The sequence below is a fragment of the Styela clava genome, chromosome 9 (assembly GCF_964204865.1).
Source record: "Styela clava chromosome 9, kaStyClav1.hap1.2, whole genome shotgun sequence".
Lineage (NCBI taxonomy): Eukaryota > Metazoa > Chordata > Ascidiacea > Stolidobranchia > Styelidae > Styela > Styela clava.
In genome coordinates, this window is record NC_135258.1 from 14,802,424 (window position 1) to 14,946,602 (window position 144,179).

Below are 144,179 nucleotides of genomic sequence, written 5' to 3' on the forward strand. Positions count from 1 at the left end.
TTTCAACGATTACCAGGGTTGACTGAGGTCAGAATTCAGCTTATTTTTAAAACCAGACACACCTGATACTTTTACCTTTAATCTGTATGGTTTCAAGCATGATTCAAGGATATTTTGCAATGTTAAAGGTGATTAAAAGCTAGGCCATAGCAAATATTTTTCGAAAGATTTTTGACACTCTTCACCCTGACGATGTATTCTGTTATCCGGTCTTTTCATAGATGTATTCATGATTGATAAATGGGTTTACAAACCATCAATTTAGAATCAAAAATTGGCACTGTGAAAAGTTATTTTGGAGACGATTTTGCATTGAACTTTTCAAAGAAGTTGAATAATTCCCAGAATATTATTTTTTTTATTTTGCGTTTTTGGAACATTTATTACAGAATTATTTTTCTTATTACTTATACCAGAACAACTCAAGTTATGCAACCAAAACTAATTTTATCCTGGATTCGATGCTCATTAATAAATAAATAAATAAATAAAATGCTTAGACTTACTAGACAATGATCGCTTGATTGTATTTCCTTTTCGTACACATGAAAACCTTCAGCCCTAACAATATACCATATTTATACTCTTAACTGGTAATTTCGTACATAATACCAGTAAAAGACAAATCTGGGTACATTGAAATTTTAGTTTTTTTTTTCAAATGGTTGCAGAGGTTAGATCGAATCTTTATTGGTCACTGGTCTAACTGATTACTCAATAAAATAAAATATTTCGACTAGGATTCATTCAAATGAATTGCGCTGAAATACCGAATATTTATAGTAATAAATTCTGTCAAAAAGATACGATTTGGTTGGTTTTGGAAAATAAAAATTACAAGTATGAGGTATAAAAAGAAAACAAAATTTCAAAAATCACCTATTCATTACCAGGAAACTTTTCATAACTGTGTTGCCCATTATCCGCAGCTGGTTTGGGACGATAGTAGCTCATTAAACGACAAAAAGTACACACCGAGGGTAACACTTTGGCCAAAATAACCACTGTTTTCATGAGTAAACCTTTAATGGTATGTCGTACCAATACACACGGCATTATTATATCAACAAGAATATTTTTAACGTAATAATAGTAATTATTTAAACCAGAGGTGTGGGGATGAAAATTTATAACGGCGGAGAGGGGGGTTTGGTGTCCATTTGATTTTGGCAGCATTGCAGAAAAAAGGCTACAAAATTGTGTTTGCATTACGCCCAAACTTACTTCATGTATTTAAAGATTCCAAATTCTCCGATATGAGGCTTTCAGGTTGATATGGTCTGTATGAAATTCCATTTCTTTCATCTTCCTACGCGTTCCATCATTCGCATTTTACTCACACCGTCTCAAGAGGTCTTTAGAGCCCAATGAATAATCTACTCATCTTATCAAGATACCGGTCTTATTATAAACTTCAAAAACCGGTGAATTTTTATTATTTTGTGTAAATATCATGAAAATTCCACAAAGCAGTGTGTCATATTTATCTGAAGACAAGCGAAGAAATCATTCTGAGACCGTTTACGAATTGAAATGTATGTTTCATTTATTTCAAGTCAAGTTTTGATCAGATCTAATAGCTAAATTAAATTACCATGATGATATGGTATATAAATATTTATATATTTTTTAATAGCATTACAAAAGATGACGGCATAGACGACTCAATTAAGGTCGACAGTTCACAAGATATTCAACATTTTTCATACAGAAGTTGATAAAATTCTTTATCATTCAGTGAAGGTTGGGCCATATTAAAATTAGAAAAAATTACTTTCGTTTTTGGGTTTATTTGCCATTTTCGTACGGGTGTGTAAATTTAGAGATATATTTTCATTAGTGTGAGTGACTCAATATAAATACCTTTTCTAATATAGGTATAAATCACGTAGATATCCGTCTTGATTAAATGAAAGTCTTTATTTGTTGTGGCGATAAATAATTTAAGTACACGCCTCCTTCAATGAGGCGTGAAAAAGAGCCCTTATGAATTACACGGTCTGGCGAAAATGGATGACGTCATAATGGGAGTAGGCGGGGATTTCCAGACTAAGATGATCTCATAATAAACAAGTCAACGATTCGGGGCAGTAAGTATTCTATCTACTTTTTTAAAAAAATTTCAATATTCAAAACAGTATAGTTTGTAAGACAATGGGTGTTTCTCAATATTTAGGTTGTGTATTATTATCATCAAATTACATTACCTCACTTCTACGACCTGATAAACCCCGCATCGACATCGCGATGTAAGGATTTCGATTTTATCTATTTGAAATGTTTTGAAAAACATTCCGATAATATTATTCCTAAATTGGAAATTATGAGGTAATACACATGAGGACGTAAATCCCTACATCCGTTTTCCTTCAATCCGTGGTGACCGACTCAGTTCCCCATAAGCCATAACTGCGTCAGCTTTTTGCATCATGACGCAGGGTCACGTCGCTTTTGGTCGAGCGATAATGTCCAGGGTTGACGAAACGGAGATATTTTGTACAGAATCAGACTCCAAACCATTTGAAAGAAAGACTCCGGCTCCGACTCCAACTCTAGGTGAACAAAATTTTTGACTTTAACTCCGGCTATTGAATTAAGATAGAAAAAAATTTTGAATCCGCATCCGGCTTCAATAAATCCAAACATAGACAACATTACGTACGCATAAGAATACCTTCTTCGATTATCTTTCAAAATAAAATTCTTGAAGTTTGTGACTGAAATTCTGATTTCGATGATCATCCATACCAAATCTGGAATTCCAACTCCGACTCCAATAATTGGAAAAAAATTTACAATATTGTATATAAGTATAATATTTTCTAATAAACCCTCTAACGGTTTGAAAATACAATAAATGCAAATCACATGAGCTAATTGAATAGGAAGTTGAAATACGTTGAAACGTTATCAAATATTGGAAAATAAAGAGAGTATTTTGCGAATGCACAGGAATTATTAAAATCTATTTTTAAAGAGGACGTTTATGTTCAATTCAGCTGATACTTATTATGAATACGTCATAACCAGCGATATGATAGAACTTGAAACTGAACAGTTTTCGAATCATAATCAAATCAGAATTTTTTTCATCTGAATGTGTTAGTAAATATAAACCGCGTATTCGCACAATGCTGATGAAATTTCTAGGTTACGTGACGCATTTCAACAAAACAAACGCGAATCCACAGCGCCCTCTCTGAAAGTTTTTATTTGCCCATAGCAGTATCGCAGTTGCGCTACCACAAAAATAAACGTAAATCAAGCATTATGTTGATTACGCATTATGATTTATGTGATATTTTATGGTTATAGGTATACTTTATGAAAATCAAAAAATGGTACACGTAGTTTTTTGCATCGCATAAGACAAAATTCAAATATATCGTCACGCTAATAACCGAATTGCGTAAGTCCTTTTTGGCGATTTTGAGTTTTTTATAAAATAGGTATTTATGTAATGCTGCGCAACTGTCTGTTAACTCAGATTTTATTTTAAGAATTCCGAAACCATAAAAATGGAGATTTAGTATGACCTGCCCATTTGTGCAATTGTTTCGTCATAATGAATTATCATTGTTACCGCAGGACTATTGTGACGCCACAAAGGCAAAATAACATCTGCGAAGTATTTTCGGGTTTTTGCATCTCGGATTCTAGCTTAGCGCGTATTAATTTGAATTTATACTACAGTATAGGAAGACGTGCACTTGTGATATTCACTGTCCAAGTCCAATTCACCTTGGTTGGCTTTTATATTGGATGCATTGCTGTTTTATTCTTTATATTTAATCTTAATCTTATTTCGCTGGATGTGCAGAACGTGTTATATTGATGAAATATATATTTTTAAACATAGAAAATAATTTAATTGAAACTGATTAGCTATTTTGGGGATTAGACATTGTAGATACTGAGAATTACATTCGTTTTTGGAATGTTTAGTTTTCAGAACTGGTGCATATAGTAAAGTTGCAAAATTGCGTATGTCCCCAAGTCATAGACACATTTCTGCCTAAGTCACAGTGCGCCATTATGACGTCACTTAACTGCGTCATACAAATTAACCTAAATCCGGCTACAATCAAAAAATTGAACCATGGCAAATTATTGACTCTCAATGGCATAACAATATCATTAGGAAGTTTTCTTCGTTTTTCTCAAAACTGCTGAAAATGACTTACGCAATTCGATTATTAGCGTGACGATATAGGAATTGTTATATCAAAATTTTTTGTTTGAATTACTGTATTTCATACTTTTCTATAAAAATATTACCTATGAGATTGATAAAAAATCGTGACAAAGCACAAATTTGGAAATATAATACCTCACACACAAGCTTCCTCTGGATTTTTCCAAATCTCTCCATCGTGTTAGGTGTGGATTCCGTAGTCTATGGTGGTCCATCGTTGTCACGCGTAAAATTGAAAATAAAAATAAAAAATAAAATAAAAAACCAAAAATAAAAAAATAGTTGTGAAAAAACATAAAAATAATTAAAAAAAAAAAAAAAGATTTGTCAGGTATAATCCTACGCGCACAAATGTGTTCCCTGGGTTTCCAACTCACCACTGATTTTCTTGAGCAATATTCAATATGAAAATGTTATATAAATTCTCCATGCTACAAGTTCAACAGGAAGTAATATATTTATAATAATGATAAGAGAATATAGAATTGAATACTAAAATTCGGAAAATTTGTTTTTACGTGTAGAAGGTAATTTAATTGGAGAATGCTGCTTAACTACTTAGTTATCTACTCGCGATGCCGGTACCGTACCGTCTTACCAAATACCGGTAGTCGGTTATAGTCGCTTTGCGTCTGACCGTACCGGTAGCCATGCAATCACTCATGAAAGAATGGGAGATACGGATAGTCTCGTAGAATATAGACTACTGAAACACTCTCTGCACCTGCCCCATAACGTACAGCCGTAACGTACCGATCCAGACAAATGATAAATCGCCCGTGCTAAACCATTTATTTCAATCCATACCTCGATCCTAGTAGAATATAGTGAGTCGAGGTATGGATTGAAATAAATGGTTGAGCACAGGCGATTTATCATTTGTCTGGATCGGTACGTTACGGCTGTACGGTATCGGGCAGGCGCAGAGAGTGTTTCAGTAGTCTATATTCTACGAGACTATCCGTATCTCCCATTCTTTCATGAGTGATTGCATGGGTACCGGTACGGTCAGACGGTAACGTACCGGCATCGCACGAGTGTCCAGACAACTGAGCAGTTAAGCAGCATTTTCCAATTAAATTACCTTCTACACGTAAAAACAAATTTTCGTATTCAATTCTATATTCTATTATCATTATTATAAATATATTGCTTGTGGTTGAACTTGTAGCATGGAGAATTCATAGAACATTTTCATGTTGAATTTATTGAATATTGCTCATGAAAATCAGTAGTGAGTTAGCATCAAATTTTCTAAAAATAAAAACGCGTGACAACGATGGACCACGAGGCGGACCATCGTTGTCAACCTTTTTATTTTCTTTTTATCCAATTTTTTTTCAATTTTTTTTTTTTTAATTATTTTTTTTTTCATTTATTTTTTTTCAATTATTTTTATGTTTTTTCACAACAATTTTTTTATTTTCGCTTTTTCATTTTATTTTTTCATTTTTTTTTTTAATTTTACGCGTGACAACGATGGGTCACCATAGTAGTCCAACTTTATATAAAAATTGAAATACATTCATTCATACTGTACTTAGTTCTACAACAAATTTGAGCAGCCCAGCTACGTAGTCCAATGCAAATTTGAAATACGCTTATACATCCTGCCATTTTGCAATAAATAATGCAATTAAACTATATGACAAAAAACAAAAAGTGGACATAAATACTCATAATGAACAAAGCGGAATTTATAATTATAAAAGATTCTTCGTCTCAATGTCTTTATTTTTTAAATAGTACTTTGATATGCTTTTTCTTATTGTTGGAGTTATGAATCAGACCGGCACAATGCACATCTTTTTAACAGTAAGCACTTTAAAATTTGACAATATGGTACTTTTGAAAGTTTTTATTGCAAGTTGTCAATATTCAAAATTAGATTTCACATATATTTTTAAAATTTTTCGTACCGCTTGATATGATCAGCAAAATGATCATTTTTTGCTGGAGGCTAAAACAAGGCAAGTTATTGTATAAACAGACGTCAGTATTAAGTTTGTACAATCTGCTTTTACGTCATGTATTTATACCTACATGATTATTATCAGTTGAGGCATTAAAAACCACATTATGTTATCACTGTTGAGAAAATAGTAAAATGAAATATGAAAAATTGTAATAATTTAATCATAAAAATCATAACTTTTCTGAGTTTATAAATTTGAATAATTTCATTCTATTTATCATTTTTTCATGGAGTCTCAAATTACGCAAAATGCAAAATAAATCGCTATAAATTTTGAACAATATTAATGTTTATGCATTATATGTTGTTATATTTTCATATAATATATTTTTTTTAAATGTCAAGTCGAAAAAAGCATGACCGGAATGACTCACCATAATTTATAGATATAACTTACTTTACGTTAAAATGCAAATGTTAGCTACGAAAAAATTACATAATTTATGAAAAAAGTTATTAAATTGAAATAAATATCTGACATGAACTCGAAAATGAGTCTTTGTTATATAGGGGGAAAGGGAAATATAAAAATGCTAACGGCATAAATTTAATTGTTGGAATTTGTTCAATCGTTTTAACGTCTACATAAAATATTGATCTTGCAGAATTTTGCATGTTACTGCATAATTCGTTACGAAACTGCTATCTGAGTATCTTTCATAAATTATTGTGCTTAGGTCAGGTCATTCGAGTTACATAGACGGATTTCCAGTAATTAATTAGTTAAAAAATAGAATAACTCATTATTTAATCAGCTGAGTCAACCAGTCAGGTGTTAGGTGTTTTTTGATAATTATCATTTATATTAACACATTATAGAATTGTGTTTGAAATTTTTTAACGGCCTATTTATTATTACAATATTAAGAGTAGTGATTGAGCTGATGAGCTGGCTTATTTATTTTTATTACGATTATTATCATATAATGCATTTAGTTGTCAATACTGTTATATGCACCTGTGTTGTGTAGACCGAAGATTCTGGTAAGATCGCCATATTTTCGATTGAAGGTGTGCTGCAAAAAGACAAAATTGGCAAAGTTGATAGAAATATAAATAGAACAGCCAACAGGAGCCACTTTTGAAAGTTGTGTAGATTAGTTTGTAAAGGTATGGAATGATCTGAAGTAGTCGATGTTATTTGGATTTGAAAATGGTTAATCACTTTTAATAATTTTGCCCAGTCAGTGTTTCTGAAAAAAAAATGTGAGTCTAGGATGAAGACAAATCAAAAACATAATTTAGGTTCATGGATTTTTTCTGGAACAAAATATAAAAATGTTCGAAGACAACATAAATTAGTTCGCCTAATACATCCTAGTATATAGTTTTTTTGGGACCTCCTGAAGTATGCGCACCAAGATAGCGCACAACCTGAACTTAGGTTGTGTACCAGGTTGGGGGTTCAGTTTGTGCGACATCTTGGTGCGCATACTTCAGGAGTACCGTTTTTGATATATTTAGTGAACAATAAATCCGTCTCATATGAATAGGGTATTATTTTTATACTTTTATACTGAATAATATAATTGAATATGTATTTCAATGCATTAATTCAAAGCCTTTCAAAGGTGAGCCTTTCAAAGGTATTCATATAATTAAGTATTTCCACATATAGTTTATAAATATAAAATCATTTCTTTAATTTGATTTGTCAACAAAACTTGGGTATATAATTTGTAGTATTGTTCCAAAACTTTTTAAAACATTACCAATTTTATTTTATTAAACTTTTTACTATTGCTTATTTTATCGCCATTTCACCTCAGATTTTGTGTTTCAAATCGAATATGGTGGATTAGAATAACAGTAAATAATAAGCAGTATTACAAATTAACAAAATGGCTGTCATGTTTTCATTGTAAAAATAGTGTAAATGGGGTAATTTTGTTCGAAATAATCTAGTACTACTGTTTGGGATTGCAAGTGACCTTTCATATTGGATTATGGGATTCAACTATTGCTAAGTAGCTGACGCAACAGATGCGTTATGATAAATGACACGAATTCATCGCCTTCAGAAATACATGGATGGATACACAAAAATTATGGTTTATGAGGTCGTTATTAGATGATATAATTCACCACTACATCACGGCAAATTTACCATTCTGGAATTTTTATTTTTATTTTTTTCAAGTTACTAAATTTTCATACATATTCATGTTTTCTGTATCTTTTTTGACTAAAAACGTGATAAAATATATATTAACATTTTCGTATGTTTGTTGCACCACTGTAAAATCTTTCACCTATAATATAAACAGCTGAGTAACCTACAGGCAAGACAAACCTCAAGTAGTTGGTACAGCACAGAGAAGAGTGTTAAACAATGAGCTGATGTGATAGTCTCACCACCATGACTTGAAAAGATGCATAACTGGTTTCCTTCAGTTCTATTTCTTACAGTTCAAATTATTCTTTTACCGTGCTACGTTAAGTTGTTTTGTTAACGGCAATTCAATTTCAATCAAACTAACGCTTTTTATATTATATTCTATATTCACAAAATCGTTCACTCTACATATTTATATATAGACATTCTTAGAAAAATATTAATTTCAAGTTTTTAGATTTTTAATTATATTAGTGTATAACGAACACTGCTTTTTCTACAATGAATCTATGTGTTTACTAATTTTTTTCTTCAATGAGGTGTATTTTACAGTATGCATTCAGTGACTTCATTCATTAAGAGTAAGTCGATTGAAGCTACGACTGTCATTATAACCAGGTTATCTGGCAATTGTAAAACAGATTAACATAATTAAAGTTGGTAATCGTGATACGGTTTATAATTTATCAAGCAATTAGTATTTTCGATGATTTGATGAGTCAAACTATACGTCTAATAATCTAAAATGGGCAGGTTCAATCGGGTTTAAGAAATTCAAATTGAGTTTTTACAAAAAGGATTTTTATAATCACAAAATTGCTTTGTGAGACACAACACAGATGTAAGGACCCGAGGCCAAATTTGAAGTGACAAAATTGCTTTTGCGGTTTAATAAACTACATGAATGATAAGACTATTCTATCACATTAAGAAATATTAGTAATATTTAGTGATATTCATCTGTCATTCAAATTGAAAATTGGTTTGAATTTATCTCTTTGTCATATATTGTGACACAAATATTTCAATTACCCAAAGAAAATGTTTGCATTAAATAATAAGTTTGAATTATCCTTAAATAAAAAAAAGTATCAATTTCATGTGTTTTTCTAATAGTGTAAAAAGATATATAAATGAAGAAATTTGATAAAACTTGAAAGCAAATAGATACGGCTAGAATGGATTGAAAAACAAGAGTTAGACGATATCATATTTAGGCTATGGCTTATTGTAGAAGCTTCTGGCTGTTTTTACCTATCAAGGTCGTTTCAAGAATAGACATTGACGTTTTCAATCTTGTCTATATGAACAGGGCTTTAGCAAGTTGCAAATTTAATTGTTATATTTTATTTTTCATTCTATTATTATTTGATGCAAAACTCAGTCATATCAGGTATATTTTGTAAAATAAACTTTTGAACTAATAAAATAAAATAAACTTAGAAGTAATTATATTTTGTGGCATAAGAAGGCATTTGGCCTCATCATCTATAATTTGGAATATATATATATATTTGATAATCAAGTTTAGTTTGATGTTAATATTTGTGACCATTATTATTAGAATCAGAGATATTTACACTGAGCATTAGAAAGTGCTTTTTTCTTAGTTGAGATCAACGTAAATTATAATTCTTCATTCAATAGAAATGTATAATATTTTATGTTCAATATTCTATTCAGTGACAACATGGATTTAAAACTAGTTTTTATTTGTTTGAGTTTTACAACTGTGCAATGTCACGCTGGGGGATATGGAACGAATGATAATTACAATCCATTTGTTCCTCAAAATGGATATGATTGTGAGTTTTAAAAAAGTTATATTACCTCTTTACTTTTACAATCATTTGCAAACGTTAAACAGGAAACATCAATTACCTTGCAGAACGTTGATACTGCTCCATCTTATACTCCTAATAGTTTGCCCTGATTGTGAACTTTTTTGAAATTTTGTTCTACAGTCATGGATGCAGAAACACAGTAGCTTGAGAGTGTTTGTAAGAATTATTTCTTCAGCTTGTAATGGGGCTTGTACTTTACAATTGCTTACATCTACTGGTTTTATTTAAAATAATACGGATCGAAATTTTAGATCATAAGTAGAATCTTTATCATTGAATCTTTCACTATTTCTTCTTTTTTTTGGATAACGAATACTATCAAAATAATACATTTAGAACTTTTCGACTGCTTTCAACTGTTTCTCTGTTAAATTACTCTAACCGAAGAAAAATATTTTTTATTTCTAGGGGACACAGACGCATTATTGACGGACTTTCCCACGATTAGTTTACCTGATATTCCCAACCTTCTTGATGGTAAGTGATTGAAAGAAAAAAGGTTAAAATAAATAATACTATCAAATGTGTTCTCTTGAAACATTGGTTCTTCATCTTTTTAACTAGATTTTTCAAATTTTTCACAGATCTCACAGATACTGCGGACATGATTACAGGAGAATTGAAGACAATAAAAAGCTGTATACCACCAATCCAATTGGGACTTGTTGTCACCCCATTCAAAAGATCGTATGATGACGGAGAAAAGATCACGCTTTCTTGCAAGGAAGGTTATGAGCTTGCTGGAGTTCAAAACACCTCAACTTGTAAAGGTTATGCATTCCTACAGGATTACGGTACATTCATGCCAGCTGTGGGTCCCACTACGTGCATCAGTAAGTATTTTAACGATTCTATGGTGGCTCACATTTTTTTGAGAAGAACCTAAAATATTAGTTTTTACTGATATCTCTTTTGTGTGCTCCTCCATCATTTTCCCCCTTAAGCTAACCAGTGAAGTTCGAACTTCCACAATTTCACATCGACCTTCTTTTTTCATATTATGTAATGGCGCAATATAGTATATAACCTTACAATATTTTTTATATAGAAATTCCAAAATGCACTGCATTAATACAAGAGGGTCTGGTGGTTGAGCCATTCAAAATGTTTTACGAAATCGGAGAAACTATTTCAATATCTTGTATGGAAGGTTATACACTAGCAGAGGAAGAAGTACTTACTTGCAGTAGAGATAAAAATGATTATTACTCTCAAATGATGTATTATTCATTTTCTGGTGGAGCGAAATTTTTATTGAAAGGAATGCAGGCTTGCCAAAGTATGATTTTATTTCTTGTTTAGCTCCATGCTTCGTGACTACTTTATAGAGTTAATTACGGAAAATCTATTTTGCGGTCTGTCAATTTTATTGTGAATTCATATTCATATTCTCAGAAGGTACCGTCTATACGTTTTTTCGTACCCTCCAACCTTCTTCTACCTTTTCAACCGAAAAATTGATCTCTGACTCATCTTCATTCTTTTTAATAACATTTTGCCCCGCAAGCTTTTTCATGAAGAATTGGGCGGGTTGCTAACTTGAAATTAATCTTGAAATTCACAAAATGGGTTTGAACTATTAAGAACAATCTAATTCTTACAAAAACCAAATAAAAATAATGACTGCAAAGTTACATTGATAAAAGCCAGAATACTGTACTTGAAGACAGAAAGAAGCCACGTTGTCGCTATTAACTGATTCACTACATTGATAAATCAATTTTTTTGAACAAATTATCTATATTTTCGCAGGAATTAGAGACTGCCCATTACCAATTTACAGCGGACTTATTGTTGAACCATTTCAACCATTTTATAAGAAAGGTGAAGAAATCACCTTGTCATGTGCTGAAGGATACGACTTGGTAGCCTCAAACAAGAGCAAGTGTGATGAGACTGGGGCCTTTGACATGCAAATTGACTCAGGAGTTGAAGTGTCACCTGTTGGTTATTTCAGCATTTCGCGTTCTACTATACCGTGCAAAAGTAATGACATGCATTATTGTTTCTGAAATGACCGAATTTCACACACATTGTTTGAGGGGATGATTTGAAAAATTGATTAAAGTATCGGCGTGATCGATTACCATACCGTGATTGATGTAAGACTAACACACATGCAGGCTTGCTCATAGACAATGATCCGTGCAAGAACAAAAAATATACAACTCCGAACCTACCCTGATAATAGGATTTACTTTTATAATCTGTTATCAACTCACTCCTTCCCTTTTTCTTTTTCTCTCTCTATTTCCATATAGCTTACATTTTGTGAGTAACATCTCTCTTGTATTTTGACAGAAAAAGTCACTTGCAGACCACCTTTCCATCAGGGGATGGAGGTAACTCCCTCAAAGTCTTCATACTTCGCCGGAGAAACCATCACTATTTTGTGCAAAACTGGTTACGAGATGACGGGGCCGAGCACAACAACTTGTAAAGAAATAAACGCTGATTATTTTGATATTTTGGACAACAATCCAGTTGGAGATTTCCGACCAGCAATATACTACAACACATGCAAAAGTAAGTGTGGCCGGTGCTCCCGAAGTATGTGCACCAAGATGGCGCACAACCTGAACACAGTATGTGTACCAGGTTAGGGTTCAGGTTGTGCGCCATCTTGGTACACATACTTCCGGAGCGCCATGTGACCAATAGTTTATAACCAAAAGCTATTGAGATTGCCTGTGTGGTGATAACATCGTATTGAATTTACTTCGCTTGTCATAATTTTGTCTATCCAAAAATAACATTTTTTGCAAAAAAAAAACACATTTTAATAAATAAATTGTTGGAGAATATCGACCTGATTATCTAACTGCAGAAAAACTACATCGTTACAGCGCATATTGGCCCAAAGCACACCTTGGGATGAAAGGTTTAAAATGTGTTCTTTACTAATAAAATTTGGGTCCAGCTACAGAAAATTTTTCTGAGAATCTATCCCGTCAATGTATTTTTTACGCATGCGGTTGCTTACTTTAATTTTAAAATAAGATTTTATCGCAATGAAAAAAAAGTTGTTGCTCTTGAACTTGAAATCTCTCTGTAGACAAAGCGGTTAAAGTAGATGCCTAAAAATAATTCGCCTCATGGTACGAGCAATTCAACAGTTGCTTAAGGCATAATTGCGATTTATGTGCAATGTAAAATATATTCTTGAATATGCCTGTAGCTATGTATACTTTCGTATTAAAAGATGTTCCTAATTACCTAGCAAGCGATTTGATATTGATGGCCATACATACATAATGTCGTAGACGTAGGGTATTTAAAATCACTATTCGAGCAATATGTACAGACATCTCCGCCACAAAAATAAAAAGATGTTTAAATATCACAACTGACCATTTGTAACATCTCTTTTTGTGATGTTTGTGCTAGGAAAACTCGTTAACAGAAAGCAATAGTAGCCTACGTGAGATAATGTTGCTGAAATGTGTCTCCTTCCAGTCAAAATTTTCATGTTCAAGCAAGCTGGTTATTTTTAGGACTCCCAAGATGTTTTTCACCATTGAGAAAGGGAATGAAAATTGTACCTAAACAAACATACTATGAATTGGGCGAGATCATCACAATATCTTGCTCTGAGGGATTCGAGCTTACTAGTGACGTCACAACCAGAACATGCACGAAAAATGGATTCATAGAATACCACAGAATTGCTACAGCCGGATTCAAACCCTCCATTGAAACCTCCATCTGCAGAAGTAAGTTGGCTTCGTATCAAATTGTATTATTGAGAAACAAAATTAATCAAATCAAGTACTACTAATGTCAAATCGATTGACAACACAGTCTACAGCAACAAGAATAATAAAAAAGGTAACTTAACAAAATGATCCTTAATTACACTTTGAGTCCAAAAAAATAATTCATTTCACTTTTTTTGTTCAGAGAAGCCTAGCTGTAGAGCACCAATACAACTGGGCATCGTTTTGAGCCCCAAAAAGAGAGCATACGACGTTGGCGAGGTAGTAGAAATATCGTGTGCTGAAGGCTACGAACTCAAAAGAACTAATCAAAGTCTCTGCAAAGCCAGTACATCTATGGAATGGGACCTCGATGGAGCACAATTCGGAGAATTTTCACCACAAATTGACAGCAAAGTCTGTGAGAGTAAGTATATCTAAATCAATGCATAATCAATGCATTCATTAATATTAAAAACAGGTTTAAACAGCAAAAGTTGTAACTTATTTCAATAAAATGTCCGTAGTTACACCTTTTGAGTTTGTCATTTACTGACACTAAATTCATAAATCACAATGTTGCATCAAATGTGCTATAAATATAAAAGTTGCTAAATGTGGGTTTACTGTGTATTACACCTACCAAAATATTTCATCACAACATTATGAGACAAACTACCTTTTTCCTTACAACGTTTTTCGATGCCACAAATTCAGGGTTTGCAAAACACGTTTTACAAAGTTAAAGGAATGTTTTTCGACAACTCTATTTTGCAGAAATCCGATCTTGTCGTCCACCAGTACGAGAAGGTCTCACAATTGAGCCGAATAAAGGATATTACAGAATAGGAGAAAAGATATCACTTTCGTGTGAAGATGGGTATGAACTTAGAGTTGCTCCAATGAGCACTTGCAGAAGTTCTGGATCCTTTTTCAGTAAACTGTCTAAGGAAGGAAAATTTGATCCTCAGATCACGTGGGACGCCTGTCGAAGTATGTGGAATTATTATTAAATAAATAAATGTATGTTTTACGAGTTTAGGAATAACACCAAGTCATACAACAGAAATCGCAATAGTGTTATTATGGCCCCCTCTTTTTTAGAGAAGAATATTATTTATACAAGGAGGATACGATGCAGCAGCTAGTGAGTCACAAATCACTACAGATTAAACTAATGATTTCAATTAGAACTCAGGGTTGTTCGGATTATCAATGTCAGGTTTCATCTAAAGAAACACGTCAAAGCTTATAAGTCTAACATCTTCTGAATATCTTTAATATTTAAGCTAAGTGAATGATTTAGCAGTCAAGCACCGTACAAAATTTGATATGTCCCCTAGCCATGACTAATTCGTATTTGCGTAATTGAGATATGTGCAAAACTATTTATGCCTTATTGCCCGATAAAAATTAATAACTTTTAAAACTTTTTTAATCGTAAACCCACTGAAAAAGATAAATTTTGTAGAGCCAACTGTCTGCGAGTTACCTGAAGAGGACAACTTGATTGTAACACCTCTCAAAGAAACGTATCATGAAGGCGAAGAGATAGTTTTGTCATGCGCTCGGGGGTATAGTCTGATATCTCTAAAATCAATGATGTGCGGAAGAGCTGCATTTTGTCGAGGAAAAGAAGGTGTTACTGGCTGCTTTTTCCCTGGAGTTTCTAAAGGAATTTGCAAAGGTAGGAAATTCATTTTATTTGTTTCATTCCACATCCAAGTTTGCCAATTCTGATCGATCAAAATCAGCATTTCTATGTTCCATATCCTATATATACTTACCTCTTAATCGTTCTGTTGCTATCGCTTCGTATTCTACTCATAAATATAAATATTCGAAGTAAACCGAAGTGCCTCAATCTCAAACAGAAAAGCCCAAGTGTTCCGCACCAAATAAGGAAAAGGGGCTGGTATTAACTCCGATGAAGGAAACTTACTATGAAGGTGAAGAAGTCACACTTTCATGCAAAGACGGTTATGAGCTTATAGGCCCGTCTACAAGCAAGTGCAAGGCAAACAGTATCGATCTCTCAAACTACAGTATGTTCATTAGCTTTTCGCTCAACGCCGGAAAAAATACATTTTCACCTGCAATAAGGAATCCATGCAAAAGTAAGAAACTATTGTTCACTTATAATATTTTATTATCGGTGAAATTTTCTCTCCAATGTCTGAGCTACGGTGCTCGTAAAGGTCTTTCTAATCTGTGTACACTGTTTGGTGTTTCAAAAAATGCGCGAACTGGGGTTCTGGTTCAGGACTCACTATTTTCTCACAATGCATCCTTCTCTCACAGTACATCATTCTCACACAGTGCATCATTCTCTCACAGTGCATCATTCTCTCAAAGTGCACCATTCTCTCGCAGTGCGTCATTTTCTCACAGTGCGTTCGAGCACATTATATTACGTTTATATTACTCAGAAATATTTGATCCACAAAACGGAATGACGACAGAAGATGAAGAAGAGTACGAGCCGGAGACTGAGGTGGAAAACGGAATGGCGGAAGATGAGACATACGAAGTGCCAGAAGCGGCAACAGAGGATGAAAGTGAAATTGAAACAGAAGGCGACGATGAAGACGCAGCAGATACAGTAAGTGAAGAAGCTTGGCCGGTGGAGTATCCTGGAGGTGAAGAGAAGACTGAAGAGCTACCACCAAATGTTAAAAATGGCTTGGAAAAAGAAGCTGTTTTTATTATGGAGCCTTAAAATAACTTGTTGTCATTCTAAAGTTGTTCGTAAAATGATTTAAGTTTACCCATCATCCATAATCCATGCTTAACATTAAAACATCGACGGCCACGATTACTTAATACCATTTGATTTGTTAAATAACCATCGCGGATTCCATTACAAGAAATTGCGTATTCGAAAAATGGGTCATAGATAAAAATATGCTTTATATTTGGCCTAATCAAATATGGAATCTCTTGTGATATTCCAAATTAGAGTATTATTTCAAATTCTTTTTCTAGTGCTTTGAAATTGGCGTATCGATAGTGTATTAGCCAAGCTTACCATATTATTTGGATAAAATTACAAGCCTAAGTGCATACACATGCAAAGATATGCTGTTAGCAAAATAAAACAAATCACTGCACTTCAAAGCGTTTTGTTTTTACCATGAAATTTGAGTTTTATTGGGGGGTTTAGTAATGTGCCATAATGGGTTACAAAACGCGATTTATATTTTGTTCGTATTTATGCCAACGTCGACGTACCTCAAATGCTTTCCAATCTCTGATGAAAACTTGAAGCCGTTGCGACCACAATACACAAAATAGTCTGACGTGTTTTTTTTTGGAATTGAGTAATGATATTCAAAAGAAGTAGCATAAATAAAAGTGATGTAAAAGTGATTTCTTGGGAATTAAAGGTAGTTTATTAGATACAGTGTTTTTGGTGAGCATATTCTATCATCATTCGTAGGCGGACCACAATTGTGCGACTCCTGACAACAACACCTCATATTTGGCTACTTTCACAGAAACAATAAACTCTGACAAAAGACGCAAATAAATATTGCATTAAAACACATATATATTTCAACAATTTTTAAGAGGACTATTTCTAGTAAAATGAGTAAGACTAAAAACCGTACAAGAAAAAATAAATTTGAAGAAATTGTTTATATTATCTATTTAATCTTTATATTATATTACAAATATGCGTGGCCTGTTATATTAGACAGTCGTTAGCATATTGGCATTTAGTTTTTGGTTCACACTTGATAATAACAAATTGACTTCTATTTAAATATTATGTTTAAAATAGATGAACCAAGGAACCAATTCCTTTAAATTCATATTTGTTAAAGTTAAATTCGGAAATCTCAGACCATAGCAAACTGGCAGTGTAAGGACATGACGTAAGAAATCAACATACTTTCAAAAATATTTAGGTACAGTATTCATGCATTTCTATTTATAGTAATGTCACAGTGACACCTGAAAACACTAATTGCAATTCCAACAATAGAAATAATTGCAGTAATAATTATAGGAACCAGAAACCATAAAACTATGTAATATCCTAAGTACAGGCAAAGTGCCAATCCTGCAATTCCAATCGAACAGATTGTCACGAGCATTACAATGATGGCGACGCATCGTCTTCCTTGAATAAAAAAGAATTTTTAGTTCTAGTTTAAAATTTCGACCTACACTCCCGATTTCAGGTTGCCAATACGACTGGAGTTTGCCAAAATGTTGAATGTGACTCCGTGAAATTTAATGGAAGTTTCTGGCTTCAGTACTTTTAAAAACTCTTATTGTAAAAACTCTAATAAAACTCCCGGTTCATCATTCGCTGGACTATAGGATTCATGTTTGTAAAGAAAAACTGATTATATTTGCCCACATACGCGCTATATCAAAATAAATATAATAAAATTGATATTATGCTATTGGGCTTTTTACCTATACAATTTTATCCAATTGTATTGGAGCAGATAATATGATGAAGAACACGCGGTATTTTTTACGGAAATTGAATTTAACATGAAAAACCGTTTACTATGAATATAGTACATCAAAAACTACTTGACCATAATGAAGTATTTTGACTAAAATTTAACTAGACGTATTGGAACTGGATACTCAGAATTAAACATTATGTTGGTTATATGAATTGAAATGAAAAAATTGGTTTCGAAACTATAAATATATAAGTGAATAATTATGGCTGGCTTCACATCCCATCACATGACTGGCCTGGCTTACAAAATGCACTCCTTTTCACAATGAAGTCGTGAAAACCTCATAAATAAGGGTCATGTCTGAACAAAATATCCTTTGAAAAATATTGGCGGAATACATAAAACTACATACGTGACTCGTTCATTTCGTTGGTTATGTCATCATTTGTTTCTTGTTGTATTTGTGGTTGCCTCGGAGGCAGAGGAGGAGGAATTTGCTCTCTTGTCAATGTATCTTGAGTCGTCGTAGTTACTGTGTCTTGCGGAGTGGGATTCTTAAATTCAACGCAATATATATATATGTTTTACAAAACACAAGATGCCGTTATCTAACATCTTGAAAAGTGTTTTAAATATAATATTTAGATCAGGGTTACTCAACAGGGTATAATTTACCTCTGTTACCTATATTTTACCTTGGGGTAAAATGACCTATTTATATATATAGTGAGTATGTTTTACAAGCAAGAAATCACAAATGTGAAATGTGACTGCTGATCGCATAAAATATTGTAACGTACCCTTTTTTACAGTTGTTTTATTAGGCTCACGCCACGGAAAGACATAGTGCTCCTTTTTTCATACTTACTGCATACAGGACCGGTAAAATTAAATTAAATGTACGGACCGGCATTTTATTTTACCGGAACAGAAGAGAATAACATATATTTGCGTAATATATATGATGCAATGTCGGGCACTCAATTCGTTTCTAGACAAAAAAGGCACACCTATTAACATTTCACACAAAGAAAAACTATCGAATAATGTGCCGGCAAAAAGTTGAAATGGGTGAAACATAAAAGAATACCATATATTTGCATAATGAAATGCAGTGCCGGACACCCATTATGTGCAAGAAAGGCACACATAAAACATCTCACATAAAGAGCGTGTACATGCCAAATCATGTACAAACACAATTAACTCTATACAGACAACAGTTTGATTGCTCGTTTACTCAGCGATGGGTATCCGTTATCAAGAGATATTCAAAATTGTGACATTGATCCTTTTGAAAATCTGAACTGTAAAGTAGAGTAACAATTTTAATCAATCTTTTTTCTTTTTCATCGGATTTATCATATTAAATCTTCTGCAGTTGATCGACGCCTCAAAAGATATGAATTTACATTACAATGACAAAGTTGTCGGTAACTTGGCACCAAGATTAAAGCCCTACTGTGCCTTCTCAAAATACTGGAGAAGATCTCAGCGGCCCATGCTCTTTGCGCGTCTCGTGACGACCTGCATGTTCACAATAAGTTCATATCCCACAGGAATATTATACTGCTCTTAGTTGTTTTCTGGTTTAAACGAGGAAATATGCATATCGTTTTATATGGATGGTCATATTAATCAGGAAAAGCATGCAGAACAGAAAAAGCACGCGTGCCGATTTTTAGGTTTCTGAATTTTGCGAGATTTGATGGAGCGCATTCGCGATGAATCGTCGCAATATGACGTCGGAAGAGAAATTACGTAATAAGCCAACGCAACCTCGTTTTGGAAAAGCGATTGAGACGGCATCAAAACAACGAAATTTTGCGCGGATAGGCGGTTGAGAACCACTGATTCAGATGGTACTTGACATCAATAACATGTTTTTTCAAATGAACCCTTAATTAAGTCCCGCAAAGGTCCAGTGATATTACAGCGACTCTTGTGGGTAGTAGGCTACACAAATTTATATAATATAATATATTATTTTTAGATGAAGTACTGATGCTCTGAAGTCGAAATACATATGCTAGCCACCGTGATAATATAAGCTTATGTATATTATAATTAGGTAAATATCCGGTAAATCATTACTCACCTCAGTTGTCCATATACGGTTTTGATAAACATTTTCATTTGTCCCATAGCTTTTATTGAGTTTTGTTGTTTCATACGTTGGAGCAGAGGGGACAATTTGAGATGTTACATTTGGTTGGAGCACATAAGCATTTGAAAACCTTCGTTCTACTCTGGCCGAAGATTCCTCTTTACAGGTGGCCATACTACAAAGAAGAAACGTTTTTATTGTATGTTTTATAATTCTTCGAATTATATATCTTGCTTTTAGCGAATCTCATAACTTTGGCCTCTTGGCAGGACGGATTATTTTGTTATATTTATTTTGGGTCTGTATGACGAAAATTTAAGTTCAGTACTACGATCAAGCTTACTAGTGTACCCAGTAGATTGTCAGCGGCCGACAAAACAGTGTTTATATACCGTTAAACATTCTATGGATGGATACCTACCTCACTATGGTATTTTTTAAAGATATTTTTGCAAAACAGTTCTTCAAAAATCAAGTTCATTGAATGAATGATAACTAAATAAGATCCTAACTACACAGATTCCCTCCTCTCAAAAATATACGTCTCTGACTGAGTAGGAACTGGCTTCGACACCTCGCCCCGATCTTAAATCCCCCCTGTTTCAAAGCGTGCAAGATCTGGATCATTCTATGCTATAAAATGTAGAAATAAATATATGTACCAAAGCATTACAAAAGTTTGAATGGTATACGCGAGTAATTGTTACAACATGCTTCACCGTCCAGCACTCTTATTACAAAGATTAATGCTGTGGATGAAGCGTATCCCAGGCTGCTCTCCTCGTCGGTACCTTATGCCTATCAAGATAAGTGCATTTTGCTGAGATTTCCAACATGAATAACATTGAAATTTCAGGTAAATTCAATCATTTTTATTATCTTAATTCAACTTCATTTCATGTTTAGTCCTTTTTGGTTTATTAAATAATCCCAATTCAATTTAATATTATTGATGAATAAGATTTTCAGTCAAGCGAGAATATAATTCGAGACTGCTTTATTGGAATGAATAAAATAAGGATACGTCATAGCATTCAAGAGCAACTCCTAATTACGGTTGCTAAAGAAACAAATGGCTGTTGTTATATCCCACCATATTACACGTACAATGTCGAAATATGCTACTATTACAGTTTCTTTAGTGTTATATTTACGCATGCCGGTCGAGAAAAACTGTTTGCATATAAATTATATATACAATTCAATGAAACACGATAAAATGTTGACAATGTTTATATATGGATTATTTTCCAGATATAAGCAAAAATTAACCTGCATGATGACATTTGGCCAAGATATTTTTTTTAACATCAGTGCCAAAGAGCAGAGTGCTCAATTACATTCCAGGCAAAAAATTTAAGTCTCTTAGCTCGTTTCCGCCCACTTGTGTTTGAACTAAACCCTGTAGGTAGGTTGTGTGACATCACAGTTCAATCCTAATAAAAGTATCCAAGTCAAAATAAATAAACGATTCTCATATAAAATGACTATTTGTTTCGATCGTGGAACTATTTTCAGCACAAGTTAACAATGAAGCTACGTCACCAAGCAACTATCCCGCCAATCGACAGGCCACCCACAAAAGTGAACAAATTGCACGAAAATCATTCCAATGTTTAGATTTCCATAAATAGGATATGTGTTTTTAGTAACTAATCGTTTTCGACCACTGGAAAGGTGGTAGCTTTTAATATCGTATTAAAACCACTCGTGTAAAACAATTCAACCTAGAGTTGCAAACGATATAGCATTTCAGCTAATCGTTGTTAACACATCATTTTATTTCGATCATCCTAGAAAAAGGTTAGAGAAAGAGACAAAACAGGTATTTTTTTAAATAATACAATACTAGTTTTCGATTTTTTTTTCATTGACTGAATGCACCAGAATATTAGGTTTAAAAACTACTTATTCGTAACGTAATGAACTGTTCACATAGCTCATATTACATTCGGTATTTATCACTTGCTGATGATGTACTTTACTCACATAACCATATTGAAGTGAATATGTTTCATCGCAAGAACTAGCCTCAAAATTTTTCTTCAAGAATTTATACCCTCTATCCAAGTATGATACAATGAAAATTAAAAGAATTTATTTATACTTCATATTTGATCTTAGAATGTCGGTGTTATCGTTAAATGCAGCCTAAGTGATTATGTAGCTGACAATTGCCTCAGGCTGTCAAATGTGAGATAACACGATTGTATGGGAAGCCTCCGTCACACAACGCTACGTTTAACTCTTTCCACTTTACAATGATACAAAAAATGAGGCAGATAACAAAATTTGCCGGTTCAGTTTTTATCCTATTTAATTAATTAAAACAGTTGTTGCATTGGAAAGACGATTTAATATTTAATATAAGTTTAATAATTTTTTATTCTAAATATGTTGTTTTTATTTTATATTTATTTAAAAATTGAGATGTTTGTCATATTATATTGAATATATAATATTTATTCATCGAAACAAAAGTTCTGTTTTAAGCAAAAGTTTAGCTGCCAGTAAATCAAATGCAACTTATTCATTTCCTCAGCTTTCAATTAACGACGAATCCGATATTATTGTTTTATTATGCTTTATTGAATGCACGTGCACGAAAAAAAATAGGAGATGTGTTAATATTTTAGGAAGAACTTGGAATCAATTTTAAAATGCCATTGTTTCTTTTTAATTTTGCTATAGTAAAAGTAAAGTCGAAAAAAGGACTTCGGTTCATCCATTCCGGAATATCGGAATACAATTTTCGGTTTTGAAATTTTGGCACAAAATTATGCCTAGGCTGCCTCAAATGTGGAGGGAGTATACGGGTTAACGTAACGACAACTTGTCCACTTGAGGAACGCTGGTAAAAGACTGTCTCGAGATACAGAAGGTGTCAAGGTCGTTAGTAGAGAGGTAGTTTATTTTTGTCAGATAAACGCTTTCTTCTTCTTTTATATTTTCATTGCAAAACAAGCAAGGCTTATCAATTTGTAAAGTTTACCTTGTCATTTATTTTACATCATGTTTTCGCTGCATTTATTAAGCCAATTAACTTAATTATAGCTATCAAATTAAAACTGTAAACATTGAACAAACACAGAATATCTCTGTTTTGAAGCTCGGGTGGAACGCATCAAGACGAACCTATAGTTTCTCGGAGAAGCTTACTAGATTATTCGCTATTTTTAACATAAGTTGATAGATTTCTGGATTATACCATATTCACAAACGGAGATGTAATTCAAAGGAAATATGTTTCGTATTCCATGTAGTTTCTTGACGATTATCGGTTGGATTTTATATTTTGGATTTATCACTGAAGTGTTTGGTGGTCGTTCTAAAACAGGTAAAATTTGATAATGAGAGAATGTAGCTAGTATACATCGAGATTGGTACTTTACTTGTTTTCTCCCCACAAATAGGGACTGGTGTATGAGCCCAGACTATGCTGATGCATTAGGTTAGAAACCAAGGATTCCGAGTATTTCCTCACGCCCATTTACTCGTGTAATAAATTAAGTAGACGTAATCAAAAATATTATGGTTTTTACAAAATATATTGAACTTTGTGTATATATTAGTGACTGTCCGACCAATACTTTGGTTAGATTAAATTTAGTCTAGATAATCCATTGTTTATTGTAGTTAATTCAAAACATCCTTATAGCAGCATGGTGCAAATAAATATTCAAGTATTTTATATTAGAATAAAACAAATTTTGAAACTTTATGCAGAAAATTCTACGAATAAGGCCAACCAAACTTTATATATAGATTATGGCACACTGCACTTAATCAAATGAAAAGTTTTGATTTCATTATCGATTTTCACAATTAAATTGCTGAAAGTCTAGATTCGATTTCCATCCAATAATATCTAAAAAATATTCTAAACTGAACCATTGCACAGAACGGAAGAAGTTTACAACTGTCAAATTAGAGCACCCATTCGCATCCCCCACATCGCGTACTCCCCAGTCGCAAAGCATGAGAACGTTGTCAGACTAAGATATGTTTATTGCGTCGTTTAGCAACTACTTTCGTACTGATACAAGTTGATACTCATTCAAACGTACTACAACAAATTCAGTCACATCACAAACAACACAGAAGTATCACAAATATTCTAGAGAATGAAAATTTTCGATCCTAAATAACATAGGAAAAGTACATGAATTTTGTACGTCGACATAAAGATGGATTTATTTATTTTAGTTTTTCCTGCCATTGAACATCAATTTCGGCACGGAGTAAACCAAACGATTTATATGCTGACTTTTTGATGGTTTTATTTCAAGATTCCCTGAATGTTTGAAAATTTGCATATACATATTTTTTCGATTACCAAACCGAAGATTTTTGTTATATTCAACTTTCATGAGTGAAGCGAATGGATATCTTTTTGTGGTTTCAAGTTAACGAAATTGCCGATGACTCAGATGTTTGAATATTTCGAAATTTAACTTTGTTGTAGGGATAATAATAATTTATTTTATATATGATTTGTCACCAACGACCAAGATTGATAAGGCGTAAAGCATATTTGAAATAATTTTTTCCGTTGATTTTCCGGATATATGTTTTATTTTTTCGTATAAAAAAACAATAAATTCAATGGCTTTGAATTTCCGCATATATAACCAATATTGCAAATAGGCAACTACAGTGAAATGGATTTGAAAATTGGGTCAAACATCAATCAAACATTTTATATAGCATCGCAGGGACTGTTTACATGTGGGTTTATTTTTTTTTTGATAGAAGCGTCAAATGGACAGCGATTGATTTATGCCAATTGATTAAATAAATTTTCAAGTAATATACATTCATGTTCTCCGTCCAGTCATATGAAATCACAACATAAAATTGCCCTTTATAGCTCTTGGCGCATATCATATGTATGTTTCTTGCAGTCATCGTATGATTGCGATATTTGAAGTTACCAGGTGAACTTTTTTGGGGCGGTATTCAACCTTTTAGAATAGAAAATATTTCAAGGCAAATATCACCCTAGCAAAGCGTACCAGTCCTTTATATAATCAAAGACTTTTTATTTCCGTATTTGAACTATTTTTATTCGTTATATTTTCTACATACATCCCCCTTTTAGATTTCTGGTAGGGTAGTCCTAGAAATATAAGCCAATTAATTACATTAATGTGACTTGTTCATACATTCAGGCAAAAATTCAATTATCAACACATTAAAGTACAAAATAATCTTTTCAGAATCTTTAGGTATACCCTAAGGGTATACAAAAGACGTGATTTTTAAGCGCGGACATAAAAATAAACCGTTTTCGTATGTTGCGAAAATAATCTGATCCTATTGTTTTCTGGGCATTAATAGATTTGTTTTACGACTTAAACTGTTACATATTTATGAAAATGGTACACAAAAGAAAAGTTAGTAGCATTTAACATTCCTCAGACTAAAGATTTAGTTAATTGTATATATCAGCGATTTATGCCGTTTGAAATCAACCGTAATATAGTAATTTATAACTATAACATAAATTGAACAAATTGAAAAATGTACACAAAAAAAAGGTAGTAGTATCTAACATCCCCCAGACTAAAGATTTAGTTAGTTTTGTATATCTGCGATTTATGCCGTTTAACCAACCATAATATAGTTATTTATAAACTATAACATAAATTGAATTCATAATATGTTTAGTTGCTTGAATAAATATATCAAACAATTCCATATACCCTTGATACGATTTAGCTTTAAACTGTAAGTTTCACTTCAATCCTTCTTTGCGATAAAAATAATTATTAACATTAGTAGAGAAGATGAAAAAAAAACATAAGCAAAATAAATATTTATGATGGTATAACAATTTCGAATTGCAATGCTGCAGTTTTATTTTTGAACGTTCCACAAAACTGTTCATGACTAAACTGTGATCTATGTACTCTCTGTAATTTATTCTTTTATCACAAAATTGCACGATGGTGACGATGTAATTCAAAGTAAAATATTTTAGTTATTTCCACTTTTCTAAAGTAGATTTTCTCTATAAATAGTCTCAGTAAAATATTTAATTATTGATAAAAAGAAATGTGATCATATATAGAATTGAAAAAATATGCATGCTAATGAAAAAAATGTCGCTATCGTCTGGGTTCTTTTTTACAGGTCCCAACTGGTATAGAGGATGTTACTTTTTACCTGATCCAGAGACATCCGGAAGATTATCCAGGCAACCACAATATGAAATATCACAAAACTGGACTCCAGCAAAATGCGCAAAGAAATGTATGGACGCAAAAGAGTAAGATATATATTAATAATTATTGGGATCACATATTAATATGCTGAAGCGATGTATTTTTTTGCGGAACTTCGGTACTGGTAATTCAAATATAGTCTATGCTTGGTTATTGTTAACTGTATGAAAAATATCGTACAAGGATATTGTAGGCCAAGAATAGTCGTCAATTAAAAACATTCTAGTGAAAATAAGTTACGGAACATAGTCTGCCAAACAATGGCAAAACAGACAGAAAATAACGATGTGTACGATCTCGTTCCCGACCGATCAAATATGTTCTATTTTTATAAAAACGAATCTCGAAAAACGAATTTTACTAAATTGAATCTCTGACAAACATATGTATACGTAAACTTTCATCAATTTTTTTTATTATTTTTTTTTATATTGTTTGAACTAATTAAATCGTAGTTCCTTTGGTAATAGATCGTTCATTCTAAACTAAAAAGACTTCACTGTTCCAGTAGTGCTATAATCAAGTCACACATTCATAAGATTCATTACATTTATCGGAAACAAATTTGTAACCTATATGTATGTGCACGTTATATACATTTCTGTATAAACAATTCGAAAGAATAGTTGGAGAACATTTGTATTACTTTCAGGTATTCATTTGCATTTCTTTTCAATGGAAACGCATGTTTTTGTCGAAAATACTTAACAAGGAAAGTGTATGAATCAAGTTGTAATCAGAGGTAAGTTTGAATTCCCATTCGAAACAATCAACATTTTATTTGATATTTCAATTAAACTAGACTTTGTGTAAAAAAACATCAGTACCAAAGCAGATATCTGCACGGTCGGCTTGATGGCCGTATGAATGACCCTCAATCTGTACTGTACGTATAGTCGCAACAATGCAAACGATGAATACAATCTCAGAGTTTTATGAAAAGATTTATATGCATTTCCTCACGGCATATACATTCAAATTTTCTCAATGTATTAAATGATTTCAGAGGATTTATTAGTAGTAAAAAAAAAAATATATTATTATGTCATTACGTTAAAAATGCCAATGTCAATGTCAAAGTGTGCCAATTTTCAATACCCCCCCCCCAATACACACACAAAAAAAATTGTCTCTGCTTCTTTCGAAATTGTTGTATATTTTTTGAATATGACAAAGACTTCAATGCTAAAATTCTATCGATCATCAGAAAAGTAACAGAAGACGTTCATGCAATAAATACTGAATTCTGCAATTATTCTTTATCATACAGTATACAGCTGTACTTTTGCTAGGTTGTTAACGTGTCCCAAATTTCAGGTGTAGAAACGATCGCGCTTTTAAATGTGGAGGTACGACTTCAGTCAGTGCATATTCTGTCAATGGTCCTTATATTGCTTCTATACACGTTGTTGTTCGGCCAAAGAAGGTGGTAAGAAACCAACAAGTTAAAGTTACTGTGATGGTAGAACTTGCATCTGACATTTCAACCAAAATCGGTAAGTTTTTAAATTTAGTTTTGTTAAAGACAGAAAAAACACTTCGGCGCTAATATAACTAGAAGATATATCGTGGAAATGTTCAATGTTAATCTAAAGCTTAGGGATCGATAAGTCATTCTTCTCGGTTCAAACCAGGCTAATACCACATTCACATACCTTTACACTGAAGAAGTCATTTCATAGTTGCAAATGCCCCCAAACTTTTCACACCGTTGCGAGTTTGCTTTTTGTAAAAAAAATCACGGCGCATTGGAAAGAAACTTTCACTTAATTAATTACCATTTGCAATATATGCAAATGTAATCGTTAAAAGGTCATAACGTGGCTGAATGTCCAATATAGCCAGTCGTACTACGTATGTTTATCCACTTAATAATATTAAATTACAGAAGTATTACTCACAATCTATTCCAGATCCTTTAAATGGGTCTACCGCAAGGTTCAGTGTTCGCGCCAATTTTGTTTTCGATGTCTTTGATAAATTGTCCATATTTGCCTATGAAACGGTGTACTCACGTCGTGCTCCGGCTTCTCCATGCGTTAAGTCCTGAATAATAGCGTGAAAAATAATGCATCCGTCCTTGAATCAACAAGCAAACAATGAGCAATCTTGACAGCAATTAGCCTAGCAGTTAAAGAGGAGGTTAAATTTGTCAAAACCACGACAACCAGAATCCCAACAAAAATCTAGCACCACATATGTCCACTCCATGTCTAAACCCCACACGATTTTGCACGGAGGTTTTTCAACATATTCCCGAGTATTTCCCTCCAAATGTCCATCTTCAGAGAGTTTTGGATTATTATGTACTGAACTGTACAACTCAACTCCGTTTATTTTTAATATTATTATTACAAATAGGTCTTATGAGATTTGAACAAACATCTTTCCGAACGGTAACAGTAACAGCAAATCTAGAATATCGAACAAAGAAAAAGGTCAACAATATTATAATTAGAGGGAGAAAAGGACAAATTGAATTTACTCACAGTTACGACTCGGAGGGACTCAAACCTATTGGTAAGTAATTCAAAATAGGTGTAATAAATAATTAATATACTTCAAGTCACTTATTCAGATTTTTTTCTTTCATTCTACATTTTTTTGTTTTGTTCTGTTTTTGGATCCATAATTCATTTTCTGAAATACAATAGAGCATCATTTATTGTCGGAATACAGTAGAATATATAGGCATTAACTTGTCGTTTATGGTCCTGACGCACGAGTATAGAATTACAATATTCATAATCATTCTCATTATAATTTACTAGACGTTGTAGTAAAAAATACCATATCTACGTTGAGCACGCGAAGATATATACAAGTAGAATCAAGAATTCCAAGAGAACTGAGTATTCGGATCGACAGACAGAATATACAAATGTGTACTCCTACTTCATATGGTACGATTTTTATTTTTAAAATCACCGTTTTCCATTCACAGAGATATGGGTATGAATTAAGGTGATATTCAGCTGAAACATGTTATAGTATAAGACTATAGGTATACAACCATAACATAATGGTAAATGCATAATCATAGCATAAATCTAATATTTAGAATTGATTATAGTAAATGGATAAATATTTTTTGCGGCAAATAGATAAATGTGTTTTGGTATTCATCTGTTTCATCATTTTGACTATTAGGTTTTACGCTATTACTATTGTCTATAATGAAATTCTCTATATTGCATTTTAACTTGCGAAATACCAATAATCAAGAGCTTCACGCTTAAGGCTAAACGATAAACTGTTATTAAACACATGCTGATGAGCGCAATTACAACTTCCAGATTGATGAAGTATCACGATCACAGAGTAATTACCGGTACAAAAATTTCAAAATAGAAAGACAACAAAAAACTGCGACGATAATTATAACTTGCATAGTATTTGGAAATGATTCAGTTCACTCTGATTCAAATATTTGGTGAAATCACTTGTAATAAAACATCAGCATGATTTCACATTGAGGGATAATCTGTGCGATTCTGAATAGTTTACCAATGATGAATATATATATTCAATTTGTGTTTACTCTTAGAGCAAAATTTCATAATCTATTTTCCCAATAATGATGCTTTATAGTTTATACAATAACGCAAATTTGGTGAAGGCACTTTCGTTCATTATAAGTATCGGTATTCAAGTGGTTAATTGGACTTCTAGAATTATTGACTGCAGTGGTTAATTGTATTTCGGTTGGAAAAATCATTTTATTACTAAAAAATGAAAATTTCAAAAAATGAAAATTTTATACCCCTTCATTTTTCCAGTATCTATTTTTATTTAATTTCATAATTTTTTTTATTTTCATTTCAAAGTATTGCTGAAATATCACTATTATTGGCAGAGAAGATATATAAGGATGTTTTAAAAACTGCCTATTTCTGTATTCCAACTATGGATTGTCAAAATGTTCTTATGATTGTGTTAATTAGGAAAAAAATAGCTAGTTAGCTACCCCATTTAAAACATGAGTACCCATTTAGATGGCGATTCAGTTTTTGTTGGAGAATATGTTACTCTTCAAGCTAGTGTTGCGAGCGGATTTAACCTGACTTTTGATTGGAATTTCTGTGGCATTGAAGTTCGGAAATTTTCTACCCATATGATGAATCCAACTTGCGTCCATTCAGTGTGTCACTCCGATGCTCAGGTAAATAGAGTATTGAATTTTTCATTAATTAAGATCTTTCTCAGGAATAGAATTGACTTGTGCTGCACCTATTGTCAATGGGACCATCCGAACTGATGATTTAAGAACAGTCATAGTTTTGGAGATACAAAAGTTAGACCAACTCATATTAAAGCCAGATAGTAAATATACAGGCTTGTTGATGTTACAACGACAAGCATGCATTCGAAGAGTAGCCTACAACTTGTTAGTTTACCGGTCTTCGTACAATATATATATATATATTCAAAATACTAACATACTATACGACCAGTTACCCACAAGCTGTCTTCATACATGTACGGAGTGGCAGTTTGAAAAGCATAATTACATAATTATTGAGTATCACATGCTTCATTGTAAAACAAGAAACAGCACGCACCATATGACTTATACTCATGTTTTTTGTATTTTAGCCTTTCACATTTAAAGAGTCCGGGAAGTGCAATATTGAAGTACGAGTACATAATAATTTTGGTTCTGTGACGTCACATTTGCCCGTTTCAGTCATTACGCCCGAGTTGCGAGACCTTTCACTTACAGCACAACCTCTAACGTGGGGCGGAGACCCAGTCGTTGAAAATTCGGAAGGGCCTTCTACTCCTGTAGAGCCATGGTCGTTACCAGGTCATTCAATATCTGAAGGAGCAACGGGAGGACGAGGAGGATCGTACGCTCCTGAAGATTATCCGTCGAACAACTTTCCTAGCAAAATCAATTTTTACCCATTTGGTGATCGTGATGTCACACCTACTCCTCCAATTGAACAACTATTCCAGAATCATATTCCCCTGAAAACTGGACAATATTTGAAGGATGCTTCAATAAAGTTCGAGGTAAATTGCGTATCATAACATATGATTTGCGTAAATGTGAATCTACCTAAAGCAGAGGTTCTCAATCTACTGTGGTGAATTTTGCAAGTAAGAAGACATGTTGCCAATCAAATGTGACTGTTCACCTCAACGCAGATTGCGCCATTGTTGGGATTGTATCGTCCTCTGTTGTGTAGATGTTCCTCTGTTAAATGTCATCGCGCTCTCGCTGTGGCGGAGTAGCTGCCTAGTCTAGCCTAGCGAAACTTTTCAATATTACACTTAGGACACACTGGAAAAAGGGTTTATAATTTATATCCGTAACTGGACGGTAACTTTTACTTTTCAAATTTGCCAAGGGGTGAACGACAAAATAAAGGTTGGGAAATCCTGATCATAGGTATATTTATACATTTCCCTTCCGTTCAGATCAAAGTAACGTGTTTTATGTCACAGGCGTCTGCTTTTGTCACAAACTTTGAAGAAGGTTCATTTGTTGAAATCAATTTTGGAGACGGAGAAAGAATCTTTCAACCTATCGAAGTTGTAATACATGGGTTCCCTGATATGAGAAGAAAGAGAAGATCTGTACAAAGTACTCCTACCATTATTATATATATAGTGTACAACGCATGATTCTGCCTTACGTATGTCCTACAAAATTGTACTTACAACATAGTGAAGGGATGTTAAATTGAGAAATATCGTCCCTCGTACAACTTACCGACGGTCTGTAACAAGTATCGAGAAAGCCTCATCAATTGGATTTTTTTCATTTTCGTGTTTCAGATTTCAATGTATTGTTTGATATAGCTACTGTGCACTTTTAAAAGCTAACACATTTGAAAAACACAAATTACAACATTCACATAAACGAAATTCATTCACCACACTTCCGAGTGATATTTCTTGTAATTATGTTGTTTTTCATAGTAATCTAACATTTGTTAGAAAATTTATGTTTTAGTAGGAACTAGAATGAAATTTTAATTATTTAGATTCAATCAGAACAACATGGACTAAAGTCGAAGAAAAAAATTATTTTTCTAACGAAAAAACAGATTCAAAGAGCACGGATTATACCAACATGTCGTTTTATTCGTGGATAAAAGATAAACAACGACCCAAAAGGAGGTAAATAGGAACGTTCGTTACTTTGTTGTATGCAATGAAGGTCGCTCCGAGTATGATCGCATTGAATATTACGTCTGTCCTTCAAAATAAGATGAAGAAGACCGTGTTATCATGTTTCGGCCTGTTCTATAATAATGTTTTGATTTTTTTTTTGTTTGAATATCATACCCAAATAATTGCAATTATTGAGTCATTTCCCAAGTTTTTAAGCATCTATAAATCTCACCTTGTACGTTTAATATTTGGTACTCCCAGAGTATGTGAACCAGGATGACGGACACCGGAGCGTAGTATGTGTACCAGATTACATACTTCGGGGGTACCTAATATTTTGCCCAATTCATAAAATAAACGCGATGAAATATATCGAAAGAATATTGTTAGTTTGAATATTGTTTTTTCATTTTATGTGTTTCAGCTAATATATTTTGTTTTCTTTTTAGCATCACAACGAATGATAATGGTTATGAGGACTATTTAAACAACCTTGGTCAGCTGGGACCGTACACTTCAATAGGAGAGGGAGGACAAAATCCCGAGGTAGAGTTTACTAGCAGAGACGGTGGATTTCGTATGAGCGAAGGGTTCGACTTCGATTCGACTAGGTACCGATTGATTATATGTACATATAATAGTTGACGACAAGAAGCGATATTAAACAAGAATTTGAAATAATAGTATATAAAGCTATTTCAAAGGAGGTTCCGAATCTGTGACGAATATATTTTAGAATCCCAAAATAAATCAAAACTAACTATTACAACTTCGATTACTCAACTTCTCTACTTGCCTCTAAGTCTCAATATTGTCTTTTCTCTATATACGAGACAATTTTACTCAAAATAAGTAAATGAAAATCCGGAATACCAATCGAGTGCTTTAAATATTTTAATCGCTTCAATTTTTTTTATATACCGGTATGCGGGCAAAGAACTGAATAAATTGTACTCTTATGAAAAATTATCTTTTTTTGCAGTTACCAATTGGTGGATGTAATATACGGGGATAATTGTCATCACTCATTGAAGTTTGAACATTCTTATAAAGTTTCTGGAAAATTTAACGTCACATTGAAGGTATGCATAGGGAAACAATGAAATTCGTTTTTTAAAACTGTAATTAATTCTGTGATTTTGACTGGTAAGCTTGCTCTAACAACTATTTATATTTGGTATTATATATCAGTTTGTTCATGAGTTTAGTAGCATAGTCTGAAAGTACAAGAATCACGTACATAGATTTCAAATTACTCTTGATAGTTGAGGCCTGCAGTTTGAGAATTGAATTATGTCCGAATATTTCGTTTAATTTGTTTGTATATAACGCTTTCAGCTTCACAATGGAACATATTCTCTATCTACTTTCGTCAAGTCAGGTCTTCAGGTACTTGATGGAACGCCAGAACTAAATATACGATGTCCAGATACTACTGAACTGGGAAAGAGTATAATGTAAATGGTATTTATTTCATAAAACTTTTACCTGAAGTTGGACAATACTGGAACCGGTTAAATTTCAACGATCACTGTATAGCCAGTTTTATTTTATCGAGTATTCAATAATTTAATTCTCTGATTATCTTGTTTAGTTTGAGTGTGTCATCAACCATCGAGTTACCTGATATTTTAACATGGAAGATCTTTCGAAGATCTGCAGAGGAAGACGCATGGTAAGTTAATATGTATGATATTTTCAGCTGAAATTTCCAGTTAAAATTAGTTGTAGTCAGAGTTGTAAGTTTAATGAGTTCGCTTCCAACTTCTTATTTAGTTCTGGTTAGTCTAGGGAACTGGTCTCAAACCAGTGGCCATGGCCCACATCTGGGCCACAGAAACATTTTGAGGTGGGCAACAAACCTATTAAAATTTGCTATGGTTATTGAAAAATATAGTTTTGTTTGCGTCACTATAGTTAACTTTTGATTGTAGTAGCAATGAATATTTTATGATGATTTTTTATTTCAATTATTTAAGTGAAAGTGTTTATTTTTGCAAAAAAAGTTCTTGTTTTTTTTTATCGTTTTTATCTTGCACGAAAAAGTTCATGGGCCGCAGAATTTCTAGGCTACGAAAATGGGTCACGAAAGGTGAAGGGTCGAGAACCACTGGTCTAGGGCTTGACCTATTTATAACATAAAATCGGATAATTATATCGGCGCTTGCATGGATGTCGATATTATTAGCCTTCAATAACATGATGTTAAAAATCATTTCAGGGTTGAAGACGAGAATCTTGAACAGCGAGGATATTCATTTAAGAAATCATTCCTGTTGAGAGGATTTTATAAAATCGAAGTTTACTCATCAGACAAGCAACCACCGTCTACATGTGTGCTTCAAGTTGAGGAGCCATTATCTGGGTTATCCGTGAAAACTGACTCGAAATATGTTCAAACAGGAACACAGGCGATTGTAAGAATATCTTTAGAAGCGGGTAAGGTTTACTAACAGTTATATCATATGTTCATTACAATTATGTTTTTTTTTAAAACTTCGTTCCCAACATATTTGCGACTACAAATTATGCATAATATACATAAAAGCATTTTAAAAAGGATATATTACTGAAAGCCTAACATTTCAAAGTTGAGGTATATAGTTATAAAGAGCACGGACCGGTGTCAGCCAAACGATTAATTTGCCAACTTTCGAATTTTGAATACATCTTACTGAAACCCCCTGAAATTTACTGGCAATGGGAATTCGAAGCGTCGGCAAGGCAAGTAATCGTTTAGCGAAGGGGTGTGCAAACTGCGGCTCACAAGGAAAAATTGTGTGGCCCGCGAAGAAGTGCCAATTTTGAATGGTGTGCCCGCGTAACAAGTTTTTAGTTTAGTTGATCTGGTACGTGCGAGCAATTCCAAACCCAATAGCAGTTTCCTTTAGAAATTTATGTATTTCAACTTAACCATTTCTGCAGGAACCCTCAATATATCGTAAGGTCAATACCAAAAAGAAACAATTTTTTGTGCCTGCAACTGCTAGAAAGGCTATCATGAATAAAAGTGCGGCCCGCGGCAACACTCAGTTACTTGTATCTGGCCCTCCTGTAATAAAGGTTGCACACCCTTGGTTTAGCTGACGCCGGTGAATATACCTGATGCAATCAACCAAAGATATTTCAATGTTAATAAAAATCCAAATGCAAAAAAAAATATGCAAATTTCTATAAGAGTGAATTTTTTCTATGTCTAAGAGAACGTTAAAAATATAATATTTTGTTTATAAGAAATCCTATTACTAGTTAAATCATTTATTTCTAGGAACGTCTGCCAGTTTGGATGTTGCACCAGATGATATTCATGGAATGGTGAATATTGAAAAAAGCAGTAAAGGCAAATGGAACGCCTACTTCAAGTAAGAGATTATATTGCTCTTATTCTTCAATACTTTATTTCTTTGTTCGAAAAAGATACAGTTTATTAGAATGATAAACATTGACGTTGAAAAAACATGTTTTAATATTTTTTTAACCGTACAAACGCGATTTGTGTTCTTCAAATTTACTGTTTTCCTAGTTACACGTTTATATGTTCCCTCTCTGTGATTTAAGTTACGGTACGAATCGATTCCGTTGAAATTTACCTTTGTAAACTATTTGTAAAAGAATCCTCACAATTACTTTCTAGTGTTATTGATACAAAATGCTATGAACTAACGGTAAACGCAAAAAATCCTGTTTCGAATATCTCATCCGATGTCGTTGAAATTTGTGGAGAAGAACCAATATCAGGATTTCAAGTACAATTGCCTGACATTGCTGATCTGAACTCCGAGGTTCCAATAAAGATCTCGTTTGAAAGGTATGGATTGATAGGAATATAATGATAATAAAGTTGTGGCTGTTTGGTAATGTAAAATATTTTACAGAAGGCGCTCTCAACTTGATAGAATGAAATATCTCTCCTGACTTGCATAGTTGGGCAGAGATGAAGTTAATCATATATATTCTAAATATTCTTTTAATAGAATAGGATCAAAACTAGTGAAGTTGCGAAATATAAGAAAGCATATTCAAATTGATGATCCTCTTTCAAACAAGTTTCAACGCTAAATTAAACGTTAAACCTCTTTCAAACAAGTTTCAACGCTAAATTAAACGTTAAACAAACGTAAATGTACATTCCATTGAATCTAAAGTGCTCCATTTAAAGTCTATAAGCACAACAAACATTCATATATGGTTGCATAGAAAATTCATTGTGGTATTATTGACATTCTCCGATGTTTCCCAACATATCATTCGGTTTATAACAAAGAAGGGGATAATCTATAACAAAGCAAAGCAAGTGGCATATTTTTCACTACTTTTGACAGTTTATTTCATTTTCATTATTTATTCTTTGTACATTCATATACTTGTGCAGTCAACGTTTATGCTGTATCACTAGTCTACATAAAAATTGAACTAACTTGCATATTTTGGTATGTGTTTGGTTGTTTTTGTTTCATATCAATGTTTTTGTGGTTTTGTACGTCGATTCAGTAAAACTAATCTTGAGATTTGAATGACTATTTGAGGTAGTAATCAATATGATTTATTCGTACAAGGATTGGTTATATTGAATCGAACGTAGTGAGTCTGCAATGACATGGCAGAAACCGCATGTGCTCTTACGTAGGCTATATGCATAGATACGAATTTGACTCACAAATAAATTACATTGCTCCATATTTTGACTGTGTTACTGATTTTTTCAGAGGCTCGAACATACATATTACAGTCAATGTATTCACTCTGTTTGGGATGAGCAATGAATCTTTCGATCGAACTATCACAGATTTTAACAAACGTGGAGGTACAGTGTGAACTATTTTGGTTTTAATCATAATTATTTAATTACAATCTAATCTAATTGTAATGAATAGATCTAGAATGTTAATTACTTTACACAAATGTACATACTTGTAAAGCAATCATATCACAACTGTATATATGGATGCAACTCACGAAACAGGATGAAATCATTTTGTGGGGACATAACTTGATATGTGCAAAAACGTGAAACGTTTTACATTGGTAACAGGTGTAATATCTGTATTTATATTTGCAGTTGAGATTTTGTCTCCACAGCTGACAAAACTGGGAATATACCGTGTAGTTGCGAAAGCAAGTAACCGTGTACCTGCTAAAACACAGACTTGTGATAAAATGTCTGTGTCATCAGAAGCAGAAGTGCTTGTGACAAAATTTATCTCACCGGATGCTAAAATATCTATCGAAAAACATATGATTTCTCGGGCAAAAGAAAATCAAATGGATGATATGCCCTGGTCATATGTATACGATGCAAAATTAGATGGTAGGATTTTTTTACGATATTTTATACTACGAAAATATGGCTTGTTGGAGTTTTGAATGAAAATTGCTTTTCACATTTAAAACTTTACAGCAATAGTTCTGAACAACTATCTTGAACATTTTAACCTCCAAAGTTTTGTAAAATTAATAATTGACGATTGTAAATTTTTTGTTGAGCTGTTCTTTTTCCTAGGATTGTCAATTTTTGTTACATAGCGTATATTTATACTTTCTTGATAATGCTAGGAAAGCTACAGAATGGAGAAGGATATTTATACAGATGGACGTTACAAACAGTAACAAAAATGGGAGATAAAACTATCGGAGTTTTATCCAAACGTTACACTCCCTCCCCGCTATTTGGAGTTGAATTACCTAAATGCATCGCGCTTGTCAATTCACCTGATGACGTCACGTTGAAATATGACGTCAGTGAAATGGGTGAGATGTATGCTGCACAATCGCCCATTTGTAAAGTGTCAGTAGAAGTTATATCTGTAACAAACAATGCAACGGATTTTCATGTATCAGTCGGTGACACAGGCAAATTGTCAACTGGATTGATTTTACCTCAAAGTAGCGTTATTGAAACAAAAAGTTCTTGTGAATTTGATATAAAATGTCCTGACGAAGCAGCACCGTCTTGCGAAGGTGAGTTCAATGATTGTAATATATATAATACATCGGTTTTTGCTCAGGCAATAGTGACAAAAAGCTTTGCCTATACAGTTTGTTTTATTTTAATTACCAACGATTCTAACAAAAATAAGTAACGACAGTTTGCCATTAGCTACCAAGTACCAAATTTTTGTGGTTAGGTAGTATTACTCTTATCTTTGCAAAAACCATTAATTATCGAGTGTATATTTGTCACAGTTGATCGTTTTATTGAAGTTTGCACATTTTTACCGGCAATACAAAGGCAGTGGCGTAAAAATAATAGGATAACGGTGTAATCCCGTGGAGTAATATAATCCAGCCCGCGACGCTTCACTGAATTATAAGTATCAAAACACCCGTTTTGACCGTTATATTCTTTAGACCGAATTATATTATAACCAAACAAGTATATAATTCACAATTACTCGTTTAATGAGCCTATAATTTTTTTTATAATTAGACAACTGGCATCAAAAAGCAGAAAAGTTGATGCTAAGTGCAAAAGGTCCAATGGCGCTGAAAATATTCAAATAGAATATATTGAGATGCAATGAGTAAATAAATTTAAATTCAATTCGAGAGATGTATCACTGCTTGATTTTTATTATAAAAAGTATCATCCGTTTGGTTTTCAACTTTATAAAAATTTGTGCGGCCCGCCAATGACTTGCAACCCTCAATTTTGGCCCGCGAGCGACAAAAGGTTGCCGACCCCTGGTGTAATCATTTGTAATTCTCACACATGATAATGACGGAAATAAGATGTATAAAATTCCATGCTTAGATAGATCACTTCTATTTCAGTTTCTTTCGGAGATGGTTCGGAGCCAATGAAGATTCATTCAAATTCAAACTGGAATTCGCTTAGCCACGCCTATACAATACCTGGTCTTTATGAAATCACGATTAAATCATACAGTCGACAAACTAGGAAATCGACCATTTTAAACTCTACAAACGTAGTTGTACAAGACAAAATTTTAACCTTAAAGCTTGAGGTATGATTTACTTGCCAAATTTCGTAAGTATAGCAAATAAATAGTACAATGTTTTGCACGTTTTTGTATTTTTTATCTGCAAAAATTAAACCAATTGATTTTCGCAAGCACGTTTGTTTTTCGCTACTGAAAACAAGTACACGATTAAGGATTACATAGCAACTATACAAAAGACATACTATATACTACAGTGTTGCGGGCATACTATCCATTTTCCCATTGTGCTAAAAAAAGTTTTATTTTAGGGAATAGACGTTTTGTCATTTGAAGAAAATCCTTCTGGTGTATGGAAAGCAACGGTTCAAAGTGGTTCAGATGTAGTTTATCATTGGTCTGTTAAGCATCAGAATGAGACAACACTGCATCAAGAATATTCAAGAGCGGAAGAGGTTTAGTTTTATTTCCTCATGTTTGAACGTATGACCAATCTGAACACTGAAAAATTTACAATATTTACCATAAGGATAAAACATCATTGAATGATAGATGGCCGTTTTTTTAAAGTAACTAAAAATGACAACATTTTGCTATTTTGATTTTACTGATTTACTGACAGTATTTTGAAGGAAGATTTGATTCCAATTTCTGGCTCGTTCTCATCAAATATTGCAGCCTTGTTTGTGGATCTCAATAATTATATTTCTTTATTTTTGATTTTTAGTGGAAATATACTTTTCCACACCCTGGTGAATATATCTTGGACGTTGTGACTTTCAATGATGTTAGCAGACAATCTGGAAGGCAACGTGTCACCGTGCTCCAGACACATTGGTATTTCAATGTCCAGGTATACGTTTTAAAATAAAATTTATTATGAATTATCATTATATTATTTTAATTTTTTATTTATTATAATACCTTCTAATAACTTTCCTATTGGAACGCTTTTGAAAAGATCTAAAGTTAAAAAAGCCCTAAAGCCACGTTAACGTGGCTAAATCAGTCGTTGTAATCTGCAGAAAACTGTGGTTTTGAGTATATATCGTTAATTGAGACTGAGAGTTCAGTATAAACGTATATGGTGTACGGCAGGTGCTTATTTATTTCTCTTATTATATTTATCTAAAAAATGGAAGTTTCATAATTTATCATTATTTCCAGTATGAAGAAAAAATGTTCAGTTAAATTCAGGCAACAAAATATGAAATGTCCACTCACACTTCAAATTGTAATAAAAATATATTCATCTACTTTTTTGAACAAAAACTAAACTCTTGCTGTCTCGACACAATCTTCCTGAATATTTACCACCTTTAACGAAGTAGTGATCATATGATTTCTATCACCACATCCACTGAAAATATTTTGAGATGCCATGTCGAAACATGGTTTAGTTTGTTCAGGAATATCACAATCCATCTATTGCATTCAGGCGAACAGTTCTATCTTGGGTAAACCATCTTCATTCATAGTGAGCACAAACGCATCATCAAATATTGTTGCAGTAAGATTTGAAGATTCCGGGAAAACGATTGAATATGATCTTAGCTGTTTGGAGCCGAACTTTACAGCAACGAATGAAGAGAATAAGTAGGATAATACTTGTTGTCATTGAGAAATTAGTATTTGACGGTTAAGAATTTAAGTAATTAATCTATATAATCATTTTGTTTTAGAATTATCAAGTCTTATGTGATAAGTTATACATACAATCAAACCGGATCGTACGAAGCTACATTCAGTTTATTATCCCGTACCGACGATGACAGGATGAAACGACTTTATACCTTGAAAACAGATGTAATGCATAAACCTGCCCCAAAGAACCTTCTTCTTGATGTTATTGGTGGGGATGTAACTGTAAAGGATGGCAAATGTAAGTTTCTCAATTGATATGTTTCTATGTATTTTGTCTCACGTAACTTTTATAATATATAATGAGTTTTATAGCACTTTTATGAACTTCTGCAGTACCAAAATATGTCCAGTACATCGATATAGTCAAATTATGAAAATGCACACATTATGACATTCCAATATATTATCACTATAACGACACCTTTATGATGTGTGCAATGCCATTCTACAATAGGAATGAATGACGTGATTTACCTTAAAAATAAATATCTTTCAGTTTCAATTCTGACTCCGATGCTTGTGCAAGAATTCTTGTTAGATTTACAAACCTGCATCAATAATCAACCTAACCAACATTTCTAAAATTGTTCAGATTACATTGCGACGTTTAACGAAGTTGTCATCAGAGCAACAACAAATTTTCACACCGAATTCTTCTCCTGGGATGTCTGGAATATTCAGGGAATGCGACGTGATATGATTCATCCGCCTTCACCAGTCGAAGCAACAAATTCGAGCACGGCTAATTTTAGTTACATGATTGAACAACAAGGTAGAATAACAGAATTGCATTGAGACAAAGTTGTAAAAACATACGGGTGTGGTATCGTTGTGCTCAATGCCCTAATCTTTACTATTTTGGCGTGGTAGGTCAGAGATTTCTTGCTTGTGGCTACTAATTTTCCTGATGTTTGGTAAATTCTATAAATTTTTTGGAAAAAGGTCGTGAAACATCAAATAAAAAACCAATTGCAACAGTGTGCAACAGAACAATTGTGGATTCCAATCAGTATACTTTCGTATATTTTTATATCGTGAATGGATATTTTAATCTTTTAGGTATTTATGAAATCAGGGCGACATCACACACAGATGTGGTGAAGTCTTCTTTGATAATCGAGGCTCAAGAAATAATAAAAAAAGTCTGGGTTGACAAACCTTATAACCCAAGAGATACCAGGTACGATTAAACCCAGAACAAAAGAGCAATGCTTAAATATATGGGCACGAAAGTCCTAGTGCAAACCGCAGTACAAATAGTCTGTGCGACTTGTACTGAAATTCGTTGTCCGATGATTTGTAACGAAAAGTGTATTCAAAATCTTCAAACTAAAATTGCAAAACAAGTTTCAACGCCCTAGGCCTAGTCATTCACATCGGTGCCGGTAAGACTGCAGTGAACTCCGACTTTTCAGGGAAGATGTCAGACTGGCCTTACTTGTTGTCACGTGGTCGTACAACATACACAGAAATAGCAAAATTTGTGTTGAATATCGAGTCCGGGGAGGAGTTTTAATGAAAATATAAAAAAATTCAACAGAATTTCACCGCCATAATTAAGCATTACGTCCCATATAAACAAAAAGACCTTATCATACTCATGAGAGAAAAAGCCCATATGGGACAAAAGGTGATTTTCCTAAACTTTATATAAATTATAATTCTATTAATTTGAATCGTTGTTTTTAGATTTGTCAACTTCTGTCGACTGAAAAGGAATTCAGTGAATAAAACAGTTGAATATAGATGCGACAGTTTGACTTTGACTGCATTTTCGTACGGCTCTCAAGTTACATTCTATTTTTATATTAAATTTCGCCCGGAAGTCCCAGGCGACTATACTGTTCCAACTGAAGTTATTGATGTAATTCAAGCAAAGTCAAAACGAAAATTACATGGACCTGCAAAAGAAGCTTCAATTGAATATTCTTTCACAAGTAACTTATTGGTTTTTAGTTTATGTTGAGAATGTAGGCTACCCCGACAGGTGTTAATCTTCAATTATTTCTTCCTAATGAATCCCCGCTCCAATAGTTAAACCAATTTGACATGACTTGTCATCGCGAAATGGGATATTTTGGGTCCGGGGTCACATTTTCAAAGATTCTGGAGTCGAAGCCAATTTTTTTTTTAAGTCGAACTCGAGTGTGAATTTTTTCTGACTTCACAGTCCTGGTAACCACTAGATGTCAGAATTTACACTTCAACCTGAATGTTTTCTCATGCTTCATTATAATGAAATTATTCTGTACAGAACAAGGTGTTCACTCGATTACTATTGTTGCTTCAAACAACCTCGGAAACCAATCAGCCGAAATTCCTGCTGAAAAACCTTCATTTGGTCCAACGAGACCCTTTCTCTTTTACGCTCAACGACCGGTTGCCAGAATTTCTCTCAGTCAAAGTACGTTTTACGTTGCTCTGGGAGCTCTTTCATCGTTCGAAGTCAAACTAATTAACACCAGACAAGTTGTCAAAGTGAGATGGGATATGGGAGACGGAACAAGACTTCTAGGTACGTTTTTGATATACTCAATCATATAAATAGATAGATATTCATTTAAATTCGCTCATATTGCAAAGCAAGCCATTGTCTACATTTTATCTATGTACTCGCCAGATAAAAACAATGATTACGTCAACTTTGCAGCATCACCTGTTCATCAGAATCAAGGCACAGAATTTAACTAAACATGACCACGCCACTGTCATGACCTTAAATTTAGATAGCGACGTTTTGAAGTTTTAAAGGTTGTGTGACATGACTGCGCAGTTATGGATATTGTGTGCTTCACGATGCCAAGTTTTTTGCTGCTTGTAAGCGAGTGGACCCAACAGACATTTGGTAACGCTTTATAACTGGTAACGTAGGCTGGTGACAAAAGCAGTTACTGGCAAGAATTTGAAGCATATGACGTACTGAATAAAATGAGTCTATTCCAATTTAAGGTCAAACCGTTCAACATGCATACAGAACACCTGGAATAAAAACAATGAATATCGTTGCAGAAAATTTTGTGAACTCTAAAAGTACATCGGCTTTTGTTAAAGTTGAGATTCCAATTGAAGGTGAGTTTTCACCGTGAAGTATATTAACACTATATAGGTGCTTTTCGTTTTCTTGAATTCAGAAAACGGATTTGAAATAAAATTAATATAACCATAATAAAATCATGTTCAAGATATATATTTATCATTCTACCGAGCAACTTTTTCATATTTTATTGATGTTTAGGAAATAAATCAAAAAGCTGTCAATTGTTTATTTTTTGTCTAAGTCATAATGTTACATTGCCTCATCTATCTTTTTTAATTTCAGATGTGAAAATTCAAGAAATGCCTCTAACCTACTCAACTCTCAGACCCGTTAGACTTAGGGCGTTTGTGAAACCATCCCAATCAGCTTCCAATTACACCTGGTATTTGAGAAACGATAACAATACGGAAACGAGTTATAGAAATTTCATTGACAATCGATTCACTAAAAGCGGAATGTGAGTTGGATATATTTTTTTCAATATATATATTCAATGCATATTTATTTATTTCTGCATTTTCCGCACTACATGAGGCTGCCACCATGTCGTTTCATGTTGATAATAGATGGTTGACGTAACAGTAAGCAAAGTACCGTTATCTCGCGTAAGTTGAACTTCAAATTAAATTTTATGAACTGATTGTATCAACTATTACTTTAGATATTCCTTCCATTCCGTCAGTTACTAAATATTGTCAGCCAGCCAATTACGCTAAAGTCTTTAAACAATTTAGTAATACAATTTGTCAATTTGTGTGTTTGATGTTTGACTGTGACAACTGTGATTGTGTTTTACATTTTGAATACACGAAATTCATGAGGGATGTGAAAAAATTTAATTTTTTAAAACTTCATACAAATATTACAGATCAGACAAGCAATTGTTCTGAATTGTATGCCCGTTTATATACAGGTATTTGGTAAAAGTAATTGCTGCAAATCATGTCAGTTCGATGGAGTCCGAAGCCATTGAGATAGAAATTCAAGAACCGATTCATGCAAAATTTATCGGCGATGAAGTCGTTCGAAGACATAAGGAAGTGACGTGAGTATTTAGATAAGACAAATATACAAGTTAATCATCACACTGTTGAAGAGTTGATAAATATTAATATAATCATGAGATAAAACTGTCATAAAACTAATTGAACTCGAAATTATGTAGTGTGTCTAATCATACCAATCACCAATTACTAACAACCATATTTTGTTTTCGTTTCATTCCCTCATTCTATTACTCTTTTGTCCCACGCCCGATTCATGAGATTAGACATGAAGGTCTTACATCCTGTGGGTAAACAGCTCAGATGTACCAGGAACCCAAGGTTCTAATACATAATTAAAATTTATAAAGTTGGGAATTTTAGTTTTCAGAGTTCAGGCACTCAAAATTCTAATACATAATTAAAATTTATAAAGTTGGGAATTTTAGTTTTCAGAGTTATTATTGGTGAGTATAGCTTGGTAGCTAACTAACGAATAACTCTCACTAGAGATTATATGTGACAACCAGTAAGACCGCCAGGCGGCCCTTGAGATTCCCCTACTGAACAGGCTTACAATATTCAGAAATGCGGAACTGTGTAAAGCGCGGGAATAACATAATTGCCAACTCTGCCATTTAGTTATATGTAATGGCGGCATGCCTCAACCGAAATATTTCTAAACCATACAGAAGTATTGTACCAATAAGAGAAGGTTGACTCGAGTTTGAAGCAGTTTAAGATCGGGTCAGAAAAACAGCACCAGTGGTAGTTAATTGTGCATAACTAAAATGGAAAATTTTATGTTTTTGTGTTTTTTAAAGAAATCTTAGAATTCATCAAAAATGGCGCTTCCAAAATGTTTATCCAATTTGCTGTACAAGCAGTTGTACTATATTAAACTTACACTTATATAGCATGGGAAATTTTTCAATACAATTGAATATTGTTTTGTGATGAGCTATCCTACATTTTCTGATAAATTTTTCAATTCGATTACAGGATGTCTGTACAACTTCACACAGGAAGTGATGTATCAGTATACTGGAGAATAGATGGCAAACCTCTGGCCAACAAAACTTTGGAGATAAAGCATGTATTTGAAAAGTATGTATTTTATACAAGTATTGAACTTAATTACGTAGATTTTTTATTTTTGCATCAAAATTTCAACAATAAAGATTGATTTTATATTGTTAATAAGACTTATCGATTAAAAATGAAAGGTTTATTTTTGCAAATTGGACAATTTTGTCTTGTCGAATTCAGAATCAATATTTTTTCCAGGTTGTTAGTTATTCAGAGTTTAGTAATAGATATATAGTTTGCTTGTATTTGATTGAATTTTGCTAAATATATATAGATCATATTCGAAATTATCGCTAACAGTTAAATCGGCTTGTGTCAGTTAATTTCTCCGTATTACAAGAAACTTGTTCTCATCAAAATGTCACTTGATTTTTACCTCATTTACAGGAAAGGACAGTATAAAGTTCACATCAATCTCATCAATAAATTGGGCTCATTCAATATTGAAAAATTAATATTTGTTGAAGATAGAACTTGTGATATTCCAAAAGTCAAGATTTCAAAAGGAGATGTTTGGGTAAAAACTTTTGTATTTATTGTATGTATTGTATCTATTCTGCTTTTTGAACATTTTTGCTCACCTGTTCTAGAATATGTAATTACTTTTTTTGTCTTCCCTTGCAAACCTGGTCTCAGTTAATAGGCAAATGCTTTTGATCTATTTGGTAATCAAAATGCTTAGTAGGGAAAAATAATAGTTGGTTAATGGATGATTTATTAATTTAATGTAACTTTGCTGTTGGACCAGAGAACTGTTTTACAAGCCCGAAGTCTTGCTATAATGATATCTGCAGCCTCATCTATAATGTCTGCCTCTTATTGTTATTGGCAATGGCCAACTAGTTAGGTCATTATCTTGGTCCTAGTGGTAATATGAATCTTGGGTTCAAGTTATAATCAGACCAGTGCTTAATGATTGAATAATGACTGCAATTACACCACATTGCTCAGTTTGATGGTACTTGAAAGCCCATAAATCAAGATACCATTATGTCTCTGTACCAAATAAATAACTGAGGCATGTTTTTATTTTGATTGTAGATCAAGCGTTCAAAGCCTCTAAGATTAGAAGCAGATGTCAACTTGAATTGTTCATTTCTGGCAACTGTGAATTATCAATGGAGGGTATATATTGATGAACTCAACACTATTGAGGTTGAACTAAACGACGTGGTCACAACGAACAGAATATTGGAATTGGAACCAAGGACACTTTCATATGGGATTTACTATTTCGTAATCAATGTATGACTTGGTTATTCTTACAATACAAATTTTTATGAATTTGTCAGATGTTATGAGTCATAATATTTTTGGTCTATGTATATCTCTAAGAATATCAGTTTCATTTTAATATAACTTTTTATTCATGATTTTATCTGAACTTGTGTTCCAGCTTTATCTGCTAAAAATAATTCAGATTAAAAAAAGAACGCTCATAGTACGTAGCAGTAAACTACTTTTATAGATGCCAATCTTTTAAAATCATCTTTTTCGCCCATTTTATTTTAATCCATTCATCATTAATTTAGGTTTCAGTCTCTGAAACTATCCTGTTCGGTAGTTCAAAAGAAAAAATTGGCGTGGTCCCTTCAAATTTGGTTGCAATGATAGATGGTGGAAATGTTCGGACCATTGCAAGAGCAACAAATGTCACTATTGATGCATCATCTTCTTATGATCCTGATTATCCAGATAACAATGAAGATTTAATGTATGGAAGTTTAAACTTTGAGAATCAAAATTTGTAAAACTGTGCTATGCTTTACAACCTTTTGAATTACTGTAATTCAATTTTGGAATGCATCATTCAAGTAATAATGAGTAATCTCGATCTGAGTGGAATCTATCCAATCAACAATCTGCTTTGGGTACAAATTGCTGAGAAACATTCATGAAGATGATAAATATATCTCACCTTTTATCTGGAGATGAGTAAAGTTTCATAATCCAGGCAATAAATTCAAAATTCAATAATCAATAAAGACAGTTTTCCACTATAAATAAACTGAATATTTGAAGTTTATATGATACATAATATGGACCAGCAGTGGGCAAGGTTTTTGGACCAGGGGCCAAAAATTTTGCCCATTTAGACTGGCGGGCCATGTAAGAGTGACATAAAAAGTTACATTTTATGAAATATATTGTAATAATATTGTATGTGTAACAAAAACAAAAGTGGAAACAATGAGCCTTGTGCCAAAATTAAGTTTAATCGCAATCCAAACAATACCTTAAGCTATTTTTAGCTAAAGCATCAAAATTTGGTTTTAGTTTGGTTGTGGCAACATCAGACGGGCCAGATTAAATTACCCAACGGGCCGGATTTGACCCGCTGGTCGTATTTTGCCCATTACAGATGTAGCGGTATCGACAATATTGGTCAATCGTGATCACGGTATTGGACTTGTTAACTATGAGAAATACTTGTCCCTAACCCGGCGAGTAGGAACAGGATCAGAATTCTGACCTGTTTTTAGTGATTTATCAGCCAAACTAGCTCAACTAATTTGCCTATTTTTGCTGCCAAATTCTTCTATAGACCTTTCCAATATACATGGTAATTATGAAGAAATATATCAGTCGAATATTAGTGGATTTTCCAATGTGTAAAATACAAAATTCAACGTTATATTAGCACAAAATCGGTATCAGCATCGCATTTTTTGTTGGTATCAGATCGGTATTGTCACATCTCTAGTTTGTATTAAAATAGCAAATGATCACCAATTATCACATTTTTATTTTAGATTTGGTTGGAAATGCTTTGTTCTAAATTCGCCAAATACGCCGTGTTTTAAGTCACTGGAAGAAGATGATGACGAACCACCTCATCACATTTCTGAACGTTCAGCACTATCAACAGAACAGCCTGAAACTGGTACTTCCTCAATGAGAGCTGCTGATGAGTATATTACTGAAGAAGCCCATGATGAGAGTGTTTACCGAGACTTTCCTGACGGAATATCAACGAATGGAAGTGTATTGAAATTTCCCGCATCGATGCTCGTGCAAACGGCAGATGCTTTTGTTTTTCAGGTACAAAATGTTGTGATAATTAGCTGTTAATTTGGGTGAGTGATTGCTTGGGAATAAATCAGAATTTGGACCTAATATATCTATTCCCTGATATCTCGTAACCTCAAATTTCTCTTCTTACTCGAGATAGCTTTATTCAGTTTCAATTTGATTTGTTCTTTTATTATTGTGAAGAAAGTATAATAAGCTACTTGATTAATTATAGGTTGATGTCAGCAAGCCCGATCCAAGTCAAAGACACTCTGACAAGGTACTTGTACTCAAGATTGAAAAAGGTCAGATAGAATGGTGAGAGCGATACTTGTTTGCAATTTATTAAAAATAATGTCCGCACAATCGACTCAACTAGCAGTTATTTTAATATCAATCGAATGGCTTTTTGGCTTCTTCAGAAACAACATTTAAAAAAGAAAATTGTTTATAACATTTTGTATTTTCGAATATTTATCAGTTTTTTTTTAAGAGGTATGGTTGCACTTTATAATCTAGAGTCTAGACTGTGCATTGATATACCATCTTTCAATTGCAGGGTAACAATTCACTCTCAAAATTGCAAAACTGGAGCTGTTGCACGGCATGTACCATTACAATTTGAAGCGTCTTGTGTAACTTGCTCAGATAATCACAACCAAACTTCTATAGCGTATGAATGGTCAATTCATGAAGTAGAGGACAGCAGCGCTTCGTTTTATGAAAATGGTGAACCATAAGAAACAATAAAATAGCTATTTTTCAGTTTCTACCTATTATTTAGTTTCCAGCATTGAAACTGTTTGTGTATATAAATGTCAAATAGGCATAGATGGCGGCATGAGGCTGATTTAATTAGATACACCTTTGAAACCCATCATAAAAAATTGTTTAACATGCTCCTTTCAAAATTGTCTATACTGAAGGACTATAAACAAGCAACTGGATATACAATTATTTATCTAGTCCAGTGTCTACAAAAGATCGTACTCCATTTGTCTACAGTGACCAGGCAGTTTACTACACCATGAATCAAGTGACAAATTCAAATAAATTGACAAACCAGAAGTGATTCACACACTATAGTTTTGTTTCTTCTGAGTTCAACTCCTAAGTCCTGTGTGAGCCATCAATATTAGCTAGTGAATATTTCATTAATTACCAATTACTAAATCTGGTAATTTATTTCACAGATACCAGTGATTGTGCACCACCTGATGGTACAGGATGGATGAGTCTAATAGGAATATTTGGCAATGAATCAGGTGGCAATTTCGTGTTATGATTTATGTCCAGACAAACTATTTTCGAATCATACATGAATAGTTAGTGTGGGTGTTAACATGCGGTACATACAGATCAATGCACACAGTATTTGGGACCATAAAATATGATCGAAATGACCGCATAGTACTGCGCAAACTTTTCCTGATTAAAAAAAGAATTGCACATAAATTGGTCGCATATAAATTATATACTTCATTTCCTCATTCATTCTCTTTTTACAGAATTCACCAATGGCTCCGATACTGATCCACGTGAGTATTACCGATAGTTGCTCATTTAACTATTTAGCACTGAATTGTTTTAAACTGGGGCATTCCAACCAAACTGTGAATTACTGGCTAGATGAAATCTCGTCTTGGAAAGGGAGCAGTCCAGTCTATTATCTAGTTAACGATAACTACGATAGTTAATTTCAATCATTTAACGTTTTTCAAAATATCGTACACTTATTTTAAATATTTTCAAAAATTCTTGGAGGCATTCAGCAATGGATATTTACTTTTTTATTTTAGTTCTCATATACCTTACGAATATAACGAGTGGCGGCGAATTTACGGATGATTCAAATTTTTATGGAAGTTTGGTACCTGATCATCTTTTAACAGATCATTGGCCAGAACATTCACAACGACCACCGCCACCGCCCATTGGAGGTAAATAGCATGTATATTTATTTAGGTAACTGAGCATAATTAAATTAGGTATGTTTGCAAAAGTTTTGATGTGTTTAAACAATGTGCTGTGGTATACTGATAATAAATTATCAAATTAAATGCCTATTTTACGACAGACACAGACCAATTTTGGACTGAATCAGTTGAAGACTTGTAGCACCCAGCTAGATCTATGCGCAGTATTTTATTCCAACTTGTTGGATCATTTGTGCTATCTATTTTCAAAATGCCCAGCTGCCCTTGAAAGAGAGCTTTGAGTTATGTCCCTACCATAAATTATATAAAATTGGCTTGAGCTTATTTATAATTAACTTCATGTATTTTCCAGGTGATATAAGTGAGGGGAAATCACCATCTCGTAATGGGAATTTTGATGGCTCTCGATTTGAGGATGACAATGATGGTAAATACATTTCATGATACATTTTGATAAATCAAGAAATAAACAATAATAAAATTAATCACTATTTTTCTGAATATTTTATGAACTTTATGTGAATCAGGAATTCCACCAGTTCCTTTAAAAAGAGTGTTGCGCACCGCGGTTCCTATTTTTGAAATCCACCAGAGTGAAAGTGTACCCAATATGCCGACTTTTCCACCTGATAACATTGATGGAGAATCAAATATGAGGGATGGATACGGAATCGGTGGACAGCGACCGCTTGGCGCACCACCGTCTCAGGACTTGGATGAAGAATTGACTGGTTCGCGGTTTGGAGGTGAGTCAGTTATCAAATCAATAAATAATTGTTCTTTTTTTCGATCATCTTCTTATCGAATGCTTTTGGGATACCTTTAAAGGGGTATACGATGTGTACCAATGGACGGTTCTACATAAAACCGCTCTACTACTACTGGACCAAGCAATTTCAGACTCCCAAATCTATAAAATAAGTTAGTCATCATTCAGCATGCTAAGCTGTCATTTTTCTGTTAATTTTCCATAGCAGTGAAGACCATAGAATATCTCTTTAATAGTTTATTTGCCTAATTTAATAATACATATACATTCGGTACATTTTGGGCATAATGGCCATTGAAATTTTGTGTCCATGTGTATAAGTACTGCTCTCATATATGAAGGTGGAAACAATTACAACTATGGACCTTATGGTTTCTCACATGAAAATGAGTGGGCAGGTCGAAGTGGTATCATACCTTACTCTCCTGGTATGGATGGGTTACCTCCAATTTTCGGAGACAGTCAGCGGCGAGGTGATGCTTTCAGAACGTCTGATCATTCATCAAATATTCGGCTACCTAACCATTATCAGGTATTTAGTGTTTAAAATGGACTTTAAGAAATAGGCCAGAAATCTGTACACAATCTACTATCATTGTTTGAAAAATTGCTGCTGATGTGAGCTGCAATGTCTCAATGTCTTGCGCCTAGCTAAAAGTATGGAGGTTGATTTTCATTGTTATTGTTAGCATAGTATATTCTTTTCTTTTACTTGAGATTTAAGACAAAAATAATAACAAGGCAGTGTTATCATTTTTGTATTATTATGTGAACTTGGATTTTTAGAAAATCTGAGACCAGACATGTAAATGACAAATGTTTCAAAAGGGATTTAATGTAACCCATAATTTAGCAAAATGAAAAAGTATATTTACTGGGGGGAGTCAAAGTTCTAATATTAACTCAACATAATTTTTGAATGCTTTACTCATTTTGTTTTACGAACCGTTTTGGTAACAATTAATATGTCTTTAAGAAATTTTCATCTCACAGATTCTCATAGAACTCTTGTGCTCTTGGAAGCTAAGAGATGAACTAAGAGTACAACAGACGACTTAAATCATGTCAGAAATTCTTTTCACATAATGAATCAATGGATTGCTTTGTTGTTGTTCCAACTACTAAGGCAATCGCTTTCAAATTTTCAGAAGTTTGAGATATATGTTTAAACTACAAAGCTATTTATTATGTTTACATTTATTCAAATTTTTTTCAACGTGACATAGTATTGCTTTGTTGTTAACGTAAATTCTCACACATAGGATTTGGATCATACAAAGTTGGAATTGGCAAACATTGCATTGAGTGGAATAAACGATAAGATGTTAATACTAAGACCAAATACATTAACAGAAGGAAGAACATATGCTATTACCAATGAAATTTTCTTGCAAGGTTTGTGTTAAAATTCTGTGATTCAATATGTTTTGACACAATCTTTTGATCATGAACCCGGGCGTAGGATTGAGGATTTTTGCCTCTTGTCCGGTCATCAATACATGTCAAGTATGGGATTGGTTAGATAATTATTTGTTTCAGATGCATGAACTTGATGGTGGAGGATGCTGTAACCGACCAGCCGTTATGTGAACCACCCTACAGCGGCAAAGAGTCTAGCAATCCTCTTGCACATAATTTATCCTGCCTGGGATTCAAACCCATACTGGGTAATCAGAGGTGCGGTGGTGAGCGTTATCTTAATGCTAAGCATGATGCGCCACACCACCGAGCCGGGCTCTGAATAAGGAAATAGTGTAAAACTATAGTAATGGGCAATACAGTCTGAAAAATGGTTTCAATATATCTACCAAAGTATATTAGCATCCCAAATTTGTTGATGTAGAAGGTTATACATTTCGAGTTCTGGCCTAGGATACCATAGCATTTTGACAAGCTGCATGCTTGGAGGCTCATTTGATGTGAATATAAAATTCTTTCATAAAAAGGTTCATGTGTTATAGTAGAGTCATTAAGTATAGTAAGGTATAATATAATAAAGTATGGTATATGGTAATATGAATTGACATTTCCACAGCCAACTACTTCGTTATAATTATTTAATTTTAAGATGGCAAAATGAAGAAATCTATTGGAAAGACATCATACTATTTTACTGTATTGCGTGGACCAAGCTATGGAGACTGCAGTGTTGTTTACCGAGACTTCACAAAAAATTATTTAGTACATTGTGCTGGATGGAAGAATCAGCAGAATGACAACGCAAGAGATAGAGTTAGTAGGGTGAGTAAATACCAGGACAATCCTTTGTGATAACAAATTAGAGCATGTAGTGTTCGTATCCGTTCTAAACTATAGATTAACTACGGCCTGTGGCTTCTTTTGTCAGAGTTGAGCTTTCTTTCACATTCCAGGCTGACCACATCATCCGTACATAATACATTGGGTGAACTGTGTGTAGATTGTAATGCGTTGAAATTACTTTTCTCATAGATTAATAGATAAATATGCTAATAACCACATAAGAACACTAAGTTTTATCAGTAATTTATCTTTGGTTTAAAGCTAATGAGTTTATGCATGTTGAGAAACCAAGGTTATGAATAATAATTTATCAATATCTACATTTCTCTATTAAACATGTCAAAGCTGTTCCTTTATTTATTGTGCAGCGAGAAATGTTGAGCTACGATATAAGTTACAGTTTGACAGAGAAAGGCCCGACACGACAAATCTATACAGGAGTGAGTCATGAAAAATATTTTCGTCTGCCAAAGGATAACAAGCCAGGTATTATGAAACAAGAAAACACCTTTTGTACAATATGCTAAATATATTTATTATTTATTTATGATGTCAAAAAGTTCATGTCATAATACATATTATTAACCTTTCATTCAATGGCGTATATACGAAACGAATAAATACCCTATTCCCAATATAAATTTTGAAATATACTTACAAAATAATTTGACGGGGATTCTCTATAGTATTTTTGTCATCTTGTCACAGGAAAATTATATTTCAATATGTCTTCAACTTATCTTTGATTTAGAATAAAGAATGCATATAAATTCAATTTCTAATACCCAAATTTAAACAGCGTATATGCCAACGCTTCACAAACATGTTTTGTTATATACATGTAAGTTAGTTTTCAGTCTCAATTTCTGATTTTCTAATTTTGTATTTCTACACAGCATACATTCATATAGTATTGAGAAACAGTGACGGTGCAAGTACAAACGTTTGTTCATTCTTACCAAATGGACCGATAAAAACTAACTTGTCTCTGACTACTGACGAACTTCTGCAAGAGGCGTAAGTCTAAACAACTTCATCTTCTACTGTAATTTTGTGAAGTTTGCTCCGAACAAAGCTAGAACGAGAATAAACTCAACACATTTTTGGCATGATAACATTTATGAAAGTATCAGTATATGCAAGTGATCATAATTCCTAAATTATAAATCTTCACTCATCTTAAACGTGCATCGTGAGTATACTCAAATCAAAGTTACATTTAGATACTCTGAAGCGGTACCTTCCAATGGAAGTTTGGGTGAAATGCTAGCAATGGGAGATCAAGAAGAAGTTATTGCATTGGTCAATGTTATTCTTGACACAATTCCAGAGGTATTTCTTGTTCCTCGTTTAAACTTTATATGAATATGTCAAAATCTATACTGTATAACCTTGTAATTGCCGGTAAGATGAGTAATCAGTAAGTTGTCCATTATGGTTTAATATTATTGTTGCTGTTATTGTTTAATTATACTCATTCAACAATATAATTTATCATGATCTTTTGATAGGTTGCATTATGGTAATCTATAAGAATAGGCTTGTCATCGCGCAAGTTCGCAGGTTCAAATCTTGTGAGATATATATATGTGCGAGGTAATTGGTGGACTTCTCGCCAATGTAGGGTTGTTCACTCCACCCTTAAGTCCTTGCATCTGAAACAAATAACTATTTTCATACTCGACATGGACTGATAACCAGAAAAGATGCTGTGGTTTGCCCTATGATTAAGGCTTGTTATCGGCTTTCTTGTCATCTGGGACATTAACAAAATGTCTTACCTTTTTTTTTTAACTTCAACTCAAAATATACAAACATTAATATAATGAGTAGAATCTGAATAATGTTGATAAGTTAGTATAGAAACATTTGAGTTTGGTACAATGGTTTGTCAATAGGTTGTACTATCATTATCGTGCCAATCACCTCACCCAATTTATACTATTTTATTGGATTGTAAGTGTTGTGCATAATAGAAAATTTTCAATCCTTCCGGTCACTGTAAAATCTATGTTTAAGTGATTGCAAGTTGGAACGTTTAGTAGAGTGAGGAAACTAAACTTTTCACTTGCAATAAATCAATAGCAAACGTAAATCCTTAATATTCATAATGTTATAATGAGAGTTTCTCGAATTATAATTTAATTTCCAGGTGAAAGAGTTGCAAAGATTAGAAAAAGAAACAGAAGAACCTATAATGAAAATGTCCAGACAAATCATATACAACACCACAATGGCCTTGAAGTCTCTCATTCCAAGAAAAATAAATGGAGTGCAGTATATTGTTGAAACACTTATTAGAGCATTATCTCGAGGAAAATTGTTCTCTGCTAACACTCTTTTTGAAGCTGCTAATTTGTTGATTGAATGTGTGGATGCTTTGCGCAATGTTACACAAAAAGCAAAGGGTAGGTCTAACATATATATACTATGGCTTGTTAAATTTTTTGGTACTCCAGAAGTATGTGCACCAAGATGGCGGACACCGGAACGTCGTATGTGTACCAGGTTAGGGTTAGGCCATAGTTTTAGGTACAAATACTACGGGAACTTGTAATAGAACTAAAATAAGGAAAATTGAAATAAAATGATGGCCTAACCCTAACCTGGTACACATATGACATTCCGGTGTCCGCCATCTTGGTGCACATACTTCTGGAGCACCAATTTTTTACCCTAATCATTATCTCCTATGCTTCTTGTGACTATGGATAATGATATACATTTATTAAATTTTGCAATTTATAGACACATTTTAGAAAAGTTCATCTGTCTTATCAATAACAAGCTCAGTTGAATCCATCAACTCTCACAACTCAATCTTAGCATATCCAGTCGAGTTCACACACTCACACAACTTATTCTTAGAAAATCAAAATATTCTGATTATTACCTAAAGACTTGTTTAGATGAAAAAGTGGTCAAACAGTTCATAAAATGTTCTGTATGTTTTAATTTATTTTTATTCCTAGATTCTGGTAACAACCAATATATATTGAGCGATGAGGAAATGATGAACATGCTAGTAAATGCACGATTAGCTTTATCCGAAGCCTGCATTCAATGTTCTATTAGAATTGAGTCTAAACCAGATAAGGACGAAATCGAACAAGCGAAAAAAATACTGTTTGGAAACTTTACTGAATTGAATGATTTGAGAAAAGTTTCCATAAAAAGTAAATTGATGGAAATGGAAAAGAAAGTATACTCTCAACTGAACAAATTTTTCTTGGGTATGCCATTTATATTCAAGTTTATATAAATATATCATCTCAGTTTTTATTCCACAATCTTAGAATGAGAAGTTTGTTTAGACCTTCTCCCAATGATGATAGTCTGCTACAACAAAGCTACTTTGGAACAGAACCTTTTTTTCATTATTTCATACACAAGTGCTTCAACTGTTTTTTGAGCTCAAAACCCACCCTTTCTATGCCTGAGAATAGTATAAATGGGATTAGGCTTTTTACGTTGGATATTGAATCTGAACACGTAATATGATTGAATATTTTTCAAGTTCCAGCTTCTGTAATCAGTTGTGGTCACAGATGACTAACTATTTATTTGCCTTTGCACTGTGTGATGGGTCCTTGCAGAAATACAGCTGGCTATTCTATGTTATTCAATTGTTTTCCTGCATACTAACTAACACAAACGTTTTTTTGTAATATCTGACAAAGCTCAGGTTTCAGGTCAAGTTGCATTATACATTTAATTCTCAGATTTGATTCACTATCGACCCAAAGTTCTGGGGCCAATTCGATCAAGAGTTGACAATCTTGGAATTGTTGTTCAGTCATTTTCAAAAGTGGTGAACGTATTTGAAAGTGATGACGACATATTTGGAAAATCAGGATCATGGAAAGCTGGTTTTGTTTTCTCTGACGAGGCTGCAAGTATGACCAAGTGGAATACCAAACTTGCAGAATCTTATGTGATTTCTTCAACGCTGCCTGATATGACTTTATCCGGATTTAAAGAGGTTTGCAAAAGCTATGAGAATTTATGGTTAATTTAAATCAAAACAGTATATAATAAAATAATAATAATAATTCTTGGTAATAAATACTTGATTTATTTATTATAGGTTTTGCATTGGTCAAATTACTAATAACCTGTTTTAAGTGAATCTTCACGTGAAATTCCTCGTTTTGTAGTGCCTTGGTTCAATCATTTTTATAATAGTAACAAAACCTATTAAAATCTCTTCCATTTTACTATAACTGATTTTGAATTTCATAAACACTGTTAAGCCATATTGATTCATATTTACTCAATGTGTTGCAATGATATGTTAAGACAGTAATAATTTGAGACATTCTTTATGTTTTGGATAATCAAACTCCCTAATAACAACCAAGCAAGACATACCACAAATGCTAATTGTAGTGTTTTACAACTGTTGTGTTATAATTACATTCAATTGATACGCACTGCATACTCATTAGTAACTTCTGAAGTGTGGAAGTAATTTATGATGCGATGATGCAAAACATTTGTTTAATCATTCACAAACAGATTGAGCACTACACTAGTGCTCTCCAATACATCAAGTCTGATATAATGGGGATTTTTGTAAAATTTAACATTATATATAATAAATATAATACTTCCTTCACAGAAATCCATTGAACATCGGCCCATCTCGTTATCACTCTATAATGTGGCTTCGACCGAATTGCTTGTGCATAATTTTGACCCACCTGTTGTTGTTTCTCTCCCACCAAGAAGTATGAACGAGGTAAAGTCAAGTTGTTACTTAGCCAAACACATATGTAAACATAGGAATGATTTTAAAAAATTTTGGTATTGTAGAGACAAAATTTGATTTTTTTTCCAATTTTTTGACCTAACTTCAAAATTTCAGTAGCAAATTGGAAGTGTGTAATAGAGGCTCCTGCTTATGTATTTGTTCTCAAATTTTTATGAAGTCCACCGGATCAACTTTTGCTAGTGATATTAAATGCTTCAGGGTGGGAGTTTTCCACCGGTTGCTTCATATTTTTCGATTGATTGCCAAGTGTACATATATTTTTTGCTAAACTCTTTCTGTTGTGCAAAAATTGCTTTTCTTCTCAACTAAAGGATCCCTTTTATGTGACCTTTGGTCTTCATCTCCATATATTTGAAAATTGTTCACTTGCTTTTACTAAAAATAGTAGTAATCACATTGTTGAAGATTGCATTTAATTATTTTTCATATCTTATATAAGTTCTAATATGCACACATCTTTGTATTCTAGGTCAGTGAATTCCATGGCATCATTTTCAGAGACAGAGTATCGACTAACAGTTTTCCTGTTCATAAAATGCCTAATAGAACAATGCATTTAGAAATAATATTGGGAACACATCATCAAAGGTGATTATGACTAACATATTTCATTTCAAAATAACTTTAGTAGATGAAAACTAATTTATCTTCGCGATTATCACACATAAAAAATTTTGATTGTATTGTGCCAAGAGTTATGTCGTTAACACATTTCAATAACGCAAAAAAAAAATTGTACTTGTACTTTACATGCTGGTTGTGGTTCATGTTGTCATGCTGTTCTTGTTGCACTTGGCATCCGTGCTAAGACCAGTACATGGCTCTCAAACTATAATCTCGGCTCCTCTAAGGGGTACAGAACGGTTCTCTGGGGGCCACAATCACAAGGCTTCATTTATTCTTTTACTTTTGTTTCTCAGGTTTTTTTTATCATCAAATGCATAAAATGACCGATGAAAATTCATTAAAAGCGAAACTTGGTATTTTATCGGAGAGCGGGAGGCTACTAGTATTCAGAGTTTTTTGGAGGAGGCCATGGATCATGAATCTTTGTACAGTCCTACATTATCTCATTTTATTGAATAAGAGAAAAATATATTTTATTCCACAGGTCCTTCCCCGTAACAATAGCTGTGATCAAACCAACAACTGAACATCAGTCAGGAACACCACATTCTGATCAAATTGTTTCCAAGCAAGTTGTATCGAGAGGACAGTTCCAGGATTTTAATGCATTAAGTAAATATGTAACCATCGTGATATTCGAGACACTAACAATGTCTTAATAGAAATACGCTCGCCACTGCACCTCTGAAAATTTTACTTGGGCTCGCAGGTTCGAATCCCATTCAGGGTAGGCATGTGTGAGAGGATTGCTGGACTCCTCGTCACTGTAGGATGGTTCACGTAACCGCTGGTCGTTTACGGCTTCCTCCACCAATAAGTCCATGCTTCCGTAAAACAAATAACAGGCCAACTAATCCCATACCAGACATGGAATGGTGACCGAACGAGAGGCCATAGTTTGACACATGGTTAAACTTCTTATCGACTTTCCTCTTCCTCCCCGGGATAAATATGTAAATCCTATCCTATTTACTAATTCGACAATATAGGAAATTCTGGTTTATGTATATGTCTATATATTCAACCCTTGCCCATCACCCCACCTAAAATACTAAATACAAAAACACTACGTTAATGTCTGTTCTTTATAAAGAGAGTATATCTATATGTAAATCTCATAAATAAATGTTTTTCCAATATTTCTAGACCAAACCATAGCAGTAAAATTCACATTAAAAGACGAGGACTTTTCTCACAAGCATGGAATGTATTACATAGCGTTCTGGAATGAGCAGGTAATGACTTCAAGATCACGTCATTACGATATTGAATTCATTCACTACACTCTACGTATTTGGTGGTCAGATTGTTTCTTTTGGGACGACATTTTTATGGAATGGAGACAAGATGGAGTCAAAGTATGTAGTTTTTCGTAATTATAATCAAATCTCATTAAAGAATTAATCAGATTACTACTGAAATGTAGGTTTAAAAACCCACTTTCGGATTTAAATTTTTTTTTGCAAGCTCAGTTAACCCAGTGATTGTTCCTTGCCAAGCTTTTATCAAATTAAGTAGTAATTCATCTTTAATTTCTGGTGTAAATTGGTACATAAAAATATAAAAACAAAATATATTTTTAGGTTATGGAGCAGTCTACATCAACACAAACGATCTGCAAAACTTCTCATTTAACGACATTTAGTTCTTCATTTATTCCCGTAAAAACAGATGCTCAAGCTAGTGACATAGGAATATCGATTGGTCATACTGCACTTCGTGGAAGCATAACGGTAGGTTATTGAAATGGAAATTGCTAGCAATATTTTGTTAGTGAAAAATCTGCTACATCTACTGTAGCATGTTTCGAAATACCTCATATCAGGTAAGATCTTGATGGTTTGTAAATTCTACTAACACTTGAGACTAGCTGTGTCTTCGTGGGATGATCACCTTTTGCTGGAGACACAGGATCGAATTCCGTTGGGATGGCCATGTGCGAGAGCACTGCTAGATTCCTGAAGACGTATAGTCGTTCAAGCAACTGATAGTTTAACTGAGTTCGCTACCTAATAAGTTACTTGGTTTGATATTCAATCTTTGTTTTTATTTTGTTGTCTTCAAAATTTGCGGTTAATGATCAGTGGAAGCAAGCTCCGTTAGATGCATAAACATTTGAAAAACATCAAAATATCGGTTTTGCTGTTTTGAATAGAAAACCATAGGTAATGTGTTAGATAGATCACTACTTCAACTACTAAGCCATGATGGAGTTAGCACCAAACTTTGCTTCTTGTTATTTAAAAATTCAAATGAAATTGTGTCAAACTTTCTTGTTTAGATTGTTTCAATTATACTTGTTGCAACGCTGGTGTTTCTTTATATACATTATCGCATACTACGACCTCGAGAACTGGAGACCCCAACTTCAGTATTCAGAGTTGATTATTATGGATCACGACCAAGATTCAGTGAAATTGGAAGGAGACTGAGATGGTTTTTCGGTCCAGATCAAAAGTCTAACTCTGTTCCGATCATATTACACGATAATAGGAAAACACACAAGCAAGTTAGTAGCATTTTCACTGTAATCAATTAGTAGTTACAAATAGTAAATATTTCATAGTGGCCTAATTCTGAACTTGTTATTTTCATACTTTGCAATATACCTATAACTTCATTTTTTAACTTTTGCAAAATCCTAATTAGTTTTTTGGACTCGTATTAATGTTTACTTTGAATTACAAACTTTGTACAGGTATTTGAAGTTACCCTACAGACTAGCTGTTGGCCTGGTAGTGGAACTACTTCTAACGTCACAATGATTCTATATGGAGAGGAAGGGAAATATGAAGCAAGAGAATTGATCACACCTAAAACTCATAATGCTAGAGAAGCAAGATATGAGAATGGTTATTCAGAAAATGACGATTATACTGGTGTAGATGACGAACTATTCATAACTGGTATTTTCAGCTATTAAAAATGCTTTAAATTGTCGTAATGATATTTTCCAAGGATTTTGGTATATTGTTTGGGGTGGCAGATGAAAACTCAGACATAGTCTTCATAGCCATAGTGTCGCTGAATTGAATTGATGTATTTAGATAAGTGTAGGGTACAAAGTTGATTACATCCTTTGGCATATAAAAAGTGTGGTTTATTATTATCTGCTTGCGGAGATGACTAACAAACAATTTAGTTTGAGCTGGCTGCTATGAACTGCTCACGTAGTATCGACAGAGAAAAATAGGTATAATTTGTATCACTCTGGACATTTGAATAATGCCAAATTGAGGAATTATAGGAATACAAACATTTTTCCGAAGATGCCAAATCAATCAAAAAGCTCCTCGATTCTTGAACAACCTTCATTTTTACAATTTCTTCCTTTTCCAAATATAAATAATTGCAGCTTATAATCAATTTTTATTCACAGGTTCTACACAAAAATTCATTATCACATACCCTGTAAACTTGGGCCCTTTGTGGAAATTGGTCATCTGGCATGATAACAGTGGAGAATGTACTAGCTGGAGGTTGGACCATGTCACCGTTCGTGACGTTAATGAAAAAAAGAAGTGGCATTTCCCACTTTACGATTGGCTATCTTTAGACAGGGGTAAAAAATCCCTCTGTGCTGAACTTAGGCCACTCTACTCCCCGCCAAGTTTCTATAAGCAAGTTGCATTGAGGTTGAATACTTTTCTTTGTAACATGAGTAGGTAAGTTGTGTTAGATATTTAGTATAATTTGTTATCTAATTTGTAATTCTTAATATTTCATTTTATATCAAAAGCAGCCATACTATTATTTTTTCACTCAAGTGTGGGAGTTTTCAACTTTTATTCTATCATTTATCCCTTGGCAAGTTTCAAAAGTAAAATTTACTTTCTCAACTATGTTTGTAAACTGTCTTTTTCAGTATGCATGCACATGCAGGCTCTAGGCTAGACTGTCTCTCCCCAGTGAAAGCAAATTTATAGCAATCGCGCAACATGGAATGTTACAATACTAACATTGTTAATATACTTTCTTGATAGCAAAATGCAGGTCGAGCTCACAACCAAGGGATTAGCTTACTCTTGATGGAGAACACTTGACTTAAGCTTTATATATTAAGCTCAAGCTACCTATAAAATTGATATATAAGTTATGATTTTTTCTTTAGTTTTTATATAGGATGTCAGCACTGTGATATGCTAACAAGTAAAACAAGCATTTATATGGATAAATTATTGTTACAGTGTCTGTTCTCTAATCGTGGCACCCGGATACGGACAACAACCTCGTAGTCAACGCGCTATACACCTCTTCACTTTACTGGTGACTATATTTGGTCTTACTACTGCCAGATACATGTTGGAGTGGGATATATACTCACACGGTAAGATTTGGGGTTGGGTAGCGATGGTCAATATCATATCCTATCAATGTAGAACGATTACCAACGCAAATGATTTGAGAAATTTTTGGTAGAAGATAGAGTTCAATTGAGCCACGTGTTCAATTGATTGCACGTTAATCATGAAAATAATGATGAATGGAGCTGGTTGACTGAGGATGCTGTAAACTAACTGGCAACATTTATCATTTGAATATACATCTTTGGGGTATAGTATTCAGTGGAGACCAGAACAAAATCACAAGCACGACATAGTCACATTAATAAACACAAAGCAAAAATATGTCACGAGCAACCGTTAATCTTTTCACTAAATACAACAAGGTGGTCGCTAGAAAACCAGAAAAAAAAATTTCGGAATCACAGCTAGACATCTTGTCAGCCCCCAAGTCCAATTTTCACTTCTGAAAAGAATAATCACTTTCTTTTCAAAGTCTGAAAGCTGTTTCCTGCCTTCTTCCACGATGTGGGTTTCAAAATAGAAATCAAATAGAACCTTATAGATATGGATGTTTTCTTCACCCCTGAATGATTCTTCCTATACTTTATCATTGCAAATTTTTCAACACTGATTTTGTGAGTGTTTTGAAAAGTTGGTGCTTACAAACTGGCTCACATGTTCAAAATTATCATTTTTATTCAAACACAATTAAAAACTGACATTAACAAGCAAAATTACTAAAAAGAGGCAATGTTTACAACTCGCTTGAATGTCTGTCTGAGCGAAAGGAGTGTCCGAGCATCGGTATAAATTTCAATTGTTACGTAACATCATTGTTAACTTATTGCTGATTTGTAATTGTTCGGAAATAAACAAGAAATGATGCCCGGGGAAACATCCATCAACCTAAAACAACCTGGAACCTAATAAAAATAAAAATATATAAAAAAAGAAATGAGTAAGCACGCATTTTATTTGTAATCTCATATGACTTTCAAATTTTCTGCTTTCTAGCGACCACCTTGTATTTACTATGGGACTTATATGTCGTGCATCCTTATACACAAAAATGTGTGAATTTTAAATTGCAATTTTTTATCTACAAATTTCATCACTATGGAATGCTAAATTATATTTGATTTTATGATAATGTATTAGCAACTTCATGATTAACCAGAAATCATATTACAGATACAGATTTGCCGTACATTCATACCGTCAGTAAGTCATGGGGTCTTATAATTGGAATCGGTGCATTGTTGATTGTACTTCCAGCACAGCTATTACTGAAGTAAGTATTATTTTGAAAATTTTGTTTATACTGGCGAAGATTCGGAAAAACAGCAGTAAATATCGTGGAGTTATAATGAGATATTGACCTGGGTACAACAAATTGAATGCCTGTTTTTTAAGCATAAAGTTTTCTGCAGCTGGTAACTGCAAAAACAAACTCCCAAATCTGAATATCTTTAATGTTAAGTTTTGAGGTAGTCTCTAATTAAAGATAGAATGTAATCAATAGCTTACATAAACACATTTTTAAAATGATTTTGAAAAAAAAGTTCACTGTTACTTCTTTCATATTTTGAAATTTGACTAATACGGTAAGCCTTTTGCTTTATTTTATCGGTTCAATATAAATTATACTATTATTCCTAACAATTTACCAACTATAAATTTGATATCAATTGCTACTTTAAGCAGTGAAATTGTTTGTATCATGATTTAGGTCATAATATCAATCGTTTACCTTCATCAAATGATCAGTTTATAACATTCTATCATTTAATATAATTAACTACGTATTTTCTTGTTACTATTTCAATTTCTATGTCAATTTGTTTACAGTTTCAGTAAACACGACGAAAAGATTTCAGTCACAATCGAGGATGCAACAATATCGTTGAACGGAACTGATTTTCCAGATGATCGTACTTCATACAGATATACTTCCTCTATCAATATCTCAAAACCACCAGACGAACATTTAGATCGCGGTATAAATACTTATTCATTTTAATTGCTAAAAATTAAGTTCCCCAACGAAATAGAAAACAGTAGTGACCACTGGCACTCTAAGAGATATGCACAAACAAATATCCCAGTAATTATCGATAATAATCAAAATTGTCAGGGAAATAGATGGGGGAAGCGAATTTTATGAAGCGATAGTCCGCAGGCAATGACTTTTAGTGTAAAATTTTTTATTGGCACAGGGTAACCCCCCACTTCTCCCCATCTGGGGTAACCCGTACAGTGTATGGATGATACCTATAAAATAGGCTAAGTCGATCTACGTTAACTTGAAGCTAACTTTAAACCTTTAAATCTGTTTTACAAGATATTATTATAAATGCAGGCCAAATATACTTTATACTTTTATTTTCATAGACAACAACGTACATTATGAAGGTTATCATACCAGTCTTTGTGCATTGCCAAGTGTTGAAGATACTGTTTGTGATTGGTTGGAACTCAAAGCACAATCAGAGCAGGGTCAAGGGGAGAGTCCCAGCAGGAACACCATTAACAAAGGTCAAGATTTTTTTATTGTTAATTCAAAAGCATTGCTGTCTTTATCTTGTTTGCTTTCTGCTTCTTCAATGTTTCCCAACCTTTTTCAGTTCGCGACCCGCTTTTATTGCCATTTTTTGTGCGGCCCACAATGAGATGTTGATACATGAGATATAAAAAAAAAGTATCCCCATGCAATTTACTATTAATGCGAAACTTGATTGTGCTACATCAATACGATTACTGCATAGATTGATATGGGGAGTCAACATTCCAGTCTAATTACCTAGCTCAGCTTGTCGCTTTTCTCTTAAGTCATCGCACACAACTTATACTCTTTGGAATTATTTTTTTTTTTGTTTTTCTAGTGGTTTAGACACTTTCCAAATAGCACTCATGGTATAGCCATTTCTAGGGGTGGCGGGTCAACTCTATTATAATATTTATCTCATCATAAATATATATATATATTGGTATCATAAGATAAGGTGTCGCGCTTCAATGCCGTAAAGGTGTCACGCTCCAATGCTGTTCAGCCCAAGACATCACGAATCTAATATAGATATTCACGTATCACTGTTTAAATCCATGTTTGCTCTTAATATGGAACACTACATACAGCGCAGCCACCCCCAAAACCCGCCCCCCCCTTTTTTGAAGACTGAAAAAGTTGCCAATAACTCGTGGAATTGCATTTTGCTTAAATTGCTGATTGTTTTTGTCCGCGTGACGTGCTATTTATGCCTTAAACACCTTTACGTTGGTGTTCATGCTCTCTAAATCACAGTTTACATACCAAACTTGGAAGGAACCATCAACCATGTTTCTTTATAACAATAATAACTAAACAATTTCAGAACTCCACTTACCTGGAGCCTGCAGCAGTGTTGCCAGTCCTCAATGGAGGCAAAGCACAAATTCGCTGGATGAAGAAATTGTTCGATGCATGATGACATCTACAGAAATCCGCAAATCCCAAACGCTAAGAGATGTTCTGTCAACCGGAAAATCAGCTACTCAACGTAAAAAAATACTTCTATTCTTAGTACACTGCGATTTTTAAGATATCTGCATTGTTGTTACTATTTTTAGTAAAAATGCTTTACCATCCAACTATAGACTAATCATCTTCGAATTTTGAGTAGTCAAAAATGAAGATACCTCTTAACACATTATTGTTAAACAATGTTTAGTTTTTAATCTCATATCCCAAATTTTGCATATTTTCTCATCTTGAATTTTGTGTGCAAGTACTAGTACTAACTTTTTGCCCATGTTTGAGCTTTTCTCGCTTGTTTCTTTGTATTATAAGTATTTCATTTTGTCCGCCAAAGGCTGAACTGAATTTCCTCAATTTTTTTAATGGAGGTGTGTTTTTAAAATGCCAGTCTGACACATGAGTTATTGATGAAACATATTTCTTATTTTGTGTGGACACTCAACGAACTTTTTGAGTGATGAATTCCATGGTTTCAGTAATGTATGTGTCTAGAGAATCCATTACAATATAAAAATCACACACAATAACCTGTACATATCTCTTCCAAGTATTCGAAATTCGATTCGAATAAAATATTCGACTCAATCAGATCTCAAAGCATCAGATTTTCACAAATGCCCATCCCTAACTGTGAGTGATGTGTGATAATATTGCACATGTTTTTCCAACTTCTGAATTTCTTTTCAGTTTTGGATGACGATGACAAATCTCATGATTACAACGGTTCTAAAGTGCATGTAAACTCATTCCTAGCAGAACAGTATGCTTCAATGGGTGGTATTTACAGCAGCATAGGATCGACTCTTGCAATGGATGGCCCAGAATTAGTCCCTTGTGAAAAACTGGAACCAATACCACAAGACTTTAGCGCATTGCTCCCACGAGGATGTCGCAAACTTGCTTGGTTGTACTATGCTTTGGCTTGTCTTTGCTCTTGTGGTGTAACTATCTACGGAAGCCTGATTCTGATTAGGTCCTATGATTTAGGACCTTGGTTGGAATGTATTATGTTTGCCGCAATATGTGTTCTTGTACTGGTAGAAGGATTGCTGATTTTTATTTTTGCAATGCTGGCCTCTATATATAGTTCTCTCAAATGGATGCTTTCTGATGAACCGTTATGGAATATGCTCGATAGAATGTTTTCAACGAGTGATGTCTCTAGTGTGACTGAAAATTCACTGGATGTGTATACAGGTAATATTTTTGCCTTTTTTTTTTCAATTTTTTGTGTTGACTTCAGGAAAGGGAGTTCGATTGGGTGGAAAGCTCCAACCAACAGTATCTAAACTGGTTGTGAAATTCGACTATGACTCAAACATCGACTAAGTTGGCGTGAATTTTACCTCCTATATAACAAATATAAACTCCTTCGTGTCTACTAGCCTTTTTTGGGTTTGGTTAAAAATTCCTATCATATCACCTGAGTGTGCAAATCTAAAATACTGTCTCTCACCTCTTCCGCAAAATTAGGAAAACTTTGCCTCCGTCACTGGCTTGCAATATTTAAAAAGACGATTCCTGTCTTGACCTGAATATTATTGAAATAAACCAACGAAGACTCCAGATTTCTACTCTTTCACCCAAAATTCACTCATGAACATTTAACAGTAAAAACCATTCTTAAAATTTTTAGATTCAACCTCTTTTCACATAATTTCATCCCAAGAATGCCTCTCTGCAAATGCTGAAGCCATGATAGAAGACGCAAGGATAGCGCGTGAGATTGGTGACAGAGAAAGAACAAGATATCTTCGACATGTTGAGCCTCCAACCAAAGTTCCTAATACACAGGAAAAGAAAAGAAAAATCAGGAAAATTAAAAAAGCAACTACAAAATGGATCGAAGTGATATTTTTATTATTTATTGGGATTATAGCTGCAGTTATTGTATCCGAACGATTTAAAGAATCAAGCGATCAGTCACGAGATGTTAAAGATTGGTTCATTAAAACTTCCACTTTTCCTAGCTCAGGTGGATACATAACAACTGACATGTACAACATGAGGAATGACTCTATTTCATACAACTATCAGAGCGTCAAGTCTAGAGAAAGCTGGTTAAAGTGGTTTGACAAAGTCTTGATGGATTGCCCGAAATCCCAAGAGCGTGCTAAATTAGAACGAAGTAGCAATAACTCTCCGGAATCATACCTTGCTCGAAAATATCAGAAATATTTATATCAGTCAAAAGGTTCTCAAAAGATTGCTCGGTACTTACTTATTGGAACACCAACTCTCATTGTGAAGCAATACGAAACGCTTACGAATCGGAATGACATACCAGCAAAGGTGTTGCTATTACTCAACCGCACTTCTGCAAAATCAATCACAAAATCTCATGACGAATCAATTCCGAGGGTAAACACAATGTTGAAAGGAAGCAGCGATTCGATGCAACGAGACATATCACTGAAAAAAACAACAATCACATACCAGGTACCGTCGTGGGTTGTAAAAACTCAAGACGCGATTGGAAGACTATCTGCGCTAAGACGTTTCATTCGAGATCACGTTACAGTGAATTCAGTCACTGTAGATGTAATACTGTATAATCCATATGCTAATTTATACTCTCATATCTCTGCGATTTCAAATTTTCACAATCCGACAGGTTCAAGAAATTTTGCTGAAACTTCTTGTCAAAGCACAGTAATGGTATCATCGTTGTCTCTTTCACTGACTGGCGTGGACCGGACAAACACAAGCACAGCTTGGAAATCGTTTTTCTTATGTCAAATGTTGTTGCTATGCTGGATTGGATATAAATTTTTACATTCACTAGTTTCATTGACGACAAAAATTCTGAAGCGCTTTGCAATATCGACAATCACTGAATCTACTAAAACTAAACTCTGCTGCTCTAGATTACTGATGAAGTTTTCACTCGGACTTCTTGATTTGTGCGTTTGGTGCTTGTCACTTTTATGCATAGGAATATCAGCATCTCGTCGTGCACATATCGAGACTATAATGCCGTACATATATGGGTATGATTCCCCCAATGGAGATACCTACAAATCCCTATCTTTCGTTGACATAATTCAAAGTTTCACTAGACTATCAACAACGTATGGAATGCTAAACTTTTTTTTAATCATCAAATTACTAACGATCGGAAAATTATACCACAACTTTCCGAAGTTTCCAACTTATTCTAAAAACCGCAAAATAGCTACCGGACAAGTCGTTTCAATTTTACTATTATTCTGGGCTGTATCGATAATATTAGCCTTCATCGGATACCTGATTTTTGCTGATGATTCTTCATTCAGCTCGTTTATCCATGCTCTTGCAACTATACTTCTGTCATCGATATCTCTCGGGTCTTTACCTATAAATACATCGTTTGATATGAAAGCAATCAGAGCAAAATATGGAACTCTGGTCACAGTGTGGTTTTTCGTCACAATTTTCGTCACGCTTCGCTTAGTTTTGAGAGGCCTTCTTGTGGCAGCGTGTCAAAAACGAGTGAAAGGCGAAGATAAAACCACATCATCACAAACAAGTTACAACATTACAGTAACATTTAAAGAAATGCTTGAATACAATTGGGACAGATTAAAATATATTGGATTATGCACTGTTTGCATAATACTGCAGAGAGATCCTGGAATGTGGGGTGCTCATAATGATGTCGAATTCACTTCATTGGGTTTTTCAAAGTCGAAACAGCTGACAGAGAGGGAAAAGAAAAAACTTGGTTCTTCTGCTTCATACAGTCACAGATCAACACCGGTAAAAACAAAAGTTGAACAACAAAAAGAAAATGAAGAAGGAAATTGCAAATCAAAATATAATTTGCCATCTGGAGTCTTACTTTCCGAGGTAAGCCTTGGAACTCAATGCTGTATTGTATCAAAAATCACCACTCAACTTGCTTACTCTGTCATAGCTAAACAGTGCCAACTCAATATAAATTTGAAGCTGTTAAGATGTACCGTATAATCAAATTGATTGAGAAGTAATATTATATTTTAACCCCTACCCTTCCCCCCAAAAAAGCAAATCATTTGAGACATGTTCTTCTTCTTTTGTGCAAAGCGACCTAGATTACTAAAACTTTTTGATACAATCATATACAAACAAGATCAAGATTTAGCGGCTACCTAGTCCAGAGTGATTTCCAAATATTCGTATATCAATATCTTTAGATTGAAACTCAACTTGATGAATTGTATTTACGAGCTTCTGCTCTCGCTGACATGGCATGCAATGAAATCCCACCGGAAGAAGTAATAAGGTAAGTGCAATTCGTATTTATCTTTTCAGTGGATATGACTTTGTTGTTGTAATGGTGACCCATATAATGACTTCTTATCGCATTTCGATGTATAATTTAATGACAAAAAAAACCTAAAAACTTGTGACTTTCACTAAAGAACTGGACAAGTAGATAGATATTCTAGCCCAGCTTCTTTGTAGAGAAAAATTTAACTTTTTGATGAGGCTGTGCAAAGGACAGTTATCGGAGTTGAAGTTATAGATATTTATTATATTATTGTTTTCAGCGTTTTTTACCAAAAGCGAGGAGAAAAACGTAACGATACTCTTGATAAAACTGAGTGTATTCTGTCTCCTCCTACTCTTGTGAAATCGAAAGAAGTCGAATCAACAAAAAATGACGACAGAGAATCTACTGATAGACAAAATCAAACAGAGTAAGGGACATTGAAATGGTTCTAATTTCACTTATGATATTGTTTCCTAAATGTTATTCACTAAATATTTTATATGACTTGATTCTATCAAGGTTTTTCACGCTTTTGTGTTTACCTCTACCTCACTGCAGTCATCAAAGTGTTAACTTTTGAATGGGGCTCTGCTTTGCTTGACAGCTGTAATACGGGACTCAGATCTCAAACCCTAGAAGTAAACCCGATGTTGCCATTTAGACAAACCAGTGGGATAATTACTAAGCCGTATATAAACAGTCAATTTGATTTTGCTTCCAGGGTGACTTCGGGTAAACCTCCGATCCGAAGGCCGATCGCAAATTCCAAGAGAAATCCAAAGCGTCGCCTTACAAACAATAATTTGGCAACAATTAGCAATGAAAGAGCAACTCTCACAAAACAAAAAGAAAATATTGTAACTCCTAGAATCGACAAATGTGGTCTGAATAAAATATGCCGAAGTGAACCCACGGAACCACAAGAAGATAATGCACCTTCCCCACGATTGCAAAAAGTTCATCCACGAAAACACTTCGGACAACAAAAGCAAATCATAACTTGTCACGCATTAAATGACGTCAATAATATTATGACGTCATTAGACCCACGGAAATATGGATGGATATCGGACGATGATACGCTTGACAGATCTTCCGACGTCAGCGCAGTGTCGTCATCTAGTTTTCTATCAACTAACACTCCTGTACCACCTCTTACCAAGCATAATTTAGCTCGGCATAATTATCACATAATTTCCCGACAAACATCTACAATAACGGGATCTAGTGGAGGAACAGCAAACACAGTGAGGTTGTCAGATGTACCGTCAACTTCAAGCGCGCCATATGAGGTAATTAGTGTGAATGTAAATATGCTGTAATCGGTAAACTTATATACATAAATCGTAAACCCAAATTTGTTAATATAATTTAATATAAGAAATAGCTGTGGACTTTTAACTCAATTACTTAGACGCCGACCCAATCCAACGCCAAATACACCAACCCATATTATTTATTCTAGCTAGAATGAATTATATTTACATAGCTTGATCAATTGAACATTTCGAACATTGTGATCCGACTTATGGCTCCATAGCTATATATCATATTCACTAATATATGTCCCTACATAAGCTACATTAACATGAAACATTTTACATAAATCTTATATATACCTTGCTACATAGAATCTAGTTACTCTCTAAGTTGCATGATTATCTTTCATGAAACTGACTAAGTTATGCAATAAAACGGAATGAAGAAATATTATATTGAATTTGAGAATTATCATTTGCAGTCGCCTCCAGAACTTCCATCAACACTAAGTGATCGATTTTGGAGAACTTTATCATTAATGAAGCGATATTTTGGAAGAGAAGAAATTTCACAGAATGAGCCGAACAAAGGTAACAAATTCTTTACGATTTTTCGAAAAAGTTCACAAATAAACAGTTCGCTAAATAATCGTGATTATTATTATTATTTGGACAAGAAGAATATAAGCAATTGTATTTTTTTCAAAATAATCCGCTGCAAATGTGATCATTGTTAAGCAGGTATAATCAGATGAATATGTACACTTAAATTAAGTTATTAAGTTTTCATATTTTCGCATTTTTATTATAAGTAAATCTTATTATGTGACAGTGCGTCCCTTGCGTCGTTCACGTACAGCAGCTATCAATGTAAAAGATCTACCCAGCCTCGAATCCCTTCGAGATAGTGACGGAGGAAGTGATCGCACAGGGAAAAAATCGTCCGCCTCTACTACCAAGATTCGATCTGTCCTAACTGGAGCAAAACGCAGCTTAGAACCTAGAAGCAGAGCAACGAGAGTCCGGAATATCACCTCGACTCGTCAAATTAATTCACCGTCGTCATCAAGATCGCCGATGAGTGAAATATCGTCGCTTCAATCTCGCTCTCGTGATTTTCTGAAACACGATGACTTGGAAACATTCAGGTGATTTTGAATATTTATATGTTGGCCATTCAATGGAAAGTTTTAAGTCAAGACTTTGCAATAAAACTACACGTTCAATTTAAAGTGTAATAAATGAGAAATGTAGGCTATGCTGAACTAGAAATATCGGTATTCCCGTAGTATGTGAACCAAGATAGCGGACACCGGAACGTAGTATGTGTACCAGGTTAGGGTTCGGCCATAATTTCAGGTACTACAGGAGTCATTTGGCTAGTCTCCGAACTCGTAATAGAGCTAAAATAATGAAAATTGGAATAAAATTATGGCCTAATCCTAACCTGGTACAAATATTACGTTCCGCTTCTGCGATCTTGGTTCACATACTACGGGATTACGGTACCAAAATATCGTCTTATTGCCAAAATGTTGTAGCTAGCTATCCAAGTATCAGTGACTGCATGTTTAAAGCCTAATTCGAAGAGAAGATGGGAAACACTTCATTGAAGTGGTCCAGGCATAAAAGAGACGGATTGTTATATAAGAGCTGTCAAAGCTAGTATTTTCTCGTTGTTGAGCAACTGAACCGGTGGACAATATGCTGTTTCAAACAGTTTGTCATTGCCATAATTCGAAACTTTTTTATTTTTTATTTCTCTTTCTAATAACTTTAATGTATTCAGCATTCCTGGAACGGTAATCGAAGAGTCGCAATATCTTCCTTCTGTAAATACTATAACAAAAAATTTGAAATCACACAATGGTGGCGAGAAGAAAACTATCAAACAAGTACGTAAAAAGAGTGTTTCAAGACGAAACAATCGAACGTCCCCGCTTTCAAGTTCCAACTCTAAGTGACGTAATACGAGCAGAAAACAAAAAGGTGACGAATGACGACGATACTGTTGCAAGACGCCTACCAGGAAACAATCGAGGCAATAAAGTGAATAAACTAAACGTATATCATATTTTATTCTTGTTTCAGCAGATGATATCAGTCCTCTTAGTGATTGATTTCGAATTCAATTCAGACTGAGTTATTATCTTGTAACAATGAGCAAGTAATTACAAAAAACTTGACAACGTTCGAAATGTAAAAACTTCTATAATGGGTTTTATTTTCACTTAATTAATATAAAGTCGAAAACAGTGCGCAATTTATATAATCTGCTAGGAATAAAAAAACTTTTTTTTTCAGACGAGTGAGCTGAATTTGCATTTCGAATACTAATTACAAATACATACCTGTACATTTTAATTAATTTGATTTTAGTAAGTTATGGAATAACATTTTTCTATAATATTTTTTTTTGTGAATATGTTCAAATAATGTTCAACTTGTTATGTAGAAGTTGCCATTTTTAGTGCCTTTTTAAGTCTCCTATTTTTTAATCAATAAACAATTTTATAATTTCTGTATTTTTAGTTGTAAATTATTAAAAATTGTTATAAATAAAATATTATTGATTCTGATTGTGTTAAATAAATTCATTTCATACAGATTTTCATGTTTTTTAGTTTATTTGCAATTTTGCAAAATATATATATACTCTGATTGTCGCGCTAACACGATCCGTGTTACTGGGGACGAGCCTTCCAAGTTCTTTTTCGATATATGCCGGATTAAAAAGTGGGAGTAACTCTAACAGTAAAATGGCGGTAATCATCTCCAATGCGTATGACCTCGTGTTTTACGGAGGTAACAACTATATATACTAATATTGAAACTATTTCACGATTTCACGCTTTCACGATTAAAATTCGACAGAATAAGGACTGAATTTCAGCGAATGGGAGTGGAATTGGTCAAGTACGGCTAAAATTGTTATTTGACTACAGGTGTTATTATGTTGTTGTTAGTATTCTTTTTTTTATTGTTGTGAAATGAGTCTGGTTTCCTTCTAACTACTTCATTAATTGCTCGGAAATCTTCAGTGGTAAAAGATTGTTGTTGTTGCCCTAAGATTCTTGTAGCCTCTAGTCTATGAGATTTGTTTTCACTTCGAAGTTTTGCGCAGCGTGTGGCGGTTCAGTGTTCACATTGGTGGAGATCTGGTAGTTAGTCAAATCGAAAAGACTTCATCGAAAAATACATAAATTAAAACATGAAACACGAGCTAAACCCTGTGACGGTACCGTATCCAAGTAAGTGTATTTTCTGAATGTTCAGAAACAACTGATGCAAAACTGCTGCTATTAATACGGTCAAATAAATTGAATGACAGGACGTGGATATATCAGATTCCGGTGTTAGAGTCTCTAATGATATATATATATATATGTATCACACAAAATTATAACACATTGCTATCGATTCTAATTATTCACCAAAACAGGTTGATAACTTTAATCAGTTGTCGTTTACTGTTTTGTTTTAGATTTTTTCGTTGTCTAGAGCAACTTGTTTTGCGATTCTTTGTCAAACTCAATCATGGAAATGTAGCGAGTACTTGAAGATCGAATGAATCGCTTGACTTTGTTTTATTGTTTCTCATAATTTGAGGTTTGGATTTAAACTGTATATATATACTTTTATTAGCGTTTCAAATGTATTTTATTATCTGCCATTTGGAGCAATTCAGTCCGATTAATTACAATATATATATATATATATATTAACATTTGGCATCACAACTATTGAGTTGTTGGGATCTTTCATCATTGTTATGTATGTTAAACATGATGTCTCGTATATGCCCTACGAATTCAAATATATCTTTTTTGTAATTTCTAGATGCCAATGATCCCCCATCGCCCTCTTCCTACTGTAGACCGAAAGACAGAATTTAAAGAATTTATTAGGCTCACTGAATGTAAATTATAATAAAACATTCACGACAAAAAAACTTACAAAATCAACACACTGCTCATAAAAAAGTAAAAACATATGTGTACGTATGCATGTATTGTGCAGTTACAGTATGTAGGCTATATGTATAATACGTAAAATATTAACAAAAATAAATTCACTGTATGTCTTAAACCAAATTGCAAGCCCCTCTAATCAGGCCATAGCTGTTAATTATACGTCTTTGAACTTAATGGCTCCAATTGTCTTTCTCTGCATTGTGTTCTTATTTTAAGGAAAATACTATTTTTTATTCTCATGCTTTGCAGTTGGGTTCAACGGCGAAACTGTGAACAATAAAAAATATTTTTGATATTTTAGCCCTACTTACTGTCAAATAAATAAATAAACAGAAGCAGATATTGTTTATTTTATGCAATTCAAGACCCCCGACCTAAATGTAACGTCAGACTTCGGTGGCAGGAAAAGCGTTTGTGTTAACATATAAGTAATGCTTATCACCTTAGCATTTAGTATAACCCTAACTACCTAACTGATAGGTATTTTTAACGTAACAAATACTTTGATTGTGGTTTCATATTGTAATAGTTACTGATATTTGGCACAAATTTGTTTAGTTACCTGAATTATTAGTAAATTCACTTGGTATTCGTTTTCTGGGAGACGTTGAGATGCAGCTGAGAAAACATTCATGTCAGGTTATTTTTGCTTCCATCTTGGTTAAATGTAATTTGTGATGCCTAACCTACTCAACCATTTTTGTAGAAATGACACACAATACAGTTGGTGTATTGTACTTCTAGATGTTGAGTAATGTACTTAAGGCAATTAGTTCGAGATAAAATAATAGCATAGTGCATTAGCACCCCATCATACGGTTTCCCAGGCGCAATATTATGAAGAACATCATGGTGGTGGAGGCCCCATGCGGTACGTTTCGATGTGTTCCTTTACTGCCTTTCAGAAATGTTGAATAAAGAATATAGATTATTCTCAATTTTTTATGAAACCACCTTTATATTTTTAATTTTTTCAGTTTTTTACAGTCAAATTCTTAATTAAAAAAGGCGCTCCGGGAGTATTCGTACCATAATGACGCACAAAACTGAACCCTAACCTGATACACAAACTATGTTCAGGTTGTGCGCCATCTTGGTACGAATGCTTCGGGAGAACCAAAAATACTGTCTAGCGTCGTCCGCTTCCGTAATTCACAAATAACTTCCTTGCTGCTGTTGCAAATAGCGAAGTTTTATTTTAAGACACCGCTTTTCGATGTTCGAAGTAGCAGTTTATATAGTATCAGAATGATATTGTATTTTTTTAAAGTTGTTGTCCATTTGTGACGAAGCTCTTAATTCTGACTCTCCGGTTGATGAGGTCCAACCGACCGACCAAACAACATAATAACAGAATACAAACATTGCTTATTTATTTCGCAATTGCTCCGCTTGGATATTAGTCTTACCTAATGTCTGTTTGGACAAGACTCTAGGATTTCTATGGATCGTTTCTCAGTACCGTTTCCTCATTTTTCCTTAGCTTTTCAAATGAAGTTGATAACTGGATGATACGATTGTATTGAACATGATTTATTTTATGTACCGAATCACATATCGTTACTTTGTAGTTACTCTAGTTGAGGTAGTTCATCGGTTGGAGTATAGACTTCAGCATGATTGATATTTGAACCAGTTATGTACTCGGATACAAAAAATTGGGGTTTTCCAATTTATGTTTGATTCTGCAACTAAACTTTAAACGAAATCGGATCGACGTGGTTTGGCAATTCACCTTCCTGCATATCTGTATGAACGTTCTAAAGATACAAAACAATGAACATTGTTGCAGTGACCATTTTCTTCATTAATAATAAAATTTCTTTGAACACGAAAGGTATCAATGGACCGTTTTGTATTTATGATTGATTATCGTGTTGAGGAAAATGCTGTTTTCGTAAACACTTCAAAAATCATCATTCTTCGAAATGTTACCATCATAAAAAATGTTCGCACATAATTATTTTAGTCGAAGCTTTGTCAAACTGCAGGCAGTGTTAATCGAGAAAGATTGTAATTCTTCCAAATCTAGTGGCAGAGACTGGCGTCTAATAAACAGAATGTATTGAGATGAAAAGCCACATAGTGTATCAGATAACATATTATATTGATTAATTACATTTTACGGATAGGCAGAGCCTAGTGTTCGAGCGCCAATGACGAGAGTTGTTGACATTGTTGTGTATATTTACACATCAGCTTCAGTGGTATTTAGTTTATCGTAAGGTTTCAACAAATTCTGTAAATAGCTTGTATGATGTGGGAATCCGTCCCTCAGTTAATAAATTTTTCGGCGTGCGTACGGTGTGCAAATATAAAATCACCATGACGAGGGAACAATTCCTCATGATGAAAAACAGGTGAGGTTCTAGCTTTCACAAATTTTTCTTTCGTTATTCTCATTTATTTTCTCAGTATTGTTGCTATAGTAAGTATTTTCCATTCGTTCGAATAAATCGTTCTAAGGCTGCGTAAAGAAGATAAATTAAATCTGAATAGTATTGCGCACGGGCACATTACATTGTGTAGTCGGTTTTAAGGTACAGAAACGTTGGAACTCATATAGTCTTGTTAGCTTTTTTTCAATTTATCTTTTGCATATTCAGATGTTTTTGTGGACGTGAAGTGGACATTTGGATCGTTTTGTGATTCTGTTGGTGTTCTTGTTGGTACTTTTCTTCTTGTTGTTGAGACTAAATCGCCCTTTTTCTTTAACTAATGCACCAATTGCTTTAAAAATTTCAGTGGTTAAAGATTGTTGTTGTCGCTGGAAGGCTATTACTTTTATTTACTCAAAACTTTTTGTAGGCGTCAATGTGATTCGTTTCTCACTTCGAAATTTTGGGTGATGACGCTTCAAAATTAAAAATTATTATTTGTAGCGGTACCGTGACTGCATGTCAGCTGACCTCGTGCTGCGCGAATTTCGGAAGTTTTTCGACCATATCTAGAGTAGGTAAGGTACTGTAAGAGGTAAGGTCGGCTACTACACAAAATATGATAGTCAAATCATTTGGTATTTCGATTCACGTTGAGATTAGACGAATGAATCATCATCATCACTGGACTTGGATAAGCTAGGAAAATTCGGGTACCCGTAGGCCACAGTTTCAGCTTCAGCTTCATCCAGGGTGTGATATTTGGGGAATTTGTTAGTAAAATATTTAGTCTTGGTCTTCGCGTCCGTATATTTGAACATTTCTCTCTTGTTAAATGTATATAAATGTGATAATTAAACAAATGCTAGGTTGGTCGGATATATTTCAAAGCTACAACCCTCCAATACACGTCGTACCGCTTGACCTATTTTCACCCGGACCATAAATATATCAGGATAAAGTTGGAGGTTTAATTGATTAAAATTACATTTTGTATAATGCAAGTTTCAACGATTTCTACTTGTTGCAGCAACTATATAAAGTTTGTAAAAATGGATATGTCACAAAAAAGTACAATGCATGTTCATGCTCCAAATTCGTCTAATGCGTACCCAACGGCTCAGGTGGTTACCCCCATTGTACGCGAAATATCATATCAACAATCTCGACTGGTCTACGCAGAAAGAAACAAAAAGACGTTCTTGCTTTTGGCGGTGAGAGGCTTTATTATATGAGTTAATTCATTAGTGATACTTCGTCTGTGACAAATAAGAACCAAATGAAGTTTGAATTATAATTCAATTTAGATTAGAAATGAATCATGAAGTGCCAGATTCATATTTATATATACAGTACAAATATTTGAGAAACAAGAATTGAACCAACCAAATTAGACTAGGATATTGTCGGTAACTAAATACCGTATTGCAAAATTTCTGCTTGACTGAGAATGTGATTAGAAGAAATAGTTGGAGCTCAGTAGCATGTAGGTGTACTGCAAATACAATTGAATTTAGACTAACTTTAGCGACATAACATGAGTTATACGAAATATAAGCTATTAGTATTAGGTTAGGAACTAACAATAGATATTTTATGATCGTAAAGACAAAAAAACATGCTCTCAAGACTTCGGCAACATATTTCTTTCACAGTTTCTTTTGGATTCTGTATTGATATATATACATTCAGTATAATTATCCCTTCGCTAAGTACATTTTGTGATATATATACATGTTATATTTCACGTCTTTCAAAATACTTTTTCAGGAAGCGCAGCTTTTTCTTGGGTTGTCAGTGATCGGTATCGGTATTGCTAGCATAATGACGTCGAGTGAAATAGCGAAGTATGATGGTGGAAATGCAGACATAACTGGAGCAATGATTGCAATCAGTGCAATAGGAGGAATTTTGGTAATTAAATGTTTATCAGCACTAGGCAAAAGAAGGAATACCTAAGTTCCGTCATGGGTAAGTTCAACTGTCACAGTACTGAACTTTAAATCCCAAGAAACTTTTTCGGTACATTGAACTTGTAATCTGTGTTGTAGTTAGTTGGACACGGAGTGGACCTATGGGTCGTTTTGATATTATGTTGTTGTTGTTTTTGTTGGACACGAGATGAACCTATGGATAGTTTTGTTATTATGATGTTCTTGTTCTTCTTCCTATCGTTATGAAAAATTCGCTTTTCTCTTTTATTACTGGACTTTGAAATTTTCAGTGGTTGAGGATTGTATTTTTCGTTATAAAGCTATTACTTTTGTTTATTTCAAATATTTCTGTGAGCTATATGGGATTCGTTATTTGTGTGCTATGACGTCGTCGTAATTTGCGCACCTAGTGGCGGTTTGCGAACGCATAATAGCGGATCTCGTGTTTAGCGGACGTGGGAACGGTATGGTAACTGGGTGAGAGACTGTGGTACGCCATATGATCAAGCCGTCTTATCGGATTTCTTCTCTTCCGGGATAAATATGCAAGTCCTATCCTATATTACCAGATCAGGTACCACAGTCTACCGTTCCCCATGCCAGGTATGGGATGAGTTAGCCAGTTATTTGTTTTCGGAAGCACCGACCAGCGGTTACGTCAAGGTTGGAGTTTTCAAAATAAGCTATCTATCTATCACGCCGCCGACCAGAAATGACTCGGATGAGATGGTATTTTAATTCACGTTGAAACTGAATCACGAAGAATGGATTATCGTCACAGGACTTGGAAAAGCTATGACAGGTGCGCGTTATCGGTACCCTGGGTAGTCGAGTTGTGTTAGATGAGTTGTCCGTTCAGTAGTAAGTTACAGTATATTATTTTCGGGAAATTGATGAATATATGTTTAGTTTTGCCCTCCGTGTCCACATATTTGAGCATAACTGTCTTGTTTATATTACTATTCCTAAGAAACCGTGCGAGTTTATACCAATTGGTCATATTTCTTACTTGTTGTAGGTTGTAATATATCCCATATTCGGAATGATACAGTATTGCTGTACAACGAAATGCACGGTAAGTGATATATATATATATATATATATAAACGTGTGTGATAAGTACAACATAATAAATACTTAAAGCCGGGTCATCCTCCATTCGAGTATCCATATGTTCATAAACAATGTTAATTCAGATAGCCCGCATTAGTATTGTTACACTTTGTGTCCTTTATCTGTTTCACCTATTTTATATAAGAACAATGCAATGGCGGCGATATCATTCACATATTTTTTCAACACGTTCTTTACGAATATTCCAATATTTCCAACGTGCTTTACAAGTAAAATACTAGTTATATTTGAAGCTTGTGAATTTACGACATTGGGCTCGTTGCACAATCAAAAATCAGACAGATAAACTTGTTCAATTTCGCCAAATTCAGAACTGAGCCATGAATCTCTCTTTCTCTCTCTCTCTCTCTCTCTCTTATCATGAATCACTGAGCATCAACAAATATTTAATATATATATATATATATATATATATATATATATATATGATTCTTTTGTAACAGATTATCACCAACATAGTCATGTCTGTATTTGGGATACTTGATACCTTCGGTGGTGCGGTGAGAGCGTTTTCTATCAGCCTAAGTTCTATGAACGTGAGTCATAATTTCTTACATACCGATTAACCTATACGCGGCCTTGCCTTTGTCGTGATAAATTCTTATCTTTGCAGGACCCAATGATACCATTATTCTTGACCGTTACTTATTTATTACTTTTCCTTCTATTCATCTGTACTTGTGTGATGGGCTCAAAAGCTGTAGGATGCTGTACCTGTTGCGGAGATCAGGTATGTGTGTTGAAGCCTACATCTTTCAGATCAAAAACTAAATTTAGTTTATAATCAAGAATGGTATCTATGGATATATAGTGAATTACATGTTATACAGTATATTCGACTTTACAAAGGATCCAAATGAGAGAAGCCTATCGGGGTTGCGGATGAAGTTGCTGTATTTCTTTACAACTTGAGTAGAAGGCGTAATAACTTTTTGTAGCTATACTTATTAATCATTTTTTAATAGTCTTTATGGAGACTCGAAATCTTAATGCAATTTTTGATTCCTCCGCTGTACACTTCTCAACAATATTCGAGTCAGAAAATCCTCAGAAATTAATATGATTTCAAATATTGTAAGATTTAATATTTATATACAAATAAATCCAATGATTTAGAAAACAGAAATTTTAACGTTTTTTATTTTGAATACAGGAGGCCACACCACTCACTTTTGTTCCATCTGGTAGACAACCACCAACGAACATATCTGGTAAAGTGCCCCAGCATACTCTCGCGTAATTCGTAATCTAAATATATATATTATTGACACGGAGTGAACGTATGGTATATCGTTATGGTATTATGTTATTGTTGTGACCAATTGCTTCGATATTTTCAATATTTCAAGATTGTTGTTGTCGCTAGAAGACTATTTTATTTATTTCAAAAAATTTTCTGTGGGATCTTGGGATTCGTTTTTTTGTGTTTGTAATGCTATCATCAAAACTGAAAATTTCACAACTTGTGGCGGATCCAAGATGGGCGATTCAGTCAAAGTCGGGAAGACTCATAACTGCGCACCGGTGCTGTGAATGATCAGATACTTGATATTCGTGTCCATATATTTGAGCATTGCTGTCTTGTTAAATTAACCACTATTAAGCTGTGAACTTGGTAGTATTATTGAGAAGATCAGCTTCCTCCGAATCGGGCTGTAGTGTTGTCAGCAATGTTGTTCTGCCAATAACATAAGAAGTTTTTGAAGTTGTTTTGACTTATGCAAGCTACAGATTAATTAGAGCCAGACAATTGTATATTTTCCCAATGATATAAAGAATATGTTTCTTTTTGGAATTTCTGTGATAAATAAGAATACTATTACATCGTTACAGGTAATGAACATGTTCTGCAAGAGACAGGTTGCGCCTGGCAGCCTGAAGAATATGACAAAATGGTAGCATATGAGGGATGAATAAAGCAAAACAATTCATAAATTTCGTGTGCTTCGAATTGAATTTGCAACATTCAACTTTTGAACATTTTGTGAAGTATTTTCGTGACATGACCTATATACGTATATAGGTAATTCCCTGTGTGCTTTCAGAGTCCTTATATTTAGAGCTTAGTAATAATGCTTATGTGTTCCTGTATTTTTGTGTTCCCAGTAATTATCATTATGTTTTCATTAATTTGATTACACACTTCGTACACACAATTCGCAACCTTTTTACAGTGAGTGATGCGTTTGAGAATAAAAATTATCTATCTATCTGTTCGGCGTAAAGTACTATACAACAGATATCGGGAGAAGGTAACTTCAAGAGAATCATATTTCTTGATAATTTGTAAAATTGATTCCTATGAAATTTGTGATTGTCAATTTCGTAATATTTATTACTTCTCGATCTCGATCGCTAAGTATTCTGTTTGTCTGTTACACACACGCGATATCTCACGAAAGCAAGGTTGAATCTGCTCCAAATTTTGCATGTGCATTCATCATCCTATTGATTTTGAATGAATTATGTCGCATAATTAGCGAGTTGTTTATTAATTAGTGATGGGAAACGCGATGTCGCTATTGAGTCAGAGCGAAGGATACACGCCGCTAGATCGATAAGTCGGCGGTCTCCGATCGCTATCTCGTTTTGTGTTTCACAATTTAAATCTTGAGTCTCTGTTGATAATGTCAATATAGACAACCAGATACGATTTATACAAAGCGAATAATTCAGAATACACCCACCATGAAATAGAACCTATTTAAAATTATGGTTGTACTCAAAAAAAAACAAAAAAACATAATTAATAATTACAATTTAATTGCTGTGTCGATATATGTATACTGGTCAGATCCAGGTATATCACAAAGGTACCAGACAAGAACAGGCAACAAATACCACCACGCGTCAATATAAAGTTCTCGGATGTTTTCCAATAAAACGAAACATTTTAATTGCAAAAATGCTAATTGCTATTGAATAGTAAATACATCGTCATATTAACGAAATCCATTATAAATGTTCAATTTTATTGTTGATTCGACGAGAAGTACGGTGATTAATGTTGAAATAATATTAATACTGCGAACTCAAGTCTCAAACGCTATATCAGTGGTGAGAGTAGTAAAACAGATGATACGTTTCCATACCTTCAGTAATTTTTTTGAGTAGGCTACATCAAGCTGGTCTATGTTTATCCACTTCAATCTTATTTTTACACCAAAAACATCATTAATCTTGTTAATCTCATTGGTCTATATTAAACATGTCTGCCTCGCGCTGGATGATTTCTTTGAACGATAACTCATATGTTTTTACTGACCATACTGACCAAGATAATATTCAGTCCGAATAGAGCCCTCTATTAAGGTTTTTGGGTCCAGTATTATTAAATCGTGCCTAAATAAAGAATATTATGTTTGCATTTGTATGTTTATCCCTGCGCCGACCATCTATCTGCCTCTATCTTTGTCGGTATAATTTTTTGCGTTACTTTTTAGATTATTGCTGTAAATTCGAGCTTACGCAAAATTCAAATATTCTTATTTAATTTAAAATTAGATTTTCTAGTGATAGGAAATATAGAGATGGAGTTGGAATGATAATGTGTATTGGGTTCTAATATGTTGTATTCAAAAATTCGTTCTACGTTTCCGCAGCAGAACATTAATCTAGAGCAGGGGTCGGGAACCCATGGCTCGCGAGCCATATATGGCTCTTTTCGTGACGGCATATGGCTCCCAGAAGAATCTAATATTCTGAGGCTATGCTTACTATTGTTACGAGATTTCAAACTCTTTTATAGCTACATTTGGCAGAAAAATTGCCAATACGTTTGAAAAGGCGCGCCCAGCGCATGTCTATGTTATATAAGAGAATTACCAGATAGGCATTGTGACAAAACTAGGGGATTCTGGAACATATTTTGTGACATCACAAAGCGATAGAGTCGCGGAGCAATAGAAAAAAGCTTTTTGCACGTACTGGTTATACAATATTTGTCATATACAGATCGGACTAGTAAATCTAGTGTTTAAAATACTACGGAGATGCCTAAACGATGGAAGGGAGATGAGTATCGTAGATTTCAACTTGTGCTGCATGTGAACAGCCGTTCAAGGCCCGCAGCGACAACATGCTGCATCAGAAGTCACATTAAATGTATATTGACATCATATATGTGTTGACTTTTGAGTAAAAATTTCAGGCCTGATTAAGTCAAGAAATGCATTTATGGCTCGCACGGAAATGCAATTGAAAATATGTACTTTGTAGGGCTCTCTTAACCAAAAAGGTTCCCGACCCCTGATCTAGAGTCTAGAATCTCTAAAGTTTAGAGAACGCTGTGAAATTTCTCATCAAAACCCCTGTACAAGCATCTGATAATGTTTAAAAGCCTACTATTTTTGAAAATGCCGGAATTCCCACGCTCCGGTGTTGACTAACCAATTTATTACACCCTTGGTGGAATGATATGTAGGGATGTACAACTACCATGTACTACAACTTTACAATTAAGCATCATTCTACGAATCAGTTGATCACATAAATCGTTTTCTCAAAACGAACTAACTCTGATTATTTGACTTTATTATATATTGCAATGCCGTTTGCAGTGTGTCATACATGTATTATTTGCAATATCTATTAAGTTAGTCCAATGATTACAAGTTGAATATATATCATAATTTAGCAAGGAAGCTGAAAAAACGAACAGTCTCAACGTCAATGGTTTAAGGTTCAGTGCTGTAAATATTTGTATTTTCTTCAACCTGATTATTCATTCCGTTTTTGATAGACTCTTCTAGGCTTCATACTGTGTAGCCATTATTTCTGTTAACAAATAAGCAAATTATTAATTAACACAGAGAGCAAACAGGAAGAAAGGGGTTCAATATTTGGTAAGAAGCAGAGGAAACGAGGAATTAAATTTTAGTTAAAAATTATTAACCGATTTCAATATTTCTGCTGAAAACAGAAATGACTTTGTACTTCAATAATTTATTCGGGAGCAACGAACTGCTGCTGTTAGTAGGAAATTAGTATCCGTTTCCACGTGGATAACGACAAAGAAAATTAGGTTATTCCGTCAGAAATGTATGACTTTCGGAATAAATCTCTTCTGGTTACAGAATAATATGACTTGAAGTAATACTGTATATTTTCAATTTATATTCCCGATGTTTCCCTTTGAAGAGTCTTTATAAAACCGACGGATCGTGTCATAATAATATCAAGGGTTTAATTATTTCAAATAATTTCCGTCGCTTAACGTCTCACTCTATGATATGCGGTACCTTTTATACATACAGGGTGTCTCAAAAATAAGTATACACTTTACATTTTGATTTGCTTTTCAGGTACTCATCAAAGATTGTTCATTTCTTCAGAAAACATAGAATGTATGAGTAGTAAAATTTAAGTATTCTTTGCATTTTTCATCAACGTACAGAATGATAAGGAGATTAATCCAGGAAATGAGGTGCAAAATTGCTGTTTGGCAAGAAGCATGTATACCATACCAGTAAGGTAAACTCAGCGCCTCTTTAACAGAGAATTTGGAATTAATTTGACTCTGAATGTTTCTTCAGAGTGTCCGCTCCTCGGTCTTCTTGATCTTTGTGCATCAACTACAGATCCAGTTTTCATAAATTTACGATGAATTGCATAAATTGTTTGTCGTGTAGGAGCCGAATTAATTCCAAATTCTCTGTTAAAAATGCGCTGGGTTTGCCTTACTGGTTTTGCACCTCATTTCTTGAATTAATCTCTTTGTCATTTCGTGGGTTGATGAAAAATGCAAATAATACTTAAAATTTTACTACTTATCCATACTATGTTTTCTGAAGAAATAAACGATCTTTTTTTATGAGTACCTGAAAAGCAAATCAAAATTAAAAGTGTATACTTACTTTTGAGACACCCTGTATATAGAAGTATTTCCCTCCAACAATCACAATTCAATCAAAAGCTATTTACTTTTGCAACTGGTATTTCCAATTGGCGGATAGAAAGTCATTCTTCTAGTTGAGAACGGACGGAAGTAGTCCAATTTCTTCGATTTTGTCACACATGTGGATGTCGATTGTCCCACTAATATGTAACCTTCGCTGCATGAAAGCGTGATGTCATCTCCTACGTAATAATTGTCTTTCATTGGCAAAACATTCAATCCTGGTTTCATTGCTGGAGAGTCGCATTTTGGTTTTTCTGTAAATAAAAATAGCAAAGTTGAACCAGACTGCTTGTTATATACCAGGGATGGCGAACCACAGGCCCACCGTCTTATTTTGGTGACCCACCAAGTCACGAATTATTGCAAAGTAAAAACCAATATTTAAGGGATAAAAATGATAGGACCGGCCTAAATCAATATAACAATAAACGGTTTCAGGGTTTAAGTGTACATATGCAATGCTGAAAACTGCACAACTTGAACCCAGGATTATAAAAACAATAAGATGCAGCAAGTTTTTCATTGATGAAAAATTTTGGTAAACCTATAACCATATTCTTATATCTAATGATAACGCCTATTGTTTCGCGCACAATGCCAAAATTTGATCTTGACCAGTGGTTTCCAAACTAGGGTCCGCGGACCTTTTGGGGTCCGTGAAGCACTTTCGGAGCGTCCTCGAAACAAATCTGTAATATGGCTAATAGCTTGATAATACAAAATTAAGTGTCATCGCTTTTTGCTGCTTCGCAATCACCGATGGAGACACTGAATATTTACTTTCTGTTTCAATCACGCTGTCCCATTGTGATGTCACAGAGCTGTTGGCCTGTAATATCACAGCGAGAGTTCATGCCACCACAGGTTTACTAACTGCTGACGCTGCCCCGCTGCACGTTTACCAAATATCGAAACAGACTGGACGGAACACATGTCATTAGAGATGCGCTATATCGTGTTATTGCTGTTAATGGAAAACCACTTTCCGATGGTGAGTATATAAAAACAGCTTTTAGAAACTGCTCAGAGGCGCTATTCGAAGATTTCCCTAACAAGTCTGATATTCTTAAAAGAATTGACGAGCTACCTATTGCAAGAAATACAGTAAAGGAAAGAATCATTGCAATGAATGAAGATGTAACGGAACAGCTTTTGCTTGATTTGAAGCAAGCAAAAATGTTCTCAATTTGTTTAGATGAAAGCACCGACGTGACATCATCTTCTCGTTTAGCAGTTTTTGCAAGATTTTCATCAGGAAATGTAATGAAGGAAGAGCTCATTAAATTAATGACCTTGTCTGAAACAACAAAAGGCCAAGATGTAATGACTGAATTGAAGAAAGAATTTTCTGTGTTAGGAATAGATATGGAAAATATTGTGTCGGTAACGACTGATGGAGCGCCAAGCATGATAGGAAAACATGTTGGATTTGTTCAACAACTAAAACAAGAGTTGAAGCGCGACTTCGTTGAATTTCACTGTCTTATACACCAGGAAGCCCTTTGTGCAAAAGCTTTTCAATCCCTTCAAAACGTTTTAATTGTTGTTACAAAAATAGTCAAATATATTGCAGCTCGTGCTTTCAACAAACGTATGTTTGCAGAGTTACTAAAATCACGCGACAGTGAATATTCTGGATTACTAATGTGCAATAATGTAAGATGGTTAAGTTGTGGTAATGTGTTGCAGAGATTTGTCGTGTTATTGAAAGAGGTAAAAAGTTTCTCAGTTGAAAACAATGAAACATACCCAGAGTTGAGCGAAGCTACGTGGTTGAATGATTTACATTTCTTTGCGGATTTTACAAACCATTACAACACTTTGAACACTAAATTGCAAGGCTGTGGAAATACTGCGTTATTGATGTTTGGGCATGTTAAAGCATTTGAGAAAAAACTTGCTGTGTTTTCTGCAGACTTGAAAGAAGGTATTTTGAAATATTTCCCACAACTTCTTAGGTACTTCACCAACAACAACGTGAAACAAGAAGATTGGGAAAATGCGCACAAGAAATATTTTTGTGTCATAAATGAGGCTAAAAATGTTATTTCCGCGAGGTTTTGTTCAGTTTCGAGAACTAGATGCTACTTTGCAAATTCATTCTTTCCCCGCATTCAACTGGATTCGACGATCTTAAATTAGCAAAATTCGAATGGCTTAATCTGGCCAATTCAGAAATGGAAATGATAGACTTCCAAGAAAGTGCGTTTGGAAAACGAAATTAATGGATCTAAATCGATGCCTTCAGAAATTTGAAATAAAAATAGAGCAGGAAGGTAGTGACTTCAACGCGATTGAGAACAGAGCAGAAAATATAATTCTCTTCCAAACTCGTTTGAAACCATGAAAAGATTTGCCGTAGCATTATTAACTCTTTTTGGTTCTTCATATTCATGTGAATCCTTGTTTTCGCATATGAATTTCATAAAATCAAAGACCAGAAATCGCCTCAGTCCCGATATAAGTGCTGCATGTGTGAAGTTGAAAACTGCATGTGTGAAGTTGAAAACTACGCAATACCAACCAAGAATTATAAGACTTGCAGAAAAGATGCAACAGCAAGTTTCTCATTGAGGAAGACATTAATCAAATTTCGTTGACCCACCTTATTGATTTTCCCAATAAAAAAATAATTTTTGACCCACTGAGTGAAAATGGTTCGCCATCCCTGTTATATACTATACTTGTTTATTTTGTGAGGTTTGGGGACACGATGTGATGGATGGTCGAGTGGTGACAGCGCCGGGTTTTAACTATGTTGGCATTACAAGTTGATAATATCGGATTTAAAAACATATCCACCAGTCCACCACCTCATCCAATGTGTAATAAATTGAATAGAAAATGTCGTAGTGTGTATATTCCGATACCCCCCTCCCCCCCCCCCCCCCCCCAAATGGCTTATTGAGTATCAGTGGGGCTTGCATCAAGCTTTGTTGAGAATGTGGAAACACCTCCTAAAAACTGTTCCACAACTTCACTACTAAATAAGCTTAGGACAGGCTGTTATAGATTTGAAAAAGACTGGAAGCTTTTCGTTTAGTTACCTGATATATAACACCTGGTTAAGATGATAAAAATTGAGCTCAAGAAGTCAATATGTCAATGTGACTAGGTCTAAGAGACGAAAACGTCAATCATTAACCATTTTTTCAGAAATAATTTATTTAGTAAACTCTATTTTGTGAATGTGCATTTGCTTCAATATCGAGGCAATCATCAACGCTTACTTCGTTTTCTCGTTAATGAGATCGTAGAAGAAGTAACGTTAGAATTTGTTGTTTTACAAATTTCTTACCAATGCATGCTTTCTTTGGTAGATGTGGGAAAAAGCATCCGGAAACGTCCCTTTGTCCATCACAATAAGCCGAACGCTCACATATCATGGTTTCTTCGGAAGACGATTTATAACCTTCGCTGCATGATAGCATGATCATATCGCCTTCTATATAACTGCTCTTCAGAGGCGAGATAACCAATCCTTCACGTTGTGGTGGCATACAAACCGTTGGCTCTGCGTAAAAATGTGTTACTAATGAGAGAGTTACTTATTTTGAAAATCTTTTTTTTTGCATATGACTTTATTATCTTTTTTTTCATATAACGCTGTGGTTTTTATCGGCATTATTAAGGTGAAATTATTAATTTTGACTCGTATACCAGTGAGTCGCATCAGTAAATAGTAAACGTTTTCATTTCTGAACTATAAAATTTTATTTACATACTTTGACATGCGTCGCGTCTGATTTCAGGATCAAATTCGCCATCTTGTCGTCGATTAAAAAAAGTTCCTGATCGTCTGCAAGTAGCCACAGGTGCGACTCTCATCTCGTACCCGTCTTCACATGTTAGAGTCACTTTTTCTCCAAATATATAATAGCTTTTGGCTGGCTTCACAGTCAGTCCTTCCACTCTTGGTGGACTACAAGATGGGATTTCTATGCGTGAATATATAAAAATGATTGTTTATTTTGTATAATCAGTCTAATTGATCAATCAAGTTATTAACAAATACCGGCTTTATGTTATATATAGCATATAATTAAAATTTTGAATACCATTTTTCCAGTCATTCAACGAATGCAGTGGTTCACCAGCAAGAACATCTTTATTGCACAATATCAAATCAAAAATGAAGGAATTATTAGACCATATATCAATATGTAACGTGTTTTAGAGCCTGGAAAAAACGATATACTTTCGCAAACTTTATTATCAATCTCTGGTGCAAATTCTCCTGGTCCTGCATCATCCTTTCGATTGTAACGGCGTCGTCCTCTGCCTTGTTTGCAGAGAGTTTTGTTAGATCTTTTCAACTCGTATCCTTCTTCACAAGATACTTCAACCAACTCGCCAATATCATAAGCTTTCTTTCTTGGTGTCAGCACAACACCTCGTTGGTTAGGTGATTTGCAGCTTGGTTTTTCTACAGAACGTGAAGTATTTTAACTTTGAATCTATGTAGTTCGAGAGCAAAAAATCGACGTCCAAAATTTGTTATTAAAACATTATAAACATTAGTTGATAATGATCAAACAAAATTTTGTTCTTAAACTATAAAGTCGTGATGATTATTGGATTTCAACCAGGACCAAGCATTTGGATTAAAATATAAAGCCAACATCCCAACAAGAATAACAACAACAAATGATACAACAATTTTCGTCTCATAACTAAACGATCATCAACGACCCGATAATACTGTATTATAGGGCGGTAAAAAATAATGAAGCCTCCGAATTTTTGAAGACTATATGTGGGCCCTAAATACGAAGAGTTTTCGTCTGTGTGTTTACAGGTCTAAAATAGCTAAGCTTCGGCGGTTGATACAAAGTTGTGTTAAATTGTGCGAACGCAAACCCATGCGCCATTTTTCAAAGTTAGGCAAAAAAAAATATTTCAAAATTCATTCCTTCTTCACTACCAATTTCATCATTCTTTATCCTTATCTATAAAAATTAAAAAACCTACTTCTACACATTGGTTTGTTCATTTCAGGTAAAAATTCTGCTTTGATTTTTGGGTAATATTTATTTCCCAGAGACGATTGAGTGCAAGTTCTTGTAGTGACATCGGGATCCAAAAGTTCATATCCTTCTTCACACGTCACGGTAATAACTTCATCCACCATGTAGTAAGCCTTTTCTGGGGTTATTATTGCACCCTTTTTTTTGTACGCAAAACATCTGGGTTTTTCTTGAAAAACCAAAAAGTTTGAGTGGTTAAAAATGGAAGATTGGATAGTTTAATTTGTCAAGTTATGTCTATGGTTTAGATGAGTACAATTTCATCTTATGCTAAATAATAATGATGTCGTTTGAGCTGGATTGTAATATTGCACCAAAATGGAGAAAACACTTGACCTTGTTTTAAAATAAAGGAAATTAATACGAAATGGGTCTGTGAGAATATGAAGCGGTTTTTCTGATAAAATTACTTCCTATTACACAAGTCTCGACATAATTGCATTTACGGTATATATATTTTAAACAAGAGCGCAATGATCGCTAAGGTTTCGGAGTTCTGGAAAAAAAAAAAAAATTTTTTTTTCTAACAACGATCCCAAACCCCAATGGGACCAACAGCAATAAAAACAACAACAACAACAACAAGTTTGCCAAACGAGAAATATTAACCTTTCATATGCACAAAATGAACTAGTACTTGTCAAAAAATACGATTCAGAAAACAAATCACAACACAATCATACTTGAGCAAGTTCTTATACTGATAGGAGGTTCAAATCGACCAGTAGGATTCATCATGTCGAATACAGAAGAAGTTAGATATCCACATACTGCTGTGTTTGATCCAACTAACACATATCCTTCTTCACATGATATCGTAACTTCATCTCCACTCGTGTATGAGGTCTTCAGAGGAGTTACAACAGTATGAGGAGCTTTTGGAGCAGAACAAGTAGCTTTCTCTGGAGGAAATTTTATATAGAGAACTCATTCCATAATTTTCACTCATTAGGTTATATGAGATTTCAAAATTGACATATATACGTAAAAAAGAATGTATTAGGAAAGCCTTGCGTTGAACAAAGAACTGTTCAGGAAATTTAGAACAAAACATTTTGTAGGTGCAATGTTAATATAGTTAGGTAGCAGGGCTATCTCTAGGAAAACTTACAACGAACACAACGATTAAAACTTTGCATCATTTGTGTGATGCAAAACAATTTATTGAAAAAAAGCTATATATATATATATATATTTGAGTCATTGAATGAAATAAAATGTACTACATTTAGAAAGGACGTTTGGATTCATCAATTTATTTAGGTTGCCATCCATTTTTATCGCTTATCAAAGTTTCCAAACATGCAGAAGACCGGGGACCTAACGGTTAGCTTTGAGCGATGTTGGAATCTTTAGGCTCACATCGCGGGTTCGAATGCCATGCCTGGGTTAAATTCCACCCCACCCAGGGTGTAATCAATTGGGTAGGTAATGTCGATCTGAAAATATTCTAGTCGTTCCAAAAGTAATATATACCTCCTCACCTATCGCTAAATAATAAATCATCATAAACTATAGTTAGAAATACTTACTCTTACAGGGAGACGAGGAGAAACGAAAAATGCCCCAGTTGTCATATCCATCATGTTTTATACCATCATCGATATCGAACGATCCTGTTTCATCACACATACTACTATTTGCACCAACAAGCTCATATTCTTCGTCACACGATAACGATATTTCCTCTCCACGGCCATAAAATGGCTTAAACGGTTTGACAGTTAAGCCTTCATAAATGGGTGGACGACAGTCTTCAATCTCTGTGATAGTTGAATATACGATTTAAAAAACAATGATTAATTAAATATATTGACTCGAAGGTGACGCATCACATGAGTGTCGTGTCTGCTGAAGAGATGAGCGGACAAACGTAACTCGGTAACGTTTTCCCATATGTTATTTTGAAATGTTCGCATGAATTTTTGGCAAAATATTTGGTGAAAAATCGGGTTCCTTAGGACAGAGTAATAGCCATCTAGCGAATTCAGCAACTAATACAAATATGAAAATGATTAGTCCATTAGATGCAGGGAAATCATTTTTCACAATAACAAACAATAACCCCGACAATATTCATATGCACAAGCCGTGTCTTAAGTATCTATTTTTTGCACTTATGTGAAATCTCTCAGGCTGGTGGTTACAAATCTATGTTTTTGTTTGAATAAAGTGATATTTTTATCTGTTCAAACTTAGAACATAAAATGGAAAAATTTGGTAAATTAATGTAGAGAGCGAAGTATACTGAAGTATTCGGTTGAATTATGTCTACTAAAACACATATCGCATCATATAAGTGTTCATGAATTATACAACTACTCTCTGGCGTGTTTAATGTTGATAACATCAAATATCATTTTAATGCTTCATGATTGGTATTAGAGACAGTCAAGCTGCGAGCTCGAAATATTTTTAAACCTCTGCCTTAGGCAGTTCTGGAATTTCGATCGTAAATCTACGCCCTTTACACCGGTTTTGTATAATTAGTTTTATGTTATTTCTCTTATTTAGGTTAAATAACACAGCTGCTAAATGTAAACTTAGCTATAACTTCCTATTATTCTATAACACATTTCCAGACAAACGAACTATTTATACATAAACATATAAGATCATAATGTGACTAGGACCGAAACCTATAAACCCAATGCTTTTGTCTGGCCATTAGTCATCATGTATGAAAACGCCAGAAGACATTATGCTAATTTTAGTTGTTATCTCATCTCCAGCAATTGCATTTTTGGACCATATTAGCTTTACTTTTTGAAGTTCAAGCAGATGCTAGCAATCTGAGATATTTCGTTGGCAAGACTTGATTTTAGGTTCGAGAAATTGAATTTCAAAAGTCATTAATATCCCAGTATAATATTTTGTTTAGATTTCAATACCATGTTGTAAAAAAACCGTAAAAAATAATCGTCGAAGTATAACATTTTTTAATTTTCAGTAATTTGAATCCTTACTAGAACAAGCGTTTCTTCCTTTAAGTTTGAAACTTGCATCGTCTAAGATTCCAGGGAAATAACTATGAAAATGATATCGATTTCTTCCACGTTGACAAGTTAGAGCAGAATCTCCATTTAAAGTATAACCATCCATGCATGACACCGAAATATTTTCTCCGATTTCGTAAAACATTTTGAAAGGTGTAACCACAATGCCTTCTTGGATTGGTAAGACGCATCTGGGCGTTTCTACAAAAAAAAAAAAAAAATTTACGTTAAGAAGAAAAAAAGTCTGTAATTTAAAGATTACGACTGGGGTCATTCTGTACAAATGATGTGCAACTACGGTTACATTTTCTTCTCGCAATTTGAGAATGTGCCTACTCTTATTCCTAGGAATTTATAAGTATATATAAGCATTTGATATAGAATTGATAAATGTAAGAGGTCAAACCTCACCATAGAGTTGACATTTTTTCTGAATGATGTGAATTACGTTTCAATTCAGATTCACTTAACACCTTTTTTATTTTATTAGAAAAGTGATTTTGTAAGTTTTATGTCTACATGTTACTATACTCTGCACATAAGAAATCATATAAAAAATAATTGTCGTATATTATGCTTTTTTTGAAATATATTATTCGCCTACTTGTGCATATTCTGGGACCAATCGTGGGTTTAAATTTTGCGTATCCCCCGTAAGTCATTCCCTGGCAAGTGGCATTTTTATGCCCTTCCCTCAAATCATAACCTTCCTGGCACGATAAAGTGATTTTCTCCTCATCAGCGTAAGATGTTTTGAATGGCGTCACAATGAGTCCTTCCTCCATTGGCGGTGTGCATTCTTTCAATTCCGCTATAAAAATATTCATTGAGAGGTTACTCATCTTTAAAATAAGTAATGCTATAGACAAGTCAGAAGTGAAGTCGAGTCACGGGTCATTCGAGTCCGAAGTCGAGTCAATTACTGAGCTCAGTTAGTTAAATACGACTCAGCCTGAGTTTGTTGAGTACGATACCTTGATAAATAGGGACTCGAGTCCAAATCGAGTCAATGACTCGGTGAACTCGGTTATTGTTTTATTTTTGACAAAATCATTGTTAATACTCAAATACCTGAAAGAACAAGTTTCAACGAAAAGAAATTTTAACGCGCCAAACACGATAGCGAAAGATTCGGGTACATGCAGGTTGAAATTTTTTTAGCATCAGTTTAACGAATATTTATTGCAGATGACAATTATTCGATCAGAACTACATGCTAAAAAACGTCTCTATATTGTAGCATATGAGTTAAATGGTTTATCAAACTACCATTGAACACAACAATATTAAAAAAAAAACTACAGCACAAAAATAAATAAAACCAAACCCTTACCGTTTATTTCAAAGTGAAAATCATGATATTCATCCGCGATATGACAACTGACAGTTGACAGAAGTAAAGATAATACAAACGCTGATTTCGCAATCATTTTGAAGGATTCGGTGTCTAAAGCTTACTACTCAACTGCGGAAATCAATATGAGTTACAATCAATAATTATTATTGTAATTGTTTCTGAAAGTAATATTTTTTTACAAATTGGGCTTGCTTAATTTTGTATTTAATTGGAAATATAATTAGGTTTTAATCATAATAAAACAACTTTATTTTAGTGAACATACAATAAGATATAACTTTCACGAATTGATACTCTATCGCTACTACCTCTGCATGTTTCAGAATCTAAACTTTTTATAAACCAACTACAACTCAACAATAACTTTTTTTATGACATTCTGACATTTAAATAATAGTTTACTAATTGATTCCGAGAAGCCATTACAAATTTCCTTCAATAAATTTTATTTTGAATGACTCATACCCGCAAATGTGCACGACGGCGCGTTTATTTTTAACCAAATAGTGATTGCCTCAGGTAAGGTTAATTGTAAAACTAGAAAAACAATTACCAAAATTTCAAAGTAAATTGATATATTCACTTTTCGTATTTTATTAATAAGTTAATTCTTGTTCGCACTTGTCATATGCACCTAATGCACGGCCCCGACTATACCCGGGGTTCACAACTGATAGATGATAGTTTATTTTCTGACTTTTTTATGATGCTCATTCTGAAACCAATAATTATTAAACAATTTTGAATTAATTTATTTTAACTGAAATCACACAGGGTCAACCTAAACCTTGTTTATACAACTAAAACGCTTTAATTTACTGTGGTTAGTGGATTAGTCGTCCGCCCCGCGCAAAATGTTCTAGAATATAAATAATTGCCACAGTGTGTTCAGCCGGACTTGAATTAGAGTATGAATTTGAAATGGGCATTTGTAATTTGGATTTTCACCATTACTCAAGAGCTTGGCGTACATGAAGTGACGCCAATTACGGCTCTGAAGCGAACACACTTAGACGAACGCGGTAGCTTTGGCAATACCGGCATTCTGTTAGACCTCATATAACTAATTCATTACACCAGAGGTCGGTAACCTTTTGTCGCTCGCGGGCCAAAATTAAGGATTGCAAGTCATTGGCGGGCCGCACATATTATCAGAAAGTTAAAAGCCGGACGGATGGTACTTTTTATATTAAAAATCAAGCAGTGATACATCTATCGAATAGAATATAGATTTACTCCCTCATCGCATTGCATCTCAAAAAAATCCATTTGGATATTTTCGGCACCATTGAACCCTTTGCACTTAGCATCAACTTTCTGCGGTTTGTTGCCATATGTGTAACTATAATTAAATTATGGGCTAATTAAACGAGTAATTGTGAATTTTATACTTGTTAGATTATAATTTAGTCTACACGTGTCTCACAATAAATTCTGTTACGTAAAGGATATAATCGTCAAAACAGCTGTTTTGTTACTATAATTCAGTGAAGCGTCGCGGGCCGGATTATATTACCCCGTGGGCCTGATCCGGCCCGCGGGCCATAGATTGCACCGACCCCTGCACTACACCGTTGAACAGCGCCTTAACTTAGTACCCCAGAATGAATTTAGAATAGATCTCTCCACGCTAACCCTAACCGCTAACCTTAACAGTTTTTGAGCGTTGTAAGTGGCTTATAATCTTCAGTCAAATCTTGGCCAACCAATAAATGTAAGCAAAAAACTTTTCTCAAGTTAAAAATAATATATATAACCCCGAAAACGATTGAAATGATCGCTACATTAGATTGCGCAATGCTATTTTTATTGAGTTTGTTTTTTTAAACAAACGGAGATTTAAAAAAATGATAATCTTTTAATAAATCAATCCCAAGAAAAATACAGGTGATACTTTCCACTTTTTTTTAGTTTTACATGTTTTATTTTTAGAACCTCTGTTTAAACTGATGTTTATTTGACTTTCCATGAAAAGGAATGAAAGATTCAGCGGACATCTATCGTTCTGTATCGACTAATCTGAATATGTGATTCTAAAAATTATAATTAGAAAATTTCCTCGATTGCAAATGACAACGCAAATGTGTTTGAACTATTTAATTATCTATTACTTTTTGATCGAAAGAGCTGCAAAATAAACAAATTTTCTGGCAGCAATTCTGCAAATACTGAGATCTCAAATGTTTTTGAACTAATTAATTATCTATTGATTTCAAATCGAAAGAGCTGCAAATTGAACAAATTTTATTGCAACTATTCTGCAAACGCTAAGATTTCAGAACTCATCCGAAATCGAAAGTCAGTATACAAATAATGTAACTGATCTATAGTCAAATTTGTTAGATCATAGACCAAGAACTTGTTTACGAAATGCGTATTCAAGCACATTCATTTGACAAATCTCCTGTATTCTAAAATTGGTTCATATATCATTTTTGACATTCGTGCAATTCATATTCACGAACATGATTGAATGGTATTATTTGCATTTGATGCAATACATAAAATTAATAACTATGAACCGTTTTGAGCAACACGTAAAATTAACTCGTATCTCATTTTCTCATTTTATTCTAACCTAGAAAATATTTTCCAATAATTTAAATCGAATCCAATTATGCGCAAATTGGAAAAAAATAATTATATTATAATAATAATAGTACACTTAGTAAATTTCACCGTTTTTCTAATAGTATAATTTTTCTATTGCATTCATGTAAACCGGACTTCGCGCTTCGATTCACGTTGGAATGCTGCCACACGTTCTTCATTCACGATACCGGTGAAGTAATTGCCATGCGCTTATTCAATCATTCGATGACTTCAATATGAGTAAAACACTTGAGGTAATGATATACGGTAATAATCTATATTGAGTAGATTTTTTATTGCCTGTTGGTAACAAAAAACAATGGTTTTCCATACCTCATACAAAAATTTGCTCAAATCGCACTCACTCAGAGGTAAACAGACTCATCTCTGAAAAGGCCATCACTTACCGACTACTAATATGTCCAGAACTACTGAAACTAAACAGATTGAAATATATATGAAACTATACTTCCATATTTCTTGCTGATTGATTGCCAGGAACTATTAGCATGAAAGAAATATGTTTTAGCATTTACCAAGTTCTTACAAATGAAATTTATTTGCAAATAATGTCACTTTTCAGGGAATCGATTTTTCATTGACTGATTGGGAACGAATAGTGGATTACAACGAGTCTTAGAGTGCCGCATCCCTCTTGTTGCGCACTTGTCCAAGATGATCTTACCTTCTGCCCAACTCGTATATTTATTCTAATTCAGAACATAGCATAAATCCGAATTGATATGCCTATTTTAATAAGTTGCAGCTCAATATATACCGTACTTTCCGGCGAATAAGTCTACCCGGTAAATAAGACGAGGCCCGTTTTTGAGCCTGAAAAAATGGGTTTTTGCATATAACCTCCCAATAAGACGGGCAGTAAAATCGAAATCTCAAATTACCATGCAACGGCTTCTGAGCGGTCGAGGTGTTTGCGCATTCGTTAAAAAAACCCATAATGACGTTTTCTTGTAGCGTAATATTCAATCCATGACAACTACAGGAATTCAAACTGTTTTTCAATTTTATTCTTATTGTGCTCTACGTAACACGGCAATCTGTGGACATATTAATGTGAGATAAACTGCCTGATTATATTCAGTTTTGATACATATTTCTGCGCTCTTGCGAATTCGTTATCGTCAATATAAAAATCCCCAGATCTGCTATAAAATCCCGGAAAGTACAATTTAATCAAGGGCAATAATTAAACATATAAAGTGTATATATCAAACATACATATTCATCATCTCGAATCTCCAGAAACGAAATGTGTTGCTTTATTAATTTAATAGTGATCAATTTAATCTGCGGTTGCGACAATATAAACAGTATATATCTCTGTTCCAAAATACCAACGCAATCCGTAGACATAAACATGTAAACAACACTTATTCCGCTCCATCGCAATGTTGTCACTCATTATTTTAGGGATATCACCCTATGAAAAAACCTAAAGTAAGCGATAATATCTCACAGAGTAAATTTACTTCAAAAAATGAATTAATTAAATATACTTTACATAAATTATTATACATAATATATATCATATGTATATATCATATGTCGGTCAGGCCCCGTCGGTAGTTGTAGAACACAAAATGTTTTTGCGATTTGCAATGTCAAAAATCATCTTCAATCTGTCACGGGTCATTAAAAAATAAAACTTGAATGGCGTTTTCCGTTTATTTAGTATTTTATAATGCTGCTTATTAATCAAGAAAGTTTGGGTCACGTATTCACTTCTCTGTTTATCTCAGTATCTTGTCACACGTGATTATGTAATAACTCTTTCTCACGAGTGCCATGGTTATTTGCGAACAATAAAGTAATTATCGTGTCCTTGTGGCACAAAACATATGTTGAGGGAAATTCGTGATTTAGCGAGAATAAATGCTGACATAAAAGATGTTTACGGACCAAATAAGAGATCACGCTGATAAAAACAATCGCAATCCCATGTGTTAGACGTGTATCGGTAATAGCCGTTCACTCGTGATGCACACACAAATTCGGCAGCTTCAACTATGATATTCACAGCGTTGAATATCCAGATTCACAGCGCGAGAACGCCGATTCATACAAAAATGGCCTGATGGGGACGTTATAGAGATGCTATCGCGGAAGATATTTTATAGCCTGAATTGAAGCCCACCCCGAAAAAATGAAAATTATCATACTCGCCCAATAAGACCCCCACCTCCCCCCAAAATGAGGCCAAAAATTTGGGTCTAAAAGAGCGACTTATTCGCCCGAAAACAGTATCTACTGTTAATGGGTACATTAGGATGTCTACATATTGCCAGTTCTGCTTTTTGTCAGCAAAATAATACATACAGGTCATGTTCGTGTCCACTAGAGATATAGGACCATCAATACAAATTTAATATAGGTATACCAAAAATGATTTCGAGGTAGATTTCATATCAATTTCGAGGGAGGACATGATAATACCAAAATCTGTCATGATGGTCTTTAATATGGAACGAACCACTGTGTTTGGTTGTATTGCAGTCTGTTTCAGGTACCAGAACAGGTGGCCATGAAAGCAACGATTCCTTAGCACACGATCATCTTTCAAAAATAACCCGTTATAAACAAAAACGGTACGAAACCCCCAAGCCAGCGGTTATCGAAGTGTGCGCCGCAACGATTTGCAAGTGCGCCCCGCAAATTAACGGAAATGTGTTAAACATAACTGAATATGATTTAATTTTAAAAATTGTATTTCTTTTAAATGTTTTATTGTTTCCTATTTTAAATGCTATTTATATGGATCAATGAATTCAACCCTCTCTATGTCGTTTACTTTCTATTACGTAGTGTCTGCCTCTATTGTTACGTAACCGATAACAGACACTACTTGCTGCAATTTCGTGAGCTACAATTTATTTATCTTCTGGATCGAGTTTAGCGAACTAATTTTTAGTATTTCGAAGGAAAAAGTGTAAGTGCGCCGTGAGTATTTTTCCCTGATAATTTGACAAGAAGAAGAGTGCCAGCTAAAAGCGACTTTTCAGGTTTTACACTAGGTGTCCAAAAAAAAGTAAAACGATCCAGATGTCCACTCCGTGTTCAATAATAAAAAATAAATAATAGCCTTCTGGCAAAAAAAATCAATCTTTAACCCCTGAAAATTTCAAAGCTATTGGTCCAGTAATCAAAGAGAAAAGCGACTTTTCCATAACGTGTCAAAGAACAACAACAACATCATATTGGAACGATTCATAGGTCCACTGCGTGTCCAATAAACGGGAATATTCACTATGGCAGCAATACTAAGAATACTAATTAGATACACATCAGAAATTGACTCTTTTTTTCTTTGTTATAACAATGAGACGTGGATCCCTGAATTGGTGTTTGTTTTCATATTTGCACACGTATGCACGTCGGCAAACTTCGGCTAATGACGGACTGATTCCAAGTATCTCATAATGTGTGTGGTTAGAAAACTAAATAACCATAAATTCAACTGGAGTACTAGTTCAAAGAATAGTGTTACTGAATGACGTCATTTTCATTATAATCATTAGGACTGAATTCTTACATACGTATATATTCATTATTCATTAATCAAAAAGGGTGTGTTTCATTCATACACTAACAACATGGGTTCGCAATGAGTGCAGTCCTGATATTGAAAGTGGCTTATTCGTACGCTATGGTTATATTTCTTATTTCTGCAAACATGTTATCAATTGCAAACAAGATATCGTTTCCGTTTGTTTCTTCAACTATATATCAATATTAAAATTAACATTATATTTTCATTTTGCAAAGCACCCACGTTGGCGTCGCAAATTTTTTCTAGTAAACTGGAAGCCCTGGCCCGATCTACACCTGTGGTCGACAGACATCCACTAGTCCAGTGGTTCCCAACCTGGGGGTCGCGACTCCTAGGGGGGTCGCGGCGGGTTTCTAGAGGGGTCGCGAAGGTATGACAAAACAGTAGAAAATAATACAAAACTTTAGGTTAAATATTGGCAATAGAACGCGAAGAAGTCTGGAATGGACTCTCGTCTGCCTCCGAGAGATTTACACTAGCTGTCGTGAGACCCCAGAATGTCGCTTATTGCTTGGAAACCAAGCATGCGGCGCGAGGTGTCAATGGCATGTTAACCATTGTGGCGTCACACGAACTCGTCTGCATTTCCGCGCGTCACTACGCGGAAAACACGCGGGCTTCGAAGCAATTGCGGAATTTTGAAACCATGGCCGCTATGGCCAAACCCATGGCGACTGACTTTTTAGCTGCCACAAATCAATGGCGAGATGTCGTTACCACGGCAGCAAATTGAAAACCAAAGGCGGCTGAAATTTTGCTGCCGTAACCTCGGCATGTCGGCTGTAATGGCAGGGCTGTCCCTGATGGCAATAAATATGGGTTGGGTTAGAACATTTTTCTTATGAATACAGTTTTGATGGATTTGGGGTTAGGTTTCAGGTTTAAGTAGATATAATTCCGCATGATGCACTAAAATCTGGTACACGACTTTGTGAATATACCGGTAAAAGCGCCATAACCACGGCAAGAGCTGCCATCGGTACGTTCGTGGCAGCAGCTGTCATGAAGTGGTAAGAACCTCGCCTCCTCTTTGCCGCTTATTTTATTGATAAGTATATATAGAAAGTGAGGCAGGGGGTCGCGAGGTATTTGTAAACCACCAAAGGGGGTCGCGAGCCAAAAAAGGTTGGGAACCACTGCACTAGTCTAATCGTAAATATATGGTCTAATGATTGCACAAAGTAATATCGCCAGAGAAAACAGTGAAACAAACAATACTGTCTGAACAAGCATTGGGTAACGACCCAACGGTGCAATCGCCTTATCAGCCTTATCAGTCGGGAGTCAGAATTAGCAGCTTCATCACATACACACAAACCCTCTAAAACAATTACTGTGTCATTGGCCCAATTTACACCTGTGGTCGACAGACATCCACTAGTCTGATGATTGCACAAAGTAATATCGCCAGAGAAAACAGTAAAACAAACAATATTGTCTGAACAAGCATTGGGTAACGACCCAACGGTGCAATCGCCTTATCAGTCAGGAGTCAGAATTAGAAGCTTCGTCACATACAAACAAACCCTCTAAAACAATTACTGTGTCATTGGCCCAATCTACACCTGTGGTCGACAGACATCCACCATTCTGATGATTGCACAAATTAATATCGCCAGAGAAAACAGTGAAACAAACAATACTGTCTGAACAAGCATTGGGTAACGGACCCAAGGTGCAATCGCCGTATCAGTCGGGAGTCAGAATTAGAAGCTTCGTCACATACAAACGAACCCTCTAAAACAATTACTGTGTCATTGGCCCAATCTACACATGTGGTCGACAGACATCCACTATTCTGATGATTGCACAAAGTAATATCGCCAGAGAAAACAGTGAAACAAACAATATTGTCTGAACAAGCATTGGGTAACGGACCCAAGGTGCAATCGCCGTATCAGTCGGGAGTCAGAATTAGGAGCTTCGTCACATACAAAGGAACCCTCTAAAACAATTACTGTGTCATTGGCCCAATCTACACATGTGGTCGACAGACATCCACTATTCTGATGATTGCACAAAGTAATATCGCCAGAGATAACAGTGAAACAAACAATATTGTCTGAATAAGCATTGGGTAACGGACCCAAGGTGCAATCGCCGTATCAGTCGGGAGTCAGAATTAGGAGCTTCGTCACATACAAACGAACCCTCTAAAACACTGGTTCTCAACCAGTGGGCCATGGCCCACTGGTGAGCCACAGAGACATTTTGAGGTGGGCCACAGACCAATTATAAATCGCAAGGGTTGTTGATTGAAATAATTGATTCGTTAACAAAATCAGCTTCACACGTTTTGTAAAAACAAGATATCTATTTGCAAAACATGCTTCGCCGTTAAAACCCATTGTGACTCAACAAACACATTCTACGGCATGATGACCGTAGAAGGGGAATAGCAATTTCAATAGTAGCGTATATCGAAACATGGGAATCAGACATCAGTTGAATGGCAAAACGAAAGTTCATCAAAAATTACATTCAATATAGATTCCATCTTCTCCTGAAAACTGTGAAGTAAAAGAACAGTGTGTTTTATGCTATAAAGTTCTTGGACATCATTCATTGAGACCATCAAAATTCAAACTTTATCTGAAAGCAGGGTTTTCCATATCGATGCAAATCAAAACAAAGGCTCGGAACCCACCAAAAATTAATGTATTCTTGATAATGTTCAGCAGCAGATAACCCACCAATAGTCAGTTGAATAAAAATTCATTCGGAAAACTCTTTTCTATAAAAAAAAACTTAGTGGGCCACAGAACTTTCGCGCAACAAAAAGTGGGCCACGAATGAAAAAAGGTTGAGAACCACTGATCTAAAACAATCACTGTGTCATTGGCCCAATCTACACCTGTGGTCGACAGACATCCACTATTCTGATGATTGCACAAAGTAATATCGCGAGAGAAAACAGTGAAACAAACAATATTGTCTGAACAAGCATTGGGTAACGACCCAAGGTGCAATCGCCTTATCAGTCGGGAGTCAGAATTAGGAGCTTCGTCACATACAAACAAACCCTCTAAAACAATTACTGTGTCATTCCGAAACTATATAAAGGACTTCGATCAACGAATTTCTTTTTAAGTAAAACTTGTGGCTATTTGTTGTAACAACGGAAAGATTGTACCTCGAGTACACTGTATGCTCCCCTGGCCCCGCATTGCGTTGTAAGTGGATAATGATATGATAGGGTGATGATATTCTTTTATGGTATCCAGCACGGGAATATTTTCTATTAAACTATTCGCCTTACGTCAATACATTATGCTCATGATTCAAAATTGGACATCAGCTCCCAATAAATAGTCCTATTTGTATTGTGCCCATGGGAGTGCCAACTAGTCTGCTGCCCGAGGCGAGTTCCTGAAAATGCTGCCTCTTATACCTAACTTCTAAAATAATTTGGGTGATAAACAGATTATAGATGTCGTCATACACGAGAATGAATCAAATAAAGGTCAAGTAAGAAAGAAACGTTTTAGTATATATTTACGATTAAACTAAGCGTCAAAAAAATGTTGCAATTGTAAAATATAGGAAAATTTTTTTGAGGTCAAGGGTCGGGAAAACAACCCTTGTTTAAAAACCATCACCACAGAACACATAATGTTAGCTTTAAATTAAATAAGAACACATCTAGAAGAGCATGTGTAATAACTCAAACTCTACAGTCTACAGCTTGATTCTGCTGCCCCATATAGGCACGCCACTGATTGTACCCTTTTTTTAACTAAAATAAAGATTTAGAATTATTTCATTATTCACACAACTACATCTTACGAAAGAGATCGTCTGACTGACTGACCAGCATGAAGATACTTTGTTTCTTATTCTTGGCTGCTATGATTTCTTTATCATATTCAAGTAAGATTAAATGTGTTGAAGGACTTCGCTAAATAAAAGGAACAATTACAGTAATTTACTTTGTCCTAATTATATTAATAAGGTGGCATAGAATTATTCAGCGAATCTAATTTGTTTACAATTGGCAAATATTTTAAAAATATCAACTGACTAACGATTTTTGCAGGTAAAAAAGACGTAGTTTACGTTGGTGACTACGAATTAACATACTGGGCAGGCGGGGTAGATAATGTAGCGTTTGGATCCGCGGCATTTTTATGCAGTCGACAGGGAAGAAGCGATAAACTTGTCAAAGTAAACGAAGCTGATATATACAACGCTGTTCAGTCAATTCTTCGAGATTAGTAAGTTTGATTCTGCGTATAAGTATTTTCTACGTTCTACAGATACATTTCGTTAAAAGAAATATTTTTTTAGTGGTTATCCCGCTACATGGGGCGGAGGGTCAGATGCTATGAGTGCAAACTATTGGCAATGGATTGACGAAACTCCAATGAAAAGCGGCTTCCAAAAATGGTAATTATTCGGTAAAATCTTCAGTAAGAGTTAAACCGCACTTACGCAAGACCATATTATATCAGATTATATTTTATCAGGTACCCAGGAGAACCAAACAACAGTCACGGAAATGAGAATTGTCTTGTAATGGCATGGAATTATCATTATTGGAATGATTTAGATTGTGTTTATCGATACGGATACATATGTCAAGCAGGTATGTCATATATCGTAATTGTATATCACAGTTTTTAAAAATTTACACTAAACACACGAAAACTTAGAACAAATTTTCTGGGCAATCAAGTCTGCTTTTTTTACCAGATAATTCAAAGATTACTTCATCCAAGTATTCGGCATTCACATACAGTGATGAACAAATCGATGTTTCCGGACCATCAATGTCTTTCTGGGAAGCTCAATCACAATGTATGAATCAAGGAAGCAGACTTGTTGAAGTTGATGACGAAAATATATATGGAATTATTCTATCTAAATTAGAAAAGTATATAACCTAAAGTATTTGCAAAATGAACAAAATTTTATAAATTTAGCATTCAAAGTAGACTGGTACAAATGTCAATACCTATAAATGATTTTTTGTTACATTGAGTTTAAATGTCAACATTTGAAGTTTAAGCAAAAAGAAAAACAATGCGACGTGTACTTGATGGCGTAATTACTTTTAAGATTAAATATTTGAAGAACAATTGTAATTATTGGATCATACTAAATGTAGAAAAGGACAAAAGTTAATACATACAACGATAATCGTTGACTTCGACTAGTAAATTTCCTCGATATGGATCTCTAGGCCCATGATATACGAAGTTATGCATTCCTGATTGTTAACAACAAAAAAGCGAATTAATTTATTATAGAGTCCAAACTACAAAATATTGGATTGGTGGAACTTACAAAGATATTGACGGAGAATGGAAAAGGGTGGAAACTGCTACGGATATTGGAATGTAACTTATTTTTGAGCAATCCTTCTATTATTTGAGTTACTTTTCGATTATTTCTGGTTGAAATTGATTGATTAAAGCTTTTGCCTGTTGATTTACTAACTATTAATCATTTTGAATATCAATGCATTTATCCTGTTATTCATGTTTATAGTACAAAGGGAATAAGAAAATGTGTTGCAATTGACAATGTCGGATGGAACGAATATGATTGTGAAGATACTTCTATACAGTTTATATGTCAAACAGGTAAAGTTACAAGTTTGAAATGAATGAAAACAACATTACACATATAAACGATCGTTTATTAGACTTCTCTATATAGTCAGATTGCCACAGCTTTGTCCATGACAGATTATTCGGATGTTAGCTAACATATAATATCACAACTTTCCAGCAAAGCTCATGACAAATTTCTGACGTCGACAATGCAACAACCAGTCTCTCTTAAAACTCATTAATCGCGCTGCAGAGAAATGCAAAATTCTTCTATGTCGCGGAGTGATGAACGAGCGTTGTTGATTCTGACAAATCGTGTCAATTTATTAATCTACCGTAATTAATGTCATTCTGAAAATTTTCAGAATGAGATTCAAAATAATTCGACTCAAAATATAATAATTGCTAACTGTTACGATTATCATTATCACCATTTTTTATATATTAGGGCTTATTCCATTTGGAAGTTCTGATTTCCGATCATTTTTGGAATTAGATTTATTAAAGTAACTCGATTTGAGACATTTTGAATTGAGAACTTATTAAACATTCTTTTCTTTCACAGTGCAATCATACAAATTGAAAATATCAAATGAAAATCCAGTTCTTGTCGAGTCAGAAAAAATACAGATCGACTGCAACGCCTTAGGATTTCCCATTCCCACAGTGACGTGGAACAAAAACAAAGAACCAGTGTCAGAAGACGATGGAGAAAACATTCATCAATCTGTTGGTGAAGGAAGTTCAAGTCTAGTTTTGAATAAGGCTGAGTTGTCCGATGAAGGCCAATACGAATGCATAGCCTTCAACTATGTCAACGGTACAAAAAATAAAATCAGGGGATTCTCGAATATTAAAGGTAAGTTCTCACCCAAAGTAAAACTAAACGTGGGCTTAATGCTATGTAATTATTTAGATAACTGTCAGTAGAGGTTACGCGAGACTTACTCCCAATCCTTTCTCAATGCGTTTGTTGATCCGTATGCGTATAATGCAAGTATGCTGTAGGCAGAAATAAAAATACCATTCTATGCAATTCAAGAGTCGTGCTAATACTAACACAAATGTATTTTTGTAACGTTTCGTCTGACCAGAATCTGACCTCCTCAGACATGCTGTTTACAGTTGTGCAATACAGTGAAAGAACGTGAAATTGTGAACTGCTTGTCTGGGGAAGTCTGATTTTGGTCAGACGAAACGTTACAGAAATACATTTGTGTGTTTTGAATTACATGGTATAATTAATTAGAGTTGCTTAATTGCATACTTATAAAAGTTACGTGAATATACAAGTTTTGGATTTGTTTATTATGTCATGTATATTTAAATCATCAGAATAAAATTATTTATTTGTATTCTCATGCAGTATATCCATACGGAACTGATCTGAACAATATCGATACAGATGTTGATGGAGACAATGAATGGGTGGAAGCATATAATGATTTCATGAATCGAAACAAGTAAAAATCTTACTAATAATCTGAATCAAACTTGAAGCTTTCTTGGGTAAGGCAAAATTGAAATATCACTATTTTTAATATCAAAGTGGAGAGATTCCAAAACAATCCATTTTCAACATACCCTCAAGGATGTCAGAACACTTACATGTACTCAACTACCATAATTTCTGCCATGCCAAAATTAATGTGAATATCATAAATGCGTAAAAATTATTTCGGTGGAATCAGGTACCATAGTGATAATCAGCGATTTAATATGCTTATTATTTTCATTTTAGTCAATCGGTGATAGCGACAACCGAACCAACCGATAAAGATTCAGTACATGACTGCTCTTCAGGTACATTATAGAGTTATATGACTAAAATAAGGACATCCAATTATATGAAAATATTTAGGTGTGAAAAGAAGAATTTTCACAATTAAAATAGTAAATATGTTGATTCCAAATTGCATAATTCATAATGAATATCATACTATTGCTCAGATCGTGTTACATAGCAAGTCGCATGTTAGAATTTCCTAATCTGTTATTTTTATGTACCTCCCCTATTATTGGAGACGTCAGTGTACATAACGATTGTTTTGATATTATGTTGTTGTTCTTGTTTATATTCTCCTTCGTCATGATAAAATCGTATTTCTCTTCGAATACTGGACCAATTGCTTTGAAATTTTCAGTGGTTAAAAATTGATTTTTTCGCCAGAAGGCTATTATTTTTCAGTGTTGTTATAAATTTCTGTGGACTTCAAGGGATTCGTTTTGTTATGTATCAGAATAATAAATAGCGACACCTTGTGACGTGTCCATATATTTGAACATAGCTCTCTTGTATTAATATTCTTTATGTTAAATCAAGATTATGTGCAAATATATAACTTTAGATTTTGTTATATCACACTCTGTTCTTTACAGAATCGTCTGATGAGAACTGGATGATCCCCACTATAATCGTGTTGGCATGTCTATGCTTGATACTACTTGTGGCGCTCGCGTTCAAAAGGTAATCATATAAGTTTTCTCTTGCAAACCGCACTAAGTGAAATGCCTTGGCAACAAATTTACCATATTGCTGGTGATGATTTGACATTTGTAGTGGTTTTCACTCATAACACAATCATTGCAGTTGAATTGAAAGATTGCTTAAAACCGAACTCAATACACCAACTGTATTCTGTGTCATCGTTATCCATCACAGGTAACATCTAATGATCTAATCAGTTTGAAACCATGAATAAACTGTCATGTATATTTTTTCAGTTATATCTCAACGTCTTCCAGAAAACCAATACCAAGTGAATTTACAAATAATGCAGGTAACTATATAAGTTTGCCAAATATCAGTAACTATGAAAAAATGAAACAACGAAAAAGTATTAGTTACATAAACAATATCCAGAAGTTATGATTACCCGAAACTAACAATCAATGGGATAACTAATATTTAAACTTTCACTAAATGTCATCTCTTTTTGTCATAGTCGTGATATGCTTGTCTGAAGAAGTCTGACTTGGAGTTACAGAAATACATTTTTGTTGTTTGCAGATTCTTGAAACACTTAGAGTAAATAATATTTGCTGATGTTTACATACTTAATTGACATTGACCAGAAATCAAGAATATTTTTTATGTTTTACAGTTTATGCTGTTGAAACCAACGGCAAAACATGAGAACAGAGGGGAAACTGAAAAGGAAGATAAAAAGAAGTTTATTACTTTAGTTTGATGCACTAGTAACTTTGGTTTAATTGAGTAGATCTGCATTGATTTCTTGATAATTTGTTCATGAGATATATTGAATTTATCTTAATTAAAATGTCGCTTAAATATTTGTTGCAATCCTCTTTGTTTTTGTTCACCCAACATTTTGTTGCTAAAAAATGATTTCGTAAAATTCTGTTTCTATTGTGATTTTATTGGTGTTATTTACTTTTCAATGACCTTAAAATCTATATTTCTTTCAATCCTTATTAGACTAAATATGTAAATCGTAGATACGAATACTTACAATAAATATCATTTTACACTGTTGCAATAAGGAATAGATTAAAATATGCATAGCCTTTATTGAAGATACTCCGATTTTAGCTGTACACTACAGATATGTCGTATTCTTCATTTTGATTTGGTTCAGTTTAGCTCCATAACAGAAAGCAGCAGGCGGTCGTCTAGCGGTAACGCATATTATTCTACAATACATGTTCTGGTAGCAATTCTATCTACTGTGGAACTCAAACAATAAACAGGACTTTGGTAAAAACTATACTGATTTACAAGCACAAAATGCAGTCTAATGACTTTTAATTAATTTTAAAATATGAGACCTAGATTCTAGTACAATGGTTCTCAAACTTTTTTGCTCGCGGCGCACTAAGCAAATAAAAAAAGATCTGCAGCACACTCGTAAAAAATAAAGTCAGTTTTGAAAAATATTATTCTGCTAATGTTAATTCGATGTTGTGCCTGTTTAAAGAAACAATTGAAACGAGGTTCCGTCGTTCTCTTTTTTGCAAGGCAAGCCAAACGCAAAAATATTATCAGTCTAATAATAATGGATACTCAAGTCTCATAAGCTTGCCCGTTGCATTGCATGCCTATGTGTAAAACGAATAACTTATTTTTTTCAAATTTTAAAAAGATCCGCGGCACACCTAAGAATCTCTCGCGGCACACTAGTGTGCCACGCTCAACGGAGTAAAAAATGTTCCTATGTTGATAGATTGAAGAGAATTATATTACCATGATTCATGAATACACTACTGTATTGTTTAATATTTCTATCCATTTAAATCTGTATTCTCAAACGAATACAAATAATACATATGCCACTATAACCTTTCAAGTAACTGGATTGGTATAGATTGTACTTGTCGATCAGGATAGATTTGTCAATCTACATTAGAAAATCTACATTAGACATCTGTTTTGTCTAAAATATTTGAGAGTTCCAACGAATATCACACAAATCCAGAACTCCAACCTGTTCAAAAATATGTCCAAACGAATATGTCGGCATGCTGCTGTGCACTCAAACTCATAGGGTGATTTACATTTTCAACGAAAGAGACTCTAGACACGAAGCAGAATGTACGCTATTAGAACTTGGGCAGTTTTCGTTCTGTGTTGAAATGAATTTTCATCGGTCGGTCGATGTATCTCAAAAACCAAACCAATATTTCAAACTTCATTTATAAAAGCGGTTGAGTTATGTTATTTTCATTACAATTCAAGTCTTTATTTACGTAAGCATTCGACTTGCACACTATTGAAGTATTATTTTATTTGTCCATTGGATCAATGTCCTTATGGGATTCTCAATCTCATTGTGCGAAACAAGTTGCAGATACTTTTATAATATTCAGGTCAAAATTGGATAGGCATGTGTGAAGACTACTACGTATGTATTTGAGCCATTCTAGTAGTCGAACATATATTACCAAGACAATAGTACCAATATTTACTGATGTCGTTATAGATATTGTCACTACTTGTGCATATGCGGTCTCATCAGGGCAATGACGCTACCAAAGTTATATTCAAGTCAGTCCCAAGTAATCAAATCATCAAACTTGTCACTACTTGTGCTTATGCGGTGTCATCGGGACAATAACGTATCCGAAGTTATAATAAAGCCAGTCAAGTCGTAAGTAATCAAAACAGCAAATATATTAAGGTATCGCTCAAAAGTATGATCGCATCCATTCATAGTAATATCATTAAAACTTGAAAGTATTTATATATATACCTCAAAAATACAAAAGAGTGAATGACAAACTTTTTGCAGAATGGAATTAAACTGATTTGGGTAATCAACCTTGTTGAGTGAATAATTGGATCGATTGCAACGTTTTGTAGTTTTTCTTGTATCATTATAAACTTTCTTGTAGAATAAATTCACAATGGCATCCCGTGTATCACCAGATGTTGTATCCGTGATCTGTTACCATGCTTATTTCATCGAAACAGGGGGTCGTTGCGGCGTTCAGCTTGTATTTCCTTGTTCAATTCATGACGACCAAAATGACATTATTGAGACTGTCCCCGGAACGTCAATAATTCCGGATATTTTAGTCTCCGTTTAGGCAACTATTTCCATATTCCAAAATTATTTTATATGACCCTTACCGAATACCGCCCAGTATAACCCCATAATACTCTGTATCGCGTTTTATATCTTATAAAGAATTTCCGTGTCGCGCTATTAAAACACAACAACAACAAACTTGAAACCTTTCGCGTGTGGATTTAATATGTATCTATTTAATATGGATTTAATTTAGAGGCAAAGAAATGCCTCATGTGAATGAAACCATCCTTCATTTATCTTATTACAGCTACAGGCAAGCATTGCCAATTTGCAAATGTACAATGATTCAACATAATATCAGATCAGGGTGAACAATGAATTCAAAGTGACCAACGCAATTCGGAGCAAATTATTGGCATTGTTTCCCAATGTGATATGCGTTTTGCCAGTTGGGTGAAATCGTAAGACTAGCATGCTCGAATGATACAACTACCTTTCCGTTTGTTTTTAAATTTTACAACGAATTGGTGTAACTTATTGCATAATTTGTCACCTGATATATTAAGAAACTTTTCAACTTCCCGGTTGGCATGAAAAGGTGTGTGTGTGCTTTGCAAAGTCATAATATGGGCAAAGCACGAAAACATGCAAATACATTTATTTTCATGATTTTTACCCAAACAAAAATTTTCAGCCTAATTGCATGCCACTGAAATTGAATTACAAAACATTGGTTGTAATTCCACAAACCTAATTGGTTTGTAAAGAAGTGGTCTCGTTGAGCGTGGACTTAATGTTCAAAATATAAATTGGCTTCACCATATACTCTATGCTCAAAGCACCACATTAATTTTTGTGCCAATGATAAATTCGTGCTCAGATATAAGAGCTCGTTAAATTTTACAGATCAAACCAGATCAATGAGACAATTTTAATTGGCAAATATTACCAGTGCAGAACAGTACAATCTCGTAGTTTCTTTCATAAAAAATAAGCTGCGATGACGATGATGGAATGATTGGAATCTGGACCGGGATGACCTACGACACTTCGGTAAAAACGTTGTATTTTCCGCAGCTTCGTATAATACTTTAATCAGGTTGCGTGGCGTGCAGTCAGACGTAATTTACAGGCTCGGAATATTTGTACAGACGGCATTGCGTAAACCCACTGGGAGGCGCCCTATAGAAAGCTAAAATGGAAGTGCGCAAAATAAGATCAAGTGTAGTAACTGTTCTATTCAAATTAATACTTGGATTGTGGGGTACTTCCCCACTCTTGTATTAATTTGATTTTTGCGACGACAAGAGCGTGGGTTCGGCTTGCCACTCCGCTCTCACCTGTCGGCTTGGCGTTGCACTACAGCAGTGGTTCTCAAACTTTTTTAGTCCCAGTAAAAGAGGAACATACTGAGCGTTCCGTAAATTAGAAACGTCAAACCAGATTAGGTATTCAAAATAAATTTCCCAGATTTTAAACTCCGCATGCTTGGTGACATGTCATCAGCCATTTCTTGCATTACCGAACATTAAGTTGATTAAAATTAAATGTTAAAATGACTGGTATGAGACTTGTAAGACTGGTATGAGTTACTTGTATAAAAAAACACTCAATAAGTTGTAACTAGATAAGAAATGTTATCTCCTACTCCCTTTAAAGCACTTTGTATTGGATCTTTAGTGATCCCTTCCATCCTTGGCGAAGTAATGTTTGGAATATGTAAACATTTTACTCGACCATGCATGGCCGTTGAGCCAAGAGAAGAACGTAAAATCAATCGTGTATTATGTTGTAACAATGTACACTGACTCGTTAACGAATTGTTGCGTCTATTATCATCAAAAATGATAACAATATTAAAATTGTGAAGCATTTGGGCAGTAATAATTAGGCCTTGAGGCATGACATAATCAAAATCATTAAGTGAAGTGTTGAATTTGCAAATTCCGTAAATAAAATTGAGCTATAATAACCATCAGGGTGTATAATTAGCGTCTGACCCTCTATTAGGCACGAAGGCTTAGAAATGCCTTTATTGCCAATTTATTTATTCGCTATTTTAAATCAACGGTGACCGTACATTTGAACCCACGTACATTTGAACCATGTACATTTGAACCCATGAGTATATCTGCGGGTTCAATCTATATGCGGGTGATAAAACCCATGGATTAGGGTTAGTATGAGTTCAAATATCAGTAAATCAAAAAAAATGAAAAATTTTCATAGGTGCAATAGTATGCAGGTGCAATTGTCGTGGGTTCAGATGTACGTGGTTCAAATGTACGTGGGTTCAAATGTACACGGGTTCAAATGTAATGGAACCTAAATCAACATTCAGGATTTGCGCAATCGTAAATTTGCTAGGTTAATCTATCTTATTCTATCTAATACTAAAATAACACAAACACCATAGAAAAGCATGAGAAACTCAATTATCATTCTAAAAAATCTGCATCTCACCAACCAATGAAGATCAAATCCAAGGCAGAGGATAAAACCCAGAATAAAATTAATTTAGTTTTAAAATCAGCCCTTAACCGCTGTCGCTGATGTGAACGCAAGGGTATAATAGAAATATGAAACTTCGATATCCGGCGACCCCTTATTCTTGCAAAAGACGAGCGGCAGGCGGAAATATAGAATACCAACTTTAGGATATCGCCGCCGAAACATTCGCGGTGACAAAGACAATCAGCGAATTTGATGAAATTAACCAGTAAAAAAACGCTTCATTGCCGACTTTTCAATGTTTCAATTAATTTCCATATGGAGTATCGGCCTTCGACGTTCTGGATCCCTGTTATGTATAAAAAAAATATTCATCATTCGACTATTCGTTAAAAATATTCAAATTATTCGATTCGAAATTTTTTTTTGCCCATCCTATAACTAACAGCCATTTATTTTGGCTTTGATTCCTAATAAGTTTGTCAAAGAGGGTCGTAATCGTGGAGGATACAAGATGCAGTAGCTGCTTGAGATGATCGCCAGTTATTTCGGGACTATTTTCGATTACTGGAACAAAATTAAAATGCTCTAGAAATTCAAATAATCATTGAGTTGTTTGATTTATGCATAATATTCGGAAATGCGACAAAAACTGGAAATCCATGAAAGCAAGCCAATGATTACAGTCATTTCTAAAATCTTTCCAAGTAAAAAGTGTCCGAGCGGCCGCGAAAACGCATACTGTTGCGTCACTATTGCATCTTGTAGATTAGTCAACACTACGCAAATGAACACGGGGGAATCCATTCGACTAACTAATAGACTTCCGCATTTTAATTCCAAGTCAATGATTAGTTTTCAATTAAAAATTTCCTTTGAAAGTAATTATTTTTTGAAGCATTAACAAGAGCCTCAGGAAAGGTTGTTGAGAGCCGCATGCGGCATGCGTGATATAGTTTGGATATTTCCAGGGGGTGACTGAAAATTGCATTCATCAGTTTCGTTTATTTGTAATATCGTAAATTTTTAAATTATCCCCTCAAAGGTTTTGTTTTTTTCTAGATATTTTTTCAGTCATTCTAAATACCTTTTATGAATTGCGATGTGGTCAGCTTCGTTTTATTAATGAATAATCACCGTTAGCCAATTGATATTGGCTATTTGATGTCTAAATCTTTCGTATTTTTTGGCTCCATCAAAACCACAACATACCTTGCTGAAACGTGCAAAAAATGTCACATTACACAAAAAAAATCAAAATACTCGCAAAAATGTTAAAAAAACATAAAAAAGTTTGTTTAAACATCTCATGATTTGGTTTAAGAAGGGTATCTTCGGAGTGTTCGGAGTGACCTGTTCTACATTATTGCCATAGTAATTTCTTTTGTGTTCGATGAATTTTTGCTCAATTGTTATTTTGTCAGCTACTAGTTATCTTTGTTGTTTCACAATACAATATGTTCTGTATCTGTTGTTGGTTCTATAACATTGGATCTGGGGCCAAGCCGTTTTGTTAACTTTGTATTGTTTGCCAGAAAAAAGTATGAAATTAAGTTAGCAACAATTGTAAAATGCAATCGTATTATTACATCACAAAATATAGACTTAGTTGCTGTCCACTCACGCCTTTGAATTAATTAACGGCCTTGTAACTCACAAAGTCATGCTCAAGTCGCTGACGGCATTTGCCGGTCATACCTTTCAGTAAAAAAACATATCCATCTGGTGAACTGATTATAGAGTATTTTATTTCGTCGACCAGTTCAGAAAAATGCAGTAGTCAACTGTCGTTCAAAGCAGCGCACATCGACAATATTGCTTTTTTCTGTTTTGGCATTAGTCGTGCACTTGACAATCCGCTAGATAACGAGCGCAAGGGAACAAGGAACGGTAAATTATTGTCGAAGTAGCGCACCTAGAAATTATACTTTTTCGCTTTGACATGGGCTTACAGCAGTACCAGATTAAGCATTAAGCAATGTGAGATGAAACCTAGGAGCCTCGACATTCGAAATGCGATTCATTTATAGCTCGCTGCTAAATTTAACCGGTATAGCTAAAATTGTTATAGCTAGAATTTAAGCGGTTCAAACATTTTTAAAACCAGCATTCATTTATTTTTTAATAGAGCTAATAATTCTTGTCGCAAATATTTTCTAGTCACAAGATTAAAAATTGATACAGTCGAATGAATGAATTTTTCTAAATTAAAAAATTTAGCATAGTGCTCGTCGGTTAATTAATGAGTATCAATGCTGTGTCACGGGTTAAGATGGTTATTATTGCTGCTATCGCTTAACAAAGCAGCACATCTTTATCTTGTCAAAGAGTTTTAAAATCAAATATTGTGAGATATATTGGTTACACGAACCTCTTCGTTGATATGTTTATTAGCAGACTTTCCAGTGAAATTATTGGGAATATCAAAACACAGACACTGGCTAAGTATCGGCCTCTTGCAGTGCTAAGTGAAATATAGACTTGTTCCATGATATAGTCATGCGTTTTGGTTTCTGCATTATAAGTAGGCTATATTTTGGATTGGTGGAAATCTAGGTTTCAAATGTGAAAACAGGCTTTTCAGAGCAGAAGAGATAATTGATACCAGGTTAAATATAATAGAAAATTATTGATTTAAATGCAATTTACTATGCATATACTTTAATTTCAATGTTATTGAATGAATTTGTTACATAAGTTTACGTATTTATTTATTGACTCGTTGATTCGCATCAAAAAAATTATCCGCGACGGAATTTTTCTAATAGTTTTCTTTCAAACGCAATTTACTTCGAAAATTTACATATAAATATAAGGGTCGTGAGAAGATGACCCGCACTTCAACTGAAAGACTTGTCTTAGTTTACTCATTGATATATTCCGTTATTCCAACCCTGCTGGGAAGTTTACACAACACAAGATGCAAACTTAACCTATGCTTGTGCGTCACTGGCTCTATCCTCTCAGAAAATTAGACATAAGATTTTTCTTATAAAACAAGACAGAAACAGTTTCAGTCTGTAAATTCGTGTATCCTTCAAAAACTAGCGACTGTGGTGGGAAGTTAGAGTTATCACTTGTATGGCATACAGTAGTGAATACTGATTGAGAGGAATATTGATTTTGAAGAGGGTTATGACTTTACACCACTCAGTGTAGAAAGTCCACAATATTCTTAGTGAATTGAGCAGGAAGGTAGAATTATTAGAATACAATACGTTGATATTGGAGACGTGTTTAAATATATTAAAAAGATGTTTGATGGAACTATGAATTCGCTACGTTTTTGAAAAGTTTGCTAGCAAATATCATGTCCATGATGCAAATACCGAAATAAGGGTTATGCTATATATATCGTTGTTAAAGTGTCCATGGAATTAAACTTTTTGGAGACAATTTATGTTATTGAAAATTGTACATTTTTTGGAAAGCTTTTCATATTCTTTTTTCTGCATTATAAATAGTATAGGTTAACAATATTACAATCATGAAATTTCTTGTTATTTGCTGTTTTATATTGCTGCTTCCCTGTGTGTTATGTCATATGCCGACATTGTATGAATTTTTTTCACACGTGGTAGCAAATGTCAACGCGAGTCGCGCCAGATGTGACTCGAATCAGTGTCAAGGAAGGCCAGGAAAAAGAGGAATAGAGGGAGCACGTGGATTGCCCGGGATTAAAGGAGAACAGGGTGAACCTGGAACAGGGGAACATCTAGAAAAAAAGATAAAGGAGTTGGAAGGTGATGATTTGAAACGAATAATTGCGAAAATGTAATGTAATTGGTTAATTGGGTTTCAATTAAAACGTGTTGTACATTGTACATATATATTTCTAAATATTCCAACGTTTTTGTTTTGTTTTTTTTCAAGATTCTTTCTTGATGATTAAGAAGCTTATGATGAGGAAAATTTGTAAGTATTCTACTATACTGTTAATATATGCATAAGTTATTATGTGGAACCTTATTTTAATATACCCGCTTTAAGTAATGTTTTTCAAAATACTTCGGGTCGGCAACCTACGTCCCGCAAGCCAGATCCGGCCCGCGGAGTGAAATAATCCGGGTTTGACGATGAATTAATGTTATAATCCACGTTTGAAGAGTTGAATATATTCTTTACGTAACAGAATTAATTGTGAGGCATGTGTGGATTAAAATATATTATAACCTAACAATTTATTGAACAGCTATACGGTTTAACGAGCCTACAATTTAATTATAATTAGACAAATAGCAACACGCAGGGAAGTTGATGCTGAGGGCAGAGGGTTCAATTGCACAAAAAATATTTGAATAGAGTTTCTTGAGATGCATTGCAATGAGGAAATAAAATCCATATTCTATTCTAGAGATGTATAACTGTTTGATTTTTATCCAATTTGATAAAAATATGCGAGAAAATTCACATTGATGTTTGTAAGTACATATGCGTGCAAACAATTATTTTCGAAATTGAACATTACAAAGAACAGTCTGAGAACTTGGATTAGTGATGCCCATTTAGAAAATGTTCCAATCTTGGCTTCATCCAATGTGCCGCCCGTTGTCGAAAAGATATCAAGCGCGATGCAAAACAAAAGCGTCACATTAAATGTCATTTGTAATGTTTTCTTTTGCCTAGACCAGGGCTACTCAACTATTTTACCAAAGATCCGCATACAAAACTGAAAAGGTATTTGGGTCCGGTCTTTCCAGAAATTATATTTCGGCATCCTTAAACACGCAATTCCTCTGCCGACTAATGATTGTTAGATAATCAAGATTGTTTGTTATGGCATTATAGTTCTTTTCATATATACCTTTAAATCTATAAAAGTGAATTTTTTATAAAAGGGAACTTCAAAAGTGGGGCTAATGATCCAAAATAAAGAATTATGCGCGGTCCGAATCGAATACCCAAAAGGTCCGGATTCGGACCGCAGTCCGCCAGTTGAGTAGCCCTGGCCTAGACGACTGAATCGAGTTCACGAGTTGTCGCACGGGGTTTAACATCTAAAATTTCAGCTTCTGATCTGTGTGAAAAAAATGATTTGATGATGCAACCCCCAATTCCCCCCCCCCCCCCCCCCGCGAGCGACAAAAGGTTGCCGACCCATGACCCACAGTGTTCAGTGTTCCCCGCCAGCACAGATGAGACAAGCAAGAAATGAAACGTCATATCATAACATATATATATATATATATATATATATATATATATATATATATATATACTAGCTTATAATTCTGATAAAATTTTAGCGGGGATTTGCTACATGGATGTAAAGAATCGTCATATTATTTCTGACTCGCAAATCACAGCTTCATCAATATTCAATTACAATCATCAAGCTTATTATGGACGATTGGACAATCTGGATCGTTCTGGGGGAAAGTATCCTTACTGGGCTGCAAAGATAAGTAAATGATTTTGATCTTATATCATTATTATTCAAAGAATCATTCTAATTATCTGTCATTTGTTTGCATGAACATATTACAAACGTGAAGATGTTTTCAAACTCCCCAATTATGCAATTTTATTTGGATATATTAAAATATACGTCTCAAATGAAAAACTACAGAAGTTACTTTTAGAATCTGTAAAACAAATTTTGATATCAAGAGGAAACCAAAATACATTAATACCTTGAATAACAATATATAGTTTTCAGATCTAGGGTTTATCTGTCATTATAAAAACACTCATATCACTCATAATGTGGTTCTAGTTTGATTCAACTTGGTTTCGGTTTGATTCATCTGCAGTTCGTAGAATTTAAGCAGTGAGGAAGAATATATATATATATATGTGAGGAAGTAAAATTGTAGCAAATTTATATAACATAAAAACAAATGAATTTTTTTTGATAGATGCAATAGGAGAATGGCACCAGGTAGATTTCGACGCATCTACTCTGATAGGAGGAATCGTGACACAAGGATGCCCAATTTGTGATGAATGGGTTACTTCTTTCAAAATATTGTATGGAAATTCTACAAGCGCAATGAAAACAATACAGGAAAATGGTTCTGACAAGGTATAATGTATTTCAAAACTTTAAACTTTCAAAATCTCTCTGGATAATAATAAATAAAGACCATCCAGTGGCGCAGTCACGTGGGGTTTCGGGGTCAGAGCCCTCATTTTAAAATTTTTGGAAAAAATGAAAAATACACTAATAACGTGTGCGGTTGCATTTTGTTCAAATCGTCAATTATTTTCGTTAGCATGGCGTATTATTTATGCCGACAACACTTTTTCGTCGTTATGTTATATTCTTCCTAAATTATAAATTTCGCACAACATTTCTAGTCCCACGAGGACGATGATAATTCCTTTTTTGTTCTCGCGTGGAATGGTGAATTCAGTGAGAAAATTGAGATTCTGAACCCAATTTATGAATTTGATAATCATGGTTGCAACGGGATGAGCGTGAAAGCTTTAAAAATGGTAATAGCGTCAGGTCGGATGGGATTTCTGCACCGAAACCTCTACCAGAGAAATTTGTGGACCGGCGTCCTCACACTAAAGGGTGACTATTTATTTATTATTTACACAAAAAGGATTTTTATTTGTATTTCAGATATTTGCTGGAAATAGTGACAGAAGCACTAAAGTCACTAACATATTTCCGCATGTAATAATATGTCGATACATTCGAGTTTATCCTCAAACATGGCTTGGGCACATAGAGATGAGAGTGGAGTACATTGAAGGGATGTGCCATGGTCTTTTGTAACTTATATATATGTAAGAAATCGATAACGATCTCATATAAATATAATACTAATGCCTTTCTGATGGGTCTGGCTATCATGGAATGGAAGTCTCCGTGCAATGGTGATATGCCGACTGAACATTATGGATGCCGAACAATGTTAATTTTCTAATTTTATATTGAAACTCTATTTAATCAAATATCCTGCACATAGCAACCAGCGTTCTTCATACATTTCATTATTTATTTATATATAGCTCGTTGACAATCAGAAGGGTCTCGGAAAACTTTAGAGATCTGCAAAGACAATTAAATTTGGGCTCTTTGTTTCATAAATGAAGTTGACTATTTTCGTCTCGACTGCTATACACTACGTACAGATTTGACGAATGTGAAAAAATCCTACAATCCTCTGTGAAAACGTATTCACACGATCTTGTTTAAAACTAATATTTAAATGAAACAGACATAATGTGCGCACAAATGTTCCATCTTGTAAAAATATAGATATGGTATTCTTAGCAAATTATTTTCCCAACAAAAATTTATGCGATTGAAAAATCATGATTTGGTTATGTCTAATCTCTACAACTCGGTATATGATTGCCAATTGCAATTGTTATTGTATTAGATGGGTTTTCAGCTCGTAGTCATTCTATACCAGCTGTGAGCTACGTTTTTCGTTTTGTAATAAACATTTTCGCTCCAGATCTGTTTGTCTGCTTCGTTCCATGGCGTGAGGCCTTGGCTATAGTTCTGTGACTGCGTAAACTTTTCTGTATTCTTTGATGATTATCTAATATCCTTGACTGGCCCGTCACTTTCCCATTGGAAAAAAAAAAAAATTAGATTCACGCCAGTGCCACTGTAAAGTAATTTAAAAAGATCAGAAAATATATAGAACAATTTGACTCTTTGAGTCAAAATGAGCACGAGTCAAAAGTCATATTACGGTTCACCAAATGCTAAAGCTTCGTATATATGATTTTCTCTTTTGGGAACAAACAATACAATCCTGAACTAAATATTCATGATCTTTTGCAATAATTAAAATGCAGTGTTAACGTTAAGTCTCCGTATTAAGTGGGTGATACAAGCGTTAAAAATCTCGGCTACCGGAATCTTTATAATTGCAAATGAACAAAAATCCACCGATGGATACGTGAATGCAGTGACCCCACAACCATTATACGGAGCTCTGTGCCAATAGAACAGTTTTACCCTACTTTCCTCCGCTTTACCTTATTTTCATTTTAATTATTTCAGTGGATCGGAAGAAAAATTCTTTCCTACCCATGGCGCCAAGTTGACAAAATTACAATTTCGATTCCTTGCTAAAAAATAAAATATCCTGACTCGAGTTTTCGACTCCGGTCGATTATAGCAAATTATCAATTTAACGAGAGCAGGTACCAACTCAAAAACAATCCAGACGCAACATATAAGCGATCTACTGCTGCCGATGACACTGATATGGAATTCGATTTACAATTTTGATTTGACGCTCGATCAGAGAACTGATTTCAGTACTAGTTGCATAGGCTGACCGCCATGCACTTAGTCATTGGATCTTCGTGTCCATATGCTTGAACGTTGATTTTTTTTTCAATAATATTATTTTATTGTTATAGAATCTAAGTATACAAATGTTTTCGAATGTCAATAAATTCTACCAGTGCAGGTATTCTGTAATGTTCCTAACTGGGTATAGAGTGAAATACCAGTTAGAGATTTTGATTTCTCCTTGGCTATGAAATACCAGGTGTAACATAGGGAAAAATGGAGGTAAATATAATTACTTCAAATTTTTATTAAGCAAATCATATGGTATTTGACAACTCATCTATTCCGTAGAGGGATATTATGTTATAATATATATTGGATATTGCTTGGCAAAGGGAGATAGAAATAGATGGAAGCTGTACCGAGCATATAATGCAAATAATGAAAATTGTATGTTATTGGTTAAGTATTGTGTAAATAGTTCAATGTGTCAAGTCAAAATGAAGTAGTGAAATTTGTGTAATGTTCAGGGTGTCCAAAACATTTTGCCCGATTTTATAGTAATAACACTTCAAAATTCTGTCCGATTTCATAGCAATAACGATTGTAGTTCTCATTTATCATACAATAAAATTTATTTAAACTTACTTTAATTGTTATTACTATAAAATCGGGCGACATTTTTTATTGTTATTACTATAAATCGGACAAATTTTTTCAGACACGCTGTATCTAGTCAAGTATGCTAAATGTGAATAGATTCGTAATACATCATAGAACGCAAAAAGAAATGGGCGAAACTGAAATGACGTATTTGTATGACCTCGCGGAGAATATTACAATGGAAAGGCTCGATAAAACCACTTGTTTACACGCCCATTCATGTTTTCTGTTGATTTAGTTTGTCTACGAACACACCAAAGGCAATCAGTATACCTTGATCAGTCCCTCAAAAGTCAATGATAGAATGTCTAAGCAATTATTAGTTTAACTTCCCACATTACGACTGCCACATGAAATTTCGGGCGCCAATTCAATGTCCTTCTTGAAATGTATGTAAAACAGGAATATATTTTCTTGTGATATACCTTCATAAGAAGTTCATTTGCACCAACTATTTCCAATTTTATAATCATTAGGACTGGGTATACTCGAAGGTCAAAAATTATTGAAAAGTATATCTGACTTAAAACTTGCGAGGATAAAACTCAGGTATAACATTTTTATATCGGAATTCAATTTACCAAATAGGTTTCCTGGTGATAATGGGTGTTTCCCAATTATCAACTTCCGTGTTTATTTCCATAACCGTGACCAATCAGCAATAAGTCTCAAATCCTCTCTCACTCGGAAAGCTTTTCAGGTTTGGTTGTAAACATTGCCTCGTTTTCGTAGTTTTGCCTACTATTTGTCAGTTTTTAGTAGTTGGTTATAAACTAAATACCCTAATGCTCATTATATTTTCGTAGGTCTAAGAGTTTTGGTTTAGTTGCAGCAATAAAAAGTATGTCCTGAAAAACTGACGATAGGCTGGACTAGAAATTAAAACCAGTACCAACCGTTGGATGGTTGAATACTTGAAATAAATAATCTAGCTTGCAACTTTTCAAACAGTTTGTAAGTGCCAGATCACTTAAGATCAAATAAAAAACACTTCGAAAATGAGCATAAAAATATTTGCATTGATAAAGTAAAAAAAAAAGTTTTTTCGCGGTCAAAGGTCGCGGAAACATCAATTTTTTAACCTTCATGAGTGACTAAGATATCAACATTTATGCTATTTGAGAAAATAGCAGTGTTATAATGTCATAAATATTGATGGTTTGTAGAATCTCTAATATCAAACAATGATAATACTTAACTTTCAGTAAGCTTCAACATGATTCCAAGCGCTCGGCTTTCCTATAGGAGTGACCGTATATGAGCGGTCAGATTTTTGATGTAATTCAGGACTGTTTTAAGACGATGACGGTTGTTTACTTTGGATATTTACAATCGTCATAAATGTTATATTCCACTTGCTGTCCGGGAAACAATATTTATTCCTGATAATTATTTGGTCCTGATTACAATTCTGATTCAATTCCAAGAAGTTTAAATGCTTAAATAGAGATTACTGGTAAAATTTAAAGATTTAGCAAATACTATACCGGACCAGAAAAGAAAAAGACATTCTAGTATATAGTAAATATCTTTTACGAGGTTTACTGAACACGATGTGTACATACATATGGGTCGTTTTATTATTGCGTTGTTCTTGTTATTCTTATTGGTATTTTTCTTGTTATCGCTATGAAAAATCGCTTTTCTCATTACCTACTGGACCAATTGATTTGAAATTTTCAGTGGGTAAAGAATGTAATTTTTACTGAAATTCTATTTATTTTCAAAATATTTGTGGTCTCTATGAGATTCGTTTTTTTTTGTGCGTGATGACGTCAACAAAAATTGCGCATCTTGTGGCGGTTCCGCTCTCGCGTTAGTTGTGAAGATTGAGGTACCGGTAGTCTACTTCAGGGATGGCCAATTCGAATATCGCGACCTTCGAATATCGTTTTTCGTGTTCATAGGAATACCGAATATTGCGCACACATTCTAGCGCCGCCGTCCACGTTTTGATTGAAAACATTTTACAATTCCCTTTTTTCATTTTTCATCGTAGTCGGAGACAGACTTGTGCGCGCAGGAAATAAATTACAACCGACATAAAAGGACAGCCGACAAGAAGTGCTGGTTGAAGAAGATGGTTTGTGCGGCCTCGGCAATAAATCAAAAAGCAAATTGTGTTGGAATTAATTGTTTTCATTCTCAGATTCAATAGTGACCGAACATAACGGAAAATATTTGCATTCCTTGCAATTTATAACGTATAAAATAAATTATTTAGTATCGCGGATTTTACGTTACCCGGGCGTCGTTGATGATATAGTTCAGTTCAAGTTGGTGGTATTAATTTATAAGCACGAATGAAAGCATAACAAACCCACACCAAAAGATTGCAGCGCCGAATCGAAAAACAAAACACGACTTACGGTCTTAATTCTTCGTCATTGGCAATTGAAATTTGGGAATTGGGTTCACTCTTTGATTGTGACAATGATCGCGTACTAACATTTGAGTTTTTCTGAATTAACGAATGGTGGAGAAAAATAAAATTTCAATCCCATGCTAGCACATTAATCAATTGAATCAAACTAAATAACTCTGATTCATACTTCTATTTTGATTATATATATTTCAGCATCTGTATGAATATTTATCAAACATTGGGTTTTTTGTCCCGAATATGAATACAGAAAACAAGAGATCGATGCGAATATATGATCATGCAGGCCCAAAGACCAGCTGGAGTAGTGGAAGCCCAGGCGACTCACACACACTAAAACCGTTGTCTGGTCATTCAAAAGCTCCAAATCAAAATAATAGCACAGCAGGTTCCACCATTTTGGCAGTTCACACAAGTACCGGTAAGACCGCAATTGAGCAGTGAGAGACGGCTTTGTCGGAAAGATGGCGACCTGATCTGACGTAATATCACGTGGTGGCGCAATATCCACAGAAATAGAAATTATCGAGCCCTGTAGAATTCAGAGGATATACTAAAAACGTCAAAACGATTGGTCAATTATTTTCGGTGTAAAGCAATCTTTCCACAATAACACATGCTACCCAGTAACAACTTTACTAGAACAGCAATTTAGCAAAACACGTTTCGTGTCAAATAAAAGAAAAACATATCATTTTATGGCTTCTCAATAGGATAGTAAATTCTCTCTCTATGTGGGGTGGTATTGCTAGAAAAACTTGATGGATATTTGATATCGGTCACTGGCTCCAAGTTTGGAACTCCCAAAGTATGTGAAACAAGATGGCGGACACCGGAATGTAGTATGTGTACCAGGTTAGGGTCAGTCCATAATTTCAGGTACAAATACTACGGGACATACTTGGCTAGTCCCCGAACTCGTAATAGAACTAAAATATAGAAAATTGGAATGAATAAAATTATGGCCTAACGGCCGCCTAACCCTAACCTGGTACCCATACTACGTTACGGTGTCCGCCATCTTGGTTCACATACTTCGGAAGTACTCCAAGTTTGACCAAACCAGCGACAACATGGTAAATATCCTAGAATATCTTTGGAGGGGGTTCACGTGATATTGTCTATATTATACTACGAGACATTCTACAAAGGGTCAGTAAAAATACCTTATTTATTGATCGGCACGCCTTTAGGACCGTTGTAAAAGTCGACCAACATTATAAAACATTGTCCTATTACTTTTAATGTTTAATGGTATTTCGAAGTATATTCAAGTAGTTTAAAACGGATAAAAAATATGAACAAAGCCTAAATATAATGTTTTTATTCACCGTAAAAATACTTTTCCGGGAAATTCAATTTTTTCATAGGTGTTTACTCAAGGTGAGATCTCTTTTATTTATCTTATATTCCGTCCATTTGAGGGGCAACGGCATTTGCGTTTAATATTTCGGACACAAACATTTTCGATATTTCTTAATAGTAAAAAAGTTTTATGAAATGATAAAAATACGTTAAATATATATTTGAATTAGTCTTGCACCTTTTTATGTAATTTCTTTGCGACTTTTCTTTGTTATGACCGACTCGTACGTTGAAACCCTCGTCACAGCAGGTCATTGTAGCAATCAGAAACATGTTACCGGTCTTATTCAATTTCCTGAGAGCTCAAATCAAACAACTTTACATCATTTATACATTAGAAAATGTGTACATTATTTTTGTCCTAAAAATTGTGTTAGTATATAAAATTTGTAACCCTTATTAAAGTTTTTTTTTAATTCGAACAACTTGACAACACTTAAATGTCAAGTAATGCTGTTGTCGTGTGCGGCAGGGTAATACCAGCGATTTTTTTGTAAGCGCGTGTCAAAGATGTAAGTCAAAGCCCGCACAAATTTGAGTATTGAAAGTATTTTTATCATGATAAGAAAAACTAGACTGAACAACTGGATGGATCACTTGCGAAATTTCAGTATATGAAAAATAAATATTTTTTCTCCATTCTGTACAGTTCTTCAGTTTAAAGAGGGCGTTTAAGTCCAAATTTTGGTGTTTTGTAAAACGCGCCTCAACTTAGCTTCAATTAATTTGGATGAGATCAATTCAATGCAATAAGCATGCCAGTTCATGACAATCCTGTTTAATTTATTCTTTTTCTAAAGAGTATTTTAAAAATATTTAGGCGATTGTTTTGGATGTATTTGTATCAAGACGGCGCACAACCTGAACACTAACCTGGTACACATACTATGTTCAGGTTGTGCGCCATTTTGGTTCACATACTACGGGAGCATCTAGATTAATGTATTTGAAATAAGACCTTATAGGCGTTTGTCAAAAAAAAAATCGCAGCGTTTTAAAAGAAATGAAGGGTATTATATACACGCAAAAAAAAGTCGCGAACCACATAGTTTTAATATTTATTTTTGATTTAATTTCTTGATATTTTTCATTTGAACCATAAGCAAGCTGCCGCGCTTTCCAGCTAATACATCACCCTCTCGTTTGGTTTTTGCCAAACATAGACGATTCCGGCTAAAGCAAATTATACAGTTCGTACAGTTGTTCTAAGCGTAGCTACATACCGTTATTAGAAACATTCTTTAAAACGACGACATGTCTTATCTTGTTACCCTATAATTCTAATAATTGAATAATATTATATATAGCATCATACTTTCAATCACGAATATGCGATGAGTACTCAGTATTATTATTATTGAAAAAAAGTACTCTTTGAACGAATACTTTCCTTTCGTTTTTATCGATTCAGTCAAATTTACTTAAGTTCATAAAATTGACGTCAATGACGCGGTAACCGTCACAATCGCGTGACTTCGAAACACACCATTCAAAAAGTCGTGTTACTATTTTTTCATTATTTCAGTATTTAGATTCAATTTCTATTTGCTGCCCTGCCTTTGATATTATACCGTTATGACGACCTTTCTTCGGAAATATAGAATGACTATTATTCATTTGGGTTCAATATTGAACAAGGGTGACGCCACATACCATGTTAAGCGGTTGTGTTTCACTGTGGTGGACAAAGTGTCTGCATTGGACACTGTTCAAACACACGTTAAATAAGTTCAGTAACTTGAACATATATATTTCGTATGACTGACGTAATTGCCTCCTCCTATGAATTGTGTTCCATTTATATCCTTCGTGTTCGTACAATATTTAATTTACTGTCAAATTTTGAATCAAATTTATGTATTTTTGATAGCAATTTTAAACATGTAAAAAGTTTAATACAGATTTGGAAAAATATGTGGAAATCAGAAATAATGTTATATCAAGTTTATATCATAAATGGAAGCAACATATTTGAATTTTTAAAAATTAAAATTTTCAATTCTTGTTATGATATCTCGGTTATTGTTATGAGATTCCACGGAGAGCAGACGTCCAAATATTGAATAACGATTAATTATATTCAGTCTCGTTTGCAGAGAAAATATTTGACAACCTTAATAATGTGAACAATGAACTGGTATTACGCACATAGAGATGGACGAAAAAATGTTTTAGAGAATGGATGAAGTAAGACTTATTTACCCCGAAACAAAAGAAAAAGTGAAAGTGAACGCGATGGCCGTCCGGTTAGTGCGTTGACCTAACTCTAAATGGCTGATATAGCTCACAACTTGGATTAACAAACATAGCTTAGTATTATATTAAGGCCGGACCTACGTTGTAACGAGCTTCACTAAAAAATCAATACGATCAATTTTGAATTTTTACCATCAAAATTTTCTATGTGGCATCTTATGTAGACGAAACAAATTGTAATATAGCATTACCAAGTATGATTTACTGATCTCTGAGGTAAATTAATCTACAATCGATTTTTTACGTATTCGTTGAGCGGTGACAAGAAAAACAAATCCCCTTTTGTCACTTTTACCATTTTAAGCCTATTAAAAAAATACACCCCGCGATAAGCAGTGTAACTTCAGTAACACCAGTGCAATTTTTTTCGAACTTCAATCGAATCGAATCTCGAATACTTGGAATACTTAAATCGTATGTGACAGGCTCATAAATTACTAAACACATAGAATGCATCACCCAGACAGTTTGCTGAATGTTCCCACACAATAAGAAACATGTTTCGTCAATAACTCACGAGACTAGAAAGAAGAAAAGAGTCATATGTCAGAATTGCATCGTAAGAATATGACTTCAATAAAAAAAATGAGAATTCACCTCGACCTTTGGCAGTCAAACAAAAAACAAGATGACGGCGATTCGAAATTTTCGTTTGAGTTTATTCTAATAATTTACTATTCGATTCGAAATGCCCATCCCGTATCCAATGAGTATAAAACAACCATGAATCAGATAGACAGTAGAAATAGTACCTTATCCGTCGCATAGAAAGCACAAAGAGTCGTCTGTACTCCCGATCCAATTATTGTCAGTTTTACCTTATATTTTAAAATGTTTTCAAAAACTCCCTTTAATTAAATTTTAAACAGAAAATTGAGTTTATTTCAAACAATTTTGAATTGTATGGCCAAGCCTAATATCACAATAAAAATGGTCCAAACTGCAATTACATTTGGTAAGTTTAAACTTCCTATCTTAACGATACACATTGATTGCAAATAAAAAAATTTCATTCAACAAGTGACCAAAAACCTATTGAGATACTCCATATACACTCAAAATTTAAATATAGTATTCATTTTTATCCAATATGATGTTGTAAGCTTTTTTATTGTCAATAGCAGTATCGTGGACATTAAAAATTCTGACGTTTTTACAAAATTCTATTAAAACCCAAAATAGCTTTTTTTAACCCCAGCTCTGACACGAAACGAGTCAGGGTCGTCATATTATTTAGAGGTGTCCCCACTGTATGTGTGCTATTATAAGAATTATACACGACTCGGAGATGCCTCTAGGTATTAGTATTTCATATCATTTTACGTATGAATGAGTATATTTTCACAACGTCACAATTTAATTTCACTATTCCATATTCACATTCTATTGACCATTTGATTAATAATGAATTCATTCTTAGGTTGACATGGTGACCGTGAGCGATTCTTTTTGTTGAGCTTGTAAAAAATTTATTTCCTTCAGAACATTGGTCACAGAATCTATTCGGGCAAACCTAGTAACAACTTAATCTGTTGGAAAAGTCTCAATGAAAAATCAAACTAACTTGTCGTCGTATATATCTTTTTCTTACACGACTCTGAGCGACACTTACAACATGCAGTGCCTATAGGATATTTGACACTTCACAATGTTTTTATTTTTTGGTTTGAAATGATTGAGATTTTTTAGGATATTTTTACTGTAATTATGCTGCTGATTTGATTGCTAGGCCTAATAAAACTATTAAAACACAAGAGAGCAATCGTCAAATGCATAGACACAATGGCCAAGCGAGAACCGCCATGGGAGCAAAATTCTCGCCAAATGCTAAAAGAATTGAGCCGAAATTTATGTGAAGACGTGTCCAAATGTCATATGGAGGACTTGGAGGTGTGACTTTGACTTATAAAAACAGCAAAATTTGATGTAAAATGGGTGACCTCATTTGAATTGAAACAATTAAAAGTTGAAAAGTCTCATCCTTCAATACCGAAAATTTGAAATAGATTCGTTTATTCGAGTGAAGAAAAGCCATTTTTCACAAAAATAACAAGTATCACAGCAATTTAGGAAAATTGAAAATCGAAACAATTTTTGACGACACAAATGATTCTAGTAAATAATCTGGATTTTTATTCAGAAAATAAGTGAGAAAATTTAAAACCTTCAGATTCTAACAACAAGTCATTTGTGCACACGATGATATAGATTTGACATGAGCAAACTACGGCCCGCGGGACAAATCCGGCCCGTCGGATAATTCAATCTGGCCCGCTTGATGTTGCGACAACCAAACTGAAACCAAATTTTGATGTTTCAAGCTGAAAATAACTCAAGGAATTTGTTGAAAGTGCAATTAAATTTAGTTTCGTCACGAGGCGTATTGTTTTCCACTTTTGCTTTTGTAACACTGTAAATATTGTTCATAAAATGTAACTTTTTACGTTATACTCACATGGCCGCCAGTCTAGGTGGGCATACTATTTGGGCCTGATTATGATTTATATTTTCAGGCTTTCTTGCCGCCTATCGGAACTATATATAAGTTACAAAGAATCAACAAAGAAGCAACTTTCTCCAAAGATAATACCATTTTTGATTGATGATGATATGATGACAAGCAAATAAGTCTCAAACTTTCTATTGGAAACGCAAACTAATAGAATGTCGTGGTATGCGACCAAGCTGAAATGTCATGAACTTTTTCATAGTTGAATATATGGAACCAGAAGTTTTCTATTCAAATATTAACTAACGAGGAATAATACATATTGGGAAATTATTATTGTTTGTTTATTTATTAAGACAGTGGCGCCATAGAGTAAATATTGTTGTCGCGAGGAAAGTATGGGGTACTCCTTCGTGGGGTACCGTAGTTGACGTTACCGCTGGTTGGTTACGACTTCCTCCGCCATAGAACTCATGCTTTTAAACGAAGAACTGGATAACTGTGTTAGTGGTTTGCCACATGATCGAGTCATCCTATCATTGTCCCCTTTCTCGGGATAAATATTAGAATACTTTCCTAAAATGCAGATCAATTAGAAGTACATACATGTTTTTATTTATATAAATACAGTTATATTATATGAATATTCTAAGTGATTCGAGAGTCGTGGAGCACACTAACACAATTATATGTCTGTAAAGTTTCGCCTGACCAAGGTATGAACTATGTATGTCAAAAGAAGTTTGACCTTGGTCAGAAGAAACGTTATAGAAATATATTTGTGTTAGTGTGCAGCAAGACTCTTGAATCACTTAGGATAGTTATCTTTACTCTTGCTTCAGCATACTTGCAGTATATGCATACGGATCCACCGACACAAAAGAATAGAAGAAGGATTAGTAATTAGTCTCGCAGAAACCAAATCATTAGCATAATATATAAAGTTCATTATTTATTTAATGTGAACGTTGTCTTGGATTTCATCATCCACTTGTGTCAACATCTATATCGGGGGATGAGTAAGCAAAACTCAATACCGCATATTATCTATCCTCAGTAACCATTCCTCGTGATACCTGACATCGAAACATTTGCTACTTTAGGTTTTTACGCGTGAAGTACGTTTGAAAATATAACTATTTCGACAGTCATGCCACATCTTGGGAAACGCCAGGGGATGCAAAATTTATCAAATCATTTATTTATTTACAGATATACCTTATGCTTTATTTGTAACACATAAATAATAAATATGCACAAGTTAGTGTATAGCGACCCTTTTTTATGTGTTAAATGCCAGTTCACCCTATCGATACGACGCATTAAACATTTTGATAAACACCGGGGGTGTACATACAAACGATTGGGAATTACTGATTTGGAGTGTGCCCTGAATTTCATAATCACCGGTGGTGTCAAATAATTACACAAGAAAAAAATCACAGTATTTATCATTAAATGTTACACTATAATACTGCTAACGGCAATCCAAACCTTCCCAAAAATATTCAGGCGTGCAAAATTTCGTAATATTATCATCTTAATTTGAATGCTGACGTTATAAAATTTCTCAACGTTCAAATCATTTCATATTCTATTCTCCAATAATTTTTAGAGTCAAACTACAGATTTCAGTTGAAATTGATTTCGGTATTGATAACCGAATACAATGAGAATATTTGTTATACTTCTTGAAAAAGTACGAAGTTTTCGTATTACTTTTTTGAAATAAATTTGTCTATAGATACAGGGATTTGTTCTTAGCTACGTTAACAAATTTTTCATACTGAAACGTTGGCCATACAATAGAGTGCTTAGGTGTTATTGATAAACAAAGGGAATCTATATCTTTTCGGTCTAACCACATAATCAAAAACGTGAAAACCTAGCAACCGTACCTGATAGGTTGGTCATAAAGGACTGAGTAAATACGTATAAAACCGCAGTGTCCATCGTGCGCCTTTCGCATATTTTTCTTTTGAATTCCAGAATGGAAAAGTCAATTTGTCTCACGAACATTGGACACTTGACTTATTGGGGATAGAAAGCATAGTTTGGTTACGCTTTATTTAAAATTTGCGCACTCCTTTCTTTATAATATCGCCATGGAAACAAGAGCGTGACGCTTATTATACGTTACGAATATTTATCTTTGAATATTTTTTTAACATTTTACTTGTTTAATATTTGATAAGCTAGTTTGCACAATCACACAAAGTCACGGTCTATTTTATCAAATTTTGTTCGGAAAATGTAACCACATTTCATGATTATTGTATTCTGTGTATGCCAGGTATGATACAACCATTGAACAATCATGATCATAGGATTGTTCTAAGGGACAAGTGCAGTAATTTGTTTCATTCATCCACCCTTTTCTTAGTGCTTGAAATCAAGAAACGTGGCAAATGACAATCCATGTTGCAATTTGATTATGTCGCAACAATAACGCAAAATCTTCCACATTTGTTCTCTCGAGTTATCAGTTCGATACACATAAAAATAGCTGTAAATACCAGTTGTATGAGTCATTTTTATTTGATCTCCATGGGAATGTAACATGAAATGTAAACTATTTTAAAAATACTAAAAATGAAACACCATTTCTTCAATTAAAAATGGTTCTGAACTGAATTATTTTCGATTATGATTAAGTATTTTAATAATCCATTGTTAATCAGTAAACCAAATAGTTTTGGTCTAAAATACAATCCTGTTGTGATATTTATTTGTACCTCGTTTTTGTTATATATAAAGTAAAAAATATGTCATATATATGGATATCTTAAGTATACTAAATAATACTCAAATCTTCATTAACAAGATTCGAGTTTTTGCTGGTTTTGAGCCACTTTCTAACTTTTCGAAAATTCTTGGATAATTTTTTTTCAATATATTCGTTTTGCCGTTTTGCAATAGACATGTTTGGGAAACTATTTGGAAAAGTGAAAGCAAACACTCAATTACTATTGATTATTGCATTTCAGGATTTTCTACTTTAACGTTAACTGGAGTAAGCTAACCAGATAATCATTAGACTAATTCAAAAGATTATTGTAAACCCTTTTTCCGACATTTGCGATATTGTAGAAATTAACCACTAAGAGATTTTATAGTCACGGACCAAAAAACGGCTAACCAATAGGACGGTTCATAATTTTCAGTTTTATTACAGATCTAGGGATCGACTTTGGTCATCTATGTCTTGTGGATCAAACGTCTAGCTGAAATTCCTAAATTTTTCGATTTTGATATTCTTTGAAACTGAGATATTTCGAAATCAAACAGTGCTTGGGATATGAAACAAATATAAGTTTGCTTCACAAATATTTAAAAAATATATTAATTTCGTGACAATGATTCATATTGTTTTAGAATTTCGTAATGTAGGAGAGGGTATTTCCTAGTATAACACAGGGCTATTAAAAATAACAATAAAATAAACCGACATTCTGCAGCAATTTAAACTTATAATGTGTACGACATTGATAATTCTTTTCAACATTACTCGATTATTCCCTTATACAAAAGGATTTGTTTAAAGCATATAAATTCGTTGTTTAGAAATTTACCATCACCCAAAATGCTATGTTTATTTTACGACTTACCGAACTACATCCAACGTGGGCGTAACTTCATAAATTTTTTCAGATGATGGCACTTCAGATAAAACCAGGTGTATTAATATTTAACAGTGTAATTTTATTATTTTATTCGCCTTTTGTTTGTTCTCTTCCCATGTACTCTAATTGAACATTTTGGAGTAGGTTAAAGAAAGTCTCATGATGCTATAAAAGAAACTTAGTAAATCAGTAATTAACTTGGCATAACATTGTATTTGTATATGTACAGGGCCACCTTTAACTAATGCGGGTCTCTATGCGAAATGGATAATGCGAGGCCCGGTATGGTTAAAGTTAAGAATAATAGCCGAAAGAAAGAAACAGCTCGTCCTCACATTTTATTAACTTATATCCAATTAAAGTATATTTATTTTAGGAGTATTCCTTATTCAGAATGAATTCCCTATAGCCTCTATCTAAATGATTATAAAGTAACATGACCAAATTTAGTAATAAACACCTAGATTTAGCGGAGCCTATAAAGGTGCGCTATGACCGCTTATTGTGTGTGGTGACCGTCCCATTACCTATATATTCGGTTATAAACGCGCTTCGAACACTTTTTACAAAGCATTTCATGCACACAGTTTTGTTTTGATGAAACTATTACAGATGACAAACGTTTCATATTGTTAAATCTAACAAGACTAATTTGAAATATTTTATGTCGAACGTCGGTAACGAATTTATAGGTAATCATGTATGTTGAATAGAACTGTAATATATAATATACAGGATAATATAATTGTTACCAACAATATATAACTAAGCTTCATAATCAACTTTAGTGGTTAAGAGTGTTCCAAGACAGAACTATAAATAAATTGTGGATAATTTGTCATTCCAGTATAATTTATCATGCAATTTACAAAATTGCGTGAAAGTTAAATGAATTATTTGGTAAGGTGATGTCATATTTCTGTCTCTAAGGGGTAAGAACTCAGAGTTACGTTTGGTTTGAGCTAGAGTATGCGCTGTTTGAGGATGCTCTTCTAGGCTATTGTTTGTGCTTGAAAAAAGCCTAGAAATAAGTTTGGTATTAAACACAAAAGTAAATAAAAAGCATATTTAAAATATTTCAACGTAGTAGTATTTTGGAAGACAAACACGTTGTCAAGACAACACGGACCCCAACCAAGATACTGTCAATGGTAGTTCGAGATAACAGCAAACAGGTACTTAAGCAGACTGACAGGAAAACGTAATACATCTGCTTAGACTCACACAAACAAGTCTACCATATTGCAATAATACTGAGAAACTTCAGTTCAGTTTTTATGAAAATAAATATTTCTGAAGTATATTACTACAAGATTCCTACGTTATAATTTTAAATGTGAAAATTCATTAACACATTTTTTTACAAATTTGAAACCCAAAAATATGAAAATGCACTTTGTATAAAACTACTTCCTGTAAAACCAAGTAAAAACCTTGAGAAATATCAGTTCGAATGAAGATAAAATTATATTTTTATATTCAAATTATTTGATAGCAATTGAAATCGGTAAAATGAAATGATTTCCTACATTCAAAATTGTCGAAAGTTCATTCAATTAATCTATTCTTGTTGTGATCAGTTGGTAATTAATCGTGTAATGATGGATATTATATACGTTAAATCATGGCCGAGGTAATCATTCCATGAAACGAAATTGTTGTATTCTTTCCTATGACCCAAATATTTGCGTCACTTCCAAAGTATGACTGGCATTCCCCCTATTCTAGTACGTTAGTTGACTTATATATAAGATTGAGTAATGAAATATTTTTGCAAGATTTGGCAGTACCTAAACTAATCCTTAACGACTGTCACAAATACTCATACTTGGATTTAATAGGGAAAATATAACATCTGTTTAGTACGCATTCCACATTTTTAAATAGTTGGATGTGAATCGATTTATCAAAGATGCTCAAAGAAATAATTGCATTTCATAAACTTCTCGTCGTAAAATAAAGTATTTCGAATTTTACAAACTATCAAACCTAAAATAATTCAATAATTATTTCAAATCGAATAATTTGTACAACATGCTGGGATTTATTTAACGACATCATATACTCTAGTCAAATACGTGTTTATAAAAAGCGAAGTTGAAAAGCGGAGTACTTAAAACTGAGCACGTATATTTTTGATTATTAGATTACGCATATGCACATCGTACGTATTCATGTCAGTATGTTACAAAGATCACGAGTGAGTAACATGGGTGTTTTAAAATCACTACTTTCTACAAAAATTTCAGCGGTATGAAATAGAAACATATCAATACATATAACTTATTATAACGCAATTGACTCTGAAATAAATTTTAAAATGGGTTGCGTTTCGCTCATGTTCTTATGTTGAACTAACAATTTATATTATATAACACCCCAGCATGTAAAATATAAATATATCAGAAAGCATTCACGGTTGTCCTCCGAAAAGCGCATTCATCAGAATTGGATATCCGACTGTTACATTGCAGTAAAATGTTTTTTTGCAGTCGCTCTACTATTAATTTTACTATGGTGAGACAATTCGCTTTTTCTCTGACAATAATTGCGATGTTCAGCAAGAAGTTACAATAAAATTACAGTTATTTTTACGAATGAAAACTTGTATAATTTTTTTATGAGACCTGATTCAATTGATTACAATATCATAAATAGGTGGCTTGAATTTTACCATAACAATTTCGCATTCTGACAATAAATTTGGATTTTCATCAAATGGTAAAATGATTTTAACACGCAATTCAAAATCAATCAACTGATTAAAGTATTTAGTAAAAAAGATTGGGATTTTCCGCAATGAATGTTTTCACAAATATCACGAAAATATTTGTAACAAACTTCACCCATAAATAAAATGTTTATACTTCATGAGAGTTTATTTTCGTTCGAGCAGTGACTCGGTTTATGTCATCAATTGGAGGAAACGACTTTTTCCCGCTCTAATACTCAGGAAAATATCACGTGACGTCACCACGGCTTCGCCTCGTGACGCTGACGACGAAAACGAGTTTGGGAAGGTGACATCTGGTTTATCGATGGTTAACTAACGAAATATGTTACTATATTTATCGTTTAAGCATTATTATTTATTCAGCCATATATTAATTTCAGTGAATTCTCAAAACAGCATTTTATATGTATCCGACAATTAAGTGCTTCTTTTAATCTTCAGTAAATCACACCTACTAAATCAACTTACTTATAACTGAGTATATATCAAATGTGCATTTACGTGTGTGGTGTATTTTACTAAGAATATGTCGTCTCGCCTTATGGGTGACGCCTTTTAGTTAATAATTCAGACTTAAAATTTGTAGGTTTATAATGTCTACTCGCTCTATTGAAAATTTTCAAGCATGCCTGAACTTGCTTCGGACTTGAAAATCAATCAGAAATACATCCGTAGGAGTTTGCATTGAAAATAGATGGAAAGCACAATGATGCACCTTCCATCTCTGGCCCATACGTTGGTCATATTTTGTCTATAATATGTTTTAACCCGACAGGCAGTAAATCATACAAATGACGCTTTTCGTTACTTATTTTATATTTTTGAAATGAAAAGAGTTAATAAGCTCATATTCGCCTCTCTCTCCTTTTTATTAAAAACGAGAGAACGAGAGCTAACTATTGAAATTGCTATAAATGTTTGTATATATATAGTATACGTAGCACCAGATATTTTTCATTCCAGGCACACCTCATCTACGTACGGCAGTATTTTTTGAACCAAGGAATTCAGAATTTCAGAAGAATTATATTTTCAAGATGTCTAAAATCATCGTAGCCTGCCTTCTAGCTTTGGGTGAGTTGTTACCATTTTAATTTAATTGCTTTAACAATGATGCTTTTTTGGTTGTATTGTAACGCAAAGTTTACAATTTATATCTTTAAAACTATTTTTATATCGTTAACTATAAATTTAAAAAAAAATTCTTCTCGTTATTGTTGGCATATAATTTCTCAATCAGACAAAACTTTCCGCTCAGTGACCGCGTCTTTTTAGCACGCAGAATTGTAAATGTTGCTCAAATTTGTAAAAGTTTGCACCGTGTTCTCACATTGTGTTTGGTAGGATGAGCATTGTTACTCCACCGCCATTAAAAATTAATGTTCGTAAATTCTCCCAGATCTTTGACGGCTTCACAAATAGCAATAAAATAAATGTGTTATCTCCTAGCAACTACCTTAACAATTGTAACATATTTACCTCGCGTTGTTATAAATGACATATCACACACTCAGTCTACACATACATAAACATGAATATCATTTTGAATATGTATATTGAAGGATAGTAAATGTTAATAATATATATTTATTCAAACTTTGCGTTGTTCTAATAAGAATATTTAATCTGCACTTCAAATGAATTGGTACCGGTGAAGATAAAGTGACAGAACAGATGAAAATCCAGTTGACCAACACTTGAATAAAACAACATGTTGAGACATGACAAGGCGTGTCCCTTATTAATTTGTATTTATTCTTATTCTTTGTTTAAGTATGATCCTTGGATAAATTTTGTCACCTAGGTAATATCATTCATCAAATCAAAAATTTAAGCTGGAATGATGCAATATACTATTACAAAACTAAAATTTGAATACAAGTAATTTTCCAATTTCCAAGCAGTGGAAATATTTCGAGACATTGCATTTTCAACTACCTCGGAAAGTAAGGGCAATTAAAGATGGAGTGCTTTGAACAAACGCTTTAAATAATTTACTGCTTTCGCGCATCGGAAATAACAAATAAAGCAATAACCTATTTGGCACTCCTGTTTTTCGAGATCGAACTCAAACCTTGCCTGAAGCACAGGTCATGATTGGCTAATTTGGGAATACCGTGAACGCGTATGTGACTCACCCTCACTTGAACTTCAGATCTAAACAACCAAAAAGTTTATGGTACTATACACGGCGAAATGGCGATTATTAAATCGTCTCATTTCCTGATTGAGATGTCAAAACATTTTTATCTGGATTCCGCATTTTAAATATTGCTTGAAGGCGTGCCAAAGTAACCATCTACTGAACGTGAGTGAATCTACTCAAACTCAATGAGTGCATTCGGTTAGTTTCACTCTATTACTCATTCGTTTTAGATGAATATCACTGGCAAAAAAAGGAAATTAAAACTATATTTGTCGAATTACTAGTTTCTATTCTAAAATCACATCACGTATTAGTAGAACATGAAATTTTGAGTTCAGATTTAATTTCAGTAAATGAATCAATAATTACACATACAATATGTAATTAGCCCAAGGCGGTGGCGACTTAATGACATGTCCATGAAGAAAATAAGGCGTTGACGGTAAAATTGGTGGTTACTCGAACAGTCCGTACAAAACTGAGTGAAGATAGATTGGACTAGAATTAAGCCCTGTTTCTCTTAATTGCGTAAAATTATTTTATACAATTACAGGATGTATGTATGTTTAACTTAAATATAATTCTTACATCAACTTCACAAATTGATATTGAAATTGAACTACCCGTACCGAAAGATTACTGGTGTCAGTATGAAAATTATTCAACAACAATATCAGTTGGTAGGTTTATGTATCGAAAAGTGTTCTGCGCTTTGGCGATTGCTGTTGTATCACATAACTGTGAGGACATTATAGCTTGCTGCTAGGTTAAATCCCTAGCCTCTTCGAAGCCCCACCCACGCCTGCCTCCTTACCTAAGATGTAACAAACAAAAAAAAGATAGACTATGACAAACAAGAAACGAGTCTTTTTGAACCCAACAAGTACCTTTAGTTGTACATGTCGTATTGTTACGATGAAAATTATTTCAAGATGTGGTATTTTAGTAGTTCAGTCACA

The 144,179-nt window shown here is 34.0% G+C and overlaps 7 protein-coding genes, 1 long non-coding RNA gene and 1 other non-coding gene across 11 annotated transcripts in view; 7 read left to right on the plus strand and 2 right to left on the minus strand.

Moving 5' to 3' along the window:
- The first annotated feature begins 9,941 nt into the window (after nucleotides 1-9,941).
- LOC120339642 (C4b-binding protein alpha chain-like) lies at nucleotides 9,942-16,942 on the plus strand. The gene is made up of 12 exons (XM_039407806.2): nucleotides 9,942-10,091; nucleotides 10,539-10,607; nucleotides 10,715-10,963; nucleotides 11,179-11,409; nucleotides 11,883-12,116; nucleotides 12,432-12,656; nucleotides 13,625-13,843; nucleotides 14,031-14,252; nucleotides 14,603-14,818; nucleotides 15,297-15,512; nucleotides 15,700-15,942; nucleotides 16,255-16,942. Exons 1-12 carry the CDS (start codon nucleotides 9,950-9,952, stop codon nucleotides 16,542-16,544), a joined length of 2,556 nt encoding a protein of 851 aa, XP_039263740.2. The 5' UTR covers nucleotides 9,942-9,949; the 3' UTR covers nucleotides 16,545-16,942.
- A 431-nt stretch (nucleotides 16,943-17,373) lies between these two features.
- LOC120339643 (uncharacterized) lies at nucleotides 17,374-28,878 on the minus strand. Of its 3 annotated transcripts, none has more exons than XM_039407808.2 (4): nucleotides 28,488-28,878; nucleotides 20,351-20,534; nucleotides 18,665-18,806; nucleotides 17,374-17,951 (listed from the first exon to the last, which is right to left on the minus strand). In XM_039407808.2, exons 2-4 carry the CDS (start codon nucleotides 20,531-20,533, stop codon nucleotides 17,746-17,748), a joined length of 531 nt encoding a protein of 176 aa, XP_039263742.2. In that variant the 5' UTR covers nucleotide 20,534; nucleotides 28,488-28,878; the 3' UTR covers nucleotides 17,374-17,745. The 3 variants fall into 3 exon arrangements, with proteins under 3 accessions (XP_039263742.2, XP_077972744.1, XP_039263741.2); XM_078116618.1 differs by lacking the exon at nucleotides 28,488-28,878 and adding an exon at nucleotides 21,632-21,801; XM_039407807.2 differs by lacking the exon at nucleotides 28,488-28,878 and adding an exon at nucleotides 20,781-21,471.
- On the plus strand, nucleotides 23,420-75,643 carry LOC120339640 (uncharacterized). The gene is made up of 74 exons (XM_039407805.2): nucleotides 23,420-23,696; nucleotides 26,495-26,630; nucleotides 27,239-27,328; nucleotides 27,904-28,082; nucleotides 28,948-29,106; nucleotides 29,358-29,489; nucleotides 30,582-30,748; nucleotides 31,183-31,602; nucleotides 32,038-32,176; nucleotides 32,580-32,715; nucleotides 33,159-33,320; nucleotides 33,692-33,791; nucleotides 34,048-34,166; nucleotides 34,304-34,384; nucleotides 34,931-35,148; nucleotides 35,978-36,071; nucleotides 36,344-36,517; nucleotides 37,416-37,513; nucleotides 37,769-38,017; nucleotides 38,263-38,667; nucleotides 39,481-39,674; nucleotides 39,920-40,063; nucleotides 40,336-40,461; nucleotides 41,047-41,204; nucleotides 41,291-41,490; nucleotides 41,845-42,024; nucleotides 42,312-42,432; nucleotides 42,942-43,189; nucleotides 43,507-43,767; nucleotides 44,202-44,321; nucleotides 44,572-44,746; nucleotides 45,203-45,334; nucleotides 46,275-46,379; nucleotides 46,749-46,878; nucleotides 47,403-47,606; nucleotides 47,894-48,075; nucleotides 49,115-49,403; nucleotides 49,609-49,691; nucleotides 49,933-50,102; nucleotides 50,567-50,638; nucleotides 50,882-50,911; nucleotides 51,173-51,313; nucleotides 51,663-51,737; nucleotides 51,838-52,056; nucleotides 52,421-52,611; nucleotides 53,342-53,474; nucleotides 54,148-54,320; nucleotides 54,710-54,827; nucleotides 55,238-55,358; nucleotides 55,565-55,673; nucleotides 56,494-56,749; nucleotides 57,314-57,574; nucleotides 58,064-58,323; nucleotides 58,963-59,082; nucleotides 59,585-59,703; nucleotides 60,227-60,354; nucleotides 60,889-61,100; nucleotides 61,326-61,475; nucleotides 62,024-62,251; nucleotides 62,441-62,648; nucleotides 63,122-63,407; nucleotides 63,930-64,069; nucleotides 65,220-65,319; nucleotides 65,877-66,025; nucleotides 66,420-66,563; nucleotides 67,400-67,564; nucleotides 68,230-68,739; nucleotides 69,179-71,370; nucleotides 71,697-71,785; nucleotides 72,054-72,203; nucleotides 72,498-73,068; nucleotides 73,518-73,626; nucleotides 73,868-74,183; nucleotides 74,825-75,643. Exons 1-74 carry the CDS (start codon nucleotides 23,603-23,605, stop codon nucleotides 74,997-74,999), a joined length of 14,994 nt encoding a protein of 4,997 aa, XP_039263739.2. The 5' UTR covers nucleotides 23,420-23,602; the 3' UTR covers nucleotides 75,000-75,643.
- A 3,691-nt stretch (nucleotides 75,644-79,334) lies between these two features.
- Nucleotides 79,335-83,513, plus strand: LOC120339254 (uncharacterized). The gene is made up of 7 exons (XM_078116576.1): nucleotides 79,335-79,369; nucleotides 80,418-80,601; nucleotides 81,158-81,301; nucleotides 82,340-82,396; nucleotides 82,899-82,991; nucleotides 83,069-83,185; nucleotides 83,421-83,513. The coding sequence occupies exons 1-7, from the start codon at nucleotides 79,335-79,337 to the stop codon at nucleotides 83,511-83,513; spliced, it is 723 nt and encodes a 240-aa protein (XP_077972702.1).
- Nucleotides 83,514-86,999: 3,486 nt separating this feature from the next.
- On the minus strand, nucleotides 87,000-97,910 carry LOC120340117 (complement factor H-like). The gene is made up of 11 exons (XM_039408370.2): nucleotides 97,711-97,910; nucleotides 96,982-97,188; nucleotides 96,348-96,578; nucleotides 94,914-95,144; nucleotides 94,065-94,283; nucleotides 93,326-93,550; nucleotides 92,553-92,780; nucleotides 92,080-92,292; nucleotides 91,653-91,868; nucleotides 88,378-88,608; nucleotides 87,000-87,231 (listed from the first exon to the last, which is right to left on the minus strand). The coding sequence occupies exons 1-11, from the start codon at nucleotides 97,805-97,807 to the stop codon at nucleotides 87,203-87,205; spliced, it is 2,127 nt and encodes a 708-aa protein (XP_039264304.2). The 5' UTR covers nucleotides 97,808-97,910; the 3' UTR covers nucleotides 87,000-87,202.
- A 9,752-nt stretch (nucleotides 97,911-107,662) lies between these two features.
- Nucleotides 107,663-112,891, plus strand: LOC120339644 (uncharacterized). Its single transcript, XM_039407810.2, has 13 exons — nucleotides 107,663-107,764; nucleotides 107,931-108,108; nucleotides 108,182-108,280; nucleotides 108,361-108,479; nucleotides 108,587-108,767; nucleotides 109,144-109,233; nucleotides 109,385-109,479; nucleotides 110,015-110,308; nucleotides 110,816-110,912; nucleotides 111,191-111,252; nucleotides 111,829-111,916; nucleotides 112,174-112,229; nucleotides 112,554-112,891. Exons 1-13 carry the CDS (start codon nucleotides 107,710-107,712, stop codon nucleotides 112,583-112,585), a joined length of 1,446 nt encoding a protein of 481 aa, XP_039263744.2. The 5' UTR covers nucleotides 107,663-107,709; the 3' UTR covers nucleotides 112,586-112,891.
- A 3,238-nt stretch (nucleotides 112,892-116,129) lies between these two features.
- Nucleotides 116,130-116,326, plus strand: LOC120340245 (U2 spliceosomal RNA). Its single transcript, XR_013477989.1, has one exon. It is a non-coding gene; the product is annotated as a U2 spliceosomal RNA (small nuclear RNA).
- A 4,534-nt stretch (nucleotides 116,327-120,860) lies between these two features.
- Nucleotides 120,861-124,808, plus strand: LOC144427319 (lactadherin-like). Its single transcript, XM_078116340.1, has 5 exons — nucleotides 120,861-121,135; nucleotides 121,266-121,307; nucleotides 122,639-122,797; nucleotides 123,251-123,417; nucleotides 123,964-124,808. Exons 1-5 carry the CDS (start codon nucleotides 120,880-120,882, stop codon nucleotides 124,117-124,119), a joined length of 780 nt encoding a protein of 259 aa, XP_077972466.1. The 5' UTR covers nucleotides 120,861-120,879; the 3' UTR covers nucleotides 124,120-124,808.
- Nucleotides 124,809-141,831: 17,023 nt separating this feature from the next.
- LOC120339954 (uncharacterized) overlaps nucleotides 141,832-144,179 on the plus strand; it is a 4,085-nt gene continuing 1,737 nt past the window's right edge. The window contains exon 1 of the long non-coding RNA XR_005569265.2: nucleotides 141,832-142,148. This is a non-coding gene — a long non-coding RNA (uncharacterized LOC120339954). The remainder of the gene's footprint in view (nucleotides 142,149-144,179) is intronic.

Excerpts from the sequence above, each read along its gene's own strand:
- LOC120339642 (XM_039407806.2), top strand. The coding sequence starts at position 9,950 with ATGTTCAATATTCTATTCAGTGACAACATGGATTTAAAACTAGTTTTT. Across the intron at positions 13,844-14,030 it reads TGAAACCTCCATCTGCAGAA|AGAAGCCTAGCTGTAGAGCA; the intron begins GTAAGTTGGCTT and ends TTTTTTGTTCAG. Across the intron at positions 15,513-15,699 it reads TTCTAAAGGAATTTGCAAAG|AAAAGCCCAAGTGTTCCGCA; the intron begins GTAGGAAATTCA and ends AATCTCAAACAG.
- LOC120339643 (XM_078116618.1), bottom strand. Across the intron at positions 18,807-20,350 it reads ACCGTATATGGACAACTGAG|AATCCCACTCCGCAAGACAC; the intron begins GTGAGTAATGAT and ends GTTGAATTTAAG. Across the intron at positions 17,952-18,664 it reads CAACGAAATGAACGAGTCAC|GAAGACGATGCGTCGCCATC; the intron begins GTATGTAGTTTT and ends TTTTTATTCAAG.
- LOC120339640 (XM_039407805.2), top strand. The coding sequence starts at position 23,603 with ATGTTTCGTATTCCATGTAGTTTCTTGACGATTATCGGTTGGATTTTA. Across the intron at positions 30,749-31,182 it reads TGTGTCACTCCGATGCTCAG|CCTTTCACATTTAAAGAGTC; the intron begins GTAAATAGAGTA and ends TTTGTATTTTAG. Across the intron at positions 44,747-45,202 it reads CGATTCACTAAAAGCGGAAT|GTATTTGGTAAAAGTAATTG; the intron begins GTGAGTTGGATA and ends GTTTATATACAG.
- LOC120339254 (XM_078116576.1), top strand. The coding sequence starts at position 79,335 with ATGACGAGGGAACAATTCCTCATGATGAAAAACAG. Across the intron at positions 79,370-80,417 it reads TTCCTCATGATGAAAAACAG|CAACTATATAAAGTTTGTAA; the intron begins GTGAGGTTCTAG and ends TACTTGTTGCAG. Across the intron at positions 82,397-82,898 it reads GCTGTACAACGAAATGCACG|ATTATCACCAACATAGTCAT; the intron begins GTAAGTGATATA and ends CTTTTGTAACAG.
- LOC120340117 (XM_039408370.2), bottom strand. The coding sequence starts at position 97,807 with ATGATTGCGAAATCAGCGTTTGTATTATCTTTACTTCTGTCAACTGTC. Across the intron at positions 93,551-94,064 it reads CAGTATAAGAACTTGCTCAA|AAAAACCCAGATGTTTTGCG; the intron begins GTATGATTGTGT and ends TGGTTTTTCAAG. Across the intron at positions 91,869-92,079 it reads CAGACGCGACGCATGTCAAA|AGCCAACGGTTTGTATGCCA; the intron begins GTATGTAAATAA and ends ATTTTTACGCAG.
- LOC120339644 (XM_039407810.2), top strand. The coding sequence starts at position 107,710 with ATGAAGATACTTTGTTTCTTATTCTTGGCTGCTATGATTTCTTTATCA. Across the intron at positions 108,281-108,360 it reads AAAAGCGGCTTCCAAAAATG|GTACCCAGGAGAACCAAACA; the intron begins GTAATTATTCGG and ends ATATTTTATCAG. Across the intron at positions 111,917-112,173 it reads GTGGCGCTCGCGTTCAAAAG|TTATATCTCAACGTCTTCCA; the intron begins GTAATCATATAA and ends ATATTTTTTCAG.
- LOC144427319 (XM_078116340.1), top strand. The coding sequence starts at position 120,880 with ATGAAATTTCTTGTTATTTGCTGTTTTATATTGCTGCTTCCCTGTGTG. Across the intron at positions 122,798-123,250 it reads TTACTGGGCTGCAAAGATAA|ATGCAATAGGAGAATGGCAC; the intron begins GTAAATGATTTT and ends TTTTTTTGATAG. Across the intron at positions 123,418-123,963 it reads AGGAAAATGGTTCTGACAAG|ATATTTGCTGGAAATAGTGA; the intron begins GTATAATGTATT and ends TTTGTATTTCAG.